At 41.9% G+C, this 144,179-nt stretch overlaps 1 protein-coding gene across 3 annotated transcripts; it reads right to left on the bottom strand.

Annotated features, from left to right (window-relative positions):
• Nucleotides 1-46,832: 46,832 nt before the first annotated feature.
• On the bottom strand, nt 46,833-138,789 carry LOC126234232 (cytochrome P450 9e2-like). 3 transcript variants are annotated; one of them, XM_049942922.1, is made up of 8 exons: nt 138,736-138,789; nt 93,268-93,668; nt 83,715-83,846; nt 83,436-83,638; nt 77,982-78,162; nt 71,996-72,223; nt 66,073-66,339; nt 46,833-47,612 (listed from the first exon to the last, which is right to left on the bottom strand). In XM_049942922.1, the coding sequence occupies exons 2-8, from the start codon at nt 93,623-93,625 to the stop codon at nt 47,446-47,448; spliced, it is 1,536 nt and encodes a 511-aa protein (XP_049798879.1). In that variant the 5' UTR covers nt 93,626-93,668; nt 138,736-138,789; the 3' UTR covers nt 46,833-47,445. The 3 variants fall into 3 exon arrangements, with proteins under 3 accessions (XP_049798879.1, XP_049798878.1, XP_049798880.1); XM_049942921.1 differs by having other exon boundaries at nt 93,268-93,719; nt 138,736-138,787; XM_049942923.1 differs by lacking the exon at nt 66,073-66,339 and having other exon boundaries at nt 93,268-93,719; nt 138,736-138,787.
• Nucleotides 138,790-144,179: the final 5,390 nt, after the last annotated feature.

The following is a 144,179-nucleotide window of genomic DNA, read 5'->3' as shown; positions in this document are numbered from 1 at the left end:
TCACAAACAGCCATTGATAATATCTTTATAGAAAAGTCCAATGAACTAAATTATATTACAAACCCAATAGTCAATGGCCTCTCAGACCATGACATGCAGTTCCTTCTGTTAAATGTTTGTACTGAACAGGTTGTAAAATCTGTTAAATCTGAGCTCAAGAGGGTAATCAATAAGCCAAAAATGGATTATTTTAAGACACTGCTCAGAGACATTCACTGGACTGATGTTTACAGTGCTCATGGCATGAATGAAAAATATAACACTTTTGCTAATAAAGTGCTTACCTTATTTGAACACTGTTTTCCCACAAAACTTACCAAGGTTAGAGCAAAGTCTACAAAGAAGCCATGGATTACTCAAGGAGTAGGGGTATCTCTTAAAACAAAAAGAAAACTCTATCTGTCAATCCGAAACAGTTCCGATGTTGATGCTATAGCACATTACAAGAAATTCTGCAAAATATTAAAGACTTTAATACGGACATCAAAGCAGATATATTACAAGGAAAAGATAGTCATATCAGATAACAAAATAAAGACTATATGGGATATAGTGAAGGAGGAGATCGGTAGAATCAGACATGAAGAGGGACAAATAGCATTAAGAGTAAATGATACATTGGTGACAGACGTGTATAATATTGCAGAACATTTTTACAAATATTTTATAACTGTTACTGAAAAGATGGGGTTGCCAGGTTCTGTAGATGCTGCTATGGAATACCTCAGACCAGACATTTCAAGTAACTTCCATAATATGAATTTGACCCTCACTACCCCAGCAGAAATAATATCCATCATAAAATCTTTAAAATCAAAAACATCTAGTGGGTATGATGAAATATCAACAAAGTTAATTAAAGAATGTGATTCTGAGTTAAGTAACATATTAAGCTATCTGTGTAACCAGTCATTTATCAGTGGAATGTTTCCTGAATGGTTGAAATATGCTGAAGTTAAGCCACTGTTTAAGAAGGCAGATAAAGAAATAGCATCAAATTTCCGTTCAATTTCACTTTTGCCAGTATTCTCAAAAATTTAAAAAAAAAGTAATATACAATCGGCTTTATAACCGTCTTATCTCAGATAACAGAGTGTTAAAGTCACAGTTCGGATTTCTAAAGGGTTCTGATATTGAGAAGGCTATCTACACTTATAGTGAAAATGTGCTTAATTCATTAGACAAAAAACTTGCAGGCAACTGGTTTATTTTGTGATCTGTCAAAGGCATTTGACTGTGTAAATCACAATATCCTTTCAAGTAAATTAGAATATTATTGTGTAACAGGAATTGCTGCAAAATGGTTCAAATCTTATATCTCTGGCAGGAAACAAAGGGTGTTATTAGGAAAGAGATATGTATCAAGCTCTCAGGCATCATCCAACTGGGAACTAATTACATGTGGGGTCCCACAAGGTTCCATTTTAGGACCCTTACTTTTTCTTGTGTATATCAATGACCATTCATCAGTAACATTACCAGAAACCAAGTTCGTTTTGTTTGCCAATGATACAAACATTGCAATAAATAGCAAATCAAGTGTAGCCTTAGAAAGGTCAGTTAATAATATATTTGAGGACATTAATCACTGGTTCCTAGCCAATTCTTTGCCATTAAATGTTTGAAAAGCACACTACATGCAGTTCATAACTTGTAAGGGGTGTCCTGCGAGTATATGCCTAACATACGATGATAGAAGAAGTGGACAGTGTTAAATTCTTGGGATTACAGCTTGATAATAAATTCAACTGGGAGGAGCACACCTCAGAACTGCTGAAGCATCTTAACAAATCTCTATTTGCATTGCGAATTGTGTTGGACAAAGGCGATATAAAAATGGAAAAGCTGGCATACTATGCTTACTTTCATTTGATAATGTCATATGGGATTATTTTTTGGGGCAATTCATCAAACCAAGCTATAGTTTTCTGGGCACAAAAACGTGCAGTAAGAATTATATGTGGTGTGAACTCAAGAACATCCTGCAGAAGCCTGTTTAGGGAACTAGGGACACTAACTACTGTTTCCCAATATATTTATTCCTTAATGAAATTTGTCATTAAAAATATATCACTTTTTCAAACCAACAGCTCAATTCATGGAATCAATACTAGAAATAAGAATAATCCTCACAAGCATTTAAAGTCACTTAGTCTTGTACAAAAAGGTGTGCATTATTCAGGAACACACATTTTCAATAACTTGCCAGCAGCCATAAAAGGCTTAACAACCAATGAAATTCAGTTTAAGAGAAGCCTAAAGGATTTATTGGTGGCCAACTCCTTCTGCTCCATTGATGAATTTCTCAGTAGGACCAACTGATTTGTGTGTGTGTATATATATAAGTACAATATAACTTCTGCGCAATTTCAGTGCAGTAATGTGTTCATTGTAAATAAGTGTGTGTGTGTGTGTGTGTGTGTGTGTGTGTGTGTGTGTGTGTGTGTGTGTGTGTGCGTGTGTAAGTACAATCTAACTTCTGCACCAGTTCAGTGCAGTAATGTGTTCATTGTAAATAAGTATTTAGTAGTTGTATTACATGTTTATTACCTTATGAATAAATAAAAAACTTTTTTATTTTAAATTCAGTGCATTAGTATTTGTAAAATGGTTATTTCATACAGCGTTCATTAAAAAATGATGACCATGCCACTTGGGACCTGTGTAATGGTACATTAGATTATTTGTTTGAGTTGTAAATATTTGTCATGTATTGTTGTTTTTCTGACATGTTCTACATCCTGGAGGACCTTCGCACTATGGATCAATTGGAATGAAAGTAAATCTAATCTAATCTTATCATAAATCACCTAAAATGTCTACTGGATTATTTAAATGTGAAAAGACAAGTAAATAGATGTTGTTGGTGATTATGATACGGATTCTCCTAGAAACACTTCCAGTGCAAATTTATTGCATTCGCTAAACTATAGCCCAACTTAATTCCTGCTGCAACCTTCACAAGTAGCTAATGGCTGAAAACAGTCAATAATAATATGTCAACACAAATGCTAAATGAACAATATTGTATTACAAAATCAACAGTCAGTGGTTTCTGAGACGTAACATGTAATTCCTTATAGAAACGATGATGCTGAACAGGATACGCAGTGTACTAAATCTGAGTTCAAGAGAGTTGTCAGAAAGCCAAAATCTATTTCTTTTAGTGGGCTCCTAAAAGGACTTGTAATAGAGTGATGCATACAGCGCCCAGGAGATGAACTGAAGATACGATACACTTATTAACAAAGTCCTTCCCCTATATGAAAACCGTTTACCCCAAAAGTTAACACGATTAGACCAAAGTTAACAAAAAACCACACATTGTTCAAGGAATAAAGATATCCTTCTGAACAAAGAGGTAACTTTACCTGTAATTCAGATACCATTCGTATGTTGAGTCATAGTACATTACAATACACACAGCAAAATACTGAATACATCAAAGAAATGCATTATGATAAAATGGATACTTACATTGGACAACAAAAAAAAGACAATACGGAATATAGTGAAGCAGGTGACTTGTAGAACTAGAGATGAGAAGAAGCTCTCACCTTTCAGAGAAAATTGCACATTTGATGTCAGCAGTGTCACAAAACTTTTTAACAAGCTCCAGGATTAACAGATGCTATCATGGAATTTTACAGACCAGCCATTACAAGGAGTTTCAGTAGTCTCAAAAGACGTAATGTTACCTTACAATCTTTAAAATAAGAAAATCTAGCGATTATTATAAAATATTTGCTAAGTTGATTAAAGAGTTTTGTTCTCTATTTAGTAACACATTAATTTATTTGTGTAACCAGTCATGTGTCACTGCAACATTTTCTGATTGCCTGAAATGTGCTGACATTAAGCGCCTCTATAAGAACAGAGATAAAATAATACCATCAAACTTCCATCCAAGTTCACTTTTGCCAGCACTGCGTAAATCTTAGAGAAGGAGATGTACAAGTGGCTTCTTAACCATATAACTACAAGTAGTATCCAGTCAAAATCACAGTTTGGAGTTCTAAAGCGTTCCAATACTAAAAAGGCTATTTAAAAATGCAGTGAGAAAGCATTTAATTTGTTAGTCAATAAATTACGAACTATTGGCATATTGTGTGACCTATCAAATGTGTTTGACCAACTAAATCGCAATATCCTTTTAAGTCTATTGGAATGCTGTAGCGTACCAGAAAATACCACAAAACGATTCGAATCGTAGCTTTAAGATAGGAAACAAGGGTTCTCAACAGGAAAGAGAGGTTTATTTAGGTATGAGTCATCAGCCAACTATTTAAACGTGGGGTATCACAAGATTCCATCCTAAGTCCGTCACTTAATGACCTTTTAACAGTAAGAAAACCAGATGTAAAGTTCAAAGACACACATAACGCAATAAACAGAAAATCCATTAAGTATATGTGTAATGTCATTGAAACTGAATTGCAGAATTTTTTTACGGTAACTGCTACTCCACTGAAGAAAATCGTCAGAGAAACTCTTAAATTTAATGATTTAGGTATTTTAATATTACAATACTACAGTTTGTTGTAATACTAATCATTTCATTGAACTGCACTTAAATGAAATAAAATGTACGTTTTTGACCACTTCCCACATTCCAGAACCTATGGATCAAGACTAATGTTAGGTATTCTACAATCACAGATGATAGCCAAAAACAGTAACAGGTAATTTAAGTTTACATTGGAACTTACAGGAAACATTTATCCGTATCAACCAGGCCATCATTCACAGCCAAATGAAATGTAATGGTTAGTTGGATCATGTTACTAAAATTGAGAATTTGGTTAAATAGCAACAAAAATAATGTTACCAATCAGAACTACTGTCAGCATGTAGTCAGTATAAGGAGACATAGGAGTGTTGTGTTCTTTTATGGTGTATGAAAGGAAACCAAGGAAATGTAGTCGTATTAAATGGGTCTCAAAATAACTGACGTAGATCGAAGGTAATACGATATGAAATGCATACCAGCAACTTCAATAAAAGCGGTTCTGGTAAAGAGAAATAATTTAACACCGAATATGAACTCAAGAGGTAGGAACTTTCTGAAAGTGTTTGTTTGAAGTAAACTCTTGAATGGAAATGGAACGAAAACGCTAAACTGTAGAGACAAGAAAACAAGCTTTTGAAATGTGGTGTTACAGAAGGCTGCTGAAGACTAAATGGGCATTTTCGATAATAATGAGAAAGCGCTGAATCGACTCGGTGAGAAAATAGCTCTGTGACACATCTGATTAACAAAAGGTTGAAGGGAAATGTCCTGTGATATTAAGAAATAGTTACTTAGCTAATGAAGCCAAGTGATTGAAGGGATCGGGGTTCAAAAATGTCGGAGGCCAACGTTTGAATACAGTGGAGAGGGTTTCAGTAGTGCAGAGATGAAGAGAGTCGCAGAGGACATGTGCTACTAGCCATTAAAGTTGGATAACCACAAAAATGCCCATATTACAAACGTCGAAAGGAAACGAAGTGTGCTACATAATTGGATATGCAACTGATTATTACTTCAGCCCAGCCACACAAAGTGCACAGGGCTGAAGCCATCTACAGAAATATACAGGCTGATTCGGCTGCTCCCACCGATTGGTTTTATGCAACTAACAGCGACTTCAAAATCCACACGTGAGATTTTGATAATGTCTTGCTTGCTAAATGCAAACTATTAGTCCTAGAGAGAAAATGAACAGGACCTTTTTGTAGTAAATGTACTGTAGTTGAGTTTTGTACTCGGATACGTTTTCGCTGGAGGCCAAGGCTTTCGAGTTACTCGAGAAAAGCATGTTTGTAGGTCACTTTTGTACGTTTTTCTGGAATAATTCGAAAAATACGGCCTCTAGTGAAAACGTATCCAGTGCTAAACTTCCGTACATTAAATTCCCTGTAGAACGGTCCTGTTTATTTTTTCTGTACGACCAACAGTTTGCACGTAGCGAGCGAGCGATTACAAAAATCCTACCTGTGGTAATTGAAGCCGCTGCAGGTTGCATAAAACCTATAGGTAGTGGCAGCTGACTCGCCGTGAATATGCAAAGATTACGCAGTGGATTTCACAATCAGGTATCGCATTTGAATGTTTGGTTGCAGTAAGGCCAGTATTCAACACGGAGATCACAGCTTCTGGAGCACCAGAGACTGTTAGCTCGGCGGCCACTGTTGCAGTGCTTTGGTTGTGGCATCAGTGGAGGGGGGGTCCGACAGAAGTGCGTCCAACGGTAACACAGGACACGTGAGTGGCAGCATATCGTCGTTACAGAACATAAACTGTTCTTCATACAGAATTACAATGTACATATCAACGTACGGGCTTTGAAGAGAACGAACGATACCAGATTCCACTCGTCACGGTTATTCGGTTTCAGCGCGATAGGGGTGCTATTGGACACATAGTTACAGCTGGTTCACATAGCCGGTAATTTTGACAACATTCGTTACATTTCTGGACTGAAGGTCGGTGGCCGTGACCCATGTTGTAGATCCCTGTGCTATTATCTTTCAACAAGATCACACAAGACGACACGTGGCTCCTGATGTCCTGATCCACCTCGATGCTGTTGCCCTAGTCAGCATGAACAACAAAGCTCTGAGACACAGTAAAGATATGCCCGTGGCTTGTCGAGAGACTGGCATCCCAGCACTCTCGAGCCACTGGAACTGATGCTCTGTGGTATACTGTTGAAGCAGCTGTGAACGATGCATCTGTATGTGTCGTCCAAGCTCAACATTCTGAACACGTTTCCAGGTTGGCTCTGAACAGTGCCGTTTGCATGGTGTTTCATATTGTCGTTAATTTCGTAAGCGCTGTTGGAATTATCTTTAAATCGCCTTCTGCGAGAGTTGGCGTAATTGGAAAGGACTAATTAGTTTCCCAGGGAGCACCGTCAGTGATCGAGGCACATGAAGATGCATTCGAAGTCGAAAAAAGTGACCTGGGATTCACTCTGGACAGAACTTTAACATACAATAAACACCTTTCCAACTTGGGCAAGAAGATACAAACACGAGTGAGAAAGCTGGCAGGCAGTACATGGGGAGCAACCACATCAGCCCTCCGAGGAGCATCCCTTGCACTGGTATACTCTGCAGCAGAATACTGTGCACCAGTTTGGCTACGAAGCGCCCACGTAGTCAAAGTAGACTTCCAACTCAACTCAGTTATGAGAGTAATTAGTGGTACAGTCCGGTCTACACCTACTTGCTGGCTACCAGTGCTTTCAAACATCTGTCCACCGGACCTCCGTCGAAAGGATGTTCTTTACAACCTCTGTCAGCAATTTCTGAAAACAACTCGATCCCTCTTCGTGATGATTTGCTATCGCTGCCCAGGAAACACCTCAAATATAGAAGAGCAGCGTATGAAATGGGAGTCCAAATGCTATCCACAGGATTCGACCAGGACGCAGAGTGGAAACGTGAGAAGCAAACTACAAGAACCCGAAATCACCAACTTGTAGACAATCCGACAGTTCCAGTTCAAGGCTTCCACCAACCGAGGGATGTGTGGGTGCAGTTAAACAGATATCGGACCGAAGATGGTAGGTGCAAATACAATAAGCACAAGTGGGGCTTTTCGAGTGACATTGTATGTGACTGTGGTGACATGCAAACATTGAGCCACATTGTGAATGACTGTACTATCAGACGCTTCCCTGGTGGCACTGAGAAGCTCCATCGAGCATCCCACGACGCACTCCGCTGGATCGAGTCCGTCAACATCCGAGTGTAGTATGGGCCGTTTTGAAACTTGTGTATTATACTGTATATAATTTCACATGTTCATTTTTATATATATTTCTTTCTTTTGCTAAATGTGTATTACTGTAATTGATGCATACGATAATAAAAAATAAAATAAAAAATAATCCAAGGTCAGTTCAGAGGAGGCAGCTTTGTGCATTTATCACCACCACATCATCTAGAAACTTAATCACGTAGCCTGCGTATCAAGCCACATGCGTACAACTATAATTTAGCTAATTGCTATCCATCCTAGTGTTGCTATTTTTTTGGCTAGCAGTTTGCTTTCAAGACAGTCTTCCGGGTGTAGATTACGACACCGAAGATTTATTTGAAAGTCAGCAGAAGCACCGAATAGGTGGTGAGGAGAGACACGAAGCTGAGGAGGAGTCCCAGGTCGAGGCAGACAGTCCTGAAGAGGCGGAAGGCGGGCGGCCGGAGAGCCGCGGACGTGGCCAGCAGGCTGAGGTGCAGCAGGTCCTCCTGCTCACCGGGCGGTCGCGTGGCGGCCAGCAGCCGCAGCGCGGCGTCGGCGGTGTGGGCGGCTTCCCCGGAGGCGCAGTGCGCGGGCACCACCACCACCAGGGTGCCCGCGAAGGCCAACACCAGCTCGAACACCAGCGCCGGGTAGTACCCCGAGCCCCAGGCTCTCAGCGGATCTGAGGTGTCGTTCGTCGCCAAAACGAATGTGGCGCAGATGCCAGTGCTCACGGCCATGAGGAGGTACAGCGCCAGGAAGAGCTCGTGCGCGGAAAGGACAGCCTCCGCCAGCTCGCACAGGAGGCTGTAAGCTCGGAGTAAGGCGTGGCCAGACGGCGCACGCGGGCCGGACTTGTCTAGGATTTTGGGGCGCCTGCGGTCTGTGCCGGCAGGTGCGCTCGGCTCTCTCCGCCTCGCACAATCTGTCCAGCCTTCACGTTTGTGCTGCTGTGACTGGCACATCTCGTTCAACTTGCAGTTCAGCGTCCGGAATCCTCCTCCGAGTATCAGCGTCATATTTACAAATTTGATGCCGTTGGCGACGATGATTAACGTTCCGAATAACCCTCCAGTCATAAAAAATCGCTGCTCACCGCTGTTGACTCGATAAATCGACAGCGAGAAATATGCCGCAAGACAGGTCACGACGACGAGCTCACACGAGACTGCTGCGGTCGCTGCTGTTTGGCGTCGGCCGGTGTGGCGGCCCAGGGCGACGTTGAACTCGTTAACGAGGTTCAAAACGCGACGGTATTTGGCGACGTTGCACAGCAGTTCGGCCGCAATCACCTCGACAGGTAAGAATAACCTCAGGATGTGTGCCACGCAGTACCCCTTCGCTGCTAGTGTGGACACGTTCTCGTGGAGAATGTGGATAGTTGCGAGTACAAACACGGTCAGTGTGTACAGAAGCACGGTGCACGAGTACGTTGTCGCCAAGACACTCCTCTGGAGTGTGGCTTCGCCGGTGTCGCCGTCGACGTCGGTGGCGGCTGGAAGCAGTCCCAGAACGGTGCAGCACCACAGAAAGGGGCGGCACGCTCGCAGCAACGAGCGGGTGCTGTCCACCAGCCCTGCAACACACAGTGACCGAGCGATCGCGCTGTAATGCAGTCCAGTAATAAACGGATATTCGCTCCCCCCTCCCTGCGGGCGGTGCTGCAATACAAACAGAGCACTATTCAAATGAAGGAACGGATTTCAGACATTTATCGCTTCCAAACTACAAAAGATAGAAACACAGTTGCAATGTTCCTGGAAAGAGAATAATTCAAATCTTGATGCATTCAATGTGAGCACAATGTGTTACACGACAAATATCGAAACGGTGGCTCGTTTCGTACCGCACTAAGCAGCTGGTCTCTCGTTATCGAATTCACAGCTTCAACAATGCGATATCGCAGACTTGCAAGAGTCTCAGGCATAGAGTGGATGAAAACGAGGTTTTTTTTTTCGTAACGCACAGATAGAAGTCATCAGGTGTGAGGTCTCGAGACCTGGGAGGCCACCGGCGATGAAGTTCGTCTCTGCTCCTTGTCTTCCAGTCCAGCGTCCTGGAATGGCGTCACTCACGTAGCGTCGAAGGCTGTGATGTAATAAAATAAAAGTGATGTTATTCTGTGGAAGAGTTGGAATTTGAGATTTCGTTTACCGTTCTGTCAATCACAATTGTCGTAAGAATCATGGATTGACCATTGTCATAAGATATTGCATTACGGAATGTGAATAGTCTTAACTTGGAGTTTCGCGTGCCTTAAGGCAGTCACAGCTAGCGTGCTATTGATTAAGAAATTGCATTATCGTCTTTCTAATTACTTCACGATCGTAGATACGATCATACCCGGTTGTGAAGTTACTGTTATGACAAAACAATTTCCTAAGGGACCAGAAAGTTCTTAAGGGCGCAAAAACAACTGTTTACACAAAAGGGGAATTCATTATTCAAGCTGATGCAAGAAGACGATAAAATAGTTTTCTTTTTGTCAATGTAACACGCGCATTGGACTACTGATCTTGGAGTCTGTAATCTTAGCAAAACGCATAATTAAAACGAAAATAATACTGAGGACATGATAGGAATGAGCACTTCTAAATGATTCATTATTTCCAGAACAAATATTTATTAAAACTAAAACATATGTCGTACCTTAAGCTTAGTACTACAATGACGGTAGATTTTTATGTCCGTACCATGTCCATTGAGCGCTCTTTTATATAGCCATTGTCTTCTTTGAGTCGCTCGTGCGTCGTCACGGTAAGTTATAACAGTTCTTTACACTTCACTCAATCTTAGACGTAACACGTTTTTATACATTTAGTAAAAATTAGATCAGACTGCCACAAATCTGCGTCCGTCTTACTTAAGAGAAACAGTACAAGTCTTTACCGCTCAAGGCTTCATTTGTTCTCCAGCGAACAAAATACTGAAGGATCGCATATCGATCCGTATTCTTCTGTTTATATTTCAGCCCAAAGACGACGGATTACATTATTTAGGAAATTCCACCGTCGCTATGAGACGCCTTATTATACATTAATCACTCTTTATAAACAAGTATTCGCCTTCTGGCTGAAACTGTTAACTATTTGCTGTTTTAATGAAGCCAAAAATAGCGAATGTCACAAGGCGCTTAGAGAGTAGCGTTATTTATCACCCCATATCACTCAATCCAGACATGCACTATCGACTTGGCTCTTTACACCACCTCGAGGATCGCTTAGCATTGTCTAAAGATACGTGTGGCTTATAAGGAGTTGCTCAGCTGTTCTGACCCATTCCCTGATTTATAGTTGTTCCTTTGCGTGTCCAGTTCTCAGTCATTTCACCAACGGCCGACCTGGGCAGTTTCAGAGGGGCTCAAATGTTTCTGATGGATTTGTTGCTTAGCTGACATCCAGTCACTACTCAACGTTCTAAGTCCCTGCGCTCTCTTGTCCGTCCCATTCTGATATTACTGTTCGCCTTCTGGCTACACAATACTACCCACCTCATTTTATACTGGCGGGTCCGCCTCTACTGACATCTAGTGTTAAATTCCGCATTACATTTGACGTCCGGACGCTTTTAGTCAGATGGTGTGTCTACGCTCTGGTTATTGCAGCTGAACGATACAGTTAAGTACGTGACAGCTTATGGTTGGCAACTTTTAGATCGACAATGTAAGATTAATTCATCCACATCAATCTTGGTTGATCTCTCTGGCTGTCTATTAGATAACTGGACGAATTATAGTAACCAGCCACTGTTTTGTATAGCTTTATTCATATAAAGACGCGTTTCGGAATTTCGCCAATCTTATGTTAGCGTAACGCATTTATATCTTCGTCTGTAGATATGCAGTATCGAGCAGAAAGCATCAGAAATTTACCTATGAGTAGTACTCTAAGAAAAGTGTCGTACTCATGTAACTACCTAAACAAAACTGTCTATTGCCTGGGGTGTAGATACTTATCTTTGATAAATACATTACATTAGATACTCTCTATCGATTCCAATCTCTCCATCTCTGTTTTTAAAATCCTTCTATAACAGACAGTCGATTTTCACCAGTTTCAAATATAAAAATGTAAGAGGTAGGCAATATTTTTCATATTCATTACAAATATTTTTTTTTTTTTTTAAGTTTGGAACCTGAAGAAACCGTTGAACAGTACCCAAAAGGAAATACAACAAATTTCACCTAAACTTCCCATTCTTCCTCCGCGTAAACACACAAAAACAATACTTCATACAGTCGTTTCGGTAATAATCTGTTAGGTGTCTTCGATAAAGTGTAGTCTGCCTTTGGAAACAAACGCCTGGAGGGCGCTGAAGGCGCTGAAATTGTCAGGTACCTGGCTAGCTTACTCAATGATATTACGCAATGAGAAGAATGAAACTTTCAAGTCGTTCTATTCCTTTAATGGATTAGGTCGAAGTGTTGACGCTTGTCTACTGACGCAAGTGTTGCCAAACAAAGGCTCATTTCATGTTTTTATCCACCAGAGTAGGTTCGAAAGAGGCGACTGATCCATCTTTTTTCTTTTTGTTTGCTGTGTGCTAATGTCTTACGGTGATTCCAGAAGCCGTATATCGTTTCAAGACAACAATGACTATCTGGTTCCTAATAAACGGTTACTTGGGTACGATACCTGCTACAAAGTACTGAAGCGAGTAAAAGTATCAGCTGCGAAGTATCGAGTTATAAAGTATCGCTATCGAGGTGAGTGTACTCGATACCAAGAAGTATTTCTGAGGCAGACCGCGACCCACAAGAAGTTCGAGGCACTGTGTGTCAATTACCGTACCGAAAGCACGTAGCTGCAGCGTTCAAAGTGCACTTGGGGAAAACTTTATACTGAAGAGGCCATAAATGTACTACACCAGCTGAATATCGGTGAAAGATCGAAATGTATCGCTGAATAAATAAAGCTACACGAAAAATGACTAGGAGTTGTGTATCTTCAAGACATTATGAAAATATACGTACATGTTACCTGTATAAGATCAAAATTATTCAGAGCCTTCTGAAGGTGTAAACTAGTAAAAGATGACCTAAATACTGGTGTGAGTAAGTTAAATGTGCACTAGAAGAAGTTTAGCTGACACTCACCTGCAGACGCGAACTGCGATCTGGTGGTCGCAAATATACACTGAAGTACGAATGCTGTGCAGCATTAAACAATACGATACAAACGATTGTAATCTGCGTTTCACATTCGTAATTTATTTTTTATTAACCCCTATTTTGTCTTCCTGTTTTCAGTTCGTATCTTTCAAGCTTGATAATTTATCTCGTACTTTTCTTTACTTTATAATCGTTATTCAGTAAGTTGAGAATTGACAATGCAAATCTGTAATAAGCATTCGTGACACAATGCGTTGTTATCATCTTTTAATTCAGGTAGTTTTCCTAAACAGACATCAGTCTTGTAAAAGTCAAATTTACTTAAAGAATAAACGTACTAATTAGTATCTTAAATTTTGTGGACGAATGTTAAAACCCTTAATATGTAAGAACAATGTTAATTTGTAAGATGTGGAAGAAGAATGCGAAATTTTGTTAATTTGAAAAGAAAAAGTAATATTAATAAAACATTTGGTTTGCAATTATGTCAGTTTAAAATATCAAGCAGTTTCTAATAATAAATCTGTTGTGAAATCAAGTGAATTTCAAAAATCTAGTTATACAGTAAAGACTGAATGTCATAAAGTTACGTACACTAACTCGGCTGCAAAAGCTTGGGTCAGTTCAAAGCAATTTTTTGAATATAGGAACACATACGAAAATTGAGACGGATTGTTTACGTAAGTTAAGCACCCAACACTTGTTAAATGAACATGCGTAATAAGTTTATTTTCGTTATTGTTCTAAAGTTATCCGATTCATCACTAGCATATGGTATTACGTTTCGGTTCGACTTTCGAACAAAGTCAGTTGCCAAATAACATTGCTACTCATATTTTCCAAAAGTCAAGATCTTCATGTACGAAACAATGGATATTACGTTAGAACACTAAACAACCAACATGTAACCACTATTAATTCAAACGTACGCACGTCGGAAAGACACGAATGCTACACCAATCCCCTGCCTACAAATCGCAGAGAGACAGGCTACGTTGCATATACACTGCAGTAACGATCACAAACGGACACGTTCTACTCCCCACTCTTCACCCACCAATAATATGTTCTTGGTCCCCTAATCTATGTCAAACCTGTAATAATACGCATCTGCCTTTTCCTAGCTATAATCTGTTGTACCTTTTTGCTACTTCATTTTTTTTCCGACTGCTGTCTGATCGATTATTCCTTCGTTCTATAACAACTTCCCTAGTACTCGGTTCACATATTCCTTCCCCTTGCCTGTGCGAAGACACGAATCTTACGATCAGTTTGTTTTTCCACTGGCTTCTTACAATTCCTAATAGTTTTCAGTACCTGACATCCGGCACTTAGTGTATACGAAAATGTTGTCTTCAAATAATCATCTACTAGAGGCAGGGAATTTCTGGCACCTCCAGTTTATCTTGTTTCCTTGGGTCTATGCAAGTCGCGCTGTATTAATTCAAGCACACGTTTCGCTCTCGAACCAGAATATTGGAATCGTAGTCTTGTATGTTTCTAAGCAAGTAACACATGGAGAACAATAGTTTTCGTATAACTGAGTCCACTGACCATACCTTTTTGCAATTTTCCATTCTGTCAGGGCTAAAATGTCCTAGTCTCCCATGCTACAAGTTCGCTTCATTTAATAGTGAAAGGGATTTGTTTCCAAGTAAACAGTTATCTTTTTGGTCCAATTTATACAGACCATATTCAGGTGTTACTGTTGCAAATAGATTCTTTCGCTTATTGTAAATGCGACCACTTTGTTTATCTAATGTGATGGGATGTCCCTTTTCCACTGTCTTACTTACAGAAAGTAAATTCCTACTTAACTGTGGCATGTAAAGAACATCTGTTACTTTAATTTCTGTCTTTTTTCCACCAGCTTGTGCATCAATATGTGTGTCGCCAATTCTTTCAATAGGTAATCTATTATTATTCGCCACAGTTGTGAAGTTAACATCGGTACATAAATTCATTTCTGTAGCTCAAGACTCAGTATACCAGCCATTATTTATAATTTTACCTACTGTAGTAGAGAATGTCTCGTAATCTGAAGTCCCTTCCGATGACTTGCCACATCCCTTGGTTTCTCTGCGACAGTTTCTTTTATATTTCTTGTTCACTTGAACAGCTGCGACCTTCCTGGAACAATTTAGGTTTAATCGACTCTAGGCTCGTAATCATTGGTTTGTAGTCATCCGCTATTTGGATACATAATCTTCTAGTGTTGTACGATTATACAGTCGAGGTGTAAGGAATGTAGTCGGCAATCCATTTCTTCTCTGACGTTCAGAGTCTTCATACATTTTGTTTTTATTTGCCCCAGGCTTCTTCTACGTTTGTTAATTCCGGTGAACGTAAATTGCTGGATCAGCTGACAGTAGTATTTTTGCTCTAGCATCACACGCTTTCGAGTCGTCCTTTACTTCACCTGAGACACATTCACATAGCTTTTCATGATGGAGATGTGTTTTCATAGCAAACTGTCACATTCTGTAGTTTTCTCTTCCTTTCAATTTCTCTATAAGCGGTACATAATTCAGTGCCATAATAGATTGCTTCAAATAGATTGCTGAACGAGAATAAACAGCATACATAGAACTTAACGACAAAGAACCTATATAACAGTAGAGGCATAAATTCTCATTTATAACAGAAATAATATCGCATATACAAAGCTTATAATTTGTAATGTTCGACTCGTAACTGTATAGCTAATGTTATTATCTCGCGTTGTGCTTATAATTCAGTAATCTCTCAAAATATGTCTTCTTTTGCAGCATAGGCAATTCGTCGTGCCCAGTCTTGTTATGCGATACTGTAGTTTGTGTATCACAGTGTATTGCACAAATTAAACTAGTTAATTAGACGTAGGAATAAAAACAAATTTCACATCACTTACTCATTTTGTTGCTCCACTGGATTAACGTGTCCTCCTGTCTGAGTCAGTCTTGACTGTGACGGCAGCTAAAGAGCGCAGGCGGTGTCGTATTTTGCTAGCGACATAGCTGACGCGTGTCTGGCGATGACAGGAGAGTCAATTAATTTCCTCCTCCGCTTTCAACACTATAGACGTAAACCCCAGTCGATGAGAGCGCGATAATCATCTGTTAACAGAGAAAGCGAACGCAGAGTAATTGTCACGACAGGGCAAGGGTTTTCCTTTACGTACAGTGAGTCCAAAAAGTATTCGTCTAGCTGCCCATCTTTTAGAAAATAAAGCTTGTGTAACACGAAAAGAAATGTATACAAAATCTAAAGAGGCGGTCATGTAAGAAGTACCTCGGTAGGTCATTTTTGTTGAAAAGCAATGATAGAAACACATCCAAATCGGCAGCAAGGTTAACAAACTAGAAATGTAACACAAGAGCTAGTTCATGAAGTATTCGCCACCAGCTGAACGTGCCGAAATTCGGCGCGCGGTGTACGAACTGTAGCGCTGACCCGCGGCACACACTGGAGTCAGCCGTCTGCGGCCCCACTCTGTCGCCTGTTGTGCCGATACAGTGCAATTAGCGCCACGGGCCGTAAGGGTAGTGAGACGACGCTTGTCGAAAGGAAACTTACTCTCCGCTTACATAATGAGTCCAAATCTTACGAGATTGCTCGAGTAGTCGGTAGACCTAGGTCGACGGTTCAGTCGATAATAGATCGATTTTGCGCAACAAAGTCATGAAGAAACCAACCACGTACCGTACCCCCTCACACTCTGACTGATGCGGACGTGAGATTTATCATGAGGAAATTGAAGAAGAAACCTAAAATGAGCGCTCCTAAGGTGACTGGGGAGTTAGAGTCTAGGGGAAAGAATCAGAAATACCTTCAAAACGTATGGCTATCACGGCCATGTAGCGCGCAACAGATTTTGGGTCAGTGAACAGAATCGAAAGAAACGTCTTCATTTTGCGATGGAACATCTAATTATTGTGAGTGGAAACAAGGGGAGGACAGTAAGTCCCTTCGCACTTCACGCTCAAAACTTCAATGCACTAACGCTGGACCAGAAGCCTGCAAGTGAATTGCCTACAATTTTTGGTCCTCTGGGCCGGATACAGTCAGCTTCACAGTTGGCATATGGTGCTTGTGTATACATCAGATGTGTTCTTTCCAACAACAAGGTTGTGCTTTAATTGGCTGCAGCCAAATCTCGTGTAGCTCCTGTCAAACTGTAATGACTGGAATCAGGTGGTGATCTGCTTCTTGCTCCATTCACTCACAAGGTGACCAATGCCTTAGGCATCGTAAACAATAGCGATGTCTACCTGTAGATGGACTCCACAATAGTTCTCTGCTGGCTGCAACCTAGTCCTAGTCGCTGGAAAGCTTTTGTTGCCAACAGAGTCTCTGCAATTCAGGACCTGAGTTCAGTGCTCAACTGGAGGCATGTCAAATCAGAAGGCATTCCTGCTGATCACTTACCACGTGGCATTAGTCCAGCACATTTGAGGTCAGTTGGGCAGTGGTGGTCTGGCCCTTCATGGCAACCCAACTGTGACCCAGACTTCAGCACTTGTCCTTCACTTGTGGTAGAAGATGCACCTGACAAAAGGTTTTTGCAAGTATCTTTGATGTCCGTTATTAAGCTTGATGATGAATTGCTGTGTAAACATTCCTCATTCAAGGAAATCTACAGGGTTTTGGCTTCTGCACTGAGGTTCACTAACAACACTAGACAGCTGCCACCATACAGGATAACTGGCCCACTCACCCCACAAGAATGCCAAAACGCCATCAGAAAGGCCTTTGACATGTTCAACATGGTGAACTTGGTAGTGAGATCGCTTTGTTAGTGACCAATTCTTCTATATCACATAACAGCAAATAACGATATTTGCATCCGTTTATTAACACAGCAGCTATCCTACAAGTGGGAGGGAGGTTAATGAATGCTGATATACCATATGATGAGTGACGTCCTATTACCATACCACCTAAGCATCATCTGACCAAAATTCTCATCATTTAAGAATATGAAAATCTGTAGCAGCTGGGTCACAGCTGTTGCTGAACATGTTGGACAGGAGGTTTTGGATTCCCAACGGGTGCAACACTGTCAAAGGAGTTTATTGGGAATTATCTGAAGTGCTTTAGGTTCAAATCACTAACTGCAATTCAACTTACGGGTCAACTACCAACATCCTGAGTAAAGGAGTATCCTTTTTCCAGCACTGTGTAGTGGATTATGCGGGCTCTGGTACTGTGAAGCATGTGCTTTATTCATTTGCAACCAAAGACATTCATCTAAGAGTTAGTTAGTGACTTAGTAACCAGTTCATTTCTGGCTGCCCTCAGGAGATTCGTTGCGAGAAGAGGGAAACCTACTCACACTTATAATGATAATGGTACTATATTTGTAGGTGTACGCAATGAACCTAAACGTTTTTTCTGCAATGATGCTACAGTTGAAGGTGTGTTGAACCTTACGTCCTCAGAGGGTATCAATTGGGATTTTACTCCACCTCGTGTCCCTCACTTTGGTGGACTGTGGGAAGCGGGAGTCAAATGTAAGACGTCACATCTCAAACGTATCACTGGCCATACAGTATTGACTTCTTAAGAACTAACTACGGTATCAACTCAGATAGAAGCGTACCTAAATTCAAGCTATTGTGTGCTCCCTCTGATGACATAGGTTCTCCATCTGCTATCACTCGTGGTCTTCTCCTGATTGCACAGCCACATTGGGCCCATCCTGAGTCCGCTGTCCTCAAGATTTCTGCCAACAGGTTGTACAGGTGGCAAGTTGGACAGCAGCCCCACCAGTCTTTTTGGAGGAGGTGGTCCACTGAGTACCTGCATCAACTGCAGCAACGCAGTAAATGGAAATCGCAAGGAGCACGGCAGCCGCAGATACGCGATCGTCTCCTGGTCAAGAGTATAACCTGCCTCCCTTGGTGTGGAGGCTGGGCATTGTTGGGCAGCTGTTTCCTGGACCTGATAATCATGTGCGTGTGCTGATCGTGAAAACTCTAATGGTCATGTTAAGAGGCCTATAGAAAAATCGTCTGGACCTGATAATCATGTGCGTGTGCTGATCGTGAAAACTCTAATGGTCATGTTAAGAGGCCTATAGAAAAATCGTGTTCCATGCCTAAGTACTGAATCAGTTAGGTGTTCCCTCAGATTTGCCAAATTGCTGTTTACAGGAACAAGTCATTAATTAATAATATCAGCTTGAGAAGCTGTTCATGATTCTTTTGTGGACTGACTGTTCTCAGGGTATGCTGCAGCGGCCACGTGATACGAAGGGTCCCGCGTAGAGAGAACAGGAGTGGCCTGTTCGTCCAACTGCGTCGGCACAGAACTGGCAGCAAAGCAGAATGAAGACACAGTAGGAGAGGGAGGCACCATCGAAAGAAGTGGCTCTGCAGAGAGGCTGTATAAGGTACTCTGTGTGTGAGCCAACTCAGTGGAGGTAGTAACAATGTGGGAGCATAACTCCGGACTATGTGAGTGAAGCCCGTCGGTCTGTTTGCAGACGTCCGATAAATCGGAGAAAAGTGCCATAATACCTTTGAGCAGAGATGAACATGTGGAAAGTATAGCTGAGGACGCGGAGAGCGGAGACGTGCCGAGTTTGTTCGAGCACAGAACGGTAGAACGAGATGCGTGGCAGAGCACAGCTACCTGCTGGTCTGGCGAAAGTTCGTAATGGTGTAAAAAGTCTAGCCCAATTACAGGTTCGTCAACGTCGGCGATGTGGAAGGTCCAAGGAAATGTCGCACTCGGTGATAGACGAAGCGACATCTCGATGGAGCCAAGGACCACGATAGGAGGAGTGGTTTGCAGCGATCAAATCGAGGTTAGCAGGAGAAAGCATGTTGGCCGCGTGCTTGGCCAGTGTAGCGCTGGTGTCGACGAGAAAGTGAGTGCCCGATGACAAGTCAGTGACTAGAGGTGTCGCGCCGCCAGAGCAAGTGGTGGGGCATCGGATGGTAGGCGCTGTGAAGAATTGTGGCGGGACGTGGTGGTGGTGCCTGAGCTTGCCTGCCGGTCTCGGTTGGGAGAGGCACAGGGCGCGCAACAGTTGCGGGCAGCATTCCCGTAAGTAGCGTGGAACTAGCGCAGTGCAGCTGACTGTGTCAGGGCAGGAAGCCGATCGGGTTGCCTCCACACCAAGGCAGGCAGGTTATACTCAGTGACGAAGGATTGCCTACGCCCAATCAGTCACGCATAGGCGAACCTCGAGAGGGTTGGTGACGTGAGATAACAGGTAAAGCTGCACTTCCGACGGTAGTTTCACCAACCACAAAGTACAAAGCACAGTGACTGGTAGTATCTGATCATCAATTAATGCACAAAAGCGCCGCCAAAGCCGCGAAGGTGGGCGGTCGTCGAGGTGCTCGTCATGGTCACACGGTGCGTAGCCTCTGCTGGAGGGCAGGAAAGCCGTTCGATAAGTAAAGTTTTTGCGGTCACATAATTGGGCGAGGTGGGCGGCGAGAGTAGCAGGTCAGTGATTAGGTCAGGATGGGTGTGGAGGTGGCTCACCAGGCAGACAAAACGTGCGTCGTTATCCGAGATCCTGTGGATATCCAGTAGATGGTCCATCAGTGCAAACCGAGTCTTGGGGTCGTCCTTTTGCGACGCAGGAATCTGCCGGGTAACACATGTTGATGAAGCACAGCCAGGCGAAGGTCACTATCGGCGGTTGAGGGAGCCCCCGACGCCGGGAGTGTAGTAGCGGTGGACGATGCGTCGCTCGAGGTCTGCGTAGGGGGGCGGCCACGAGCAGCACTCAATGTGGAGAGAGCCAGTGCAACCGACGGCACGATGCGTCCCAACTGCAGGCCCGGAGGCAGGTGTGATGCAAGTGTAACGGCCGGTGCCGTTGCAACAGCGTGCAGAAGGTGGTCGTGATGCGGCCAAGGGGGAACTGATCCTGAAACTGGCGCGGAGGAAACGGCCGGTGCCGATACGAGACCGGGTGCTAGTCGAACTCGATGTGACCACGGAGCGAGCGACGGTCACAGAAACTGGCACAGCTGAGGCGACCGGTTTGGGGGTTGGGGGGGGGGGGGGGGGGGAGGTAAGAATGTGCAACCCCATGAGCATGAACATTCGATGTATAGTTCTTGAACTTCATTGGCACATCAACCCAACCTGTATGCGACTGCGTAGCTGATGGATGAAACACAATGTCCTTTATACGATTATAATTCACAATGTTGCTAAGTGGCTGCACTCTCTGGGCAGCAGGCTCTGCTGCGTAGTAGCATTTGACGGTGGCCGTGTTGGGGCGGTAACGGTTAAGTGGCCGCTGGCATGACAGGCGCCAGGTAATTGTTCATTTTTAACAAAATGTATATTAGGAACACTTGTATATACGCAAGCACAGTTAAAAGGGTGCGTGGCACTAGCACAAACGACACTGGTAGATCCATTGTTCCGAAGACAATGTGGGCTGGCAAACGAAGTTCGTTAACGATGAAAATAAACACGAAATAATTCCCGAACGCACAACGTTGATGTCGGGGTCTCCACTGTGGGTTTCACGTGGCGTTGAGCCGTAATAACACACTTTTAGGATCGAAACGACATTTATTTCGTCAGTTGGTAGAGCGAATACGGAAAGATGGCTTCGAACTTAGCGCTGGAACACCAAGAACCAGAGAGCATAGTCAAAGAACTGTCGCTTCACGTCAGATACGCCACACATGCGTTATTCAATTTCCAGCTGCAACTGTTTCTTGGGATCGAACGAAGAGTATGCATACTTCATATATTACAACAAAGTACGTTAAGTCAAGGGGCATGCCTGAAACGATTTTTCGATTTAAAACTCGCTATGGTTGAATTTGTGAAGGAAAAAGTAGTACAGGAAAGAAAACATAATATCCAGGTTGGCTTTCATACTTCACATTTCAAGTGGACTTGACTGCACCCTATTCACGGTTAGATATTCCAAGATAGCTTCTTTCTGATTTGATGGGGACGCATTTAAAAAGAGAACCGCACTGTGGAAAGGACATATTCTGACGAAGACCGCCCACTTCCCTAAGATCACTGTCATTAAAGAAAACGTGAGGTTTCAGGAATTCATTATAGTCTCGAAAGAATTGCAGGGACAGATTTAGAAAGATTTGCACGTTAGTGTGAATCTTACATCTATTTCCATTCTCTTTTTGAGACCGTTTTCCGTTTCAGTTGAAATCGACCCTGTAAATATACGAATGAAAGTGATTGATCTGCAAGGTAATTCCAGTTTCAATTACAAATCTTCTTACATCAACACTATCCAGAATGTCTACATTGCTTTCTTCAGGTAGTTTCCAAGTCTCCATAATAAGGTTGCAAAAATGCTACAGTATTTCGATCGACATATTTGTGTGAAAGGCCTTTTTTCGGCTCTAAGATGGCTCTGAGCACTATGGGACTTAACTTCTGAGGTTATCAGTACCCAAGAACTTAGAACTGCTTAAACCTAACTAACCTAAGGACATCACACACATCCATGCCCGAGGGAGGATTAGAACCTGCGACCGTAGCGGTCGCGCGGTTCCAGACCGCAGCGCCTAGAACCGCTCCGCCAGTCCAGCCGGCAGACCTTTTTCAATTTTGAAACTAAATAAGTCACGATTAAATGGCAAACTTGAGTGCAAAATTCTTTGAAGCTCTCTGTCAGTGTCTGACAGTTTTTACCAGACAAAAATTATATTATGTCTTTAATATGTCAAAAATAATTAAATAATCCTGAAAATAGGTTTTGCTTGTGACCTATTTTGTTGAGAAATGACAAACATAAAACCTAATAGTATCCAGTACGACTGCACTACCATTTAAACATGGAACGTTTGCAGTTTCGTCCTCTTCCCCCTCCTCGTACTCAGACAGCATGGCGTGGGAGCGAGAGAAATGAGAAATGGGGCTGACCACTTTGGAACTCGTGCAAACGCAAGGCCCACGAGCCGAAATCCCGGCCGCGCTTGCTCTGTCCAACTCCTGGAGTCATGGTGTGGGAAGTTATTGAATATCAACAGGATTCACTTGTAATTGGCGAAGGGAGATCAGGTGCTCGCCAGTATATGGCAAGACTAGTAAAACCTGTTATCACACAGTTCATGATCTCAGTATAAAATGACGTATTCCAACAGGATAATGGAAGACCCCTACTGCAGTTCACACTATAAATGGCCTGATGAACGAAAGGATCCTTGGCTGGCTGCCTGATTCCCTGGCCTGTCACCAATAAAGTGTGTCAGGGGTGTGATGGGAAGGTGTGTACCTCCCTGTCACAGTTCTTTATGAAATGAAACATTGTACATATGTTTCAGACATGGAAAGTAAGTCCCCGCGTGACATATAGAGTGTTTTCGCCTTTGAATTCAAGTAAGAGATTCGTTTTGGTGTTCTGGGCGTCGGCAATTTCAAGTCCATTTACTATATGTTCTTCTAGGTCTTTAATTACACTACTCTTCAGTCCCAACAAAATGGGTCGAGGTCAGCTTCCTTTCCGGAACAACATGCTCAGCTTAAAGTCCTACAAATAACCGAGACTAGCAAGAGTAGGTTCAGAGTAAAATAAAAGACACGCTTTCATTAAATTAGTGGATATTTGGAAAGTGTTATATCCGTTCCTGAAACAAAGATCAATGTGCCACAGGGATAAGACACGGGACTCACACTCGAGAGGCCGTAAAGATTTAGTTTTTCCTTGGCGAGAAGGTTCCTTTGAAAAGGACACGCGCCATTTCCCTCTACGTTCTTCCTCCGTCAGAGTTTCAGCCGCAGAGTTGCAACTCTTTCCACTTGACGCCACGTTGGGCGACTTGCGTGTCGATTGTGATAAAATAATGAGGAGGACAACACCACACCCGGTCCCTGAGCGGAGAAAATCTCTAGTTACGTTTGTTATTAGTATGTTTTCCCTTAAAAGTCGTGTGTTGCATACTGGAATTCATGACATGCTCTACACATGAGACGTGGCCGTTATTTAGGTAAGAGATGTGACCTGATTTAAACTCTTTCAACCCAAATCCGTGGAGATGATCTGTGACTGAATCCGGTCGATATTTGGGTTTTAAATAGAATGTAGCTGATGGTAAACGTGAATTTTATACAGTACTTGGCGGCTGTTAATAGTCACCTTCCAAAAATGTTTGTTAACACAGTACTTCAACTACAGTAGTGGTTCAAAAATGCCTCCATTGATTTGTAAACAGAATTTAACTCGTGGGTCACGTTCTGTCAGACAAAAAATCCAGAGGGGTGAAATTAGGGAATCGAATAACGAGTGGTAAAGGGCCACCACTGCTATTCCACTTTTCTGGAAACGCACAGGACGGCTGAAATGCACTGGCGCCCATTCATACTGAAACCACATGCGCTGTCTTGTGGCGAGTGAAATGTCACCCAGGAACTCCGACAATGCTCTGGCGAGGATACTCCAATAATGCCTGTCGTTTAATGACCTAGCTACGAGATATAGCCCAGTTAAACAGTCACCGACAACATCTGCCCACACATTCACGTAAAACTCCTACTGATGAGCGCCAATAGATGTGACATGTGGGTTAACCTCACTGAAAACAGGCCAATTGTGGATGCTGAAGAATACAGAATTCATTTGACCCTGTTCCAGGTTGTTGTTGTTGTGGTCTTCAGTCCTGAGACTGGTTTGATGCAGCTCTCCATGCTACTCTATCCTGTGCAAGCTTCTTCATCTCCCAGTACCTACTGCAACCTACATACTTCTTAATCTGCTTAGTGTATTCATCTCTTGGTCTCCCTCTACGATTTTTACCCTCCACGCTGCCCTCCAATGCTAAATTTGTGATCCCTTGATGCCTCAAAACATGTCCTACCAACCGATCGCTAGTCAAGTTGTGCCACAAACTTATCTTCTCCCCAATCCTATTCAATACCTCCTCATTAGTTACGTGATCTACCCACCTTATCTTCAGCATTCTTCTGTAGCACCACATTTCGAAAGCTTCTATTCTCTTCTTGTCCAAACTAGTTATCGTCCATGTTTCACTTCCATACATGGCTACATTCCACACAAATACTTTCAGAAACGACTTCCTGACACTTAAATCTATACTCGATGTTAACAAATTTCTCTTCTTCAGAAACGATTTCCTTGCCATTGCCAGTCTACATTTTGTATCCTCTCTACTTCGACCATCATCAGTTATTTTACTCCCTAAATAGCAAAACTCCTTTACTACTTTAAGTGTCTCATTTCCTAATCTAATTCCGTCAGCATCACCCGATTTAATTTGACTACATTCCATTATCCTTTACTTAATATACAGATTGAATAACATCGGGGAGAGGCTAAAACCCTGTCTCACTCCTTTCCCGACCACTGCTTCCCTTTCATGCCCCTCGACTCTTATAACTGCCATCTGGTTTCTGTACAAATTGTAAATAACCTTTCGCTCCCTGTATTTTACCCCTGCCACCTTCAGAAATTGAAAGAGAGTATTCCAGTTAACTGTTCCAGGTGCCAATGAGAAAACTCTGCTCTGATTGGATAATCATCCGCTTCCTAGTTGTACAGATGCCGCAAGAAAAATGGATTAACAATTCCTCATGAAGGACCATGCTTACATTCGTCTGTATCGTCCCCTTGTTATACACAACGGCACAAGTGTTGAGAGCGATTATGCCCTCTACTGGATTAAAAAGTGATAAAAGGTACTTGTGACATTAGAGAAAAATATTTTTTTTTGTTTGCCATGAAACCTCACAGAACTTCCAGTTTAAATAATTTTCGCCCTTTAAATACGGAAGAAGATTATCCTAAAATTTATTGCTCAAATCATTTAACACATGTTACTCATCTACCTCAACGTGAAAAGAAAGTTAACCTGATCTGACCTGACCTAACCTAACCTAACCTAACCAAATTAAACCTAACCAAACCTAATCTAATCTAACCTAAGAGCACCAAACCGAACCTAACTGAACCTAAGCAAACCTAACCTAGCCTAGCCTAGCCTAGAATAGCATAGTCCAGCATAGCCTAGCCTAACCTAACCTAACCTAACCTAACCTAACCTTACCTACCCTAACCTACCCTAATCTAACCTAACTGAACCCACCACCCCAACAAAACCTAACCTAGCATAAGCTAGCCTATCCTAGCCTAGCCTAACCTAACAAAACCTAACCTAACATAACGTAACCTAGAGTTCTAAATATTATTATTGTAAGAATACAAAGTATTTAATTTAGCTTGTTCACATGGAGATAACATTGAACCTATGACTTACATAGCTTGAAACACATTTAGCCACCTGTATTTTCAGGCATTTGAATTGTAACCTAGTTAAACAAATTAACGACTTTTGCCAACATTACAAAAGTTATTGCGACAGCATTTCATGCCTAAGCATTAATTCTAATTGAAGACAGTGTTTCTACAGGAGATTAACGAGAATATTTCATGTAAAATATGGTTCCAAAAGTTCTCATAGCCTGGAGATATGTAAGCACGGGTAATAAGCGTAGGAAGTAATTATCCTGAAACGTTCAATATCGCTCTCGAGGAGACACTTCCGCCAAATAATTTTGGCGCTGGAAGCAAGTGTACTACAGGAGTCTTTAACCGTAATTGAATTTCCAGCATGTGACTGATGAAAGAGAATTACTTCCAGTGACACGATGGCTAATGGATTATGTACCTCAAGCTATCCTTTTAAACGTCGGAAGAGTGAGTTATCGATTTAGGGGGAAGGAGAGACTCTGACAACGGACTTGCTCATACGGAGCAGCTTGCGCCTGCGCCACAAGTAAGTGACCCACATCCGGATTCAATCCGCGAGTTGGATTAATGACCGTGGTGACGCACCGCCCAGCTTGAGCGTGGTTTAGGATGATTCCCTTGCTCGTTTAGCAAGTGCTGGACTGGACCCCAATTACCGCCTCAGAAAATAATAAACACAAACGTTTAAAATACGATCACACAGAGAAAACTTACACGATTCACAAACGTGCCTCCTCAACGTAAATACATCTACATCTACATCCATACTCCGCAAGCCACCTGACGGTGTGTGGCGGAGGGTACCCTGAGTACCTCTATCGGTTCTCCCCTCTATTCCAAAGCCGGCCGAAGTGGCCGTACGGTTAAAGGCGCTGCAGTCTGGAACCGCAGGACCGCTACGGTCGCAGGTTCGAATCCTGCCTCTGGCATGGATGTTTGTGATGTCCTTAGGTTAGTTAGGTTTAACTAGTTCTAAGTTCTAGGGGACTAATGACCTCAGCAGTTGAGTCCCATAGTGCTCAGAGCCATTTGAACCATTTGAACCCTCTATTCCGGTCTCGTATTGTTCGTGGAAAGAAGGATTGTCGGTATGCTTCTGTGTGGGCTCTAATCTCTCTGATTTTATCCTCATGATCTCTTCGCGAGATATACGTAGGAGGGAGCAATATACAGCTTGACTCTTCGGTGAAGGTATGTTCTCGAAACTTTAACAAAAGCCCGTACCGAGCTACTGAGCGTCTCTCCTGCAGAGTCTTCCACTGGAGTTTATCTATCATTTCCGTAACGCTGTCGCGATTACTAAATGATCCTGTAACGAAGCGCGCTGCTCTCCGTTGGATCTTCTCTCTCTCTTCTATCGACCCTATCTGGTACGGATCCCACATTTCTGAGCAGTATTCAAGCAGTGGGCGAACACGCGTACTGTAACCTACTTCCTTTGTTTTCGGATTGCATTTCCTTAGGATTCTTCCAATGAATCTCAGTCTGGCATCTGCTTTGCCGACGATCAACTTTATATGATCATTCCATTTTAAATCACTCCTAATAATTTATGGAATTAACTGCTTACAGTTGCTGACCTGTTATATTGTAGCTAAATGATAATGGATCTTTCTTTCTATGCATTCGTAGCACATTACACTTGTCTACATTGAGATTCAATTGCCATTCCCTGCACCATGCGTCAATTCGCTGCAGATCCTCCTGCATTTCAGTACAATTTTCCATTGTTACAACCTCTCGATATACCACAGCATCATCCGCAAAAAGCCTCAGTGAACTTCCGATGTCATCCACAAGGTCATTTATGTATATTGTGAATAGCAACGGTCCTACGACACTCCCCTGCGGCACACCTGAAATCATTCTTACTTCGGAAGACTTCTCTCCATTGAGAACGACATGCTGCGTTCTGTTATCTAGCACATCTGTTGGACGTCCCTTCTTGAAAACGGGGATGACCTGTGCCCTTTTCCAATCCTTTGGAAAGCTACGCTCTTCTAGAGATCTACGGTACACCGCTGCAAAAAGGGGGGCAAGTTCCTTCGCATACTATGTGTAAAATCTAACTGGTATCCCATCAGGTCCAGCGGCCTTTCCTCTTTTGAGCGATTTTAATTGTTTCTCTATTCCTCTGTCATCTATTTCGAAATCTACCATTTTGTCATCTGTACGACAATCTAGAGAAGGAACTCTGTTTCAGTACCATTTTGGTCACAGAGTGTCTGGACATTTTGTTTTGATCCACCTACCGCTTTGACATAAGACCAATATTTCTTAGGATTTTCTGCCAAGTCATTACATAGAACTTTACTTTCGAATTCATTGAACGCCTCTCGCATAGCCCTCCTCACACTACATTTCGCTTCGCGTAATTTTCGTTTGGCTATGTTTATGCTTGCTGTGAAGTTCCCTTTGCTTCCTCAGCAGTTTTCTAACTCGGTTGTTGTACCACGGTGGCTCTTTTCCATCTCCTACGATCTTGCTTGGCACATACTCATCTAACGCATATTGTACGATGGTTTTGAACTTTGTCCACTGATCCTAATGACTATCTGTACTTGAGACAAAACTTTTGTGTTGAGCCGTCAGGTACTCTGTAATCTGCTTTTTGTCACTTTTGCTAAACAGAAAAATCTTCCTACCTTTTTTAATATTTCTATTTACGGCTGAAATCATCGATACCGTAACCGCTTTATGATCGCTGATTCCCTGTTCTGTGTTAACTGTTTCAAATAGTTCGGGTCTGTTTGTCACCAGAAGGTCTAATATGTTATCGCCACGAGTCGGTTCTCTGTTTGACAGCTCAAGGTAGTTTTCAGATAAAGCACTTTAAAAAATTTCACTGGATTCTTTGTCCCTGCCACCCGTTATGAACGTTTGAGTCTCCCAGTCTATATCCGGCAAATTAAAATCTCCACCCAGAACTATAACATGGTGGGGAAATCTACTCGAAATATTTTCCAAATTATCCTTCGGGTGCTCAGCCACAACAGCTGCTGAGCCAGGGGGCCTATAGAGACATCCAATTACCATGTCTGAGCCTGCTTTAACCGTGACCTTCACCCAAATCATTCCACATTTCGGATCTCCGTCAATTTCCTTCGATACTATTGCACTTCTTATCGCTATAAACACGCCTCCCCCTTCACTGTCCAGCCTGTCTCTGCGGTATACATTCCAATCTGAGTTTAGCGTTTCATTACTGTTTACGTCTGGTTTCAGCCAACTTTCTGTCCCTAGTACTATATGGGCGTTGTGACCGTTTATTAATGAGAGAAGTTCTGGGACCTTTCTATAGACGCTCCTGCAGTTTACTATTAGCACATTAATATTGTTATTCCCTGTTGCATTTTGCCTACTCCTACCTTGCCGCGTCTCAGGAGGCGTCTTGTCGGGCCTAGGGAGGGAATTCTCTAATCTAAAAAACCCCCATGTGCGCTCCACACGTACTCCGCTACCCTTGTAGCCGCTTCCGGCGTGTAGTGCACGCCTGACCTTTTCAGGGGGACCCTACATTTCTCCACCCGATAGCGGAGCTCGAGAAATTTGCACCCCAGATCTCCGCAGAATCGTCTGAGCCTCTGGTTTAAGCCTTCCACTCGGCTCCAAACCAGAGGACCGCGATCGGTTCTGGGAACGATACTACAAATAGTTAGCTCTGATTCCACCCCGCGAGCGAGGCTTTCCGCCTTCACCAACTCCGCCAACCGCCTGTGCGAACTGAGGATGACCTCTGAACCCAGACGGCAGGAGTCATTGGTGCCGACATGAGCAACAATTTGCAGTCGGGTGCTCCCAGTGCTCTCTATCGCTGCCGGCAGGGCCTCCTCCACATCTCGGATGAGACCTCCCGGCAAGCAGACGGAGTGAACACTGGCCTTCTTCCCCGACCTTTCCGCTATTTCCCTAAGGGGCTCCACCACCCGCCTAACGTTGGAGCTCCCAATAACTAATAAACCCCTCCCCCCGTGTGCCTGCTCGGACCTTGCTGAAGGAGCGGCCACATGACCACTCACAGGCAGAGCGGGCGATGCCACACGCCCAGCTACACATCGACCCTCCGCCTCGTGCGCTGCGAACGCCGCTGAACCCGCCACTCCCCCTTCGGGAGAGGGTGGCCCAACCGCGCCCGGTACCCGCGAAGATGTCTCGACAGCAGGGACAGTGGGTGAAGCATGTAACACCTGGGGTGTACCTTGCGACGCACCAGACTCCCCACTGCCGCTACACTCCGAGGCAGCAGCCTGAAGACGGCTGACCGCGGCCATCAGCACGTTCAGCTGTTCGCGAACAGTGGCCAGCTCCTCCTGCGTCCGTACGCAGCAGTCACACATCCTGTCCATCCTAAGAAATCAATTTACTGTAGAGAGTTAATCAACTTTTAACTAGACTGCTAATTCACTAAAGGCGGCTGATTGTTGACTAAACTGTGATTGCTGGCCACTTCTTGTAGAAAACAATGAAAATAGCACTACCTGTCTCTGGACTGTATTCAAAACAAACACTAGCACTACTGGCACTATGGTTGACTAAAGGGACTCTCTCTGACTGTATTCAAAACAAACACGAAATCTATGGAACACTATTACTAGCACTCGACAATTAAAGCTTCCTAAAAGCAAAAACACACGGAAGAAGAAGTGACAAGTAAGAAAAATACAGTTAATACTTAAGTTAAGGTAGCTCGCTGCACAGCAGACGTGAAGCAGACGGCAGTTACGACTTTTCCTTTAGGTAAAAATGACCAACTTCATATGATCATTTAAGAGTCTTCAGGCTTTCGGTTGATTACCGCGGTCTTTCGTGTTTTACCCGTCCTCTTCACCTCTCCATAATTGTTATTTCCAGTGTCCTTAGTATTTATTGCTACAACTTCCCCCGCTACACTGTCCTCTTTCCGCCAAATTAATTATTGCTGGATGACTTGTCACATTTTCTCCATTACTCTTGTTCATTATTTTACACATTTGTTCCCGCTGTATTACACCCCAGCCCACAGTCTCCTTTCTACTTGTCAGAAGTTTGCATATACTTCTGACTTCCACTATTCTATATAATACTACTATATTTTTATTATTTATCTGTTCACTTAGTTATTTCTCGTTATTCTGTAACACAAATAATTCCGGCGCCTTCCTAATAGTTTCAAGAGCCAAAATTTACTCATCTTCATTCACATCCAGTAAATCATCGTACAAAGTGTGGTAGAGGGTGATTTCAATTGTGTTAAGTTTTGACTTTATTCCTCTCACGAATTTTGTAGCAAATGTCAATCTTAAATGAACATGTGAAACGGCACTTGGTGTCATATTGTTCTTGCAGTCCCACTCTTCGGATTTCCCTTAGCTGTATCATACTTCGTAACTTTTAGTCTAATCAAATGCTTAAACCAACGTAGAACAATAATATTCTGGTGTAGATCATAGTAGAGTGGTGTGCGTGTCTAAGTTGTTTCACGGAGACTTTAATTAGAATGTACCTAGATGAGAGGATTCCAATAGTGTTCCTTCATTTCTAGGAAATTTGATGAGTTACATAAATAGTCAGGATTGCGTTGCTATGATCACAAGATTACTCCTCCCCTTCGTTTTACAGTTTCTCTCGCTGTTTAAATACTGCAGTCCAACGATGGTGTAATAGAAATTTAGTAGTTCGCCCCCCGAGCTAAGTGACCAATCCATCTTAGTACCAAGCAAGCAGCCCCAGTTCGATTCCCGGCCGGGTCGGAGATTTTCTCCGCTCGGGGACGGTGTTGTGTCGTCCTCATCATTATTTCATCGCAGTAGACACGCAAGTCTCCCAATGTGGCGTCAAGTGAAAGGAGTTGCCACTCTGTGGCTGAAACTGTGACGGGGGAAGAACGTGGAGGGAAATGGCGCCGGTCCTCTTCAAAGAAAGCTTTTCGGAAAGGAAAAACTAAATTACAAGACCTCTCCAGTGTGAGTCCAGTGTCTTATCTCTGTAACAACTCGATCGTTGCTTCGGGAACGAATATAAGACTTTCGAAATATCCACTAATTTAATGAAAGCCTTCCTTTTATTTTACTCTGAACATACCTAATCCTGCCACTCTCAGTTATTTGTAGGGCGTTAAGTGACGTCTGTCCTACTGAATGAAAGCCTTCCATTTATTTTGCTCTGAAACTACTCTTACTACTCTCGGTTATTTGTAGGACGTTAAGTTGAGCGTGTTGTTCCAGACGGCAAGTTGACCTCTATCTGTTCTGTTGCGACTTATGAGTAGTGTAGTCACAGACATACAAGAACATATAGTAAGTGTACTTGAAATTGTCGACGCCCAAAACACCAAAAGTAATAACTTACTGGAATTCTAAGGCAAACACACTCCAGACTTGGCATGTCTGAAACATATGATGTATCATTTCACAAGGAACAGTGGCAGGGAGGTATACACCTTCCCATCCCATCCCTGACACACTTTATTGACGACAGATCAGGGGATCAGGCAGGTCAACCAAGGATCCTTGGTTTCTTCAGGCCACTTGTAACGTTTTTACCATTATTTCCACATTTAGACGAACACTCAATCTGCCTCCACCAATTAAAGGTCGGTCCTTGTTATATTCAACAACTCCCCACCCCATAATTCCAGGAGTTGTACAGGTATGGCTCCAGAGCAAGGGCGGCCAAGATTTCGGCTTGTGGGCCTTGCCTGGGCACGACCGCCAAAGCGCTCAGCCCCACTTCACGTCTCCCTCACTCCCGCGCCATGCTGTCTGAGAGCATGTTGGAGGGGGGAGGGAGGGGGACAGGAGAAAACCGCAAATGTTCCATATTTAAATGGCAGTGCAGTCGCACTGCATACTATCAAGTTTCATAGTTCACATTACTCAGCAATATAGGTCACAAACAAAACCTATTTTCAGTATCATTCAATTATTTTTTGGCATACTAAAAACGTAACATATTTTTGATCTAGTAAGAACTGTCGGCATGCTGACACAGACGTCACAACTTCAAAGAGTTTTGCACTCAAGTTGGCACGTAACCGTGACTTATTTAGTTTCATAATCGAAAATAGGTATCTCAGACAACTATGTCTATCAAAATATTGTAGCATTTTTGCAGTCTCATTATGGAAACTTTGAAACTCTACCTGAGGACAACAATGTAGACAGCCTGGAAAGTTATAATGTAAAAATACTTGTCATTAAAACTGGAATTACATTGCAGGTTAATCAGTTACGTTGGTACATGTAGAGTGGTGGTTTCAACTGAAGCGGCAAACGGTCTCGAAAACGGCATGAAAGATTGCCCTCAAAATCTTTCTAAAAGAGCCCTTGTAATTCTCTCAAGACCACAATGAATTCTTAAAACCATACATTTTCTTTAACGGCAGCGATCGTAGGGAAGTGGACTGTCTTTGTCAGAACGTGTCCTTTTATACAACGCGATCTTCTTTCTAAATGCATCCCCATCAAATCAGAAAGAAGCTAACTTGCAATATATAACCGTGGCTAGTGTGGAGTGAACTCCACTTGAAATGCAAAGTCTGCAGTCAATTCTGGATATTCTGATTTTCGTTCCTGCACTTCAACTACAGAGCATTTTAAATCGAAAACCAACGTGCTGAGCAGCAATGTATGGAGTCCATACTCTTCGTTCAGGTCCACGGAAAACATTTGCAACTGGAAATAGAATAATGCATTAGTCTTCAGAAATTTTACCATCTGTGCAACCAATTTATTCCCATGCTCTAGACTTACAAATTTAACACAATGTGCTTTTTTATGCACAGAACAATGAATTCTACCTTTCTATCATTGCAATTTTTTGTCCTTTTATTGTCAACTAAGTCTTTAAATTCTTTCTGCATGGTATTGTAATGTCGTTTCGTACCAAATATACATCGTGTGTGAATTGAGAATTCTCATCCACCTCTCCTAACATTCCCACTCATTTTAAAGGCTAGCGACAGTAGATAGCTAGACTCTCTTTTTGTGCAAATAGCCATTGGACCAAGGAAAATCCTTCGTATAACGAACAAATAGTGAGGGCTAAGAAGCGCTGATAGCCCTATTCGCTGATAGCACGATTCTTCTAAGCTCAGAGAGTTGTGCTGACCGAAAAATCCCGGACCTCACTGCTAAATGAAATGTCGCTCTGTTCCGGGTGTTTCCGAGGAGGACCGAACAGAGCCGAGTGACAGGCTGGGCCATGCTCCACCCATGGCTCGCAGCCGCTGCACACACGATGTTTGGCACTCCATGGCCGGCACTGCTCCACAGCACCGCCTCGGTGTGTATCCTTTTACGGTCTGCGGGCACCTTGGCGTGTAGCTGGCCGGCTCAAAAGGGAGCGAGGCGTCTCAGAGTGCCACTCTGTGTTTCGGCTGACTCTGGGCCTACAACGTGCAAGTCTCTGGTTCTGTTATCTGGGGAATGATTATTATTATTATTTTTAGGCATCAAGTCTTCTGACTGGTTTGCTGTGGCCCACCACGAATTCCCCTCCTGTGCCAACTTCTTCACCTCAGAGAAATACTTGCAACTTACATCCTCAATTATATGCTAGATATATTCCAATCTCTGCCTTCTTCTACAATTTTTGCTATCTACGGCTCTATCTTGTACCATGGAAGCCATTTCCTGATGTCTTAACAGCTGTTGTATCATCCTGTCCCTTCTCATTGTCAGTATTTTCCACTTATTCCTTTCCTCTCCGATTCTGCACAGAACCTCCTCACTCCTTGCCTTATCAGACCGCCTAATTTTCAGCATTCTTCTGTAGCACCACATCTCAAATGCTTCGATTCTTTTCTGTTCCGGTATTCTCACAGTTCATGTTTCACTAGCATACAATGCTGTGCTTCAAATGTACATTCTCAGAAATTACTTCCTCAAATTAAAGCCTATTTTTGATATCAGTAGGCTTCTCTTGGTCAGGAATGCCCTTTCTGTCGGTGCTAACCTGCTTTTGATGTCCTCGTTGCTCCATCCGTCATAGATTATTTTGCTGCCTAGGTAGCAGAATATCTTAACTTCATCTACTTCTTGACCACCAATCCTGATGTTAGGTTTCTCGCTGTTCTCATTTCTGCTACTTCTCCTTACTTTCGTCTTTCTCTGATTTTCTCTCAGTCCATATTCTGAACTCTGTAGACTGTTCATTCCATTCAGCAGGTCATGTAATACTTCTTCACTTTCACTCAGGATAGCAGTGTCAGCAGTTAATCTTATGGCTGATATTCTTTCACCATAAATTTTATTTCCAGTCCGGAACCTTTCTTTTATTTCCATCATTGCTTCTCCGATGTACAGATTGAACAGTAGGGGCAAAAGAGTAGGCCCTACATCCCTGTCTTACACCCTTTTTAATCCAAGCACTTTGTTCTTGGTAGTTGTGTAGGTACATGACGAAAGACCCACAGAATATTGTAAAGTTGAAATTTATTAAAAACGAAGAATGAACATTGGTAAAGACGTTAATTATGAATGCGAGGTAAAGCGCAGACAAATGAAAAAACCATCATTCATTTTTTTGTACATGTTTTTGTTATTCACACTCTCTTGTGTGTACGAGTAGCATGTCTGTTAAGAAGTGCCGTGTGGAGGATGACGGGCTACGAGTGTTTTGTATCATACACGTTTCGAAATAAGAAAAATTTGATACCACTACTAAGTATTTTTTATTCAAGTGAAGTGAAACCAAGTAGGGAGGATTTTCTTATTTATGACACCCACTGGTGTACTTGAAGTCCGCTGGCTACGTCTGCAACTGAAATGTAAGAGAAGAGGTCCGAGAGCCTAAAAAATTCGTACAAGCACCAAAGACTTCTAATAACGCAATTGTATTATCGCTTTTAATTGTTTTTCACATGGGTGTTCCGTTGATAGTGACTGGGCCAAATATCTCACGAAAGTTAGATAATAAACAGTTCATTTATTTTTTGCCATCTGTCTCATTTTCATTTGAGTTTCCTTTATAGTTTGAGTTAATTTGCATATTGTTAGAATAAGTTCACATAACAGCAGCCAAACTACATCTTACATCTTTGGACAGCTCAAGAAATTCAAATGACAGTGTGTGGGACTGTACCCCTCATTTGACATATTGAATGACCTCTTAACATGATGTATTATATGATGTATCTGAGTATTAGAATGAAGTAACATTTTATCAAAATCATCCATATAACAGTAGCCATATGTTCTTGCTTCTTTAATAAATACATTTTCTATATGTATTTTAGGACATGTGTTACAAAATTACCAATAATACAATGTGTTCCTTTGTCCACATTGTTGACAGCAAACAGTTGTTTTCTCTTGAGTCCTTACATCTCCTAGGTACCTGTTTGAGAGATGCATCTGCTTCTTACTGTTCACTGCTGACCCCACCTGTCCACTCCAGTAGTCCACCTACATTAAGCTATTACTCCCATTTCTGCATGCTGCTAGCACTGGTGTGTGGTGCATACGACTTTCTCACCTTTCAGTTTTACACTGTCCAGATTTAGTAATGGTAATTTCCTAGTTAGAATAACGTGAACATTCGAAGGCAATGGTATTCAAGAAAAGGATATTGTATTTGCTGTAAAGACCAAAATTAGCCTTTCTCACTTTTGTGGCGAACGGCTGATGCCAACAATGTGACCACAGCTAAAAGCTGTCACCTTCTGTTCTTTGCTAGAAGCTGCTACCTGTAATCTTGCTCTTTAAGGATCACTGTAAGATGTAAGAATGTTAATGGTGTAGGAAATGCATAACACTAATGCTAAGTTTAATGCTATTTATTTACTGACTGGTTTCAGTCCAGGACCAGGTTCACAGTAATGTACAAAACCAAAACAAAATTTGCAGTAAAATGTTAAGAGCAATATGAACTACAAGGTCAAAAACGCTCATAAGAAGACATTTATATCAAATATGCTATTATAAAACAAATGTTACATGTCATGCATTTTTTAGAATTCAAGGTGCATAATTTAAGTCAAGCAGAACAATTCTGAACACACAACTATGTGAAATGCAGGCATTAAGGCATTACACTATCTCAAGATAGTCAAGAACAGAACCACATATGATCACAATATGATCAAGCACCATTGAGTACAAAGATAGCACAGATATGGGACATACTTGAAGACATCAAAGATTACAAAGTCAAAATGTAAAAGTCATGCACATAAAATACTAAACATAATACTATAAAACATGTTTCATAAAATATTAAAATAGAAAGCAGTGTTTTTTTTAAGCAATCAAAGTGACCACTATTGTTGTAACAAAATACAAACTGTATGACAGAGTTGTAGTTATGCCTAATATCAGGCACAACATGTCATCACACAATATGGTAATTTGAGGTACAATTTGTAATTTTCTAGGTGTAAAAGAAGAAGGTATGATGACATAGCTTACATCAGCAATCATCTTCAGAAACAACAATAAAACAATAAAGATATAGTCACATTTACATTAAAAATAAAGCCCCATGTTTCAATATATCCTCATTTACAGTAAAGATCAAACCCTATGTTTCATCATAAGACAAAAGATAAGAAAACTACAGGGATGGCAGCATAGAAAACGTTGTAATAAATTGAAAATAAGAATAAATCTGGCATCTTATATTTTCAAACTGGCAATGATGTAGTTGGTGCAATTCTTATTTCACTAATATCATTATGTACATCAAGTATCAGTTTCTGATAAATAATTCAGCATCCACCAACACATCCATAGCAAAAGGTGTAACGCTTTCTGGTCTTACTAACTTCACTTGTGAATATCGATAAAAAACATAATTTTAATGTGAATTTATGTTTAAACAAAATATCGGACTTGTTTCATAACTCACTGCCTTGTAAAATATTTGTATGATAAATAATTCTCTTTATTAACTGAATACCTTTAGGGAACTTTCTTCTTTCTAGCTCATGTGATGGAATGAACACATATGTAAGCAAAAAAACTAACTCTTTTCCATCTGAGCAGGTCTGAGAAGGCCTAACAGTACTGAGTGATTGCCATATCATACTCAGCCCAACTGGCACTGTTGAATGCAGATAAGGAGGGGTGTGGGGGTCAGCACACCACTCCCCTGGCCATTGTCAGTGTGGGATTTGGAGCCCCTACTGCTCAGTCAAGCAGCTCCTCAAGTAGAATCGCAAATCTGAGTGCAACCCTATAGGTCAACAACACATGCTGGTCTGGATGGTCACCCCTTCACGTACCAACCTCGCCTAAGAAACCTCGACTTTGGTGATCTAACAAAGAGTGGTGTACCCACCGTGACATGGCTGTTGACTAAGGCAGCGATACTCAGGTGTGCTCTGCAGAGCCCTTGGGCTGCACAAGGTCTACTTGATGATGCCACCAAAATAATGTCAACTTAAAGAAAAATTACATCAGATTATGTCACACAGAGAAAAACAAATAAATAATAGCCCAAAATGAGGTGATAGTAAACATAACAAATATACAATATTGCAATGATCAACAACTACAAACACAGGGATCTAGGTTGTACGAATATGTATGTGGCGATTCGATAGTTGTCTGTACACGTGCATGCAGTGGCTACATTGCTCTCTCTCTTTCTCTCAGTGCATGCTGTCCACTACTATCTCTCCCACATCCACAAACATCTCAGAGTGTCTCAAATCATTTCATTGCTTCACTATCTATGTGTCACCACCCACAGCTGTCTAAATCTTTGCCAGCCAGCATAAAGTTCCTAAACGAGTACTGTGGTGGCAACACACGGTTCTACTTGGCAGAGTGAACTACAATCTGAGTATAGTGCACCCTCAGACTGTAGTATATTCATTTCGTGTTTATTATTGACTGCAGTTGTAAAATTCAATATCTTGTGGTGATATTATTCTATGTTGTCATATTTGTAAAACTAAACTGTTGATTTTCAAAGACAGACTGGAATATTAGCATCAAGGTGATGCAACAAAACCTTGCATTGAAAGTTCCAAGGTGGTTCACCCAGAAGATATGACATCTACCTCAAAGATATCCAATCAAGACTATGAGGTTATGTAATGACTTCATGCTCCATGGTTTCACACAGTAAGATATCTAGTGACTCACTAAAAATGAAAAAGAAGAAAGTATGATGAATCTTACAAGAGTCTCAGATTTGCTGATTCTAATGCATGTTACTTAGCAAGCTACTTCCAAACAGTTCCATGGTAATTGCTAAGATGAGATGGCATTTAGGGAATATACACCCCCACTGCAAAGATAAAAATGAAGAATTTTTTATGCATAAGAAAGAACAATTATTAAGAAATCAAAAAACTGGGAAGTGTGCAAGCCAAACTGTTAACAAAAAAGCCATGGAGACATTGTACTAGTCAGCTATTGCAGTGGACAAGCCAATAAAGGACACGCTATTGCTGAGAATTTAATAAAACAATGACTGGCAGATGAATCTCTCTACAGGGCTGCTATCAAACAACACTGTTTCACATTGAATTAATATTGTCATAGGCTATATCAAACAAGAACCAATTGGCTGTTTCAATTCGACAAATTGTAAAAATAATCAGTTGTGTGAAATCGTGCACTCGGTGTGCTGATTGTCTTCAATATTGTATGAAGATTATGGGAGCAGATATAAAACACTACTGTTCCACACCAATTTTACATGATTATCTCAGGACAACACCTTAACAAGATTATTCAAGCTAGGAGCTCAATGACAAGCTTTTTGACTGACTTTTTTTTTTTTAATCAAAAGACCATTTGAATGAAGTGACTTGGTTGTTCAGACCAGCCTTTTTGGCCAATATATTTGGAAAAATTAATGAATTAAATCTTTCTTCATGAGGAAAATGGGCAACAGTTTTCAGTACTAATAAAAATACAGTAACTGCCATAAAAAATCATATTTTTGGTTAATTTGTGTTGGCATGAAAGACCTGAAAGCTTTATAACACTGAATGTGCTCATTCATGAGACAGAAGACTCACCAAATGAAATATTTAAAAAACTGCTCCAGTGTCTCCATGATATGTGCACTTCTTTCCAGATGTATGTTCCTGAAGAGCACAGTACAAAACTGAAAATGAATTCATGGGTTCAGAACCCTTTTGTACAGAATGTGCAGATGCCAGAAAATATGTCAAACAAAATCCTTTTTACAAACAACATCAGATTCAAACATTGCATCACTGTTCAATGTCATTCGACAATGTCTGGTGCAGGACTCGTGCCGAATATCGACAACTTGTCACACAGGCTCTGACTGTTCTTCTCCTGTTGCCAACAACATAAGTGTGTGAAACAGGATTCTCAGCATACGCAGCTACAAAGACAAAGGCCACAATAGAGTGGATACTGTACTTGACATGTGTCTTCAACTCTCTTCTATCGAGACTGACTTTACAAAGTTGGCCAAAAATAAAAGCAACCTCACACTACCTGTTATATAGAAAAAAATTTAATGACTATAATTAAAGAATGAAAATAAACCATGTTTTGTTTCATTATGGCTCAGTAAAATATTTACTATTTCAGAAGGATTCTGTGAACAAAAAGGTTTGAGAACAGCTGATCTAAGGAAACAACAAGTTTAACATCAGCTGCTGTGGTTATACTAAAACTGACATGTTCCACACCCACGAGAATCACTTCATTTTTTGGGTCTATCGAATGTAAACTGGATCTAATCTAATCTAATTTAATCGTGTGAGGGCACAAGCAGGAGTGGAAAGCTGGTAATGCAGGCTGGCTGAGAGTTTCAAGAGAACAGCTGCTGTTCCTGAGAGGCCAACAAGGCATCACTAGGTTCAGCTGTTGATCCCATGGGGAGAGTGCCCCAATGGTACGAGCAGTCTTGCATGCCTTAAAAATACCACAGTCCACCAAAATCTGAGTCAACAAATCATAGCCCTACATCTTAATTGTGTATGTCCTATTTCATGTAAAAGCCTGTTTCCTGAATTTGAGACCTGTAGGCAAAGACAGTCATAAGGAGGAGGATGACACCAACTAGAAAAGGCACCTCATCCAGGGCAGTCAAAAACAGCAAATGTGCGAGACATCATCCTCAGCTCTCATGAACTGGTGTATACATATCAATTACCTTGACCTGTTGCATTGGTTTCCCCTGTCCAGGTTCAATTTGTGGCCTAGCCATTTTAGTGCAAATAATTAGCACAAGATATAAATAGTGCTTCTGAAAAGATACTCAAAATTTATTCATTGGTGGGGTGTGACACTTGTAATGGAACACAGTCTTACCTCGATTGAACCAGTCGGTACTACGGTGTTGTGTACAGATGGGGGTCATTTGTATATGAGCGCTACAAAGCAGATCTCGATCCACCGCTTTTTGCAAGTAATGGAATCTGCACACATGAGCATGATACAACAGAAGCATCTAAAATCCATAATGCACATACTTTATACCATCACGCTGAAGAATCGTGTTTGTCTTGCAGCAATTTGTTCATCAAATGGTGCTGATACAAACACACATAATATTCTTTAAATAGAGCTCATCTACACAATTATGTCGATTTCTTACTAGAAAATTGAAAAATAATGTGCGGTATGTACTATAAATTTGTGGATGAGGCAACAGGTCTGGTCTCGTGAAATTACAGAATTTAGAAATGGACATGTGATGGAACTCTCTTGGGTTACTTTCTTGCTCTTTCTTTTCTTTCATTTGTGCTCTCTATGTTACATACACAAATTTATACATATAATATTGTATACGAATATTTTTTATAATTTGAATGGAACAGGGAGTTGAAGGCAGTTGAAAAACGTCTTTGTTCAAACAATGTCACTTGACAATGTTTGGTGCAGGACTCATGAATATCCACGACTTGTCACAATTGCATTGTAGAGGAGGGCAGTAATGGTGTTTGTTGGCCTAGTTGGCTGACAGCAGACAAGAGGCACAAAAAGTTACAGTACAAGGAAGTAAGAATGAATTATCAGTGCGGAAGGTGATATAAAGTGAGTGCCAACTGTTGGAGATCATGTGGTAATGTTGAAAACGAACTGCTAAAGAGGATGTTTATGATGTGCAGTAACACATATTACACCAAGGACATTAAGATTTCAAAGGGCATTTATATAAATAGAGTAGAGGAAAGAAGAAAATACATGATGGCCATAAATTATCCTTACAGCTTTAGTAATTATAAAAACTATACTAAATAATAACAACTAGTTTTCAGCATGTAACAAGTAACTTGGAAATTTTTTTTCACTTTCCAGGTGTGACACATTTCACAATGAATGTGAATACTACAGGAGAAAGCTTAGTTTGTAGACCGGTTCACAGAGACAAAGTCTGATACTCAAGTGTAACGAAACTTCAGGACACAGTATGGAAGGAAACAACTATCTCTTTCTCTACAAGTATACAGTCAACAATGATGTTCATATGGAAATATTATAATACGAGCTTGCTGTAAGTGACAACAAGTTAATTAACAATACATACTGAATGACACATTGCCTTAAAAATCTCACTTGAGAAAGCTTTTTGTGAATACTTGCTCTATAAACATCATTATGATACAACCAAATAATAAAAGAATACCACCATTCAACATAAATATTGTGATAATCCTATACGAGAACTAACTGGCCTACTTTATGTTTTCCATGATATAATTAAATATACCAATGTTAGAGTTTTTTGTGTGTACGTGTTTTGAGAATTTAATTCTGCTTCTCAACTAAAGATTATCAGTGGGAGGACCATAACAAAGATGAATAGTACAGTTATAGATGCTAATATATTTGAGTCAATGTGCATGAGTATACTGAAAAGTAATGCTACAAATTTTTTAATGTGAAAACTCATAAAACTTTTTGAATAAAACAAATGTTATTAACATTCCACATCTTTATTCTTCACATCTACATATTTATTTCTCAACATATTCATCCTGAGAAAGAACATATTTCTCTCAACAAGAGACCAGTTTGTTGACACCATCTCTGTAGAATATCTGACTTTACTAATGGAGGCACCTCACCTCTGCTTCATCACTATCAAAGAGAAGCCCTCAAAGGTGTTTCTAAGTTTTGGAAACAAATGAAAGGCTGATGGGGCCAAGCTGATACAGTATGGAGGGTGATCAGTGACAGGACCTCAGGCTCTGGACAGACTGTTACAGATGTCACAGTGCCAGTGTGTGATCCGGCATTGTCACGCTGAAGGAGAGGGTGCTCCATTTTGGATTAACTCTTCAGATTCAAAACTCTATTACAGCACACACTGTTTCTCATGCACTGTCTCAGTTTCTTTACACACCACCATGTTACATGCTATAATTCGGAGCCCTCTAGCAGCAGAGAGTTGCAACTTCCATCAGAAAAGTGGGAAAGTTGACCACAACCTATATTGAGAGAAGAATAAAAAATTTGGAGGCATTATTTTTCAGCATGCCCTTGTATTTACAAAAAGAAATGAAAGTTTTACATTTGAATAGCACAAGCCCACGAGATAACAGTCACCAAACGACAAAAGGGACTGGGTAGAGCTTAAGATCATATTTTTATAGAAACTGTACTAACAGTTGAATTACTGGCCTCTCAGCAATTGTATATGCAAGGAATATCAGTTCTCTGTAACTGATATTTAACTAATTTGTCTTACAGCAGCAGTGGTGTTTTTCTTTATATTGAAGGTTGACTGCCCGTGTCTGCAAGATACTGATTACCTGTGTATCTCTGTGTATTTTCTAATGATCTTCAAATGATGCCATGACTTTGAAAATAGAGTGTCCTCAGATGAAACAGATGTATGTTAACCAGTGACAGTAAGAATCATTCTGAAGAGGAAACATCAAATAAATGTATGCTGTGTCCTCCATTTTATGCTCCAAGATACGTCCATTTAAACAATTCAAGAGTGGGAACAATGAATGTAAAAGTATATTAACAGACGTTATGTGTTCTGTTTGCCATTAGAGTTCGTATTCAAAAATACCTTTGTCAGCTTCATTGATTTAGACAATTCTATGTTAAAAATTAGAGTCATTGTCTCATACTGTTGAAATACTTGAATGAACAGATCATTAAGCCTATGCTTTCCATTGGCAAAGACATACACAGAGTAAATCCACAAAGCAACATCACTAACAGGCAAATGTTCAATAAGTGAGGTTGGGAAGCTCCTACAAACTAAACCACTTGAGTGTAATTGATTTGCCTTGTAACTGCAGAACACTCCAGCCTATAGTAACGATTCTCCTAAATTTCAAAGAGAAATGAATCTCAGAAAACAAACCAATTTGACACCATACTGACAGCTAGGAGGAAAATACTGCCACCTTTACCTTCAGAATGAAGATACCTATGCTCATAATTAAATGGGTTTTATTGAGATCCCTTGGAGGTAACATATGGAAACATGGTGTAACTGCCAGAAATTTATCACAGTACTTTGGGATGTAAGGTCTGAGCAATGTACTAGATCAGAGGGATGGCTGTCTATGAACTATAGTAACATGATTGCTGTAGGCTGCCCATGGAGTAGACTATAGCTGCGAGGCCTATTCCTTAAACTAATTCAAGTAATCCATTTGTGGAAACTTGCATTTAATACACAAAATGTCTTATCAATCTACATCTATGTACATGCTATGCAATACAGTCCATGGCAGGGAGTACCTTGTACCACTTCTAGTCTCACTTTCCTGTTCACAAACGGAGTGTGGGGAAAATGATTTCCTATATGAAACTTCCTGGCAGATTAAAACTGTGTGCCGGACCGAGACTCGAACTCGGGACCTTTGCCTTTCGCAGGCAAGTGCTCTACCAACTGAGCTACCCAAGCATGACTCACACCCCATCCTCACAGCTTTACTTCTGCCAGTACCTTGTGTCCTACCTTCCAAACTTTACAGAAGCTCTCCTGCGAACCTTGCAGAAATAGCACTCCTGAAAGAAAGGATATTGCGGAGACATGGCTTAGCCACAGCCTGGAGGATGTTTCTAGAATGAAATTTTCACCCTACAGCGAAGTGTGCGCTGATATGAAACTTCCTGGCAGATTAAAACTGTGTGCCAGACCGAGACTCGAACTCAGTACCTTTGGCTTTTGCAGGCAAGTGCTCTACCAACTGAGCTACCCAAGCATGACTCACTCCCCATCCTCACAGCTTTACTTCTGCCAGTACCTCATCTCCTACCTTCCAAACTTTACAGAAGCTCTCCTGCCTAATTTCTTGTATCTTGTCTTCGTGGTCCTTAAACAAAATATATGTTGGCAGCAGCAGACCTGATCAGCAGTGGGATGTAGATGCCAGTTCTGTTAGTAATCTCAGCAGTGTTTTGCAAAAACAAACTTCGTCTTTTCCTCGAAGGAGTCCCATTTGAGTTCATGAAGCATCTTGAATATTTACTGAACCTACCAGTATCAAATCTAGCAGCATGCCTTTGAATTGCTTTGATGTTCTTTAATCTGACCTGATGCTGATCCTACACACTTGAACAATACTCAAGAAAGGCTCACACTAGTGTTGTATACATCGTTTCCTTTATGTATAAGCTACATTTTCCTAGAATTCTGCCAAAGGTGACCAAGTCAACCATTCATGTTCCCTACTACCAACTTTATGTGTTTGTTCCATTTCATAATGCCTTGAAATATGGGGCCTAGATATTTAACCAATGCAACTTTATCAAGATGGCTTTCACAGCACAATGTCATAGTTGTTGCTGAATCTCCAGGCTGTATGGCTGTGGCTGAAAAAACTTTTTCGTTCCTGACATTTTGTCCAGTGCAGCTCTGGAAAAACAGTAATCATCAACTGTTTTGTTCAGCACAGCTCTGGAGGAAATGTCAGGAACTGAAAAGTTTCTTCGACCATGGCCATACAGCCTGAAAGACTCATCAACAACTATGTCAAGAAGCACACCCTACTACTTACTCAAACATTACAGGATTGTTTTTCCCACTCATCTGCATTAACTAATATTTTTGTACATTTCAAGGAAGCTACCACTCATAAATTATGAGCTGTTCAGTAGTAAACATAACACCACATGATCTGTAGCCCCTGGTAGCTGAGCAGTCAATGTGACAGAATGTCAATCCTAAGGGCCCGGGTTTGATTTCCGGCTGGGTGAGAGATTTTCTCCACTCAGGGACTGGGTGTTGTGTTGTTCTTATCATCATTATTTCATCCCCATCGAGCTGCAAGTTGCTGAAGTGGCGTCAAATCAAAAGACTTGCACATGGCGAATGGTCTACCCGACGGGAGGCCCTAGTCACACGACATCTGTAGGTCATGATCAGGATATCTTTAGCAGCAGGTGGTTGACTCGGTAGGAACTGGGCGACCATTTTTACGTTCATTACGAGATTCATAAATTAAAACAGTGTAAGGATATGATATGTTCTTAAAATTTTGGCATTGTAACCACATTCAATCGACTCTTTCTTGTGCTTGAGATTGTGCTTGAGAGTATCTCCCACATTTCTGACAAAATGATATGTAACTGAGGGGCTGAGTTTGCATTTATGTGACAGAAAAAATGGCCCAATCTCTGGTAAACTGGGGTGTTATAGTCACTCATCTTCATTCATAAAACAAGAAGTGCAAGCTGGCATGGCCTACAGGCACCTATGTATTAGAATGGTGAGTACTTATTATGTTATCTAGTAAATATAAAGTCTTTTTCGGAAACCTTGAGTTTTATACTGACACATGTCTCATGGAAGGCAGTTGAAATCAGTCGTCAGCTTCACAACTGTGCCAGGGCAATGTGTTACAAGGATGCTGTGACCACTGACTTGTTGCCAGTCTGTTGAAAAAATGTGTGAAGGTATCCTTGGGTTTAGTACCATTTATTCACACTGCATCATTTTCAGAGCAACAACAAAACATACCAGTAATGAACTGTTTATATTAGAAATCAGATCCCCATTTAATATCAAATTTGTGGAATATTCTGAAGTGTTAACTATCCATCAAACAATACAAATTCACATCGGTACTTGCTGTAAATTCAGTTCTCCATACTGTATGAACCTGCCATTGTCCACGAATCCTCCATTTCACAAAACTGAAAGTGTAACCACAACAGCGAAGGTTTTCAGAGAAGGAAACCACAAATGTGCCTCATGGGTGAGTACAAGAGATGGTCTTAGACTTTAGTTATGGGTGCTATTGACCCTTGCAACACTGTAGTGCTTCATGCAGGTGAACACATGAAAAACTCTAATCTTCTGATCAAATTAAAAGTTTTAGCTTGATCTTGACTTAGTCATCCTATCATGACTTTGTAATGCCAGTACAAATAGATATAGGAATTAATGATACATTTTAGGAAATAGTTGGAGGTTAGAATACTTCTTGCACATATTCCATCATGCTTTTTTTCCCCATGAGTTCTGTAGCACATATAATATGTGCCAGATTCAGTGTGAGCTGTATATATTTTGTTAATTTCGTGGTTTTATACTCAACCAAAGACCACCATCAACCATTAGACTGAAACCAGTAGCTGTGAATTTAAGTGGACTGGGTGTCCGATCTGATGGCTCAATGGTGAACTGTGACAATAGATAGATCAACAGCACTTTGGCCTCCATCAGTGCAAAACGATTAGCTGCAACAGAGTAGAACAAATGCCAATGCTTTAACAGTGTATGGGTCATAATTATTGTTTCTTTAACAATAAACTATGATAGAAGTTAACTGAAGGTATCCTGTGATACAGGCATAAGCAAATAGCAAATTATATCATTATCAGCATCTCAATATTTCCACTTCAAACACGAGTTCTGAGCTGTGACTCATTTCGAATTAGAACGATTAAATTTTGTGTGCCAGCAGCGTGTGCTATGCAGTTGCAACAAAAAGAATTATACAGGGTGAAGCGAAATTCACGCACTCGGGCTTTGCAGCATGACTCCTCACATGCTAGTAATAAAAAAATGTCTCTCAAAAAATTTCGTCCAGCGATTAAATCCAGCAGAAAATTTATGTTAAAGAGTGGCAATCTGGCAACACTGTAACCACATGTATGATAACTACCTCTGTCAGCACTTCTTATTTGTGCTGCAGTGGTTAGACTTTTGGGTTAGCATGCAGCAGGATGATGGTTCGATCCTGGGTTGAGGCAATGCTTTTTATTTGTCCAGGTGGTATGGTATCTGGCATCTTAATCATCAACAGCAATTGCAGCAGATCTCTAGAAAATATTTGCACTTACGTACTACAGTAGTAGAAATGGAAGCCCTTTCCATGTCGTGGACATGAATTTATTGCCAATACTTCATCTAGTAGATGCGAAACCTGTTTTCTTTGCACTCTTCTCCAATAGTTCCATAGATTAGTACCAACTATTATTCTTGCCTCGTTCAGGTCCATAACATTTCATTAGGACCTTATGTTACAAATAGGACCAGCAACGTGCTTTGCAAATAATGTCCAAACTCAGTTACTATTTGTATGTGTTATCACCATGGTCCCACTAATTATGCCTTTCAACACTGAGTCTGGTAACCACATGCCGTTTAGTACACATCTCAACGCATTATTACTGTTATTAGTGTCAGAGGGGTAATGTTCGTTAGGCAAGTGTTTATACTGACGGCGTGTTTATACTGTAAGGGCTGTCAACCAGACAAGGACTTGTTGCAAGTGGAGTAACCTGCCTGTGACAGAACTCCAGTGTACATGTGTACACATATAGAATTTTCTCATAGTAAAAATCTAAACCAGTATGGTAGACATATGGGATACACAAATGATGAATATGTGGATATGCTTCTGATCCTTGGTGCATCTGATAACATGGTTGCTGTTACCGCTCCTGAGTATGTTGCTAGATATCCCTGTTGACGCCATCCAGATGTGTTTTGTAATCTGGAGCTATGCGTTCAGGAATTAGGTTCTCCTCTTCCACCATCACATGACAGAGGTCATCCATGGACTTGCTGTACTCTAGCTACTGATGTAGCTATTCTGGAGGTCGTACACCAAGAACGTCAGTGAAGTACATGTACCATAACAAGACAGCTGTGTGTCTCGCAATGCAAAGTCGTTAACATGCTGCACAAGTATGGGCTGCACCCTTGTCATTATGCTTTCACGCAACACCTTCATCAGCGGATGCAATTCTGTGAATGGTTCCAACAACAACAGGATGCCAACAGTGACTTTGTGGACACCATAAAATGGTCAGATGAAGCAGTATTCACTCATGAGGATGTCTTCAATATGCACAATGCCCACCATTGCTGTGAGGTTAACCTGCTCATCACCTGCGACCGTGGATATCAAGTTCACTTTGGTGTCAACTTGCAGGCCAGAATATTAGGCGACAGGTGTTTGGGGCCCTACATGTTGTCTGACCAGTTGACTGCATGAAGGTACCATGCATTCCTCTCAAACTATCTGCCTGATGCTGTGGAAGGTGTTCCACTACACATTCAGTAGAGGATATGGTTCCAACATGATGGTGCACCTCCACACTCTGGAATAAATGTGCGACAGTATTTGGACAGAACATTTCCAGGGAAATGGCTTGGACATGGAGGTCCAGTTGTATGGCCACCGCATTCACCTGATCTAAATCTCCTGGATTTCTTCCTGTGGGGACACCTGAAGGAGTACGTGAACTCTACTCTGCCGGTGAATGTGGAAGAATTGGTAGCGCATGTTCATGCTGCTCTTCTTACGGTGGATGCAGCTTTGCTGCGTAGGGTCCAGAGCTGTTTGATATGGTGGGTTGCGCAGTGTTTGGACGTGTAGGGAGGTTTCTTTGAGCATCTGTTGTTCTGAGGACAATGTATTCTGTTGTGAAGGTCATGCCGTCATTAATATGGACATTATTATTGCAATTGCTTGCTAATGTGCAACATCTGAGCGCTCATATTATGTGTAGTATAAATGACAAGTAGATGTTGTGTTATTGTACTCTGATACCATCTTAAGCATCTTAAAATTGATATTGTTTTTATAGTTTTTCTGAGATGTCTGGTCGTTTGCTTCAACAGTCTATTTTTTATTGGTCTAACCATGTACTTTTTATGTTCAGCGTTACAAAATATTGTGAATTTAGGATACATGTGACCTAAGAAATGGTCTATATTACAGCACGAAATCTCAGAATGAAATTAGCAAATAAAAGAAATGCGCCCCAACCCAGGATCGAACCCTCGACCTCCTGCGGGCTAACCCAAAACTCTATCCACCTCACTAACTTTACAGCACAGATAGTATGTGCTGACAGAGGTAGTTACCATACATGTGGTAACAGTGTTGCCAGATTGTCACTCTTTAACGTCTTTTTTCTGCTGGATGTACTCGCCGGCCGAAATTTTGTGACAGACATTTTTTTATCACTGGCATATGAGGAGTCACGCTGGGAAGCCCGAGTACACAAATTTCACTTCACCCTGTATATGTTGTTGTTGTTATGGTCTTCAGTCCTGAGACTGGTTTGATGCAGCTCTCCATGCTAATCTATCCTGTGCAAGCTCCTTCATCTCCCACTACCTACTGCAACCTACATCCTTCTGAATCTGCTTAATGTATTCATCTCTTGGTCTCCCTCTATGATATTTACCCTCCACACTGCCCTCCAATGCTAAATTTGTGATTCCTTGATGTCTCATGACATGTCCTACCAACCGATCCCTTCTTCTAGTCAAGTTGTGCCACAAACTTCTCTTCTCCCCAATGCCATTCAATACCTCCTCTTTAGTTACGTGATCTATCCAACTAATCTTCAACATTCTTCTGTAGCACCACATTTCGAAAGCTTCTATTCTCTTCTTGTCCAAACTATTTATTGTCCATGTTTCACTTCCATACATGGCTACACTCCATACAAATACTTTCAGAAACGACTTCCTGACACTTAAATCTATACTCGATGTTAACAAATTTCTCTTCTTCAGAAACGCTTTCCTTACCATTGCCAGTCCACATTTTATATCCTCTCTACTTCGACCATCATCAGTTATTTTCCTCCCCAAATAGCAAAACTCCTTTACTACTTTAAGTGTCTCATTTCCTAATCTAATTCCCTCAGCATCACCCGACTTAATTCGACTACATTCCATTATCGTCGTTTTGCTTTTGTTGATGTTCATCTTATATCCTCCTTTCAAGACACTGTCCATTTTGTTCAACTGCTCTTCCAAGTCCTTTGCTGTCTCTGACAGAATTACAATGTCATCGGCGAACCTCAAAGTTTTTATTTCTTCTCCCTGGATTTTAATACCTACTCCAAATTTTTCTTTTCTTTCCTTTACTGCTTGCTCATATATACAGATTGAATAACATCGGGGAGAGGCTACAAACCTGTCTCACTCCCTTCCCAACCACTGCTTCCCTTTCATGCCCCTCGGACTCTTATAACTGCCATCTGGTTTCTGTACAAATTGTAAATACCCTTTCGCTCCCTGTATTTTACATGATAGAGTAGCGTGGAGAGCTGCATGAAACCAGTCTCAGGACTGAAGTCCACAACAACAACAATGACTAACATTGTAGCATCTTTCTCTTAATGTAAGTTTGGCATGAAAATTATGGTTCTTAAAGCATAAAACTCTTTTCAGTTAACACTATATCATGTTAGGAGTTGACCTGTACATCATACCTCATGACAGCTGCAATACAATACAAGAAGTTTGACTGGAGCAGCAAAAATGGAAAAGAAAGCTAGGTGTGTTTATAAAATTTCTTAACTTCATAAATCTGAGTCATAACCAATAGGAATCTACAGTTCTTTGCATTTATATATGGCTCAGACAATAAAACAGGATAAAATAAATATTTTATCCTGTTTTTCTCTTATAGAGAGTGTGGAGGTCATTCAATGTAGTCATGAAATATACACAGAAGGAAAAGCCATTCACAGAAAATGAGGAGTCAAAACAGACTGCTAAAGTTAGAAGTAAACAATTCAGGTCAGGAAAACACAGTTCTTTGGCAAATTCAAATTCCCCATATGAACAGCAGTTACATTTGGTTATGATATACACCATGGTTATGTTATACGCCATCCATTCTAAATACTCAAAAAAATTAATGATCTTTCCTTTGTGAAGGACCAGTCAGGTAGAATTTTTGGAAGAAATTTCTGTCATTTGACTGTTAATTGTTCATTTATTTTACACAATCATGATTTCGGCTTCATAGCCATTCTTAAGTGCACGTTGAACTGAAAATTAATAGTGTGTACATGTCATACCATGCAGGGCACTGGAACAATAGGTTATTTTCTTCAAAAATGGTTCAAATGGCTCTGAGCACTATGGGAGTCAACTTCTGAGGACATCAGTCCCCTAGAATTTAGAACTACTTAAACCTAACTAACCTAAGGACTTCACACGCATCCATGCCCGAGGCAGGATTCGAACCTGCGACTGTAGCGGTCTCGCAGTTCCAGACTGTAGCGACTAGAACCGCACGGCCACTCTGGCTGGCAGTTATTATGTATATGAAGACATTACTTATTTGTTAAAAAATGTCTGACCTGTCTGTGATTTGTCATTATTGAAGAAACGAATTTCACACCTTATAGACCAGTTTCCATATCACAGAATATGAGTACATATTGAGGATACATAGTGTGGCTGATATTATGCAGAGTGAAAAACAATTAACACACAGTATGGCATATTTAACAGCCAGTACATCCCTGTGACCTGCATTTGTCACTTCTGTCCATCAATTGGCATTGTCATATGTCAAAATAGTGGCAGAGATTGTAACACTGTGGCACCATTGTATGAGCCACATGATCTTTCCATTACCAGAGGTATTACCAGGAAAGGGAAAGTGGATATTTATTTAGCTAAATCGTTAATGTGTTCTTGTAATACTCATTCATAACAGTCTCTTAAGGGTATACATTGTAATACTCCATAGTCATAGTGTAAATATAACCATTATAGATGGAAAATAATTTTTTAACATATGGCTGCAATATTATAAAATAATAATTCACAGATTCATGGGCATTTACACAGAAGATGTCACGCTGGTGTCAGAGTGTGAAGGTTGTGGACAGAGAGAGAGAAGAGGACAGTTAAAGGCAAGTGGGAGATGTTGGTGTGGCTGAGGGATGGAACAGATTTTGGGATGTGCATGGGAGGAGGTAGGGGAGGGGGGGGACAGCAGGCTGAGCATGGTACATCTATGAATAATACAGGGTGATTCAAAAAGAATACCACAACTTTAAAAATGTGTATTTAATGAAAGAAACATAATATAACCTTCTGTTGTACATCATTACAAAGGGTATTTAAAAAGGTTTTTTTTCACTCAAAAACAAGTTCAGAGATGTTCAATATGGCCCCCTCCAGACACTCGAGCAATATCAACCCGATACTCCAACTCGTTCCACACTCTCTGTAGCATATCAGGCGTAACAGTTTGGATAGCTGCTGTTATTTCTCGTTTCAAATCATCAATGGTGGCTGGGAGAGGTGGCCGAAACACCATATCCTTAACATACCCCCATAAGAAAAAATCGCAGGGGGTAAGATCAGGGCTTCTTGGAGGCCAGTGATGAAGTGCTCTGTCACGGGCTGCCTGGCGGCTGATCCATCGCCTCGGGTAGTTGACGATAAGGTTTCATAGCTAACCTTTTTCGTAGGACTCTCCATACAGTTGATTGTGGAATTTGCAGCTCTCTGCTAGCTCTGCGAGTCGATTTTCCTGGGCTGCGAACAAATGCTTGCTGGATGCGTGCTACATTTTCATCACTCGTTCTCGGCCTTCCAGAACTTTTCCCTTTGCACAAACACACATTCTCTGTAAACTGTTTATACCAACATTTAATACACCACCTATCAGGAGGTTTAACACCATACTTCGTTCGAAATGCACGCTGAACAACTGTCGTCGATTCACTTCTGCCGTACTCAATAACACAAAAAGCTTTCTGTTGAGCGGTCGCCATCTTAGCATCAACTGACGCTGACGCCTAGTCAACAGCGCCTCAAGCGAACAAATGTACAACTAAATGAAACTTTATAGCTCCCTTAATTCGCCGACAGATAGTGATTAGCTCTGCCTTTTGTCGTTGCAGAGTTTTAAATTCCTAAAGTTGTGGTATTCTTTTTGAATCACCCTGTATTATACACCTGACCATATTATTCAGTATTACATGAATGTTCATTAGAATCATGTTGACATACCCCCAATACTTATAGCACATGAAACCCTGAACGAAACCTAATAGGTTCTATATACATTTTGAAGATCGTACATCAGAATACTACATTATGTACCTGAACCATACACTGCAATATTACATGAATATTATTAATTACATATTAATGTTGTCGTATTGCTTAAAGCATGTGAATAGCTGAAACAAACATAATGGATTCTATATACATTTTCAATTTGACACACGTATACATTCTTTTTATGCATTTGAAATCAAACTTTTATTGTGCATCTGAAATGGTTATATTTACACTCTACAATGTATACCTGTAAGAGGCTCTTATGAATGAGTATTACAAGAATTTGTTAAGCATTTAGCTAAACAAATATCCACTTTCCCTTTCCTAGTAATAACTCTGGTAATGTAAAGATCATGTGGCTCATACAGCAGTGCCACTTTGTTACAATCTCTGCCACTATTTTGATATACACTGAAGACCATAGAAACTGGTACACCTGACTAATATTGTGTAGGGACCCCATGAGCATACAGAAGTCCCGTAACATGATGTGGCATGGACTCAACTAATGTCTGAAGTACTGCTGGAGGGAATTGACACCAAGAATCCTGCAGGGCTGTCCATAAATCCATAAGAGTACGAGGGAGTGGTGATCTCTTCTGAGCAGCACATTGCAAGGCATCCTGGATATGCTCAATAATGTTCATGTCTGGGGAGTTTTGTAGGAAGTGGAAGTGTTTAAACTGAGAAGAGTGTTCCTGGAGCCACTCTGTAGCATTCTGGATGTGTGGGGTATCACATTGTCCTGATGGAATTGCCCAAGTCCGTCAGAATGCAAAATGGACATGAATGGATGCAGGTGATCAGACAGGATGCTTACGTACGTGTCACCTGTCAGTGGCGTATCTAGACCTATCAGGGGTCCCATATCACTCCAACTGCACACTCTCTACACCATTACAGAGCCTCCACCAGCTTGAACAGTCCCCTGCTGACATGCCCTGACCATGGATTCATGAGGTTGTCTCCATACTCAGTTGCTCAATACAGTTTGAAACGAGACTCATCCAACCTGGCAACATGTTTCCAGTCATCAACAATCCAATGTCGGTGTTGATGGGCCCAGGAAAGGTGTAAAGCTTTGTGTCAGGCAGTCAACAAGAGTACACAAATGGGCCCTTGGCTCTGAAAGTCCATCAGTGATGTTTCATTGAATGGTTTGCATGCTAACACTTGTTAAAGGCACAGCACTGAAATCTGCAGCAGTCTGTGGAAAGATTGCACTGTCACAGTGAATGATTCTCTTTCAGTTGTCATTTGTGCTGTTCTTGCAAGATCTTTTTCCAGCCACTGTGATGTCAGAGATTTGATGTTTTTCTGGATTCCTGATATTCATGGTACAGTCGTGAAATGGTCATACGGGAAAATCCCCACATCATCACTACCTCGGTGATGCTGTGTCCCATTGATTGTGTGGCGACTGTAACACCACATTCAAACACACTTAAATCTTGATAACCTGACATTGTAGCTGCAATAACTGATCTAATAACTGCGCCAGACACTTGTTGTCTTATATATGCATTGCCGACTGCAGCGCCATATTCTGCCTGTTTACATATCTGTGTATTTGAATAGGCATGTTTATACCAGTTTCTTTGGTGCTTCAGTATATGTTAATGTCAGTTGATTAACAGAAGTGATGAATGCAGGTCTCAGGAGGTCTCAGGAATATATCAGCTGCTAAATATGCCATGTTGTTTGTTGTTGTGGTCTTCAGTCCTGAGACTGGTTTGATGCAGCTCTCCATGCTACTCTATCCTGTGCAAGCTTCTTCATCTCCCAGTACCTACTGCAACCTACATCCTTCTGAATCTGCTTAGTGTATTCATCTCTTGGTCTCCCTCTACGATTTTTACCCTCCACGCTGCCCTCCAATGCTAAATTTGTGATCCCTTGATGCCTCAAAACATGGCCTACCAACCGTACTCTGTGTTAATTGTTTTTTTACTGTGCACAGTGTCAACTCCAGTATGTACCCTCAATATGTACTCGTATCCTGTGATATGACAACTGGTCTGTAAGACCCAAAATATCTTTTTTATGATGACATGTCACAGACCGGTCAGACATAGTTTAACCTGTATGTGACATTTTCAAATACATAATAACCTCTGTTTTCAAATACGTAAAAATCTCTTGTTTCAATCAAGTCCTGACTGTATGACATGTACACTTTACTAATTTTCAATTCAACATGCAACTCTTTGCCTTTATATATGTCTGCTTGTGTCTGTATATGTGCAGATGGATATGTGTGTGTGTGTGTGCGAGTGTATACCTGTCCTTTTTTCCCCCTAAGGTAAGTCTTTCCGCTCCCGGGATTGGAATGATTCCTTACCCTCTTCCTTAAAACCCACATCCTTTTGTCTTTCCCTCTCCTTCCCTCTTTCCTGATGAAGCAACCGTGGGTTGCGAAAGCTTGACTTTTGTGTGTGTATGTGTTAGTGTGTCTATCAACATACCAATGCTTTCATTTGGTAAGTTACATCATCTTTGTTTTTAGATCATCATCATCATCATCATCATCATCATCATCATTTAAGACTGATTATGCCTTTCAGCGTTCAGTCTGGAGCATAGTCCCCTTATAAAATTCCTCCATGATCCCCTATTCAGTGCTAAAATTGGTGCTTCTTCTGAAGTTAAGCCTATTACTTCAAAATCATTCTTAACCGAATCCAGGTACCTTCTCATTGGTCTACCCCGACTCCTCCTACCCTCTACTGCTGAACCCATTAGTCTCTTGGGTAACCTTGCTTCTCCCATGCGTGTAACATGACCCCACCATCTAAGCCTGTTCGCCCTGACTGCTACATCTATAGAGTTCAGTCCCAGTTTTTCTTTGATTTCCTCATTGTGCACACCCTCCTGCCATTGTTCCCATCTACTAGTACCTGCAATCATCCTAGCTACTTTCATATCCGTAACCTCAACCTTATTGATAAGGTAACCAGAATCCACCCAGCTTTCGCTCCCATACAAGAAAGTTGGTTGAAAGATTGAACGGTGCGCAGATAACTTAGTCTTGGTACTGACTTCCTTCTTGCAGAAAAGAGTAGATCGTAACTGAGCACTCACTGCATTAGCTTTGCTACACCTCACTTCCAGTTCTTTCACTATGTTGCAATCCTGTGAGAATATGCATCCTAAGTAGTTGAAACTGTCCACCTGTTCTAACTTTGTTCCTCCTATTTGGCACTCAATCTGTTTATATCTCTTTCCCACTGACATTACTTTTGTTTTGAAGATGCTAATCTTCATACCATAGTCCTTACATTTCTGATCTAGCTCTGAAATATTACTTTGCAAACTTTCAGTCGTATCTGCCATCACAACTAAGTCATCCACATATGCGAGACTGTTTATTTTGTGTTCACCTATCTTAATCTCACCCAGCCAGTCTATTGTTTTCAACATATGATCCATAAATAATATTAACAACAGAGGAGACAGGTTGCAGCCTTGTCTTACCCCTGAAACTACTCTGAACCATGGACTCAATTTACCGTCAACTCTAACTGCTGCCTGACTATCTATGTAAAGACCTTTAATTGCTTGCAAAAGTTTGCCTCCTATTCCATAATCATGTAGAACAGACAATAACTTCCTCCTAGGAACCCGGTCATATGCCTTTTCTAGATCTATAAAACATAGATACAATTCCCTGTTCCACTCGTAACACTTCTCCATTATTTGCCATAAGCTAAAGATCTGGTCCTGACAACCTCTAAGAGGCCTAAACCCACACTGATTTTCATCCAATTTGTTCTCAACTAAAACTCGCACTATCCTTTCAACAATACCTGAGAAGATTTTACCCACAACGCTGATTAAAGAGATACCTCTGTAGTTGTTACAATCTTTTCTGTTTCCATGTTTAAAGATTGGTGTGATTACTGCTTTTGTCCAGTCTGATGGAACCTGTCCCGACTTCCACGCCATTTCAATTATCCTGTGTAGCCATTTTAAGACCTGACATTCCACTGTATTTGGTGAGTTCCGACTTCATTTCATCCACCCCAGCTGTTTTATTGCACTGCAATCTATTGACCATTTTCTCCACTTCCTCAAATCTGATCCTAATTCCATCATCATTCCTGTCCCATTGTACATCGAAATCTGAAACATTACTGATCGTATTTTCACCTACATTGAGCAACTCTTCAAAATATTCCCTCCATCTGCCCAAGGCATCAACAGGATTCACCAGCAGTTTTCCTGACTTGTCCAAAATACTTGTCATTTCCTTCTTACCTCCCTTTCGAAGACTGCTTATTACACTCCAGAATGGTTTTCCAGCAGCTTGACCCAAGGTCTCCAACCTGTTTCCAAAGTCTTCCCAAGCTTTCTTCTTGGATGCTGCAATTATCTGTTTGGCTTTGTTTCTTTCTTCAACATCACTTTCTCTGTCTACCTGAGTTCTAGTATGTAGCCATTTTTGATATGCCTTCTTTTTCCTTTTACAGGCTGCCTTGACTGTGTCATTCCACCAAGCTGTTTGCTTCATCCTACCTTTACACACTACTGTTCCAAGACATTCTTTGGCCACTTCCAGTACTGTGTCCCTGTACCTTGTCCATTCCTTTTCCAGTGACTGCAATTGACTACATTCAAATAACTGGTACCTTTCTGAGATCACTGTTATGTACTTGTGTCTGATTTCCTTATCCTGAAGTTTCTCCACTGTTATCCTCCTACACATGGACCTTACCTCCTGCACTCTCAGCCTCACAATACCAATTTCACTGCAGATTAAATAGTGATCAGTGTCATCAAATAATCCCCTGAATACACGTGTGTCCCTCACAGCCTTCCTGAATTCCTGATCTGTTATTATATAGTCAATGACAGATCTGGTTCCCCTGCTTTCCCAAGTATACCGGTGAATGTTCTTATGTTTAAAAAAGGAGTTTGTGATTACTAAGCCCATACTGGCACAGAAATCCAAGAGTTGTTTCCCGTTCCTGTTGGCCTCCATATCCTCTCCAAATTTACCCATAACCTTTTCATACCCTTCTGTTCGATTTCCAATCCTGGCATTAAAATCACCCATGACCAGAACACTGTCCTTGTCTTTTACTCTAACAACTACATCACTGAGTGCCTCATAAAAACTATCCATCTTATCTTGATCTGTCCCTTCACAATGCGAATATACTGACACAATCCTAATTTTCCTGCTAGACACTGTCAAATCTATCCACATCAGTCATTTGTTTACATACCTTATTGCAACTACACTGGGTTCCATTTCTTTCCTGTTGAAAAGCCCTACACCCCATTGTGCTATTTCTGCTTTGACTCCTGACAGGTAAACCTTGTATTCTCCCACTTCCTCTTCTTTCTCACCCCTTACCCGAATGAGCAAGCAGTAAAGGAAGCAAAAGAATAATTCGGAGTAGGTATTAACATTCATGGAGAAGAAGTAAAAACTTTGAGGTTCGCCGATGACACTGTAATTCTGTCAGAGACAGCAAAGGACTTGGAAGAGCAGTTGAACGGAATGGACAGTGTCTTGAAAGGAGGATATAAGATGAACATCAACAAAAGCAAAAACGAGGATAATGGAATGTAGTCAAATTAAATCGGGTGATGCTGAGGGAATTAGATTAGGAAATGAGACACTTAAAGTAGTAAAGGAGTTTTGCTATTTATGGAGTAAAATAACTAATGATGGTCGAAGTAGAGAGGATATAAAATGTAGACTGGCAATGGCAAGGAAAGCGTTTCTGAAGAAGAGAAATTTGTTAACATCGAGTATAGACTTAAGTGTCAGGAAGTCGTTTCTGAAAGTATTTGTATGGAGTGTAGCCATGTATGGAAGTGAAACATGGACGATAAATAGTTTGGACAAGAAGAGAATAGAAGCTTTTGAAATGTGGTGCTACAGAAGAATGCTGAAGATTAGATGGGTAGATCACATAACTAATGAGGAGGTGTTGAATAGGATTGGGGAGAAGAGAAGTTTGTGGCACAACTTGACCAGAAGAAGGGATCGGTTGGTAGGACATGTTTTGAGGCATCAAGGGATCACAAATTTCGCATTGGAGGGCAGCGTGGAGGGTAAAAATCGTAGAGGGAGACCAAGAGATGAATACACTAAGCAGATTCAGAAGGATGTAGGTTGCAGTAGGTACTGGGAGATGAAGAAGCTTGCACAGGATAGAGTAGCATGGAGAGCTGCATCAAACCAGTCTCAGGACTGAAGACCACAACAACAACAACAACAACAACCCGAATGTCACTAACAGCTAAAACGTCCAATCCCATCTTACTTGCAGCCTCTGCCAGCTCTACCTTCTTCTCAGAGTAGCCCCCATTGATATTAATAGCTCCTCATCTCGTTACCATTCGTTTGCCGAGTCGTATATTAGGAGTCCCTGGTTTGTCAATTAGAGGTGGGACTCCGTCACCTCCAAAGGTCCGAGGCATTTTGCTCTGATTGTTGCCAGCATCATATTTATAGTACCAGGGAAGCAGGTTGCTAGCCTTACTTGCCCAGGGTCCCATTGAGTTTTACCCCTAACGGTTGAGGGACTAACCGGTGGATTTGGTAGTCTTTGCCGTCTGAGCACAAAGGTGGCCATGACTCGGAATATGTCCAAGATGCCCAGCCTTATTCCAAAGTAACTGGTATCCCGACTGTCAGGACCACTTACTTGGTCACTCATACGTTGCCCGTGGTTCGTCAACTAGGACATGATACCAGGAACCCACACCATGAACCATGTTTTTAGATGCATTTGAAAATAGCTATACAGCTGAAATCATAACTGTGTAAAGTAAATGAACAATTAACTATCAAAAGGCAGAAATTTCTTAAAATAAAGGGGGGAGGGAGGGGGAGAGAAGAGAGAGAGAGAGAGAGAGAGAGAGAGAGAGAGAGAGAGAGAGAGAGAGAGACTTAGCGGGAGAGGGGGGGATGAGAGGAGAGAATGAAAGAAAACTCAAAGAAAGTGTTTTCACTCCAGGCCTATGGGAATGTTGAGATAATGAGCAAATTTTGCCAAAAATATTATCCAGTAAATATAACATTGTTACATTTCGGTGATGCTCATATTTTAATAAACAGTTCCATGTCTCTCAGATGTTAAATTAAGTATTAATTATGAGATATCAAGAACAATAAGCAAATAACAAATGAAATTCTGAGGTACAACACACACATGTAGCAGTAAAGGGATGGGAAAAACTGACACAGTCCACATTTGGCTTGTTTTATGGTGACATTATCGTCTGAAGACAAAAAGTATGTGCCTAGTTGAAATATTGCAAAATTTTAGAGACAGATCAGGAGCAAAGTCTAAGAAACTAAACTTATTTTAAATATCACACACACGTAAAAAGTAAAACACTTTTCAGGGGGGAAGCTGATTAAGAGGGGCGTAAGTCGAGAACAGCTTATTTATTTGAGGTTTATAAAACTAAAGAACACTCTGCTCTCTGATTCATCACAAAGATCAAATCTCTTATCAGGCAGATCTGCAATAATTACAAAATAGCAAGCCTCCTTGTAATGTGGACACACAAGCAATATTGAAACAATGTTTTCTGCAAGTGATAGCATGCCAAGGGTAAGTACTTTGTTGTAGGGTTCAGAATCATGACACTTTTTTTATGCAGAAAGCCTTAAAAAAAATTCATTTGAGTGACCATACTGTCGGTATTGAGGGTATTTTTGTTCTGTTGTTGCAACTACAAAAGTGTTTCCTTTTCTCCCTCCCCCCCCCCCCAGCCTCTGGCCCCTCCCCCTCCTCCCCCCCCCCCCCCCAGACAGCATTATCAGTGGTGGTGATTTTCACTTGATTTCTCACTTACATCAGGAAATGTCGTCTGCTAGCACATCACTGATGCTTCTCTTCTTTAGACACTGATAGTTGTGGTCTAATTTTTAGTTCTTCTGCAGCACTATGCATTTCTTATGTTTCTCACAGCACACTTTTTTGCATATGACAGAACAGAAATACCCTCAAGAACTGTAAAAAATTATTTCCTTTTTAAATTGAAAAAGATGCACTGCTTTGGTGACATGCTTAGAATTCTTCAAGAAATGAATAAATTTATGTAGCTGGTAACACTTGTTAGCATACCTAGCAAATAGCTAATCTTTCTTTTTCTCAGGTACCTATAACCCATTAAACAATGTTTAAGTGCAAACAAAGGTAAAGCTATGCTGTGTTGGCAGGTCTGGTTGTTACACCCATCAGAATTACCAGTGACCAAAATTTACTATGAACATTATGAAGTGTTTTACATAGGCTAAATTTCTTCTGGTAAGCTCTCTAATGCCTTATAAATGGTAGATAGTTTCCTTCAAAATGGTAATAATGGTATTCTGCCCAAAGTTTTGGCTCCTGCTGCAAGAGATATATCATCACGCACTAAGGTGCATAAGGGATTAGGTTCTGCAACATTTCCCGGAGTGTAAACTGAATACTTTGAACGCTCTAATGAAGTGAATAGTTAAATTAGTAACTTAACACCCTGTGTGGTAATACTGATGTCAAAAGCCATTTTACTACGTTCTCATTCATTTGGTTACAGATATTTTTAATGCATTAATTAATTGAAGCATTTGCCTACACATGATGTTCCAATAAATGTTTAGCATTCCAGAGAGTCTCACTTTCACAAGTATATACAACCCTGTGTTAAGTTCTTTGGTCTCAAATGGTTTTTTGAGAGAGAGGGGGGGGGGAGGGGGTGGGGGGAGACAGAGAGAGGTGCACAGCCACAGAGGGGCAGAAGAAGATGAAAAGGCCTAGTTTAGGCACTTACACACAAGGCAAATGAAGACCAACAAATGATTGACAACCGCTTCATTGGTCAAGATTTGCATAGTGTGTATGAGCAGCAAATCAAAGCCAACAAAGTGGTTGGCCTTGGTTTTGGTCTGCTGACACTAACACCAAAGCACTGGCAATTGGTTGGCGTTGGGATCCTTCTCCTAGTGTGGTGAGTTGAATCTGTGTTGGTTTAGCAGTGATTCGTTGTGTCCCTAGAATGGGTGTGTATTTATGTTTTTCAGAACAGCTACAAGTCACACTTAGTATGTTTTATTGACCAGTTCTGTTCTTTAATTTAACATGAGCATCATCAGAAACTCTGGAATTCACAGTTTAATGTACAGTAGTCGGCTTTTAAATTAGAGTGAAACCAGTCAATAAAACATACTGAGTGCAGCTTGTCACTGTTTCCCCTGCAGGCAATGCCTGCACTTGCTAAAGATGTTTATTTATTGTAACAGCCCATATTCCAATTTAGCATTAGGGTCAGACATTAATTTTAAATCCTCTTCTTCCCTCATAATATCATTCAGTGAAAACATAATTAAAACACTGTTTTATAATAGTAACGAAATGGAAGCAATATCAGCAATCAGATCCAACTGTGAAACTTCCTGGCAGATTAAAACTGTGTGCCCGACAGACTCGAACTCGGGACCTCTGCAAGGTTCGCAGGAGAGCTTCTGTAAAGTTTGGAAGGTAGGAGACGAGATACTGGCAGAAGTAAAGCTGTGGGTGCCGGGTGTGAGTCGTGCTTCAGTAGCTCAGATGGTAGAGCACTTGCCCGCGAAAGGCAAAGGTCCCGAGTTTGAGTCTCGGTCGGGCACACAGTTTTAATCTGCCAGGAAGTTTCATATCAGCGCACACTCCGCTGCAGAGTGAAACTCTCATTCTAGATCCAACTGTGATTCCATGTCCCAGAACCTCTTGGCTCCAAGCCCTTCATTTGGTTTGAATGAGAAGCTGGAACATCAATGCACTTGTGACCAATGTTCAGCCAAAACCAGTCTCTTTCGTTTGTTGCCCTAGTGTGTATGCACCTTAAGAGCCAAGTGACATGTCACTGCTTCAGGTGCCAAGTTGAGAGGGCTGCCAGGGGCACCGCAACTGCAAGATTTTTATGCAGAACATGTCACAACTAGCAGCAGCAGCTTGGGGTATCAAGCTGAAAGAAGTGCCCGAGTACAAGAATTAAATACAGTGTGTATCACAATTGATAGAAAAAATTAAAAGGGTGAAAGGACATGAGGAGAAAGGAGAACTACTTAAAGCTGCATGTTAGCTAATGCATTATGGAATTGGCTCCCTATTTTTGATCATAGGCAAAGGCACATCCTAGAGGTGGAGTCACCAGGATGCAGAACCCCCCCCCCCCCCCCTCCCCCCTCCCAGAACTACACCTGCTTCTTCTTAATGTTCAAAAAAGTCTTTAGCTTTTAGACTTAACAGTCCCGAAGATTTTCTCACTATTGTAGTTGGTATTATACTAGATTAAAGAAACACCTTCATTTAGAGAACCTGGAGACAGCACGATGATACACTTTTTCACTGAGCTCAGTACTCCCCTCCAAGACGAAGATCCTGAATTCGACTCTGATCACATGTGTCATAAAACATTATTTATTCTACAGGGCTATTACAAATGATTGAAACGATTTCATAAATTCACTGTAGCTCCAATCATTGACATATGGTCACGACACACTACAGATATGTAGAAAAACTCATAAAGTTTTGTTTGGCTGAAGCCGCACTTCAGGTTTCTGCCGCCAGAGCACTCGAGAGCGCAGTGAGACAAAATGGGAACAGGAGCCGAGAAATCGTATGTCGTGCTTGAAATGCACTCACATCAGTCAGTCATAACAGTGCAACGACACTTCAGGACGAAGTTCAACAAAGATCCACCAACTGTTAACTCCATTCGGCGATGGTATGTGCAGTTTAAAGCTTCTGGATGCCTCTGTAAGGGGAAATCAACGGGTCGGCCTGCAGTGAGCGCCGAGTGTGGGAGCAACTTGATTATCGGCTTGATGTCTGCCGAATCACTAAAGGGGCACATATCGAACATTTGTGAAGGCCTAAAAAAACTTTTTGAGTTTTTGTATGTGTGTGCAAAGCATTGTGAAATTATCTCAAATAGTAAAGTTATTGTAGAGCTGTGAAATCGCTTCAATCATTTGTAATAACCCTGTATTAAAGTGCATAGTTAATTATAATATTACCATCTAATAATTAAACTACAACTCTGTCTCTTTTTTGGCCGTTCAGATAATGTCATTTTCTTCTTACACTTTTGTAGTTTGCACACTGTTAATAGACAATGTAAAATGAGAGTATTCCGTCCACTTCAAATTTAATAGGAAAAATGTGAAAAAGGAACAAAGTCCCTCTTCTGAGTATTACAATCTTTTGTGAATTATAACATACTAAATTAAATCAATGGGGGCATAACAAAAAAACTTCTCCTATAGTAATAATTCTTTGTTTCTAAAATCACTGTACAAAAATATTCTGCTGAAGGTTTTCACTCTTGCAACAAACAAAGTTATAATCACTAACGAAAAACTATATAGTTTTCATATCTGTTTGTAGAATACTGCCAAATACAGTATTCTGTGAAGGCCCTCTGAATCATGTCATCAGTAACATACCTGAAAATTATGACCATGCAAACAGATGCTGAAACTACTTGTTACGGTAGCAGATTAATGAATGATAGCAGATTAAAAAAGTTCCTTAATGCAGAAATCTGAAAATCTGTTTGTGCAGAAACTGAAGCTTGTTGATGTTTTCCATCATTCGATTCCTCCTTGACGTGGTTTGCAGTAAAACAGTAAAAAATATGATTCATCATGGGGGATGGATGAAAGATGAACTGAAAGTCAAGAAAGTTACCAAATATCTCTTGACACATAAAATTAAAGTGCAATTTCTACACATATTGAATGAAAATATTTCTACTACTACATTTTCAAATTAGTTATTTTCAAAGCCAAATGATTTAATTGATTTATGTAGCTTGCAAGCATTGTGACAAACAGATTACTTATTTTATGTCTCTCACCGATGCAGAATCTAGGTCCAACTCCAAATGGAATATACGAATATGGTTTAATAAGTTCCTTTCTATCATCACTGAAACGTTCTGGATCGAACAGTTCTGGATTTGGGAACAATTCAGGATCAGCATGCAGTCCAAATATTGGGAACCACAGAATATCACCAGGACTCACATTAATGGCTGGCTCCCCTGTTTCTGACTCGGGGACTTTGTATGCTTTCACACACTTACGAGCCATCACTGCAAATGGTGGATACAGACGAAGGGACTCTGGGAAAGAGAAGTGTCTTTATTAAAAACAATTGATAAAGAAAAGAAAAACTCCAAAAAATTGTGTTTTACAGGAAAGCATTGTCAACACAGTATTTAGAACAACATTTACAATAAACAGATAAAGCTGTGAGTACCGGGCGTGAGTCGTGCTTCGGTAGCTCAGATGTTAGAGCACTTGCCCGCGAAAGGCAAAGGTCCTGAGTTCGAGTCATGGTCGGGTACACAGTTTTAATCTGCCAGGAAGTTTCATATCAGCGCACGCTCCGCTGCAGAGTGAAAATCTCTTTCTGGAGATATTTTATTCTTAGCAACAGTGAACAAGACCATCCAACTGATATTATGTATAAGTACTACTACTTTTCGTATGTGTGCATTAATGACCTCACAAGCTCAATTATTTCATACTTTATATGTAACATATAGTTAACTGGCAATATATATAATTCAAAAGAATTAGGGGAACATTTGTGTCAATGTCTGGTGTGTTTAATCTACACTCCTGGAAATTGAAATAAGAACACCGTGAATTCATTGTCCCAGGAAGGGGAAACTTTATTGACACATTCCTGGGGTCAGATACATCACATGATCACACTGACAGAACCACAGGCACATAGACACAGGCAACAGAGCATGCACAATGTCGGCACTAGTACAGTGTATATCCACCTTTCGCAGCAATGCAGGCTGCTATTCTCCCATGGAGACGATCGTAGAGATGCTGGATGTAGTCCTGTGGAACGGCTTGCCATGCCATTTGCACCTGGCGCCTCAGTTGGACCAGCGTTCGTGCCGGACGTGCAGACCGCGTGAGACGACGCTTCATCCAGTCCGAAACATGCTCAATGGGGGACAGATGCGGAGATCTTGCTGGCCAGGGTAGTTGACTTACACCTTCTAGAGCACGTTGGGTGGCACGGGATACATGCGGACGTGCATTGTCCTGTTGGAACAGCAAGTTCCCATGCCGGTCTAGGAATGGTAGAACGACGGGTTCGATGACAGTTTGGATGTACCGTGCACTATTCAGTGTCCCCTCGACGATCACCAGTGGTGTATGGCCAGTGTAGGAGATCGCTCCCCACACCATGATGCCGGGTGTTGGCCCTGTGTGCCTCGGTCATATGCAGTCCTGATTGTGGCGCTCACCTGCACAGCGCCAAACACGCATACAACCATCATTGGCACCAAGGCAGAAGCGACTCTCATCGCTGAAGACGACACGTCTCCATTCGTCCCTCCATTCACGCCTGTCGCGACACCACTGGAGGCGGGCTGCACGATGTTGGGGCGTGAGCGGAAGACGGCCTAACTGTGTGCGGGACCGTAGCCCAGCTTCATGGAGATGGTTGCTAATGGTCCTCGCCGATACCCCAGGAGCAACAGTGTCCCTAATTTGCTGGGAAGTGGCGGTGCGGTCCCCTATGGCACTGCGTAGGATCCTACGGTCTTGGCTTGCATCCGTGCGTCGCTGCGGTCCGGTCCCAGGTCAACGGGCACGTGCACCTTCCGCCGACCACTGGCGACAACATCGATGTGCTGTGGAGACCTCACGCCCCACGTGTTGAGCAATTCGGCGGTACGTCCACCCGGCCTCCCGCATGCCCACTATACGCCCTCGCTCAAAGTCCGTCAACTGCACATACGGTTCACGTCCACGCTGTCGCGGCATGCTACCAGTGTTAAAGACTGCGATGGAGCTCCGTATGCCACGGCAAACTGGATGACACTGACAGCGGCGGTGCACAAATGCTGCGCAGCTAGCGCCATTCGACGGCCAACACCGCGGTTCCTGATGTGTCCGCTGTGCCGTGCGTGTGATCATTGCTTGTACAGCCCTCTCGCAGTGTCCGGAGCAAGTATTGTGGGTCTGACACACCGGTGTCAATGTGTTCTTTTTTCCATTTCCAGGAGTGTATTTTGATGCAGGCAGTACCTGTGGTATTATTGCATGACTTGAGATCTTTGCTTTCAGTGTAGGCAACAATTAAAAGCATTTACCATCTAGTGGCTGTATTATGCATTACAGTGTCAGATTAATTCTCAGAAGGAAGTGAGTGCTGGTGCGCCAGTGTTTTCTAGTGAGGTACACAGACGGCAGTTGTCACTTGTGGTCATTGTATTCAACCAAGCACACGCAATGTGACACCTTAATGCAGTGCAAGTCATGAGGACAGTCCATTTGACTCAAAAAGGATGAACCTTTGGTCACATTGCTGCAGATAACAATGCCTCTCCATGTATTAACCACAGGTTCTGGACACACTACAGGGAGACAGGTGGATAAACAAGGTGAGTTGGGCAAGGTAGCTGGTACAGTACAACCCAACATGAAGACCAGACACCATGTGGTGCCAGAGAAACAGCCTAAAGTTCCTAAATAACTTCTTTATGGCTTCTTGCTGTGGTTCAGCACGGGGCTAACCTGTCACAGAGTTGAACTGTGGACCACGGACAGCATTCTGGCCATATCTGCATTCAGTATCATGCGGCGAATGCCTGAGAGTTGCAAGATGATTTCAGGAAGGCCATAGGAGCTGCTGTGTCTGATCAGACTGTCATGAACAGATTACAAGAAAGGGCTTTATGACCAAAATGTCCTGCTCAAGTACCCCACTTGACATGACAACATCTTGCAGCTCACCTTCAGTTCTATCATTCCCTTGTCAACTGGGAACTGCGTCATTGGAAAAATGTGTTATTCACAGTTGAGTCCAGATATCGTCTGGAGCAAGGTGAAGCCAGATTTCCAAGGCTCTGTGATGTGATGGGGAGGCTTCAGTGTTGACAGTCATATGAATCTTGTCACTGTTCATAGTCATCTTACTGCCAAGCAGTGCGTCAAACTGATGCTGTTGGACCATGTGTATGGTGGTGGCCCTGATTTTCTTCTAATGCCTGGACTTATGTGGCAGGCATCAACAAGGATGCCTTGTGAAGGCTGGACATTGAAGGAATGGAATGGCTGGCGATGAGTCACAATCTAAACCCCATCGTGCATTTGTGGGACATACTTGACAAATGTGTGCATGGTCATCCTGTTCCACCACCAACTCTGCAAGAACTCTCATGACATCTCATTGAACAATATGGAATGGATATGACACGGTGACCTCTGTAGACTTATAAAGTGCATGCTACATAAGTGTCAGGCAGTAATAAATGCTCATAGAGGGCATAAATGTTACTGAAGTTTTCAAAGTCCAATGAAAAGCACTCGGGATAATGGGATGAAGGATTGTTTCCACTTTGTTGTCAACACCTGTCAGACATTACAGGTCTTTTTATGAAAAGGGAAGAGGAGTAATGATGTTTTGTTGTGTACATAATTTGTGAAAGATAAAGGCATAATTAACTAGCATACCTAGTCCTCCATTAATGCTCAATGGAGTATGACAGATGCCCAAATTCATGTTTCCCTAATTCTTTTGAGCAGTGACCTGTGCAAATAAACTACTCTATTATCACTGAGGCAAGAGAAAAGCTCTTCTATAACCAGAATGTTATTAGAGAACATGGTTTGGCAATTTATCACACACTAAGGGAATACAGGGTGTCCACAGAAGACTATCCTAGCTACAGATTTTAATAATAACAACTGTAAGCATTATGGACTGTTGGTTCATGTTAACAATTACAGAGTAATTCAACAGTTTTATAAAACCACGTGCATGGATCCTGATTTGTTGTTTTCCCACTTCCTGCACCAGATATTCAAAATGCAGCTCCTAAACATAAAGTGTTTCATGTTGTGTAGTTTTGTTGAGTTTAAATCTGTAATTCCAGTTCAACATACATTTCAATTAAAGTCTAATTGTGATTCCCCATTTTGAAATGACCAAATGTGTGTGTAAGGGGAAAATTCCAGGATGACTAAAAGTGTGTAAAGAAGAGTATCAGAACATCTTAATTTTGAAGTTCTAATAATTCTGTTCAGAAGGCAAGACTTTAACTTCTGTTGCCAAAGACAAGAGTGTGGAGGATTTTAAGAATAAGTTTATACATGTGTCCATACTGATTACAGTTGGTACTTGCTCTAAAACCAGATGACTAAGATGTACATAATAACTTTGCAAGTGAAACATGGCACTGAGAAGTTGACTTTCTTGATCATGTGATGTTCAGTGAGGAGGCAACTTTTCATCTAAGTGGGAAGGTTTGATATCCGCATATCGTACCTTTTCATATCTTGAGGTCTGAATATCCTCATGCATCTCTAGAGTATGAAAGAGATTCCTCAAAATCAAATGTCTTCTGTGCTATGGCACAACATCAAATGAATGGACCATTTTTTCTTTCCTGCTGAAACTACTGTAACAGAGGTGGTTTGTCTGAATATGTTGCAAAATGGCTCCTTCCCTAATTAGAAGGTAAATTCTTTGTGTGAGAGTGGTTGAATGCCTACATACCCGACCAATGGACTGGTTGTAATGGTCAATACAATAAAGTTCTTTTCCACTTGCTTCCAACTTTACCTGACCTCATGGCACACAATATTTTTTTCCCTATAGGGTTTCATAAAAGACTGTGTCTACATTCCATCACTACTTAATGATTTGCCAGAGTTGAGACACAGAACTGAAGAGGCTATTGCTTCCATTAATCTGGACTTGTTAACTAAACCCTTCAAAGAATTGCACTTTATGTTGGATGTGTGCCGTTTGACAAAACATGCACGTATTGAAATTTATAAGAAAAATCTGGTTAGTTAACTTTCAGTTTTACATGTGATTTGTTGTAAGTAGTTTAAATTAAACTATTATAACATACCATTGAAACTGGGATATGTTTTATGAACACCCCGTACAATTCCAACAGCAAACATTCACAGTAAAATTGCATCATACATCAGCTTTTAGGTTTTTAGGCAGTTTCATGCAGTCCTTTCTTTCCTGTCAAGAGACTGGCCTTCAGAGTGTTTACTGAAAATTACTTTTATTCTAACTTACTTCCTGTAATTAAATCTATATCTGTTCTCTTTAATATACTGCATTATCTGTACAATACGAAATGTTTGTTTGTTCCTAAATACAAGTTACATTGTCTTGTTCTTAATAATATTAATACTTTTCCCTAATTTCCTTTGCCATTGTAAAAAGTTGAATACAGTGCCTCATACTATTTACTTTATGCTTAATTCATTAAGATGATATTGTTTTGGAGTTTCCCCACCTGCCAAATAATTCTTAGGACAGGAAAATAGTTGTTATTAGTTTTAACATGATTAATGGGATTTTGTGTCAGGACAGATTTAAACTCAACAAAACTACACAACATGAAACACTTTATGTTTAGGAGCTGCAATAGTTTTAAGAGGTGTCACTTCATGCCATGAAACAAAACAAAAATGTACATCACTTTCCCTGAGTCAGCTTTCACATATAACCTGATGTTCATATTTTATGAATCATACAGTGCACATAGCCAAAGGACATGCATGAATATCATTTCAAAATGTGTAAGTGCCACTTTCTCTACTAGCATCATAATTATTGCAATAAATCATGTCATCTTAAACGACTTGAAACAAAATATTTCTATTACTGAGCTGTAGATTCATTCACAAGATGCTGTACTCCTAGTAACAAAACTCACACTGAGTTCAGAGTTTTGATTAAAGAAAATTAAAAACAAATACACATATTTTTCCTACCTGATATTACCATATCCAAATACTTGCAAGCTGCAACATCCTCATATGTGAAACCTTTATCGTGTTTTTCATGCAGAAGCTCATCTATTTCTTGGTGAAGTTTTTGCTGCACCTCTTGATGCTTTGCTAATAGATAAGCTGTGAAGCTCATGAGATTTGAAATTGTATCAGAACCACCGAAGATGAAAATCATTGCTTGTGCAGCAAGGTCTATATCCTGTAGGGTAGCTTTGGAAAGAGAGTAATGCATATCATCACTATATTGACCATTCAGTCAGTATAATAATGAAACAACAGGGAGTATGAGAGGTGTATGTTCATTTAACAATATGAACTTCTTTACAATATATGCTGGACAACATTATTCTATATAAAGTCAAATTCAGCAGAACTTTGAATAAAGCTAATTAAAATATGGTTTGTTTCAATCATATTACATTGTCTAAGATACTGAAATAAATGTGACTGAAAAATATATGAATATGCTCCTCAAAATTTATATTTGAAATCAAAGAACATTTTCTTGCCTGCAGTGCACTATTCTAACAAAAGGTTCTGTGCAGGAAGTCACTGTCTCAAAAAAACAAGTTAACCAATATGTTGTTATTGTGGTCTTCAGTCCAGAGATTGGTTTGATGCAGCTGTCCATGCTACTCTATCCTGTGCAAGCTTCTTCATCTCCCAGTACCTAATGCAACCTACATCCTTCTGAATCTGTTTAGTGTATTCATCTCTTGGTCTCCTTCTACAATTTTTACCCTCCATCCTGCCCTCCAATACTAAATTGGTGATCCCTTGATGCCTCAGAATATGTCCTACCAACCAATCCCTTCTTCTTGTCAAGTTGTACCACAAATATCTCTTCTCCCCAATTCTGTTCAATACCTCCTCATTAGTTATGTGATCTACCCATCTAATCTTCAGCATTCTTCTGTAGCACCACATTTCAAAAGCTTCTATTCTCTTTTTGTCCAAAGTATTTATCGTCCATGTTTCACTTCCATACATGGCTACACTCCATACAAATACTTTCAGAAACGACTTCCTAACACTTAAATCTATACTCGATGTTAACAAATTTCTCTGCCTCAGAAACACTTTCCTTGCCATTGCCAGTCTACATATTATGTCCTCTCTACTTCGACCATCATCAGTTATATTGCTCCCCAAATAGCAAAAGTCATTTACTACTTTAAGCGTCTCATTTCCTCATCTATCCCGCAGCATCACCCAATTTAATTCGACTACATTCCATTATCCTCATTTTGCTTTTGTTGATGTTCATCTTATATCCTCCTTTCAAGACACTGTCCATTCCGTTCAGCTGCTCTTCCAGGTCATGTGTTGTCTCTGACAGAATTACAATGTCATCAGCGAACTCAAAGTTTTTATTTTTTCTCCTTGGATTTTAATTCCTACTCCGAATTTTTCTTTTGTTTCTTTCACTGCTTGCTCTAGATACAGATTGAATAATATCGGGGATAGGCTACAACCCTGTCCCACTCCCTTCCCGACGACTGCTTCCCTTTCATGCCTCTCAACTCTCATAACTGCCATCTTGTTTCTGTACAAATAGTAAATAGCCTTAGGCTCCCTGTATTTTACCCCCGCCACCTTCAGAATGTGAAAGAGAGTATTCCAATCAACATTGTCAAAAGCTTTCTGTAAGTCTACAAATGCTAGATACATAGGCTTGCCTTTCCTTAATCTATTCTCTAATATAAGTCATAGGGTCAGTACTGCCTCATGTGTTGCAACATTTCTACAGAATCCAAACTGATCTCCTCCGAGGTCGGCTTCTACCAGTTTTTCCATTCGTCTGTAAAGAATTCATGTTAGTATTTTGCAGCCGTGGCTTAGTAAACTGATAGTTCAGTAATTTTCACATCTGTCAGCACCTGCTTTATTTGGGATTGGAAATATATTCTTCTTGAAGTCTGTGGGTATTTCGCCTGTTTCATACATCATGCTCACCAGATGGTAGAGTTTTGGCAGGGCTGGCTCTCCCAAGGTTATCAGTAGTTGTAATGGAATGTTGTCTTCTCCCAGGGCCTTGTTTCGACTTAGGTCTTTAAGTGCTCTGTCAAACTTTTCACACAGTATCATATCTCCCATTTCATCTTCTTCTACCTTCTCTTCCATTTCCATAATATTTTCCTCAAGAACATCACCCTTGTATAGACCGTCTATATACTCCTTCCACCTTTCTGCTTTCCCTTCTTTGCTTAGAACTGGGTTTCCATCTGAGCTCTTGATATTCATACAAGTGGTTCTCTTTTCTCTAAAGGTCTCTTTAATTTTCCTGTAGGCAGTATCTACCTTACCCCTAGTGAGATAAACCTCTACATCCTTACATTTGTCCTCTAGCCAACCCTGCTTAGCCATTTTGCACTTCCTGTCGATCTCATTTATGAGACATTTATATTCCTTTTTGTCTGCTTCATTTACTGCATTTTTGTATTTTCTCCTTTCATCAATTAAATTCGATATCTCTTCTGTTACCCAAGGATTTCTAGTAGCTCTTGTCTTTTAACATACTTGATCATCTGCTGCTTTCACTATTTCATATCTCAAAGCTACCCATTCTTCTTCTACTGTATTTCTTTCACCCATTCTTGTCAATCGTTCCCTAATGCTCTACCTGAAACTCTGTACAACCTCTGGTTCTTTGAATTTATCCAGGCCCCATCTCCTTAAATTCCCACCTTTTTGCAGTTTCTTCAGTTTTAATCTACAGTTCATAACCAATAGATTGTGGTCAGAGTTCACATCTGCCCCTTTCTTACAATTTAAAACCTGGTTCCTAAATCTCTTTCTTACCATTATATACTCTATCTGAAACCTGTCAGTATCTCCAGGCTTCTTCCATGTATACAACTTTCTTTTATGATTCTTGAACCAAGTATTAGCTATGATTAATTTATGCTCTCTGCAAAATTGTACCAGGCGGCTTCCTCTTTCATTCCTTAACCCCATTCCATATTCACCTAATACGTTTCCTTCTCTTCCTTTTCCTACTATCGAGTTCCAGTCACCCATGACTATTAAATTTTCGTCTCCCTTCACTATCTGAATAATTTCTTTTATCTCATCATACATTTCATCAATCTCTTCGTCATCTGCGGAGCTAGTTGGCATATAAACTTGTACTACTGTGATAGGCATGGGCTTCGTATCTATCTTGGCCACAATAATGCGTTCACTATACTGTTTGTAGTAGCTTACCCACATTCCTATTTTTTTTACTCATCATTAAAACTACTCCTGCATTACCCCTATTTGATTTTGTATTTATAAGCCTGTATTCACCTGACCAGAAGTCCTGTTCATCCTGCCACTGAACTTCGCTAATTCCCATTGTATCTAACTTTAACCTATTCATTTCCCTTTTTAAATTTTCTAACCTACCTGCCCAATTAAGGGATCTGACATTCCACGCTCCGACCTGTAGAACGCCAGTTTTCTTTCTCCTGATAACAACGTCCTCCTGAGTAGTCCCCGCCCACAGATCAGAATGTGGGACTATTTTACCTCCAGAATATTTTACCCAAGAGGACGCCATCATCATTCAACCACACAGTAATGCTGCATGCCCTCGGGAAAAATTACGGTTGTAGTTTCCCCTTGCTGTCAGCCGTTCGCAGTACCAGCACAGCAAGGCTGTTTTGGTTATTGTTACAAGGCCGGATCAGTCAATCATCCAGACTGTTGCCCCTGCAACTACTGAAAAGGCTGCTGCCCCTCTTCAGGAAGTACACGTTTGTCTGGCCTCTCAACAGATACCCCTCCGTTGTGGTTGCACCTACGGTGCAGCTATCTGTATCGCTGAGGCACGCAAGCCTCCCCACCAACAGCAAGGTCAATGGTTCAGTGGGGGTGGGGGTGTTAATCAATATGACTATTCAGAATAGTGTTAAATTCATCACAAGTATTGCAGCCATTATTGCAGGTGTCTAACTAATCAAGTTGTTGGAGATTACATCTATCACAATGTTTAGGTACAGCGTAAGTGAGAATCCTTATGTGGCATGAAACCTAAAACCTGAGTTCTTGCCATTGCTACTCAGGATAAATGTGTAGTAAATATGACGCACATCTCAAGAAAAGGATTACATTCTCTTAAGGCACCCTGAACAATGGTCCAGGATGAACTATCATTCCAAGACACAGTTTGCACATACTGTAAGAGATCGCTATGTTCATCTCTACAGTAGGTTGCATTATTTGGTCATCTTTGCATAAGTTGTACTTACAGCATCTCATCCCCTGATCTTGGAGGTTGCATGTCATGCCAACTGAGAGGTGTCGCATAATGTTTTCACAGCTAGGCACAGTTTTTCTTTTAATGGGTTTGTATGTAATATACTGTTCCTGGACTATGTACCTAATGTGTAGCTCTACGACTATTTAGACATTCAGTAAACATATATTTTTGTGTCTCTTAACTTCTTAACATCAGGTACTCTGCACCTTGCACTATTTTGTTTAATTTGTGATATTTCAAGAATGAAATTTTCACTCTGCACCAGAGTGTGCGCTGATATGAAACTTCCTGGCAAATTAAAACTGTGTGCCAGACCGAGACTCGAACTCGGGACCTTTGCCTTTCGCGGGTAGGGCACTTGCCCGCGAAAGGCAAAGGTCCTGAGTTCGAGTCTCGGTCCGGCACACAGTTTTAATCTGCCAGAAAGTTTGTGATATTTCAGTTTGACCTCTTATGTTATATCCTATGTTTTTATTATTTTTATTTCTAGACAACTGAATTATATATTGTATGTTTTACTTTTATTGTTTGCTCTGATTTAAGTTAATGCCATACAACAATATGACTTTAGCACTATGAATAGTGGGTGGCACTTGCGAGAACATATATGGAGCGTGGCCATGCTGATTTCTTCGGTTGCCCTCCCACCCGCGGTATCAGTTCTGATGGTAGCCACTCTATGACGTGTAAGTGCGTTGAGGTGTCTCGCTTTGGTTCGCAGAGCAGACTGTTAACCAGTTGTGCTGGGTGCCCACAATAAGTGACGGTCTGGGCACTTATATGGTAAGCCGCCTTTGACGTTCACAAATTGACATTCTATGACATTCATGCCTTCATTTCACTTTTTTAAATGTGTGTCTCGTGCCTGACAATTCACAGCTGGTTTGTAGGTTAAATTGGTCTGGCACTGAGCATTTAATTGCTGATTCATTTCCTTTGTAATCAGTTGTCCCCATTTACCTGGTGTGTACCAGTAGACTCAAAGAATATAGTCACCCACATAGGATCTGACATGCTACTTGATAAATTTTTTATGTGACTGGTACGATTTTATAGTATGCAGTTGATATATGAGCTGAAGTGCACATTTGTAAGGAAGCATATAATGTTAATTAATTTTGAAGCATCTCTCTCGGTTTCCCTAGTTTTTTGTAGCTCCTAGAGATGAGATTTACATCCCGACGTCATGTATACAACTTTATCCAAGTAAAGGATCTGTAAAATACTACTGGAGCAAATTTAATCATCATGAAAAATTTTAGCAACAGTTGTTGATGTCCCACAAAAAGTATATTGCTATGTTTATGAGCGATGCTATATCAAAAGCTTTTCTAGAAATCACTCCTTTCAGATTCCTTATTTCTGCGTGGATAGTGGTAGCCCTTACACTGTACTTGTACAGTCGATGAGAACAATCATTATCTGTAGAGCAGTGTGCCTGAGTTTCAAGTGTATGTGAAGAGGCTAGAGTATGATATAGTTTACCATTCTCCTCTCCCAAGCAAATGCTAAATTCAAAATTTACTGTCAAAAAAGAAGAATATATTGATCTTGGATTTGTTCACGATATTGGCACTAAAAGCAAGCATGCTTCTGAAATCCTGCACAGTGAACTTCAAGATTCTGAAATGCTTGTGATATAATAACAAGTGTTCATTATCTGTCATATTCAGGACAACACAGGGCATATCTATATAATTATAGTAGTGCTCAAAAACTTACAAGACTTCTTGTTGCTGCTGTCATCAGATGTGTCTTGGAGTTCACCTTTGGAAGCTTGCATCAACAGGTGCACCATGTCATGACGTAAGACATGGTGGGTCTCCCGTTGAGCAATTGCCTCCATAATCAAAGAAGTGAAGAACTTGTAGCACTTATCTCTCATGAACTTGATGCCGAGTGCCTTTACAGGAATGATTGGGAAAGATTATCACCTGTGCTGGAACTTTGCTTAATATATTACACACAACTAAATGAGTAACAATAGCCAATAACTGATATTCAACAAAAATTATATCAGTCAATATCATAAAAAACCATTGCTTGAAATGGCACTGCAGAAATGGAAGAGATAACCTTATGAATGAGGTCTAAAAAAGGAAGATATAGGAAAAGAATGAAATACAATAAAACTATATTAGCATCAAATGAAATGAAGTTTATGAAACTGATTTCATCTTGTAAGATTAGAGAATTCAGGTACTCTCTCATATTTGACCATGCATCCTTGAAGTCTCTCCCTAAGTTAATATTTCACTGTGCAGAAGAAATGAGCGGTGGTGGTAATATGTGTTGTGCCCTTAGCACAGGTCGATCACTGCCAGTTCAGCATTAACCAGTCATATTGGTTTTCCACCATTCTCTTCACTGCTGCATATGATGCATTTACTGTGATGTCATCAGTTAGTTAGAATTTTCTTCTTCCTCTTTTCATGTTCTAAGTCAGTATTCCTTCTAGTACAATCCATTACCTAGCCAATTTGTTTTCCTATTTTTAACTATTTCCAGAATCTGTTGTTTCTCATTCACATTGTGTAATATAAAAGATTCCATATTTGATCTGTCCACTGTAGTGCAGCCACTATTTTTTGGGTGCTACTATGAAAATAGCAACTCTATCACAGCAGGTGCAAGAAGCATCGTAAGTCGGCAGGAGCCAAAACATCATTACGGCAGTTGTGGCAACTGGTCAGTTTACTCACTGCAGGCCGAACCCTGTCAAGCACCACAATACCAAGGGTGCAGCAAAGTGAGAGGGCTAGCTAGCAGAGTCAGCCGGATGGTTTCCACATCTGCAAGCAGCCGAGGTGTTGTACCGTGCACGGTTAGAAGTGATACAAATGAGCACCTAACCAGTATAAATAACTGTCATATATAGCCAAAGGTATTCCAGTCTGGCAGCACAAACTGTGAAGAGAAGGCTACACGAGGTAATGGGGCAATATAGTTCTGCAGGCAGTCACCACAAGTTTTGGCCTTCACCACTTCCAGCCTGTCTGCAGTCACTAATTCTACCCTCTTGGAGTTGGTGCCTTCTCAATGGTGAGCCATCTTCTGGCTCACTCTGGCCACAGCAGGTATTCCCTAGAAGGCAGCCTCTAGAGAACAGGGCAGTGCTGCCACTCACCCTCCTATCCCTGCAAAAGCAATTTCCACTGCTGAGGGCTGGCGCCCCCTGCAAGGATTATGACGGGCTTCCGTGCCACTGGCACACCTTGCTGCCAGCAGCCAAGTGTTTGTAGCCAGGGCATGTGCCATCACACGGTCCCTGGGCATCAGCCCACCACTAGCCATTTATATCGTGGCCGATTTCTGGTTGGCTGCTGGCCTCAGTGGTCCCTCACGTGTTGCCCACAGCATGTGCTAGAATGGGTGCGGTCAATGTGGAGCAGTGCTACTAGTGTTGTAGAGTGAGTCTGTATAAATCATGATCACTGATGCTGTTTACGTGTATTTCCTATGATCAACATCCTGACAATGACCCACTACCACTACCCAACCATGCGACCATAGAGGCCATCCACACCAGGCTGTTACATACAATTCCTGCTAGTACAATGAAGTGGCATAGACAATTTTATTTCCTCTTTTTAATTGTTTCTGTAGTTGTCATTTCTCATTCAATCTGGGCACACAACTTCATTTCTCATTTTATCTGTCCACATTACACCTCTCATTCTTCTCACCACAAAAGCCTGTTAGTGTTTATCTTCTCAGCACGACACTGTTCATGTTTTGGTAGCGTACAGAGCAATACCCCACGCAAAACATTTTTCTAAACTTTTCCCTGATTGTTTACTGTTTGGGGCACAGACAATACTCTTCCTTCAATAAAACATTTATTTTATAATAACTATTCTTGTTTTTATTTTTTGATAACATGTAATGTTACTCTTTATTTTGCATCTCATGTTCCTGAAGTTGTCAACTAATCACAAGTTTCATCTTTTATTTTTCTTGTTTGCTTTGTAAAAACTACTGTCTTAATCTTTTTCAGATTTATCTTCAGTCCCTACTCACCAAATCTGGTGTTCAGTTATTTTAACACATTGTTAATTATCATTTCATTTTCACTTTGTAATATGATGTCATCAGCAAATATTACGCATTTCCTTACTCTTCTTGCCTCCCCCCCCCCCTCCCCCATTCTCTTGTTGAAATTGTTGAGAATTAAATCATATGACCGGATATTAAGCAGAGTAGGCAGAAGACAACAGCATGGTCTAACACTTCTCCCATAATCCCCTGCTAATTACTTCTGTCATCTCATTTCCTATGCTTACCCATATCCTAACCTTACTTAACAACAACAACAACAACAACAACAACAACAAAAACAATAGTAATAATGAAATAATTGCAAGAATACTGACAGTGCTGATGAATAAGACAGTGTCAGCCCTGTTAAATATTTTTATAAGATAACATTGCTATCAAATGGGTAGAGAGAGAGAGATAGAGAGAGCCCAGGCAGAAGAACACATACAATAAATCTGAAGAAAAACTAATTGGGGGTAGGAAGAAATTAATGGATTGTATAATGAGCTGTTACTTAAAAATGGTAAAAGTGAAGTTATTATATAAAAAGTAACATCATTAGGAAAAACAAGAATACTCAGTTCATGAGAGACATATGAGAATGCGAAAGTTCATGTTAGGAATGTCAAGGTACTGAGCGCTATGTAATTTGGTAGTCCAGGGACAAGAGCAGGCTGCGGCACAAGTGACTAAGCAGTTTCTATCGATTACTGCTGAGGCTGTGGTGGGGGTACGTAGTTGTACGTGGTCTGCCTTCGTTCAGTCGTTGACCTCATTTCAGTAGCCAACATGGTGTGGACCTGTGCACATCGTGACAAGCTTTTTGATGACAGTTCAGCATTCCACACAAAAATGCCGTTCCTAATGCAAACACAATTCTGTCCTGGGTTTGGCAGTTGGAGGAAACTGGTAGCACACACATGGCTGACACAGAGCCATCAGATCACCAGAAAATGTGCAGTGGGTGAGAGCAGAAGTTCAACAATCGCCGCAACGATCTGCTCGATGATTTGCTGTTGCATTGGGTGTTTCAGACCACAGATTGAGAAGGATTCTGCAATGCGATTTGAAGTTCCATTGCTTCAAAATAATGACTGCTCAAGAATTACGCCCTGCACACTACGCCAACCGTCAAACTCTGTGTGGGCAAATGCTCGCTCAGATCCCTCCGAATGCAGATTTCTTCAGCAGTGACAAGGCACACTTTCACCTTAGTGGCTGCGTGAATAAGCAACATTCTCCTAAAGTGACAGTGTGGTGTGCCATATCACAATCTGGCGTGGTAGGCCCTTACTTTTTTGAGGAGGAAGGAGTGACCGTGACAGTGAATTCCACACGTTGTGTTTCAAGGTTGCAAAATTTTCTGCAAATGGACGAGACTGTTGAAGAACATGGACTGGGGGCACTTGTGGTTCCAACAGGATGGAGCTACTGCTCACAAAGTTCGAATTTCACTTGGTGTTTTGAGAGAAATGTTTCCAGGACACCTCATCTCTTTGAGGGGTGATATTGGGTGGCCTGCGCGGTCACCAGATTTCAGCATTTGTGACTACTTTCTTTGGGGATAACTGAAGGAAAAGGTTTCCAAAAGCCGCCGTCACACCCTACCAGAGTTGAAAGAGCGGATTATTGACGAAATGAATGCCATACCCCACGATATGTGTGCCAGAGTTACTGGAAACGTCAGGGATCATCTACAACAATGTATTGATGCTAACGGCCGCCATCTTGAGGACATTATTTTCAAAACTAAGTGAATGTAAAATGGTATATTGTAATAATTTAGAAAATAAAAACATTTTTTCTCTATACATCCAGATTTACTTTTTATTGCTCCTTAAAACTGCTTAGCCGGTTCTACCACACCCTGTAAAAAGCACAATTGCGCAGTATGAGAGAAATGTCTGTCTGACTGTGTCATGTGTCCCAATTAGGATCACTGCTTTCAGACCTAAGGGAATTAGGAAAGAGTCAAAATACTGAAGACCAGACAGCACAAAGGAGAGGCAAGATAATGGCAGTCCTCATTTAGTCACTGACCTCACCAATCTTTGGGTGCAGTCCCATACTGAGGGGGAATGATGTGGTTCAAATGGCTCTGACCACTATGGGACTTAACACCTGAGGTCATCAGTCCCCTAGAACTTAGAACTACTTAAACCTAACTAACCTAAGGACGTCACACACACCCATGCCCGAGGGGGAATGGTGTGGTTTTGCAAGCCAGTTCACGCAGCGAGTCCACGATGGCATACTGCACTGGCACTGGTGAACCATCTGCCGAGCGACTTCCCCACAGTGCAGAGGATCACAGTCGTTCACTCCCATGGGAATGTTACCAGGAGATGTCACGTGTATGGGAAATGTCTGTCGTCCCACAACAGCCCATCTAGGCACTCAGACACAAAGTTCATCTTCCTCTCAGGATCCGGTGACTGAAGAAGTTCAAGGAATCATAACAAACAAGATGTAATGTACAGTTGAACAATCAAACACAAAGATGGAAGTAAAAATACAGTACCAGAGTTCAGCATACTCAGGGCACTTCTTTGTAAATGAAACCGCCTTTTTTGCTGCAACTTAATTTAATGGCCATACAAATAAATTTGTGATACCCAGGGCACTCTCGAGAAGACTCTGGAAGAATTCTGCCATTGCTATTGCATATGAGTATAATGGTTCTTCAGGCTTTTCTGCAATATCCTAATTGTAGAAGAATGGAGAGAGAATGCACAATACCTCGAGAAGAGAGTGGAGTTGCAGAAGCTTTCAGACGTCTTAAAAGTATGGCAACTTAGTTACGGGAAGTACGTAATAAGCAAGAACTGGAGGTCAGTTGACGAAAAGAAAATGATGGCGAATGCAGGAGAGTGGTGATAGTAACATTCAAGCAAGCTGGGTGTGTTCGTAGCCCTGTAAAGTGAGAGGAAAGAAAGGAGAATGTGTGACACATGAAGAATGCAAATGAAATAATATTTTCATTCTGAATACAGTGTTATTAAGTAAAGATATTTCTGTGTGTTAACAGAAAAACACTATTCTGATGACAGTTTCTTGTGTGTCTTGGATGAAATACAGTGACAAGAATAGTGATATGTGTTATAATAACAGCAAATGTGTTGCATAAGAATTCATTACCTCCATTATCTTCGGGAAGAGAAGATAGCCGAATATAATGAAACTTTTTCGTGGTCCAAAATCAGTAACCTCCTTTCCCATGGAGTAGAAATCATTATTTCTATCCACCAGCGAGTTAATTCGGACACCAAATGCAGTCGATGCAATTACATCATTACTAATTCTCGAAAAGAAATCTTTTGCTTCAACTGTGATGCTTTCCCCTGAAGAAACAAACTTGCAATTACAATTTCAGTTTTCAAGACTAAGAGAAACAACAGGTCATAAGTCATATACCACCTTCTTTCATTTCATTTGCTAAGTAGTCCCTCATCTGATGACCAATTTCTTGAATTAGAGGCACCATGTTGTGCATCTTGTTTGGTGTAAAAGCGGGACTCAGGACGCGACGCATGTCTCTCCATCGTTGCCCTGTGAAATTCAGTAAAACTTACAAGTCCAACAAATACTGTGATCTTGGTTACATTATGTTATCCGAAGAAATCAGGAATTTTATCACTACTAATTAAAAATGTTGTTGTTATGGTCCTTAGTCTGACAATGATTTGATGAAACTCTTTGCTAATCTATCCTGTGTAAGTACCTTCATATCTTCATGTCTACTGCAACATAGATATACTGAAAGTGCTTAGTTTGGCCGAGCCTCGGTCTCTTGCTAGAATTTTCAACTGTCAAACTTCCCTGCATCACAAAATTAACTACCCCTCGGTGGCTTTTGATGTGTCCTCCCGATTGATCCCTTCTTCTAGTCAAACTTCAGGAATTTCTTTTCTTCGCCAATAGGTGCAGTGCCTCTTCGTTAGCTCAGGTTCGGTCCCATACGGAACAATTGCGCTCTGTGACTGTGTTTATCACAACTGAGAAATGTACAGACGTCAGTCGCTAATAACGTGCTTACTGCAGATCTAGAGAGATTTCAGCCACTGTGTGGCTAACATCGGTGCTAGAAACGTACAAGTTAAGCTGCAAGAAAAGGCTGCTATTTGCTGCAAACGTTATGTCAACGATATTACATTACTGTTAGAGGGTTACACTACCGAGGTTAACGCATTTGCCTAAGCAATACGTATAGCATGCACCCAAAAAAGCAGAAGCAGCAGAGAACTCCATTAATTATCTAGATTTTACTATTAAGAAAGTCGACAACAAATACAAATTTTCCATTTTCAGAAAACCCACACACACAGATATTATCATCAATGCTAGTTCATGCCGTGCCACACAATATAGAATAGCCTAATGTACATCAATGGTTCACCGGCTCTTTCGTTCATCTTCAAACAACAACGAAATACGTAAAGAACTCGGTATTTTAAAGCAAATTGCAACAGTCAGCAGTTTTTCTGTAAACGATGTACAAGAGGCTACAGAAACACAGAACAAATAATAGGCAAACGCACACTGAAACAGGAAACAGAAAGAATGAAAGCCATCCCTTTGACGGCTGCGGTGTAAACAGGAGCGAGTGTAATAATTGTGATTGGTGGGCTGTTGTATCGGCCAAACCGACCGCTCTTTTAATGCACGGTTTATGGAGCATTTACAGCCAATTAACAAAATTGCCTTTCGTTGCACATAGCAGCAACCGGACATGCTAAAGGAAGTATTCAAGAAAGTATACGTATTCTTCACAGAGCGCAAAAAGGCCATGCTCTCGATTTGTTGGAACAGTTTGATGTTTACAAAACTAACTGGCCGACGGCATAAGTGCTCAATGCACGATGCACCAACGTTTGCAAGAGTAATATCAGACGACGACAACCTGCCCCATGAACTGAGCCACGTACGCAAGGCTTCCAGGAATAACGGGTGCAGCGCCCATCAAGCGAAAGAAGTGATTTCTGGAAAATATCAGAATAAGATCACCGACGAAGAGCAGGAAAAGAAACTTTCTTTGCTGCCATTCTGTGGCTCTGTGTCGGACAAGATAAGCCGCCTGTTGAAAAGACACAAGATCAAATCCATCTTCAGGCCTCCAACGAAAATCCGTCAATTACTGAGACCAGTTAAACTCGCAGTAGGTCTCAGAACACCTGGAGTCTACGAAATACCTTGTGAGTGTGGCCAGAAGTACATCGGACAAACAGTGCGCACTGTGGAACAACGCAGGGAAGAACATGAGAGGTATTATCACCTACGCTATCCAGAGAAATCTGCGTTAGCTGAGCGTGCGTTAGAAAACGGTCACCACGTAAAATTTGAAGATACCTCTGTCGCGGCTCGCACTGACGGCTTCTGGGACAGTTTAATAAAGAAAGCTATTGAATTAAAAATTACCGCAAACACCCTGAATTGAGACGATGGCTTGCAGCTCAGCGCTGCGTGGGATCCAGTGATCGCGCGGTTGAAGAGGGCACACCGAACGCCGACTCAAAACATGCCCATATATGGCAATGTCACGGGCACCAGTGACGTCACAGCCGGCAGCTAGCGTATATAAGGGCGCACCAACAGCCCACTGGCAGTCATACCATCTGACAATGGCCAAGGAGTGCTTGGCCGAAAGCTCTTGTAGTTTTAAGGAATTGACGCGGTTGGAAACCCGAGAACATTTTATTCAATGTTATCGCCGCGAGACTCTGCATTCATAAATCACTAAAACAGTTTGTGATAGTTCGTGATTAGCACTGGTCTTGGACAAGCATGAACTTTGTCTACAAACGTTGATAATGAAACAGTCGGTGTGTGACATTCCTTTGGAAAGTAGAACAAAATAACGTAGCGAAGGTCGACGGCCAGTTCCAAGTTCCTGTTCGCCTCCGACGCAGAGGCCAAGTGCTGCAGATGGTGGAGGCAGGCAGCACCAGTGGCTCCTCCAGTCGGCGGTGGCTGGTGGAGCTGAGCATCGTACGTAGCGAAAGGTACGCCTGAGACTCTGACTGAAGAACTGCGCGAGGAGTCGGTGCCTGGTCCGTGTCTCGGAGCGGCTTTGTGCTGCTCTGACGACCCAGATTGCATAGAGATACTAGTGGAAACATTACGGAGGTGATTTTGCTGTACCCCCACTATCTCTTCCCGTCCGTATAGATCAGCGCATCTAGATCCTCCCACATCGATGTCATGCATGCCAGGAGTCACTAGGTTAGTATTATTCTTTAGTAACTGGTGACGTCCTTCTGGGGGGGGGGAATTTGTTTTCAGCAAAATAACCCTTAACGCGTAAAGCAAATACCAGAAGCCAAGAGCCTCGTGGTCAAATATGAAATAACGTTTTACGCAATTCATTGCAGACACGAAGACTATTTTTAGGTCTAAAGTGACCTATGCTGAGTTACATTTAGGTTAGAGGAACCGAACCCTCTGCCCCCCCTCCCCCCCCCCCCCACCTTGGGATCTGTATCGCTTATTGAAGGTTATGCTATACTGCACAGATAGTGCTGGGAACAGAATTTTGGTTGAAACCAGAAGTGAATAGCAACGAAATTCTGAGTAAGATTGGTAAGATTGGAAAATTTACGGCAATGATAGGTTCGCTGCTAGTGGTAGCAGAGTATTTATTACAGTAAAAAAGACGATAATAAAGTGTGGGGCAAATAACATTAGCTCAGAGTACAGATCCAGGTGAAGTATTCATCTGCATGATTGACTTGATATGCTGGTCTTTTGCGACAGGCATCGTGTTGATTTGGTAGGACTCTGAAGAATTTTTTAGTGAACAGCAGCCACATTTGCTGGTGTGCGGGCACGTTTCGGAATTTTTTTTTTTTTTTACTTTTTCCAAAACAGACTCTTTCTGACGCCATTTTCGGACTAAGCGTTGCATGGGACTCTTCGTTGGCATTTTAACACTATTAAACTTCTCAGTAAACAACTGACCACACCGTTTCCACGGCTTTGTTGTCACGTAACTTTCCATGACGAACACCCGCTGCTCCACTGTACGTATCATCGTCCCCTTTGCACTGCTCCACTCGCACTGAACCGGTGTGATCATGTGGCGGGTGTACATGTGGTGTGCGCGTCACTTGGTATGGTTATATGCATACTCTCCCGGCCCACTTTCATTTGCCCCACCCTCTATCTAGCAAGGAAATCACTGATTTCGAATGTGAATTAACCCAGGTAAATTTTTCATCAAGGGTCGGTCAAAAAAGCTAATCGGATGCTTTTGTAGACCACCTGCGTCGGGAAATGTAGCGGTAGAAGCCTTCAGAGAGAGCTTGCAGAATATTGTTAATAACCTTCTTGATCATGCCGTTGAAACAGGGAGTGATTTCAGCTTGCCAGGTATAAATTGGGAGAGACATGTTGTCAAAAGTGGTGCCAAAGACAGCGATTTGTATGAAATTATTCCGAGTATCTTGTCTGAAAATTACTTGGTGCAGATAATTAGAGAACAAACTCGAGAATGAAACGCCTTAGCCAGCCGCTGTGGCCGAGCGGTTCTAGGCGCTTCAGCGCAAGTTCGAATCCTGCCTCGGGCATGGATGTGTGTGATGTCCTTAGGTTAGTTGGGTTTAAGTAGTTCTATGTTATAGGGGACTGATGACCTCAGATGTTGAGTCCCATAGTGCTCAGAGCCATTTGAACCATTTGAAACGCCTTAGACGTCCTAGCAAGAAACAGACCTGAACTTGTCGAATCAGTGAAGTTTGCGGAAGGTATCAGTGATAGCAACTATGACTACGAGTGTTGCAAGGAGTGATAAGAAGGACAGGAAAATTTAAAAGCATCGTTCAATATGCCTTACATAAGTATGTTCCGAGAAAGGTCTTGAGGCATGATAAAGACCCACCGTGGTTTAATAGCAGTGTCACAAAACAGTAACGTAAACAAAGGGAACTTCATCACATGTTCAAGAGAAGTCAAAACCTAGCAGACAAACAAAAGCTGGACGAAGTGAAAATCAGCGTACGGAGAGCAATGAGAGAGGCTTTTAGTGACACTGAAAGTAAAATTTGGACAACTGATCTGACTAAAAACCCTAAGAGGTTTGGTCTTACGTAAAATCTGTAAGCGGTTCTAAATCATCTATTCAATTACTCAGTGACCACAAAGGCACGAAACAGAAGATAACAGAGAGGAGGCCGAAATACTGGATTTGGTCTTCCGAAATCGTTTCACCGATGAAGATCGTAATACGGGCCCTCCTTTCAACTATCGTATGAACGTCGAAATGGCGGAACAGAAAAGCAGCTACTATCGCTTAATAGGGGAAAGGCATCAGGAGCAGTTGAGATACTTCTAAGATTCTACAAAGATTATGCGAAAGAAATGCTCCCCTGCTAGCAGCAGTTTGCCATAGTTCCCTGGAGCAACGAAGGCTGGAAAAAAACGCAGGTCATTTTCGTTTTTAAGAAAGGCCATAGGCAGATGCACATAGTTATCGGCCTATTAGCTCAGAATCCGCTGTTTCCCTCGCGTAGACGGCATGGTCTGCAGATATGCTTTTTGGCTTTCTTTAACGGAATTTTTATCGTCTTTTTTCCATTTTTTCCGTCGTTCCTTAGTTGCTTGCAACATAATGAAAGGAGGATTTTTTATTTTTTTTTTTTTTTTTTTTTTTTTTTTTGCTGTAAGCGTTTCGCTTCTTTTATTTATGAAGTATCTTCAGTGGCCTGTAAAACATGTTTATTTTTGTATACATAACAGATACATTACGTAGTACTTACAAATACGTAGCCATGGTACGTGCCACGAACCGTGGCAAGTCGCCGTAGACCGCGCGTGGTAGCCTGTTGTAAAACTACACCGAGCTACTCCATCTTCATAAGTTGCCGTTTCTGTGCGATGCAGTAAAGTTTTGTTCACGATAAGTTTATAGGTCGGACAGAGGAAAAGCAGTAGCCTGACATACTGTTATTTTAAGTACTTTTAATGATTTCTTTTGTTATTGGTGACTGTTAGTCTGGTTGGATTTGCTTTTTGTTATCAATATTAAATTCTTGTTTTTGTGGAACGTAGTCGTGTAGTTCTTTGAAGTAGTCCGCAACTGCTCTGCAGCTCTCAGTGTTATTGTATACATTCTCCTGATATTTTATGAAACCAATGACAAGTGAGGAATTGAGATCGATAGTACAGTTAAGACCAACAATGTTTCTGAGTTTCTGTTTGGTGATTCAATTCACGTCTTACGTCGTGCTGCCACGTTCACCAAAGTGTCTCGATTTTGTCATTATTTGTACCGAAACCGATAATGCACTATCACTCAAGCAATTTGTAACGAAATGATTCACTATTATTCACGTTTTATGCGATAATGATGGATACCACCTGTATTTCACCAAAATGTTGTGATTATTGAGTTAACAAAGTCTATTTTCAATTGTTTTCACGGAGTCCGCTAAATTATATTTTTGTTTGAATGACATTCTCTGAAAATAGCGCTTGGCGTCTTCCATGTCAGGAAAATATACGCTAATAGAGATAGTTAAAAAAAAAACAAAGAGCATTTTTCTTTGTACACCTCAGAAAAATTAATTTAATGACCACTGGTAATTATGCTTCCGTTGGGCACCACTGATCTAGAAGAAACGTAAATTTATTGCCAAAGTAGCTGTACTCTTCGATTATTTCAACGTTTTCTTATTATTTCTGTATAGCTCATATGGCTATATCGATCAATAATAATAACGATGTGTACCCTGTCCGAAAACATTATTCAATTGTGATCGCGATTATGTTATATTCTTATGTTCATAATAGTGATGATGGGTTTTCGAAAGTAAAAGAGAACTTAAGTAAATTATGCTGTCGGGCAAAAAAAAAAAAAAATCGCAGCACCGAGAACGAGTTGTGCGACATAAAGAATCGTCGGTAGGCGTATTTCTACATCTCTATTTAAATTTCGCGCCAGTCTGATAAGACTATGAGGACACAAGCCAGATTTCCTTTAAATACGCGCTGTAACGGTCGAGAAGGTTAGTTACCTGTGAGATTTGACGTGGTGATTTGATGTTAGTCAAGAATGCCTTTAGGGCAACAAAGACCTATTACCAGTACCTTACTGAGTTTGAACGAGATCGTGTAATAGGGCTACGACAACTTGTATGTTCCTTCTGCGATATTACAGAAGACCTGGCAGGAAGGTAGCAACTGTACATTATCGCTGGCAGCGGTTGTCACGAGAACGTACGGTCGCAAGAAGACCGGCTTCCAGACAGCAACGAGAACTACCGAGAGGGAAGACCATCGTGTTCGGTGTGCGTCATCGTGTTCGGTGTACGGTTCTGACACATCTGCATCTGCATCTGCAGCAATCCGAGCAGCAGTTGACACCACAGTGACACAACGAACTGCTACAAGTCGGTTACTTCAAGGACAGCTCCGAGTCAGATGGCCTGTAATGTGGACGCCACTGATCCCAAAACACCGCCATTTACGACTTCAGTGGTATCACGAGAAAGGTCATTTGAGGGCATGGTGGAGGTCTGTTGTGTTTTCTGATGAAAGCTGGTTCTGCTTCGGTGCCGGTGATGGCCGTGCTTTGGTTAGGAGCAGACCAGCTGAGGGCCTACAAGCAACTTGTCTACCGTGCTGGCTCACACTGGACCTACAGCTGGAGTTACGGCCTGGGTTGAGATTTTTTGTGACAGCAGGAGTAGCCTCGTGGTTACCCCACGCACCCAACTGTACGTCTGTCTGGCGACTGGACCTCTTGTGCTGCATTCCAGGGGGTATTTTCCAATAGGGTAACGATCGCCCACATACCGCTGTTGTAACGCGACATGCTCTACAGAGTGCCGACATGTTGCCATAGCCTGCTCTATCAACAGATCTGTCTCCAGTCGAGGGACTTCATTGGATGACAACTCCAGCTTCATCTGAACCAGCATTGACGTCCAGCACCTTTACGACGCAGTGCTTGCGCGTCTGCATGCTTGTATTCAAAGTCCTCGGGGTTACACCAGTTATTAATATACTAGCCTTGCACATTTGTAATGATTTATCTCCCGCTTACAGTAACCTGTGATCTTGCAATCTTGTTGTTGTTGTGGTCTTCAGTCCAGAGACTGGTTTGATGCAACTCTCCATGCTACTCTATCCTGTGCAAGGTTCTTCATCTCCCAGTACCTATTGCAACCTACATGCTTCTGAATCTGTTTAGTGTATTCATCTCTTAGTCTCCCTCTACGATTTTTACCCTCCACGCTGCCCTCCAATACTAAATTGGTGATCCCTTGATGCCTCAGAATACGCCGTACTAACATATCCCTTCTTCTAGTCAAGTTGTGCCACAAATTTCTCTTCCCTCCAATTCTATTCAATACCTCCTCATTAGTTATCTGACCTACCCATCTAATCTTCAGCATTCTTCTGTAACACCACATCTCGAAAGCTTCTATTCTCTTCTTGTCTAAACCATGCGTCTCCAAACTTTTTAGTCCGCGGGCCACATTGACTCCTCCACGAAGTCATAAGGGCCAAGTTTTACCTAGTGGGATTAAAACACCCTAGCACTCCATGATCACCGTAATGTAAGGCTAAAGGAAAGATGAAATCGCAAAAATCTGAGGTTATGGGAATACCTAGCATTGAAACGAACTACGATTTTTATTTAATTACATAATTTTCATTGGTGGATGTACCTGACCGAAATTCTGGCGTATTTCATTCTGGCGAATTTCACCGACAAAAAAGTATGTCACTGCACATTCTGTGTGTATTTTACAACGTAATCTAAAGAAAGTGAAACCTCGCTTAAGAAGCATCTTCCATAATGATTGATTACTAAGGCTAGTCCCCGAAGTGGCGTCCATTTGAAAGACTTGCACCAGACTCGTGAGTAGAATGAAATGCAAAGACTTTTTTTACTTAAAATGTTTTCGCCAAAGTAGTCTGTTAACCGTTCTTTTTTTTTTCAGTATTGCACGGAGAACGGTCTGTCTGTTTATTGGATGCCTGCGAAACCCTACATTCATTAGCCACAAGTTGGACCATGACCTTCCGCTTTGTAAAGATACAGCTCCGACAATGTCGCGGTGTATTGGTCACGATAGGCCTCGAAACTCAATTGTTGGCAGTATAGGTGCCACCTCAAATATTTGGCGGGCCGGGTACCGGGGATGTCCGGCCAGCTAACGCGGGCCGTAGTTTGGAGACCCCTCTAAACTATTTATCGTCCACGTTTCACTTCGATACATCGCTACACTCGATACAAATACGTTTAGAAAGGACTTCCTGGCACTTAAATCTATACTCTATGTTAACAAATTCCTCTTCTTAAGAAACGCTTCCCTTGCCATTGCCAGTCTACATTTTATATGCTCTCTACTTCGACCATCATCAGTTATTTTGCTCCCCAAATAGCAAAAATCCTTTACTACTTTAAGCTCTCATTTCGTAATCTAATTCCTGCAGCATCACCCGACTTAATTCGACTACATTCAATTATCCTCGTTTTGCTTTTGTTGATCATGTTATATCCTCCTTTCAAGACACTGTCCATTCCGTTCAGCTGCTCTTGCAAGTCCTTTGCTGTCTCTAGCAGAATTACAATGTCATCGGCGATCCTCAAAGTTTTTATTTCTTCTCCATGGACCTTAATTACTACTCCGAATTCTTCTTTTTTTTCCTTTACTGCTTGCTCAGTATACAGATTGAATAGCATCGGGGAGAGGCTACAACCCTGTCTCACTCCCTTCCCAACCACTGCTTCCCTTTCATGCCCCTCGACTCTTATAACTGCCATCTGGTTTCTGTACAAATTGTAAATAGCCTTTCGCTCCCTGTATTTTACCCCTGCCACCTTCAGAATTTGAAAGAGAGTATTCCAGTCAAATCTCAATCACTTACATATGTTACCTGGACACATTTCACTGCTTTACATGAAATATTTTTTGGTGTTGCTATTTTTTCCATCAGTGTATTATTGGAAAGAATGTTGACTCACCTTGTAGACCGAAGAGGCTTTTCCCAAAAAGCGGATCGGCAGTTTCCGGGATGAGCTCTTGTCGGTCAGTGAAGTGGTCGAACTCTTTGGCGAAGAGCAGTCCAATCAGCTGTGGGTCCCTGGCCAGGAGGACGGGCGTGGTGAAGGTGAAGAGGCCCCCGCAGCGGTGGGGGGCCAGGCTGCGGTAGAAGTGGGCGGCCAGGTCGTGGAAGGGCGTCTGCCTGAGGGCGACGGCGCCCATGTTGCCCACCACGGGCCACGGAGGGATGAAGGGCAGCCGCGCGCGCCGGAAGTGGCCGTACCTCCACAGCAGCCAGCAGGCGGCGCAAACACCGAGCAGGGCAGCGGCCAGCCACATCCCTCCACCTCAGCGGGGGCGCCGGAGCAGTCTGCCAGCGCCGCTGTCAGGTGAAACTGATCGCTACACACAGAGCTCCTGGCGTTTAGTCGCTCTAAACAACACAGCGAAATGAATCGGATTAATGGCGATAATATAAAATAATGTGGGTGTTTAATAACTTTCTTGTGTGTAACATGTTCCAGTGATAACCTGCAGGGATCAAATGACACCTAAAAGGAAGTCGAAAAAGGACAATAAGCAAAGCCAACACTTTGTAATATAGATAAGCTACAAGTACCCGCACTGTAGCACGAGTCCTTTGGCACGTAAAACACGTGCATTTCATCGTATCCTGAATTACAAACGTCTCTGATGCATGAACTTGTTTGAAATGGACCTGCATCCACTATAAGCAGGAATTCCTGTAATGGGCTAAAACCGATCGTCACTGAAAAGGCGTGATACACTTCTCCATCTGGGATTTTTCTACGACCTCATAACGCTGTGGTACAGGATTCGTTGCGTACACGTTGGTGACTTTAATGCACCAGCAAATCTGGACACTTCATTTAAGGTGCACCCACGGGCACCACATAATGGAACCGTCAAAACACCTCGTTTTTTTCGCGAATTTTTATAGGCTAGAATCCCTCAAATGCTGCAGTATTTACCTCCTTAATATATCATTAATGTAGTCGAATTAAGTCGGGTGATGCTGAGGGAATTAGATTAGGAAATGAGACACTTAAAGTGGTAAATGAGTTTTGCTATTTGGGGAGCAAAATAACTAATGATGGTCGAAGTACAGAGGATATAAAATGTAGACTGGCAATGCCAAGGAAAGCGTTTCTGAAGAACAGAAATTTGTTAACATCGAGTATAGATTTAAATGTGAGGAAGTCATTTCTGAAAGTGTTTGTAGGGAGTGAAGCCATGTATGGAAGTGAATGGACAATAAATAGTTTAGACAAGAAGAGAATAGAAGCTTTCGAAATTTGGTGCTACAGAATAACGCTGAAGATTAGATGGGTAGATTGGGGAGGAGAGAAATATGTGGCACAACGAGACTACAAGAAGGGACCAGTTGGTAGGGCATATTCTGAGGCATCAAGGGATCACCAATGGAGTATTGGAGGGCAGGGTGGAGGGTAAAAATCGTAGAGGGAGACCAAGAGATGAATACACTAAGCAGATTCAGAAGGATGTAGGTTGCAGTAGGTACTGGGAGATGAAGAAGCTTGCACAGGATAGAGTAGCATGGAGAGCTGCATCAAATCAGTTTCTGGACTGAAGAGCATAACAACAACAATATAAGTAATATAAAACTATTTCCTATAATCATCTTTTTATTAATGAAATGCCAAATATGTTTGTAACTTTTCGGAAACCATTTCGATCAGATCGATACTGTACACATATATTTGTAACATGGAAGACCGATATATTCAGATATCTCTGAAATGCGACTTCATGTATCAGTGTTTTGTTTGTGTAGCAATCAGTCAGTTTTAGTTGTGTGCTGGCGTAGTTGGTTGGACAGTGCAATCTAGAATTGTACAGTTGAGATGGAAAGAGATGGATGCAAGCATGTTGAGCTCAATTGAATTTTGGTTTTTGTAAACGTTTTCTTCGAATCATGCAAAGTGTTTCTGGTATTGTGGAATGAATGAGTAGACACACGTTAAAAACTGAAGCGAAACCTCAGTTCCTGCTTCATTATTACATTTCATTGTATGTACATTAATGCAACAGCCCGACGCTCTTGTAGGAAGCGATATCATCGAACTAGACAACCTATCAAAGAAAGATACTACATGAACGAAACCAATGTTAAATAACTTTTATTGTTTTAACACCCACTTGCCCATTTTCTGTTATTAAACAAAATAATCGCATTGTTCATAAATGTTCAACGTTACATATTGTTTGTTGGTGGCAAGATAACAGATGCCAACACGGAGAAGAGCCTGTTAAATGCGTCAAACGTTATGTGGATATCCGTCGTTGTTACACAACCTAATATTATACCTGTTCCACACACTATACCTCATGTTTATCATTCTGTCATGCCTCCACGTCGAACAATCTCACTTCGCTGGTTTCATGTACATTAATTCAAGGAAGTCCGTTTGCGAGAAACCTCTATGAAGGAGTGAGACAAGGGTGTCCTTTTATTACCCACATTATTTAATATATACTGAGAGAACGTAACACAGACGCGGCAGAATAAAGTGGTGCACCATCTTAAGTTTAACAATAAACTTATAAATACACTCCCCCTTGCAAATGATCAAATGATCTTAGCGGACTTAGAAGACAAATTACAGAGAGTCATGACAATATCTAAAAGCAAAACTAAGGTAATGGCATTCCATGGTAAGGAGTATTTTAGAGCAAAAATAATAAATGATAAGTCGGTAGAACAAATATTTACTTTTAAATGCCTTGGCCTTTCATATATCACACACAATGATGAAGAATAAAAACTGCAAAAGTTTCAGCAGTTGGTAGGTACTATAAATTGCAATCTCCTCCAAACAAATAGAAAAGATATGAACTACAATATTTTAATGTGATGGCAGTACCAATTCTAATGTAAGGGTCAGGGACTTGGACTCTAACCACCAGTCAAGGAGCAGGATTGAAGTAGCAGAAGCGAGCCTCCTAAGGCCGCTAGCTAGTTACATCATAGATTGGATAAAAAAAAGTGAAATCACAAGTGAACAGGATGCCGAAAGCATACTTCAGAAAATAGTGGAGTACAGAAAGAAATGGCACGAACAGTTTCAAAGGACGCCAGAAGAACGAATACCTAAAATAATATACAAATATACACCTCAAGGGTAAAGAAATGTTTGGCGTTCTAAGAAGAGATGGAAAGACCACTTGCAGCGTACTTGACATTGGAACAGGCGGACATGCCTGAACCAAAACTGGATACGAGGATGGTAATTCATTCCCCAGATTTACGTCAGCGGTTGAGGATCATATGACCATATGGCACCAGCTCTACACCATTTACAGAGCTTCAATGCACGACCACTATACTCTTTTAGTAGGGTGCTCAATATTTTGTCACGTGCTCTTGTGTCAAAAAGAGTTTATATGCACCGACCTTGTGGCTCAAGGGTTCACACGATCCATCGGCGGTCGAACTACGTAATTCTGATCTTGTGGCAAGGGTTAATGTTCCTCTGGAAATTTCATTGTCCACGGAGGTCAATCTTATAATGGTAGGCCATAAAACGGAGTCAATATGCAGGTTGTGTAACAACGATGGATATCCACATAACGTTTGACGCATTTGACGGGCAGACAATCTACCGGAAGTTGGTGCCCTGTAATTACCATCAACGCTGCCTCTGTTCAGTCACCTCGCTGCTCTTCAGTGGTTTACTGACGTTACATTAGTGCAGTGTCTGCATTTTACAGTGACTGTGCACACATTGCACTAGTGTATTTCATACCAAAGCCAAGGCAACCTGATGAGGAAAATAAAAATCCTACTCATAGCAGGTCTCGGAGAACTGCAGCGTCCGAACCTTCCAAATGAAAGGCGAAGTGAGACATGTGCGGGACCACGAGCTGATCATCTTCTGGAAGTTCGGCTTCGCTACGGGACCGATTGACGTTAGGTGGGGCGAGGTGGAAGCTTCAGTTCCCGCTCAACTGTATGCGTTAAGCAAACCTATTTCTTTTCACTCAGTTTAAAAAGACCACGTCTTACGGGAGCAAAGCACATCGTGACCTCCTCCTGTCTGTTTCAGTACCATCAGTAGGGTATTGCTGGATCGAAGGCCCGCTGGGAAAACTACACGAATCACGTCACACTTCAATTTCGAATAATTCACTCTCATCTAAATCGCCAAAATTCTTTTATTTTTACTACGGACGTGTTTCGCTATACAGCGTCTTCACATCTTTGTTGATACACTATACCTAGACAACACTGAACATACACTACTGGCTTCTAAAATTGCTACACCAAGAAGAAATGCAAATGATAAACGGGTATTCATTGGACAAATATATTATACTAGAACTGACGTGTGATTACATTTTCACGCAATTTGGGTGCATAGATCCTGAGAAATCAGTACCCAGAACAACCACCTCTGTCCGAAATAACGGCCTTGATACGCCTGGGCATTGAGTCAAACAGAGCTTGCATGGCGTGTACAGGTACAGCTGCCCATGCAGCTTCAACACGATACTACAGTTCATCAAGAGTAGTGACTGGCGTATTGTGACGAGCCAGTTGCTCGGCCACCATTGACCAGACGTTTTCAGTTGGTGGGAGATCTGGAGAATGTGCTGGCCAGGGTGTAACGCCGGAAATGCATATCCTCCTAATTTCCATCTGTTGTACTGTAAGTTTTTTCCTTAATTGGTTACCTGAATATATGACATTCTGTGCCTTTATATATTGTAATTGGTTTACTATATGTATTTATGTCGATGTATAATTGGTTTGTTTCGTAAATATTATTTGTATTTTTACGCTGGGTCTTGCCTAGGGAAAACTGCTATCGAACGATTACATCGATAGGTCGTGTGAAGAATCAAAGTGTGTAGGATCTTTGGTACTGTTAACTCTGCCGCGTGGAGCGCGGGCAGGGCAGTTGGAGTCTGGCTGGAGTAGCGAGTGGAGCAGGTGTGTGGTGTGACGCTCCCGCGAGTTGCCGCGCTTTCGGGGTTTAGCAGCATGTAATTGCGCTCGACTTGCTATGTTAGTTTCTGGCACGGTGTCGCGGACGGGAAGCATTAGCCGGCGCACATCAAGAGCCCGTTTCGTTTGGTGACCGTGTCGAGAAGAACGCGCGCCAACATCCAGCTTCTGCAACAGCGACGGCCGACAATGAGTGACTGTCGCCACCTCCTCGATCGACGGCTTCAAACCTTCAATCAACTAACAAGGAAGACCAAAAGCACGTAAAGTTTCAGAACTGTATGGCAGACCTCAGCTTTTCACATTGTTCCATTTGCCTCGCAAAATTACAGCAACTTAGCATGAACCTTTGTTGCTCATTGTCCCAAATTGCATTACCAAGCAGGGTCCCTTCCTTTTCCGAAATGAAACCGAGTGTCGTTGAAATTCAGACGCCAGCATTAAAGTACTATCATTGCATTTCATTACTTTAGTTTCAAAGTGCAGTTAAAGCATAGCTGGCTACAATAGTTAGATTACACAAGCACAAATTAAGAGTGCGAGTTTTGTTAGCATATTTTAGCTTACCTGTGACTGCAGCTCAGCTTGGTACGTACTAAATTTTACTATTGTTAATTATTCAGAATCATTTAATTCAAGTTCAAAGTTAAATCTCTTGTTTCTAAATTGCGTAGAGTCAAGTTGCTTTTGAAATGATTGTTGAGGTAGTCCAAGGCTAACCGTATTCTGCTGGATTTCGATGTGCTTCAGAAAGAAAGCTCACTATTAACTTCAGTCACTAAATTAACTTTCGATTTTCCGGATTTATTAATTCTTTTGCTAAATTAAGTCAGAGTGTAGCGAAATTTATTACTTCTGACAAACTTTCAGTTTTCACACTACACGTGTCAACCTTCAGTTGCCACGCTTCTAGTGCTAATTATATGTGTAATAACCTTTCTTTTTCAGTTACTATAGTAATTGTCCTTAGGACAGGCGACCGTGATTTCCCCCAAATCTCAAATATCTAATTACCGCTAGTTAATTGTTGACGTAACGGCCGCACATTTACTTTCTTTATTAACTTTACCCCTTTTCAAAATTAATTTCCACCAGTTTCATTTGCATTTTTCCTTTCATTTAGATGTAACCCTTTCCTCCCTCTTTACCGACAGATTAACTTCGGTGACGATTGCTTTTCCAAAATTCCCATTAGGTACACGCGGTTTAATTTTTCACTGTCATTAAGGTCGATAAGTGAGGGGGAGGTTACAAGGGCAGCAGTCGAACATTTTCTGTATCCAGAAAGGCCCGTACAGGACCTGCACCATGCGGTCGTGCATTATCCTGCTGAAAGTAGGGTTTCGCAGGAATCGAATGAAGGGGTAGAGCCACGGGTCGTAACACATCTGAAATGTAACGTCCACTGTTCAAAGTGCCGTCAAAGCGAGCAAGAGGTGACCGAGACGTGTAACCAATGCCACCCCATACCATCGCGCCGGATGATACGCCAGTATGGCCATGACCAATACACGCTTCCGATGTGCGTTCACCGAGATGTCGCCAAACACGGATGCGACCATCATGATGCTGTAAACAGAACCTCGATTCATCCGAACGATAAACCGCAATCGCGAAAGGCTACAATCCGACCTTTATCAAAGTCGAAAACGTGATGGTACGCATTTCTCCTCCTTACACGAGGCATCACAACAACGTTTCACCAGGCAACGGCGGTCAACTGCTGTTTGTGTATGAGAAATCGGTTGGAAACGTTCCTCATGTCAGCACGTTGTAGGTGTCGCCACCGGCGCCAACCTTGTGTGAATGCTCTGAAAAGCTAATCATTTGCACATCACACCATCTTCTTTCTGTCGGTTAAATTTCGCGTCTGTAGCACGTCATCTTCGTGGCGTAGCAATTTTAATGGCCAGTAGTGTATGTTAATTTAAATATGGGCCTGATGACGATGGGCGTTCCGTAAGTAGAGCAACACAATATTTTTCTGAAAGCAGTTTGGTTTCATATACATCATACTATTCTGCACCCTTTTGGCTACAAAGCCCTGTTTCTCAACACGGTCTGCGTTCAGTGCGACGCCGTTACGCCACCTTACTGGGAGGGCCTGTTTGCGCGCACGTTACCACTCCACTGGTCTACGTCGCTGCCAGCGTCTGTAACCTGCCCGTCCTCCAAGCACTGCCTTCCATGGAGAGCCTGCTTCACTGGGGCAGACAGATAGAAGTCGGAAGGTGCGAGATCAGGGCTGTAAGGTGGATGAGAAGGAAAGGCCGGCTACGTTTCGTGAGCCCCTCTCGGGTGCGCAACCTTGCGCGAGGCGTAGAGTTGTCACGGAGGAGGAGGAGTTAGTTTGCATTTTTGGGGCCACGAACACTCTGAACACTCTTCAGTTCCCTGAGGGCAGCACAATACACTACCGAGATAATCGCTGAACCACTAGGGAGGACATTAGACGGAGTAACACATTCAGAGACACAGAGGAGCGTCGCTGTGACGTCACCGGCTGAGGATGCGGCTCTGAACTTCTTCGGAGGAGAGGTAGTGTGGCGTCACTCTACATCTACATCTACGTGATTACTCTGCTATTCACAATAAAGTGCCTCAGAGGGTTCAATGAACCACCTTCAAGCTGTGTCTACCGTTCCACTCTCGAACGGCGCGCGGGAAAAACGAGCACTTAAATTTTTTTGTACGAGCCCTGATTTCTCTTATTGTATCGTAATGATCATTTCTCCCTATGTAGGTGGGTGCCAACAGAATTTTTTCGCAATCGGAGGAGAAAACTGGTGATTGAAATTTCATGAGAAGATCCCGTCGCAACGAAAAACGCCTTTGTTTCAATGATTGCCACTCCAATTCACGTATCATGTCTGTGACGCTGTCTCCCCTATTTCGCGATAATACAAAACGATCTGCCCCTCTTTGTACTTTTTCGATGTCACCGCCAGTCCCACCTGATGCGGATCCCACACTGCACAGCAATACTCCAGAATAGGACGGACAAGCGTAGTGTAAGCAGTCTCTTTGGTAGACCTGTTGCACCTTCTAAGTGTTCTGCCAATAAATCGCAGTCTTTGGTTGGCTTTACCCACAACATTATCTATGTGATCGTTCCAATTTAGTTTATTTGTAATTGTAATCCCTAAGTATTTAGCTGAATTTACAGCCCTCAGATATGTGTGACTTATCGCGTAATCAAAATTTAGCTAATTTCTTTTAGCACTCATGTGAATAATTTCACACTTTTCTTTATTCAGGGTCAATTGCCACTTTTCGCACCATACAGATATCTTATCTAAATCATTTTGCAAGTCGTTTTGATCATCTGATGACTTTACACGACGGTAAATGACAGCATCATCAGCAAACAATCTAAGACAGCTACTCAGATTGTCTCCTGTGTCGTTAATATAGATCAGGAACAATAGAGAGGCTATATCACTTCCTTGGGGAACGCCGGATATTACTTTTGTTTTACTCGATGACTTTCCGTCAATTACTACGAACTGTAACCTTTCTGACAGGAAATCACGAATCCAGTCGCAAAACTGAGGCCATACTACGTACGCACGCAGTTTGATTAGAAGACGCTTGTGAGGAACGGTGTCGAAAGCTTTCTGGAAATCTAAAAATATCGAACCAATTTGACATCCCCTGTCGATAGCACTTATTACTTAATAAGTGTAAAGAGTCGTTGTGTTTGACTCCATGGAGTGCTGTTTTGTTTCCGGTTCGAAGTGAAGAACTCACGTTTCATCGCGTGTGACGATGTTCAACAAAAAATTGTCACGATCAGCCTCGTAACGTACAAGCAATTCCGCACAGATGGTCCTTCGTTGGTTGCTCTTTATGGTCTTCTACTAGGCGGCGAGGAAGCCAGCGGGCACACAGCTTTGAGTACCCCAACTGGTGGACGAGCGTGTCAGCGCTACCAACACAGGCGTCCAATGGAGCAGCGAGGTGTTTGACTGTGATGCGTGGATCGCCTGGAATGAGACTGCCCGCACGTTCCAACACTGCAAGAGTCGCAGCTTTGCCCGGCCCGCAGGAGATGGGACAGATTTGCGCGACCTTGTTGAGATGACGAGAGACGCCTCGCCCAAGGACTCACCGCGGTTTTGTTCACTGCCATGTTTCCGCAGACATTCTGCAAGGCGCCTGTGAGTATCTGCGGTGCTCTGGTTTTCCGCCAAATCAAACTCAATGACAGCGCTCTGCTTGGAGCGCAGCTCCGTTACAGAAGTTATTTTGAGTGCTACATACAGCGCCGCCAGCTGTCCGAACTTTATCAAATCATAGGGGCTGAAGTGGGTAAACTCCACGATGTCCCACGACAAGTTCCGCATTTATTCAACCGAAATTGGCCGAGAAGAGAAAAGATGTTTTGCATTATTTATCGAACGACCCTCGTATAATTTTAACTGCTAAATTGGCGGGCAGAACGATTTAGGGGGCTAAATGGACACCTCCAGTGGTTTGACCACTTATATCCACGGTGGCAGTCCGTGTACGCTGGGCGCAGTTGCTTCGCTATTTATTATACGTCTCCATGGCAACGCCTCATCATAACTCTACAGACGGCCGTTGTCCTCGCCTCAGCCGTCTGCACTTCGCAGTGCTGGCAGGCGTCAGGGGTGTCCTTCAGCTGACGAGGCTGGTGAAGTTAGCAGTAAGGAATAAATGCAGTAAAACTTCATGCACGATTCGGCATTTCTCACGCATCCCAGCGTTTATGACGTTCTATCTCCTGTATTACGTCTGGTGCCACGATATAATTTTGCAGGTACATTCAGCGGTATACGTGGGTACCGTTTGCAAAATGTGTTGCAACAGAGTTAGCAAAGCAAAATGGTTCAAATGGCTCTAAGCACTATGGGACTTAACAGCTGACGTCATCAATCCCCTAGACTTAGAACTACTTAAACCTAACTAACCTAAGGACATCACACACATCCATGCCCCAGGCAGGATTCGAACTTGCGACCGTAGCGGTCGCGGTTCCAAACTGTAGCGCCTAGAATTGCTCGGCCACAACGGCCGGCGTTAGCAAAGCAGTAATACACTTAAACGCCATGCGGCAGTTTTTCAAGCATCTCAGTGTTTATGGCGTCGTACGCTATGTGACCAACAGTATCCGGACACCTGGCTGAAAATGACTTACAACTTCGTGGCGCACTCCATGGGTAATGCTGGAATTCAGTATGGTGTTGGTACACCCTTAGTCTTGATGATAGCTTCCACTCTCGCAGGCATACGTTCAAACAGGTGCTGGAAGGTTTCTCGGGCAATTGCAGCCCATTGTTCACGTAGTGCTGCACTAAGGACAGGTATCGATGTCGGTCGATGAGGCCTGCCACGAAGTCGACGTTCCAAAACGTCCCAAAGGTGTTCTTAGGATTCACGTCAAGACTGTGTCTAGGCCAGTCCATCGCAGGCATGTTATTGTCGTGTAACCACTCAGCCACAGACCGTGCATTATGAAGAGGTCCTCGATCGTGTTGAAAGACGCAGTCGCCATCCCCGAATTGCTCTTCAACAGTGAGAAGCAAGAAGGTGGTTAAAACATCAGTGATGACCTGTGCTGTGATAGAGCCACGCAAAACAACAAGGGGTGCAAGCCCCCTCCACGAAAAACACGATCACACCATAACACCACCGCCTCCGAATTTTACAGTTGGCTCTGCTTTCACTGGCAGACGATGTTCACTGGGCATTCCCTATACACACACCCGGCCATCGGATCGCCACATTGTGAATAGTGATTCGTCACTCCACACAACGTTTTTTCCACTGTTCAATCGTCCAATTTTTACGCTCCTTACACCAAGCCAGGCGTTGTTTGGCATTTGCCGCCGTGATGTGTGGCTTATGAGCAGCCGCTCGAGCATGAAATGCAAGTTTTCTCACCTCCCGCCTAACTGTCGTAGTACTTGCAAAGGATCCTGATGCAGTTTGGAAGTTCTGTGTGATGGTCTGGATGGAGATTAGGACCGTCTTTAACTGTGGTCAGTCTCTGTCAGTCAACAGACGAGGTCGGCCTGTACGTTTCTGTGCTGCGGAGCGCCCCAATCTGCTCTCTCACCATGTCCAAGCACTAGTGAGGTCGCTGATACGGAATACCTGGCAGGAGGTCGCAGCACAATGCACCTGATATGAAAAAAGTATGTTTTGGGGGGTGTCCGGAAACTTTTGATCACAAAGTGCATCTGCTGAACTATGATATGTATGTCGTCCTTAGCCCTATAGCGATTGTTGCTTGTGTACCAAGACTGGTTGAAATTGGTCCAGCGATTTAGGAGAAGATGTGGAACATACGCACATACATATACCCATTTTTATAATATGTACGCATTCGGGAGGACGACGGTTCAATCCCGTCTCCAGCCATCCTGATTTAGGTTTTCCGTGATTTCCCTAAATCGTTTCAGGCAAATGCCGGGATGGTTCCTTTGAAAGGGCACGGCCGATTTCCTTCCCAATCCTTCCCTAACCCGAGCTTACGCTCCGTCTCTAATGACCTCGTTGTCGACGGGACGTTAAACACTAACCACCACTGTAATATGTATGGATCACGCGTACAACTTTTCTATCCACACGTGATGGAATACACATAAGTTTTTGAATGGTGGGCTCCATGTGGTTCCCAAGTTGTGCAGCGACCGTAAACCATAAAATTACCAAATAAGCAGCAACCAGTCCCAAAGTCATGTTTTCTTTATTTTCTTTTGCAAATCGATTTCAACTGATTAAGAGCCGTCATCGGTGGGTGCTTTCAAAGAATACGTGCCCTGAGTAGTAACACTGTCTTAAGCAGAGATCAAACAAACTTAAGACACTGTTACTACTCAGGGCACGTATTCTTTGAAAGCACCGATGACGGCTCTTAATCAGTTGAAATCGATTTGCAAAAGTAAATAAAGAAAACATGACTTTGGGACTGGTTGCTGCTTACTTGGTAACATAAGTTTTTGACATGCAGTATTCGTATTATTTTGCACTGCATGCTATGGCGTCCAAGGTGTCTCCACATTCATCCTGCCAAAAGCCAACGTACGGGCTTCACTCCTAAAGAAAGAGAAATTACTTTTGCACTAGTTTTGCGTACAGCTGCTTGATGCCGAGTGCATAGGACCAAGGACTCTGACTTGGACGTGTAAGTGGCTGCACTCCAGCCAACGCTTCATGTTCTGTTTTGTGATAAAATATACTAAAGGAAAAAAAAAACACTACACAAAGAAGTTATGCGACATAAGCGATAGTTGGTATGTGTGTTTCTACATCTAAAACACGATATCTGTTCAGATTCCACGCCAGTCGCATAAGAGCGGTGACAGTAAAGCCACTACGAGGATGCAAATCAGGTGTGCTTTAAATACCTTTGAGATTGGACGTGCTGAGGTGCTGTTAGTCAAGAGCACCTTTAAGGCGACAAAGACGCCATTATCGGCACCTCACTCAGTTTGAACGAGCTGGTGTAATAGTGCTACAACAACCAGGATGTTCCTTCTGCGACATTGCAGAGAAGCTTGGAAGGAATGTGGCCGCTGGCAGCGGTGGTCACGGGAACCTTATGGCCACAGGGCGGCTGCGATCCGGACAGCCAGTTGGCAGCACTGAGAAGGAAGGCAGTCGTGTTCGGAGTTCGGTTTTGTTTCATCGTAGAGCATGTGCAGCAGCTGTTTGAGCAACAGCTGGCACCACAGTGACACAGCGAACTGTTAACAGTGATGTAGAGAAAATAGGATCTAAATGTTCATTAGAAGAAGCAAGGCAGTTCATGGAAGAGGCCTTACCCACACAGTTTGATACAATTGGAATTCCACCCACCTCTCCTTCTGAAATTAGGAACATACTAAACTCTCTCAAGAATAAAAGCTCACATGGAATTGATGGTATTTCCAGCAGGATAATAAAAGCTTTTACCCAAGAAATAAGTGGAATTGTTAGCCACATATGTAATAGCTCTCTGAAGCGGGGTATTTTCCGAGATAGACTGAAGTATGCCATTGTTAAACCACTGCATAAAAAAGGGGACACGTCTGATGTCAACAACTACCGCCCAATCTCTCTTCTGACTGCCTTATCCAAAATTGTTGAAAATGTAATGTATTGTAGAGTAGCTTCACACCTTTGTAAAAATAAAGTTTTAACAAAATGTCAGTTTGGTTTCAAGAAGGGTATCTCAACGGCAAATGCTATATATACTTTCACTAATGAATTATTAAATGCTCTGAGTAACCGGAAGTCACCTGTTGGGATTTTTGTGATCTCTCAAAGGCTTTTCACTGTGTAAATCTTCGAATACTTCTAGATAAGCTCAAGTACTGTGGTATGAATGGGACAGTGCTCAAATGGTTTAAATCATACCTAACTGGAAGAGTGCAGAAAGTTGAAATAAACAGTTCACATAATATGCAAAAAACTGGTGATTTCTCAAACTGGGGAACAAGGACGGGGTGCCACAAGGTTCGGTCTGGGTTCTCTGCTGTTCTTAATATATATTAATGACTTACCATTCTGTATTCACGAAGATGCAAAGCTGGTACTTTTTGCCAATGATACAAGTGTAGCTATCACACCCGACAGACAAGAATTAACTGGTGAAATTGTAAACGATGTTTTTCAGAAAATCATTAAGTGGTTCTCTGCGAATGGGCTCTCATTAAACTTTGACAAAACGCAGTTTATACAGTTCCACACAGTAAATGGAATGACACCATTAATAAATATAGACATCGATCAGAGATCGGTAGCTAAGGTAGAATATTCAAAGTTTCTAGGTGTATGCATTGATGAGGGGTTGAACTTGTAAGGGGTCCGCAGGCCCTTACTACTAAATTTGCGCTCACACAGGTCGACAGGGCAACTATCGAGTAGTGTGTGTGCAGGTCGCGAGAGCTAGAGGGGGTTCACCGGAGTGCCGAGTGCTGCTTGGGTAGATTCCCGCGAGGCGGGAAGAACTGGGGGAGAGCAGTTAGTATGGAGAGTGCGGAGTCAGGGTGTGGTAGGTTCCCGCGAGGCGGGCAGAGCTGTGCAGAAGCCAGCAGTTGAATTAATGCAAATTATCAACAAAGGGAGTGACCATCGCCGTGGTTTAACCCCTTTGTGTTAGGACTATACGGGAAAGTGAGAAAGTTTAATTACAGAGTGATTTCAGTGATATTAAGTGCCGCTATTGAACTTCCGCGTCTACCGCACCGGCATTACTTGGATTACAGTGATTGGATGTTGTGTGTGACAATTAAGAATAACTAAAGAAACCTGTGCTGAGATTAGCCGTCATTAACAGTGTATTGACGAAGGCAGTGGCTGTCCCCTTATTTTGTGCTTTTGCTGAGAATATAGATCTTGTTTTGTGAAACTGTGTTGTGTCCTTCTTACCACCAAATAGTATGTATTATCATATTTGCGAAGGACAATACGGAATGTAACATCCCCTGAGCAGTCCAATCCGATTGCCAGCCCATTAGGTACACGGTCACATTAATAAATTATCTAAATTTGGGCTGCTATTTTGATCCCGAACGAGCGGGAACGATAAAATAAATAAAAGGGTCCTGTTACACCCTTGGCTTACCGTGAAAGGACAAGTGCAATTTTCGGACGAGTCATACTAATTTTTCAATGTGGAATCGGGACAGTGCATGAATGTTAAAATCGCGATAAGGAACAGTGCATTTTTTGAACAATACGAAGTAATAATATCTCACGATCGTGACTAAATTGTTTTTCTGGCCATATTAAACTGTGTTGTAAAGTGCAAATGCGAAAATCCGCGCGAAAAACTGGGAAAAGTAGACACTAAAGAAAGACACGTGTGAACAGTAAAATAGTGAGACGAGCCAAGGTTTCGTCATACAAGTCGTCAGAAAGTTGTTTTGTGGTAATATGTTGACCGAAATTGCCTTTTGAACGGTGAAAATCGGACGGTTTCGTGTGGACCCATAAAGCTGTTATGCTGACGACAAGGTATTGTGGCGACTCAACTAGTGAGTGACGTCACACAGAGCCACGTAGCAGTTGCACCAAAGAGCTTCGATCTGCGAGGTGATTTCACACGACACCACGGAGCGACGCAACTTCGAGACAATGAGCGCAGTCCCGGCATCTAGCGGCCGAACTACAGACTACGCCCGCCTACAGCGCCACGGAGCGACGCAACTTCGAGACAACGAGCGCAGTTCCGGCATCTAGCGGCCGAACTACGAACTACGCCCGCATGCAGCGCCACGGAGCGGCCGACGGGGAACTACGTCGCCTTGCAGCTGATCTTCAACTTCACGCGAGCTCCAGCGGCGGCACAGCCACGCCCATTGCAAACGTCAAAACATCGCGACTCGCGGTAACGTCGGTTGGTGAGTGAAGACGACGGGTTAACATAACAGTAAATTGCAGTGTGCAGTCTTCGCGATAAATAAACAGTTTTTAACTGATATTTACATTAGGAAAAGTGCTCAATTGCAGTGATTTCAGAAAAGTTGCGAAACATACTCTGAAGTCTAGCATGCTTACTTATGCACACTGCACTGTATAAATGGTAATTGTTTTGGGTAATTTTGCATTTATAGATTTATGAGTGTTGTGATTATCTTGTTTTAAAATATTTTTACATAAACTGTGTATGTGGAAATTGCTATTGGAAATTATTAGGTTTTTGAGAGTTGCGATGTTCAGTACTCATGCAGGTTGTATCATTTTGGGGATTAACTGAAAGGATTGCAGGTACTGGTTGATTAGTTTCATGGTAATTAGGAGTGTTTTGGGGTTATTAGAGGTTATTTTGTATTACTTGCCTGGGCATTAAATATAAACCAAAAATGCCTTTTGAAGATAAGCAGGTCTGTGAGGCAGTAGTTGAAAGGAAAGGGATAGGACAGGAAGACAGAGATGATTCAGGAATTAGTGATTGTGGATTGTCATTAGGAAGCCCATCAGCACATTCAACTAATTATCCCGAGACACCGGGACAAACGACGAGAAATAAGTCAGTTTTAGAGGACGCTGATAGGTGGTTGATGTTGATAGACTTGATCAAGAAGAGTTCACAAGAAACAAGAGAATCGTTAGAGAAGCGTTTACAAGAAACTAACGCATCGTTAGAGAAGAGCTCACAAGAAACTAAGAAAGGTTTACAAGAAACTAACGCATCGTTAGAAAAGAATTCACAAGAAACGAGAGAAAGGGAAGAAATATTTCGCAAATCATTAAGGGAAGATTTACAAGCGTCGTTAGAGAAGAGTTTACAAGAAAATAACGCATGCTTAAAGGAAGAGTTACAAGCAACTATAGCACAAGAGATAAAAACATCGCAGATGAAGATGGAATGGAATCTGAAGAAGGAAATACAGGCGCTACAAGAACATTGGAAAATGGATATCAACGAGAGAGAGAATAAGCTGCAGAAGAGTATAGAACAAGTCCAGGAAGATGTGGAGAAGGTGGAAGGGAAATTAACAAAAAAGATAGAAGACGATATTGAAGGAACGAAAGCCGAATTGGGAGAAAGAATCAACGAAGTGGAAACAAATTGCAATCATCGAATTGCCAAGGTAACGCAGATGCAGAAACAATGCAACGAGGCGGTTAAAGGGATAGGAGATAGGCAGAACCAACTAGCTGTCAATCTGAGAAATGCTATAGCCGTGCAACGAGAAGAGGATAACAAGAGAGTGCAGCAATTGGAGAGCAAGACAGAAGAAATTGATAAGCGAATTAGCAATGCCACCTTAGCCATTGGGGGAGGTAAGGTCGTTACATTGATGAGCAGTGATAATCGGTGCATCCAAAGTAATACAGGGCAGAAATTTAGACCGAAAGGAGGATTGCACCCAATGATATTTATGAAATGGCTAAAAGGAGTTCTCCCAGCACATCTTAAGGACTCAGACAAGATTCAAATTGCAATAGATAGGATGGAAGGTGAGGCCTTCACTTGGGGAGTCAGGAAGAAGGAAGGGACTATGAGTTATGACCAATTTGAAGAGGAATTCTTGAAGAAATACTGGTCCAAAAGCCATCAATGTGCAGCAATTGAGGACCTACTCCATCGCAAGTCACTTAGTACATGGAGGGGAACGTTGAGAGAGTTTGCTGAACATTTGTGGGAATTGAACGAGACCCTGGAACAACCCCTGAGTGATGACGTAATGATATCGGCAATAAAAAGAAGAATGAGCCAGAGAATGCAAGAAACTATATCCGGGAGCCTAATTGAAGATAGGGAGGCTTTGATGAAGATACTGGAACAGTTGGAATCTGTTCGAGCACAGGGACACAACCAACTTAATGATCAAAACCGAGGGGGAGGTAATGACCCAAGGAATCATTTCGGTAATTCGTCTAATTATAGAGGAAGAGGTGGCGGTCATGGATACAGGAACCATGGTAGTGAACGTCAATGGAGAAATGATTGGAGAAGGAATGAAGAACCAAGAGATCATGAGAGAAGATGGGATAGGCGAATGAATGACACGGTGCATATAGAAGAGGAGGAGAGACCGGAAAACTGAATGACACTCCAGATGAGGTCCGATCGGGAGTGAGAACTACGAGGACCAGAATAAACCTACTAAGACACGACAATGGTGGAGACCTCAGAGAAGATCTACTGGAGGAAAGAAGTGGGATTCCCAAAGAACCCAGGTTACCCATGATAGGAATCAAGTTATGTGGACTGAATATCGAGGCATTAGTGGATACAGGAAGTGAAGCGTGTGCAATATCCAAAAGGTTATATGAACAGATACTAAAAGCGAATGTTAACTTGCCTAGTTTCCCAGTGAGTGGAGTGAGAATTGTGAAGGCGTTGGGTGCAAAGAGTAAACCTATTAAAGAACAAGTGTTAATTACATTTGAAATAGAGGGAGAAGAATACGAAGCAACGTTTTTGGTGGTGGATGGATTGAACACATCGATTATTTTAGGGATAGATTGGTTGAATGAAGTTGATGCAGTAGTGAGTATTAGTAAAGGTTCATGCTAGATCAAAGAAAATAAACTCTGAAATACATAAGTTTAACCACGTTTATAAAGGGCCATACAGAATTATAAAAATTGGTCATCCTAACACTGTGGAGTTGGAATATGCCCGGACAAAGAGAGTGCATGGTAAAGAGCATGTGGAAAACATAAAAAGGTACTACTCGCACGAGAGCAGAAATAACCCATATGAGGAAGAGGAACTCGATTAGAGCAAACGTATGAACTGAGAGCATCTAAGCTCCTTGAAGTAGTGTGTAGGACATGATTAGGACAATTAGCTGTAAAATGGACATTTGAAAGAGGGAAGGGTTTATTTACATTGTGTTTTGTGATATATTACAATTAGAGTTCCATATTTCATGTCAAAGACTATCTAAGAATGAATATAAAACCTGTAATATCTAAATTGTAATGTAGTAATAATTCATATGTTCTGTGTTTAGGTAATGATTTTTGAATGTATATGTTGTGTGGTTTCATTAGATATTGGACTAGAGAGGACTATTGCTGGTTGAGATGAAAAATTGTAATTTTGGACAATGCCATTTATGTGATGTAATAACCTTTTGTAGAAATTGTTGTGGAGGCAGCCCACTACCGGAGTCCAGGACTATTTTAACAATTGTAAATTCATTAATTATTTGTATTGTATGTTCTGTTCAAATGTAACCATGTTTTTTAATCCCTTGCCGAGTCTTTTTCACCTGCGGTTCAAAAGAAGTTTTTGAGGGCGGGGATGTAAGGGGTCCGCAGGCCCTTACTACTAAATTTGCGCTCACACAGGTCGACAGGGCAACTATCGAGTAGTGTGTGTGCAGGTCGCGAGAGCTAGAGGGGGTTCACCGGAGTGCCGAGTGCTGCTTGGGTAGATTCCCGCGAGGCGGGAAGAACTGGGGGAGAGCAGTTAGTATGGAGAGTGCGGAGTCAGGGTGTGGTAGGTTCCCGCGAGGCGGGCAGAGCTGTGCAGAAGCCAGCAGTTGAATTAATGCAAATTATCAACACAGGGAGTGACCATCGCCGTGGTTTAACCCCTTTGTGTTAGGACTATACGGGAAAGTGAGAAAGTTTAATTACAGAGTGATTTCAGTGATATTAAGTGCCGCTATTGAACTTCCGCGTCTACCGCGCCGGCATTACTTGGATTACAGTGATTGGATGTTGTGTGTGACGATTAAGAATAACTAAAGGAACCTGTGCTGAGATTAGCCGTCATTAACAGTGTATTGACGAAGGCAGTGGCTGTCCCCTTATTTTGTGCTTTTGCTGAGAATATAGATCTTGTTTTGTGAAACTGTGTTGTGTCCTTCTTACCACCAAATGGTATGTATTACCATATTTGCGAAGGACAATATGGAATGTAACATCCCCTGAGCAGTCCAATCCGATTGCCAGCCCATTAGGTACACGGTCACATTAATAAATTATCTAAATTTGGGCTGCTATTTTGATCCCGAACGAGTGGGAACGATAAAATAAATAAAGAGGGTTCTGTTACAAACTGGAAAAAACACATTGAAGAGCTGCTAAAACGTTTGAGTTCAGCTACTTATGCTATTAGGGTCATTGCAAATTTTGGCGATATACATCTCAGTAAATTAGCTTACCACGCCTATTTTCATTCTCTGCTTTCGTATGGCATCATATTCTGGGGTAACTCATCATTGAGTAAAAGAGTGTTCATTGCACAAGAGCGTGTAATCAGAATAATTGCTGGAGCTCATCCAAGATCATCCTGCAGACACTTATTTAAAGAGCTAGAGATCTTCACTGTAGCCTCACAATATATGTATATATTCACTTATGAAATTTGTTATTAACAATCCGAACGAATTCAAACGTAATAGCAGTGTACATGGCTACAACAGTAGGAGAAAGGATGATCTTCACTACTCAAGGTTAAATCTAACTTTGGCTCAGAAGGGGGTAAATTATGCTGCCAGAACAGTCTTTGGTCTCTTACCTAAAAGCATCAAAAGTCTGACAGATAGCCATATAGCATTTAAAAGGAAATTAAAAGAATTTCTGAACGGCAACTCCTTCTACTCATTAGATGAATTTTTGGATGTAGTAAGTGGGTGATTTCCCCAACCCCCACAAAATAAAATTAAAAAATTAAGTGTCATGGAATATTTTGTGTAATGTTATATCTTGTATAGACAACGGCATAGAATGGAGAAGGCAACGGGAAACCACTCCATTAAAGACCCGGGCGGGTATCCCAAGTATCAACAGCTTATGATGGAAAGCTCTTTGGTTAAATTCTCCGGAGGTAAAATAGTCCCCCATTCGGATCTCCGGGTGGGGACAACTAAAGCGATACCAAAATACAAAAGCATTAATGTAAGAAGGATAGCAACATGGAACGTCAACTCACTTCTTAAATGTGGTAAACTGGAAAACTTGAAATGGAAATGAAACGAATGGATATTGATGTACTGGGAGTCTCAGAAATGAGATGGCCAAACGCTGTCGACTTTTGGTCAGGGGATTACAGAATCATACACACTGGAACAGCACAAGACAATCCCGGGATTGCAGGAGTGGGAATTATCCTCAATAAAGAGATGGGGTTAATAGTAAAAGGATTTGTTCAACATAGTGAGAGGATAATTTATGTCCGATTGGAAACTAAACTAAGAGACACAATCATAATCCAAGTATACATGCCAACTACGAGGCACGAGGATGATGAAATCGGCATGATGTATGACCACCTTGAAGAAGTAATTGGCAGAATTAAAGGAGCTGAAAACCTTGTCATCATGGGAGATATGAATGCCGTTGTTGGGGAAGGTAAAGAAGAGGATGTGGCAGGGAATTTTGGATTAGAATTAAGAAATGAAAGAGGGGAGAAACTCGTAGAATTCTGCCAAAGAAATAAACTTTGCATTACAAATACCTTCTTTAATCATCATCCAAGAAGAAGATATACTTGGAAAATGCCTGGTGACATTAACAGATATCAAATTGACTTCATATTAGTGAAGCAAAGATTTAAAAACCAAGTTAAGGACAGCAGATCATATCCAGGCTGTGATGTGGAAAGTGACCACATACTCGTTATGATGACGACTGAACTAAAATTCAAGAACATTAAAAGAAGTACATGTAAATGGGATTTGACAAACCTGAAATACGAAAATACACTGAAGCACTATCAACTAGAAACAGACAAGAAAACAAATACACAGGGCTGCAATGACATCCAAAGCAGCTGGGAAAAAATAAAAACTGGTATTTTAGAAGCAGCAGACGAAGTAATAGGAAAAGAAAGGACAGAGAAAATGAAGGAATGGATCACTAATGACCTGCTAAATATGATGGAAGAAAGAAGGAAATTAAAAAATTCTTTGAAGAAGGAAGACCAAGAGAAATACAAGAGTCTGAAAAACAGAATCAACAGAGAGGCAAAACAAGCAAGAGAAAAATACCTTGATGATCTCTGTATTTCAGTTGAGGACAACATGAGCAAGGGAAATATCGACAAGGCCTATAAATGTGTGAGACATTGCTTTGGAGACAGAAGAAACAAGTGTAGGACTGTGATGGATGAAAATGGCAATATGTTGGATGACGATGATGAAGTTGGAAGAAGATGGAAACAATATATAGGAAAACTGTACAGCGGACCAGACCTGTCTGAAAACATCATGGAAGAAGAAACAGAAGTAGATGCACACAACATAGGTGAACCTATATTAAAGGAAGAGTTTGAACTAGCTCTGAAAAAATTGAAAAACAACAAATCGCCTGATATAGACAATATCCCAGCCGAACTTCTGAAATCTGGAGGAGCAAAACTGAATCAGGAGTTGTATAATCTTGTTTTCAACATGTACGAGCAGGGTAAAATTCCTACAGACTTTGAGAAAAACATCATGATCCCCATTCCAAAGAAGGCAAATGCTACAAGATGTGAAAATTATAGGACGCTTAGCCTAGTTACTCACGCCTCTAAAATATTAACCTCAATTATCCTGAAACGCATAGAACAAAAAGTCGAAGCTACACTCTCCGAAGACCAGTTTGGATTCCGGAAAGATAGAGGAACCAGAGAAGCAATATTTGCTCTAAAACTAATAATAGAGAAACGACTAGATAAGAACCTGAAAACATACATAGCTTTCGTAGATGTAGAGAAAGCCTTTGATAATGTTAAATGGGATAAGATGTTTGAGGTACTCAAAAAAGTAGGAATAGACCATAAAGATAGAAAAATGATATGGAACCTGTACAAAAACGAGACAGCAGTTATCCGTGGACGGACAAAACAAGAAGAGGTGCAGATACGGAAAGGTGTCCGACAAGGTTGCGCACTATCCCCTGTTATCTTTAACGTATACATCGAAGAGGCGCTGAAAAAAGTGAGGGAAAATTCACAGACAGGTGTAGCAATTCATGGCCAACGAATAGATATGATGAGATATGCCGATGATATAGCTGTCCTGGCTGAAAGTGAAGAAGATCTTGTAGTCCTACTGAATAGAATGGATAAAGTTATGGGTGAAGAATATAATATGAGAATTAATAAAGCAAAAACAAAAGTAATGGCGTGCGACAAAGAAGATCAAGTGAAAGTCCAAGTTCATGTAGGCAATGAACTGCTTGAACAAGTTGATGAATGTACTTATCTGGGCAGTAATATTACCAGGGATGGAAGGAGCAAGGCAGAAGTGAGAAGTAGAATAGCTCAAGCAAGGGCTGCTTTTAACAACATCTAAGAGCATCAGCCTTGAAATCAGGAAAAGATTTTTGAAATCATATGTGTGGAGTGTGGCATGCTATGGGTGTGAAACATGGACTCTCGGGACAGAGGAAGACCAGAAGCTAAATTCTTTTGAAATGTGGTGCTATAGGCGCATGCTCAAAATAAAATGGATCGACAAGGTCACAAACGAAGTGGTTCTGTAAAGAGCAGGTGAGAAGAGAAGCTTCTGGAGTTTCATTGTTAAAAGAAGAGTGCAATTTACAGGCCATCTATTAAGACATAAAGGACTCCTGAACACAATCATAGAGGGATATGTCGAGGGAAAAAGACCAAGAGGAAGACCACGACTGAGGTACATGGATCAAATCATGAAGGATGTGGGATGTAACACCTATAAAGAAATGAAGAGAAAAGCTGAAAGACGCACAGAATGGAGACAAGCTGCCATTGTAGCTGTTGCAAACCAATCCTTGGATTGACCACTACAGAAGAAGACACCTTTTATTAACCTGACACGTTCCACATCATTACGAAGAGTCGTATTCATGATCTATGGAACAAGTACTAATCTAATCTAATACCGTTGTGTTTTCTGATGAAACCCGGCTGTGCCTCGGCGCCAGCGACGGCTGTGTGTTGGTTAGAGGGAGGCCAATCGAGGGCCTGCAACCAACCTGTCTTGTTGTAGGAACACCGGAGTTATGGTCCGGGGTGCGGACTTCTATGACAGCAGGAGCATTCTCTTGGCTACCCCACGCCTGCTTACCTGCATGTCACTCTGCCGATTACACCTGCTGACGTGCCATTCATGAACAACATGTCAGGGGGTGTTTTCCAGCAGAGTAACGCTCGCCTTCATACCGTTGTTGTAACCGACATACGCTACAGGGTGTCGACATCTCGGCCCGGGCTGCTCCATCACCAGATCTGTCTCCAGTCAAGCCCAACTGGGATGTCATCAGACGACGACATCAGCGTAATCCACAAACAGCAGTAACCATCCCTGCACTGACTGACTAACTGCAAGACCTGAAACTCCACCTCACAAACTGACATCCGACACCTGGACAACGCAAATTATTAACGCACCGGCGTTTCACATTTGCAAAGGCTTTCTCGCGCTTACTTTAGCCCCATTAACCCGTGATCTTGCGATGTTAATCACATAAATCTTTTACCTAGACAAATGTATTCCGAAATTTCATTACCCTGCATTAATTATATTTTAATATTGTGATTTCGTAGCTCAGTAAGAGAAATCCTCACTTTTGTAACGGTAATGGCGTGAGCCCTCACTTTAGGAAGCTTTGTTTCGGGACTCTGCGGCCCACAGGTCACTGTGACGGTCTGCACTAGTCTATCAACTGAATGCCAGACGTACTTTACAATAACTTGACTTTTACGGGATACGGTTTCGACGTTAAAAAATAACAGAATTTTCATGCGTCACATAAATCTTTGCAGAATTTTTCCCTACTCTGTATTACCTTATTTGGCTAGTTTTGAGTATTAGAAGACGCAAACGCCGCTACGATGTTCTTCTGGTGCCTGGTGAGTTCAGAAGAGTAAGCTGAGCGCAGCGTCGATATGCAGGGGCAGAGTCACTACTGCTTTTATTTCAACAATTGACTGACGCAGCAGCAAACTTGCGGTTACCAGAGGATCGTAAGCTAACAGGTGTGTTGCAGACACGTGTCTCACCAGTTCGCGGAGTGGACTTCGATTTCATGTTGTGTTGCTCGCGTTCAATATGTTAAAAAAACCCGCGCATAAAAACGGAATTTTTCCAATGCTCTTACGTCGGTTTCTGTTGGCGATGAAAAGGTAGGGTCAAGTGTGTTGCATAATCCTTGGGCTAGGGACCATTTGCATATCCAACAGAATGATCGTCTTCCTGTAACTATCCTAGAGTACAAGACCAATTTTTTAATACTGTACGCTTCCTACAGCTCAGGAAAATGGAGCAAATCTGTTCGTTTTTTTCTGCACTAAATGTGGTCTACGCTGCGCTTTAAGGGGCTAATGGAGGCACCATTTAATTCATGCCTGGTTCTTGAGAAAACCGGAAGACGTTTTTCACTATTTCTGGCTGTCAGCAGCGGGTATGTAAATAACTAACAGCAACTAATTGCTCAAATTTTAACCGCATCTGCTCTAGGAATTCATCTACAAATTCCATCTTCTCGTTTTCAAACATCTTCATCCGTTATCGAGAAGCAGCGAAAAAACATGGTTTTTCGGTACCAAAAACGAGCCAAGGATTTCAAGACGGCTATGCACAGCAAATGCCTGCAATTTTCACGAAACATTCCTAAGATCACTATCCCGAAGTACCTTGAAAGTTTTCTTGATTCTTTACCAATTTGCGAGATACGGATGTTCAAAAAATGGTTCAAATGGCTCTGAGCACTATGGGACTTAACATCCGAGGTCATCGGTCGCCTACTACTTAGAACTACTTAAACCTAACTAACCTAAGGACGTTACCCACATCCATGCCCGAGGCAGGATTCGAACCTGCGACCGTAGTGATCGCGTGGTTCCAGACTGAAGCGCCTAGAACCGCTCAGCCACACCGGCCGACACGGATGTTCAATGTCACTCTTCTTGTACAAGTAAAATACACACGTAAAACCGGTATGAGGCGAAAACCTAGTTTATAAAGTGATGTAGCACGAAGAAATATGCTATAAAGTGTCTCTGTTAACCATCATAAGAATTTTGAGAACCCCATGTTGTTGTACTGAAACACATGCAAAATTTTTGTACCCATAAAATCGGGTTTGGGGTGTAAAATTAGTCATATGTTATTCCAGCACCCCACAAATAAACTATCCAAACGTATCTGACCCGTACTGACATTTTCTTAGTAGTGACACGTCCTGCTGTGGTAAGAAAATGAAGGGAACCAGTGGAAAAAAGCTCCTGTTGGAGCAGAAAAAAGGCGAATATGTTCGCGTTTGTTAAAAGACTGACTGAAAAGTGGGATAACAGCTGCTTCTTCTACCTCTCTCAACACCTTTAAAAATTGTGGTATGTGAATATATTCGCGCTTTTTTATACTGAGAGAGGAGGAGGGGGCAGTGGCAGTGGATACGAAAGGGAAAAATAATAAGTACTGGAAGATAGTATACATTAGTTGTGATATAGAAAGAGTGAAGGAGACAAAGGCAGTGTGAGAGAAAGAATGGACGCAGTGGCACTGGAACATAGTTGACAGTGACAGAACAGTGCTAGGGAAAGAGCGAAGGAGACAGTGCCAGTGGGAGAGGAGTAGAGAGATGGAGAAAGTGGAAGTGGGTGAGAGCCAGCGATAAGGAGAGAAACGGAGTCTGTGACACGGAGGAGGATGGCTCTGAGCACTATGCGACTTAACTTCTGAGGTCATCAGTCGCCTAGAACTTAGAATTACTTAAACCTAACTAACCTAAGGACATCACACACATCCATGCCCGAGGCAGGATTCGAACCTGCGACCGGAGCGGTCGCTCGGTTCCAGACTGTAGCGCCTAGAACCGCTCGCCCACTCCGGCCGGCCACGGAGGAGGAGATGGCACAGGAGCAGTAAGAGAGAGCAGGAGAGAAATATGGGAGGAGACAGCAGCAGCGGGACGGTACGAAGGAGACAGAGATTGTGGGACAGGAGACAGTGACAGAGAGACAATGAGTTGGGCTGAGTGAGCGAGTGAGAATCAACAATTGGAACTGGGTGGATATGAGCGACTTACAACGATGGAGTACTGGGCGTGAGCGAGTAACAATTAGGGGAGCTTTTGGGAGTGAGAAGTGAGTTTCATGTTAAAAAGAGTGCGAAAATGTTCACATGCCAAAATTTTTAGGAAAAATTTTGAAGGTTTTGAGAAAACAACTGGTATGCCACTTTTGTGTCAGTCTTTTAAACTGCAGGATATTCGCCTTTTTTGTGGTCCGGTGGTAGCATTATTCCGCTGGTTATACTCAAACTACGTAACGTTCCTGGAACCTAAAGAAAAACAGTGTAAAGTACTGAACATCACAAGGTGTGAATGTGTTGGAAACTTTTAGAAATATTAATAATGACAGTTTTACGTAATTTTAATCGCACTCTGAGCTTACTTTGGAATGAGGGATAAATGAAAAAGAAAGAGTTTCTTTGTAAGATGGACTTCTGTAAAACTATTGGACGAACTGAGTAAGAAAAACACAGCAGGTACCCTTTAGCTACGTTCATAACATAAAGTAACAGTTATTGGTGGCTGCCCTCTATTTTTGTCTAGAACCTTTTACCTATCATTTAAATTAAATAAATAGTCATACCTTCCATTAATAAATGTTTTATGATTTTATAATCGGAATGTTCGTTGTATATTGGCAGTTATTCAAAAATCACTCTTTGATGACTAATATGAAATAAAGTACCCTTGAAAATAGCTGCTGGGTCTACTAGTATGCTTCTGTCGTCTTATTTATATGCGACAGTGCATTTGAGGCAAACAATGTTGCACAAAGATTTCTTTCCAGCCGGCTTCCTTGAACTATTGGCACAGACCTCTAAGCTCTTGAGTGCAACTCTAACCGCAGTATACGACGCATTGTTCAACAGCCCAAGCATTGCACCATGTATAGGTTTTCGTCTGTCTTAGGAAACACACACAGCCTTAGTGCTGGGATTAAATCATTTTCCTGTTTTTTATTTATTTTGTGATTTTTATACGGATTTCTAACTGCATCTGTCGGTTGAAATTAAAAAACAAATCCTGTGCGTGTTGGCAATAAATGAGCAGTGAGTCGTACAGCGCCTAAACAAGACTATTATTTTCACTTGTCCACGCTGGGAAATAGCTTTGAAAAGGACGATAAAATAATGTTTAGAAAGTGTAATTAACAATCCAGCTTCCTTCGCTTCCTTCTGGTCTACCGTAGGTCATAATTTTGAAAAGAAGTTGCTGAGAGCGAACGGTTTGGGGTATTATACAGGGTGGTCAGAAACAGTCTGCAAAGCTTGTAAGGCCGACATGCAACGACGAATAGTCCGCGTAATTTAATATGGTGGTATAATAATTCACTTCTAAATTCTGGCAATGCCTCTGAAGAAAGTCATTTGGTCTGGTGACTCTTATTTCACAGTTTGCAACTGCTGGCCGAGTTTATGTCCAAAGGGTGAAAGATGGCGGAGGTCCGGTGATGGTTTGGCAAGCCGTTTCGTGGTTCTCCAAGAGGCCCATGGCTACTCTGCAAGCTCGCACTACTGCCAAGGATGTGACCATTCTGGCTGACGATGGTATAATGTTTGTTCCCTAATGGTGATGCCGTGTTCTAAGAGTACGGGGCCCCTGTCCACGCGTCTTCCAGGACTGATCCTGTGAGCACGAGGATCAATCGTCGCATCAACCACGGGCACCTCAATAGCCAGATCTGAGTATTGTTGAGCCTTGTGGTCCCATTCGGAGCGAATGGTGCGTTAACACTGTCTGCTTTCATTATCATTAACTAGATTTACCACTATTTTGTCGAAAGAATGGCACGAGATTCCCTTAAAAACCATACAGAACCTGTATGTGTCCATTCGGAGACGGCTGGAAGATGTTTTGAAATGGCAACAGATTTCCTAAACCGTATTAAGCAAGGTAATGTGTGTCTCTCGAAACACTAACACTTCGGCTACCGTGGTCACGGAATGACACACCATACGTGCACCAACAATTCAGAAATGCTGAACTGGCAGTAAAATGAATATATCAGGACGAACAATGTGTATCACTACGAAAGGGTAAGCCACTGTGCTCCATTTTACTCGTTCCTCTAGTGACGCTATTGTCAAACGGAGTAGTTACTGCTGTTCGTAATGGACACATGCCAAAGCCTGAAACACAATTGAAACGCTCGGGGCTAGATAATGGTAAGCTACATTAAGTAAATTTTTTGTGATCTCTCAAAGGCTTTTGATTGTGTAAATCATGGAATACTTCTAGATAAGATCAAGTACTGTGGTATGAATGGGACAGTGCTCAAATGGTTTAAATCATACCCAACTGGAAGAGTGCAGAAAGTTGAAATAAACAGTTCACATAATATGCAAAAAACTGGTGATTTCTCAAACTGGGGAACAAGGACGGGGTGCCACAAGGTTCGGTCTTGGGTTCTCTGCTGTTCTTAATATATATTAATGACTTACCATTCTGTATTCACGAAGATGCAAAGCTGGTACTTTTTGCCGATGATACAAGTATAGCTATCACACCCAGCAAATAAGAATTAACTGATTAAATTCTAAAGGATGTTTTTCAGAAAATCATTAAGTGGTTCTCTGCGAATGGGCTCTCATTAAACTTTGACAAAACACAGTATATACAGTTCCACACAGTAAATGGGATGACACCATTAATAAATATAGACTTCGATCAGAAATCGGTAGCTAAGGTAGAATGTTCAAAATTTCTAGGTGTATGCATTGATGAGGGGTTGAACTGGAAAAAACACATTGAGGATCTGGTGAAACGTTTGAGTTCAGCTACTTATGCTATTAGGGTCATTGCAAATTTTGGCGATATACATCTCAGTAAATTAGCTTACCATGCCTATTTTCATTCCCTGCTTTCGTATGGCATCATATTCTGGGGTAACCCATCATTGAGTAAAAGAGTGTTCATTGCACAAAAGCGCGTAATCAGAATAATTGCCGGAGCTCATCCAAGATCATCCTGCAGACACTTATTTAAAGAGCTAGAGATCTTCACTGTAGCCTCACAATATATGTATATATTCACTTATGAAATTTGTTATTAACAATCCGAACGAATTCAAACGTAATAGCAGTGTACATGGCTACAACAGTAGGAGAAAGGATGATCTTCACTACTCAAGGTTAAATCTAACTTTGGCTCAGAAGGGGGTAAATTACGCTGCCACAAAAGTCTTATATCACTTACCTAATAGCATCAAAAGTCTGACAGATAGCCATATAGCATTTAAAATGAAATTGAAAGAATTTCTGAACGGCAACTCCTTCTACTCATTAGATGAATATTTGGATATAGTAAGTGGGTAATTCCCCCCCCCCCCCCACCAAAAAAATTAAAAATATTAAGTGTCATGTAATATTTTGTGTAATGTAATATCTTGTATAGACACCTTTTATTAACCTGACACGTCCCACATCATTACAAAGTGTCGTATTCATGATCTATGGAAGAAGCACTAATCTAATCCTTTCAGGAGAGACACATGAAGGTTCAGCAAACTTCATAAATCAGGTGATGGACTGAGAAGTACATTTACTGTGCTACAACGTACTACATGTATTACGGCAGTGCTGTTTAACCTGTGTGCTGCGACGCCGTCGCGAGCCACGAATGACCGCCTGGGGCGCCCTGGATTTGTTTCGTAGCTGCAAAGAAGACAGCTGTGGGAAATTTCATTTCTGGTGTCAGCCTGTGTGGTCTCGTAGGAATTCCACCTTTAGCTGTCAGACAGCCTGCGTAAGCAGTCGGGTCACAACTGGAATTCCACCTTTAGCTGTCAGACAGCCTGCGTAAGCAGTCGGGTCACAACTGGAATTCCACCTTTAGCTGTCAGACAGCCTGCGTAAGCAGTCAGGTCACAACTGGAATTCCACCTTTAGCTGTCAGACAGCCTGCGTAAGCAGTCAGGTCACAACTGGAATTCCACCTTTAGCTGTCAGACAGCCTGCGTAAGCAGTCGGGTCACAACTGCGAAGACGAACAATCGCACCCTTAGCACCAGCAGTGACTGTTGTATTTTCAACCAGTTTTTATCACATTGTGACTTTGTTATAAAGTTGATAAAGGCGATAAACTACGGAAGCAAAAAGCGAGAAGTCGCTGAAGACTGCAAGGAAAGTAGTAACGAAGACGGGAAACGCATGTACAGAAAATACGACGATAGCTACCTAGATATTGGTTTCATGTACCCTGCTCTGAACAATGAAGAGAGTCAACAGCGTGTTTGGTATCTAAAAGTACTTTCTGTTGAAATTATATTACCTAACAATTAAGGCATCATTTAGAAAGTGTTGGTAAGAATGACGTGATCAAACCAAGAGAATATTTTTCTAGAAAACTGAGTGAAATGAAAGAACAAGAAAGTCATTATTTTCTAAGTAAGCGAGATCTCCAATAAAGCCTTTCTAGCGTCCTATATTGTAGCTTGCCGAGTAGCAAAATGTATGAAAGCTCATACGATTGGAAAAGAATTAATTCTACGGTGTGCTGTACACATGGTGTTTAGTTTGGAGTGTCCATGGCAAAACAGTGTTGCCCATTCCTACAACCGACATCACAATTAGTCGTCGAATTCAAGATTTAGGTGAAGACCATCATGACCAAATTATATAAAAAAATTAGAGGGGAAGATTTTGGCTTGCAGCTTTGTGAGGCCACTGATAACAATAGAGATGCTCATTTAATATCCTCATTTAATATCCTCGGAGTAGTGAAGCAACTTAAAGCACTCAATAAAAGCAAGTCTTCTGGTCCACACTGTTTACCAATTAGGTTCCTTTCGGAGTATGTTGATGCATTAGCTCCATACTTAACAATCATATACAACCGTTCGCTCGACGAAAGATCCGTACCCAAAGACTGGAAAGTTGCACAGGTCACACCTATATTCAAGAAAGGTAGTAGGAGTAATCCACTAAATTACAGGCCCATATTGTTAACGTCGATATGCAGCAGGTTTTTGGAACATACATTGTGTTCGAACATAATGAATTACCTCGAAGGAAACGGTCTATTGATACACAGTCAACAAGGGTATAGAAAACATCGTTCCTGTAAAACACAAATAGCTCTTTATTCACATGAAGTGTTGAGTGCTATTGACAAGGGATTTCAGATCGATTCCGTATTTCTGGATTTCCGGAAGGCTTTTGACACTTTACCACACAAGCGGCTCGTAGTGAAATGCGTGTTTAAGGAATATCGTCTCAGTTATGTGACCGTATCTGTGATTTCCTGTCAGAGACGTCACAGTTCGTAGTAATTGACGGAAAGTCATCGAGTAAAACAGAAGTGAGTTCTGGCGTTCCCCAAGGTAGTGTTATAGGCCTTTTGCTGTTAAAAAAAGCTCCGTCTTTAGGCCACAAGTGGCCCTTCCGGGACCGTCCGGCCGCCGTGTCATCTTCCGAGGAGGATGCGGATAAGGAGGGGCGTGTGGTCAGCACACCGCACTCCCGACCGTTAGGACGGTATTCTTTGACCGAAGCCGCTACTAATCGGTCGAGTAGCTCCTCAATTGGCATCACGAGGCTAAGTGCACCCCGAAAAATGGCAACAGCACATGGCGGCGGGATGGTGACCCATCCAAGCGCCGGCCACGCCCGACAGCGCTTAACTTCGGTGATCGCACGGGAACCGGTGTAGCCACTGCGGCAAGGCCGTTGCCCCTTTTGCTGTTCCTTATCTATATAAACGATTTGGGAGACAATCTGAGCAGCCGTCTTCGGTCGTTTGCAGATGACGGTGTCGTTTATCGACTAATAAAGTCATCGGAAGAGCAAAACAAACTGCAAAACGATTTAGAAGAATTATCGGACTGGTGCGAAAAGTGGCAGTTGACCTTAAATAACGAAAAGTGTGAGGTCATCCACATGAGTGCTAAAAGGAACTCGGTAAACTTCGGTTACACGATAAATCAGTCTAATCTAAAAGCCGTAAATTCAACTAAATACCTAGGTATTACAATTACGAACAACTTAAATTGGAAGAAACACATAAAAAATGTTGTGGGAAAGGCTAACCAAAGACTGCGTTTTATTGGCAGGACACTTAGAAAATGTAGCAGACCTACTAAGGAGACTGCCTATACTACGCTTGTCCGTCCTCTTTTAGGATACTGCTGCGCGGTGTGGGATCCTTACCAGATAAGACTGACGGCGTACGTAGAAAAAGTTGAAAGAAAGGCAGCACGTTTTGTATTATTGCGAAATATGGGAGAGAGTGTCACAGAAATGAGGATTTGGGATGGACATCATTAAAAGAAAGGCGTTTTTCGTTGCGACGGAATCTTCTCACGAAATTCCAATCACCAACTTTCTCCTCCGAATGCAAAAATATTTTGTTGACACCGACTTACATAGGGATGAACGATCACCACGATAAAATAAGGGAAGTCAGAGCTCGTACGGAACAATATAGATGTTCGTTCCTTCCACGCGTTGTACGAGATTGGAATAATAGAGAATTGTGAAGGTGGTTCGATGAACCCTCTGCCAGGCATTTAAGTGTGATTTTCAGAGTATCCATGTAGAGGTAGAAATTCTTCATGTAGATGTAAATGTAATTTGCTACGTGCCATTTATTGACGAATAAAGTAACAGAATGATTGAAGATCTGTTTTGTTATGAAATAAATTCAGGTATTACCGACAATGATTTGTTCGAAATAGAGGACAACTTCATGGTAGAAAATCAAATTAATCCGGCCTGCGGTGTGATTTTTATTCTGATGGCGCGCGATCCATGTCGGGGAGCTACAGGGGTCTACAAGCACTATTCGGACCCACTGCATTATTCATAAAGCTCTTGCTTTGTAATATTTGAGTACTGATCTAAATCAAGTACTACAAACTGTCATAAATGTGGTGAACTTTATTAAAACTCGTCCTCAAGAAGCTAGATTTTTAGACAAATATGTCACGATATGGGAGTTGAGCATGTTAAGTTGGTGCATAAGTCCGTAGTATTTTTCCTTAAGATTAATAAATACAACAGATACACATAAAGATACTTTAGTCATCCTCCTTCACCATTCACAACAGCTGGGGTAACTTTTCGATTCCGCGACGGTAGAAATCATCTAGTTTTGAGGCAAAGAACTCGTCGCGTCATGTTACGAGAGCATTTTCATCCGGAGCGGAAAATCCTTGAAGGTAGTTCGACAGAATGGGAAAAAGTTGAAAATATGGGGGTGAATACTGTGGGTGCTGAATGACTTCCCAATCCAATTCCTGCACAGTGTTATTTGTCAGTCTAGCAGAATGCGAGCGGGCATTATCGTAGAACAGTATAACTTCACGCACTCTTCTTGGTCGTTGTTCTTGGATTTTGTCTGCAAGACGCGTCAGTTGTTGACAATAAATGTCAGCAGTTCGTAGTCCACCACACTGTCGCTGTTCCACCTGATGCCAAACATTACCTTTTGTGAATATGCGCAGGTCTTTGTGCAGGGAGTGTCTGCTTTGTTTGGGCTCAACCATTCCGTTCTTTTCCTTATGTTAGCATAAAAACGAAACTTCTCGACACAGATAATGAAACAGGATAGGAATGGTTGGCGTCGTTCACGAACCAGCTGATCATGAGCGAACAGCGGAGCGCACGTGGCCACCCGCTGGTTTTTGGACTTGGAGCATGCTTTCTTTACCCATACGCCCGATTTTTGAACCTTCCCCACTGCATGCAAATGTCACTCAATGGTGGAATGATGAAAAATTCATCGAATTTGCCACTCCTCGAGTACATTAATGTGGATTGTTGTGGATTAATGCGTTCAAGCGATCTTCATCAAACCTTGAGGTTCTTCATGAACCTGGAAAGTCACTAATGTCAAAAGGATCCTCTTTGAAACGAGAAAACCATTTTCTTGCCGTGCTCTGTCTAATGGCATTAACCCCTGTACACGGCGCACATGTTTCCCACTGCCTCCGCTACTATCACCCTTCTATTGAACCCAAACAGAAGAATGTGGCGGAAATGTTCCGATTTCCCCACCTGTCATTCCAGTTTCTAGCGTCCACAACGCCACTAACTATCTCCAAATTACAAAATGACAACACTTAAACTCAAATAGCAACAGTGAAATACAAATAGAAAATGACAGCCGATAAATGCACCCATAGCATTCGGAATACCAACATGCAGAACAGAACGCTACAAGCTTACGCACCAACCTAATACATCTCTCTTATTTTATACCTGCACTCGTTGGTTTTCTAGGGGAATTTATTATCGCGCGTTTTTGAACGTATGCGAGAAGTCTGTTCTTACCTGGAAGAAGAAAATCATAACAGTGCGAAGTACTTTGTAGACACTGACTTTTCCTTAAAGGGTGCATAGTTTTGTGATAGATTTGAGAAGTTAATGTCACTGAACAAGACTCTGCAAAGAAATGAGACTCATTTAATTCAGATTATTGATAAAGTTTCGTCCTTCAAAAAGAAGCTGCTTCTTTGGAAGAGAAAAATCAACTACTTTCCATGTCAGCATTATATAAACGATAATGAGGTAGGCCTTAGGGCAGATATTGTTTTTCATAACCCTAGGACATTTATCCGGACTTCATGTACATTTAGATTTCAGTGGGTTCAAAATCCCTTCAGTAATGACTCTCCTTCTGAATTCAATACTGCAGAAGAGGAAGTTGATAGAATTTTCGTCAGATTCTTCACTACAAGTGACGTTTTCAAAACTGACATTGCCAAAATTGTGGTACTCAGTAAGAAAAGAGTTTCCAAGCTTGACCAAGAAAGCGCTGAAGGTATTATCTGCCTTCGCAACCTTCTATCTTGCGAGAGTGGTTTTCGACAGTGGCTGTCATTAAAACGAAGTACAGGTCACCACTTTGTGTGAAGAAGGAAATGAGGACAGCTGCAAGCAATTTTGTGCCAAAATTTGACAAGCTGTTTAACGAGTAGCAAGCTGAAGTCTCGCACTGAGGCGAGCAGTATTCTATACGTAACTTTTATACACTCCTGGAAATGGAAAAAAGAACACATTGACACCGGTGTGTCAGACCCACCATACTTGCTCCGGACACTGCGAGAGGGCTGTACAAGCAATGATCACACGCACGGCACAGCGGACACACCAGGAACCGCGGTGTTGGCCGTCGAATGGCGCTAGCTGCGCAGCATTTGTGCACCGCCGCCGTCAGTGTCAGCCAGTTTGCCGTGGCATACGGAGCTCCATCGCAGTCTTTAACACTGGTAGCATGCCGCGACAGCGTGGACGTGAACCGTATGTGCAGTTGACGGACTTTGAGCGAGGGCGTATAGTGGGCATGCGGGAGGCCGGGTGGACGTACCGCCGAATTGCTCAACACGTGGGGCGTGAGGTCTCCACAGTACATCGATGTTGTCGCCAGTGGTCGGCGGAAGGTGCACGTGCCCGTCGACCTGGGACCGGACCGCAGCGACGCACGGATGCACGCCAAGACCGTAGGATCCTACGCAGTGCCGTAGGGGACCGCACCGCCACTTCCCAGCAAATTAGGGACACTGTTGCTCCTGGGGTATCGGCGAGGACCATTCGCAACCGTCTCCATGAAGCTGGGCTACGGTCCCGCACACCGTTAGGCCGTCTTCCGCTCACGCCCCAACATCGTGCAGCCCGCCTCCATTGGTGTCGCGACAGGCGTGAATGGAGGGACGAATGGAGACGTGTCGTCTTCAGCGATGAGAGTCGCTTCTGCCTTGGTGCCAATGATGGTCGTATGCGTGTTTGGCGCCGTGCAGGTGAGCGCCACAATCAGGACTGCATACGACCGAGGCACACAGGGCCAACACCCGGCATCATGGTGTGGGGAGCGATCTCCTACACTGGCCGTACACCACTGGTGATCGTCGAGGGGACACTGAATAGTGCACGGTACATCCAAACCGTCATCGAACCCATCGTTCTACCATTCCTAGACCGGCAAGGGAACGTGCTGTTCCAACAGGCCAATAAACGTCGGCATGTATCCCGTGCCACCCAACGTGCTCTAGAAGGTGTAAGTCAACTACCCTGGCCAGCAAGATCTCCGGATCTGTCCCCCATTGAGCATGTTTGGGACTGGATGAAGCGTCGTCTCACGCGGTCCGCACGTCCAGCACGAACGCTGGTCCAACTGAGGCGCCAGCTGGAAATGGCATGGCAAGCCGTTCCACAGGACTACATCCAGCATCTCTACGATCGTCTCCATGGGAGAATAGCAGCCTGCATTGCTGCGAAAGGTGGATATACACTGTACTAGTGCCGACATTGTGCATGCTCTGTTGCCTGTGTCTATGTGCCTGTGGTTCTGTCAGTGTGATCATGTGATGTATCTGACCCCAGGAATGTGTCAATAAAGTTTCCCCTTCCTGGGACAATGAATTCACGGTGTTCTTATTTCAATTTCCAGGAATGTATAATAAAACCAAGGCATTCTACAAGGGAGCAAAGGAAACAACATTATTGGTCAGGGGAACCACGAACTCAAAAATGTTGTTTTCAAATGAAAAAGAACATTTTTAACTGCTGGGTACAGTCAAAAACAATACAGGGCTATTACAAATGATTGAAGCGATTTCATAAATTCACTGTAGCTCCATTCATTGACATATGGTCACGACACACTACAGATACGTAGAAAAACTCATAAAGTTTTGTTCTGTTGAAGCCGCACTTTAGGTTTCTGCCGCCAGAGCACTCGAGAGCGCAGTGAGACAAAATGGCGACAAGAGCCGAGAAAGCGTATGTCGTGCTTGAAATACACTCACATCAGTCAGTCATAACAGTTAAACAAATATCCACCAACTGCTAACTCCATTCGGCGATGGTATGCGCAGTTTAAAGCTTCTGGATGCCTCTGTAAGGGGAAATCAACGGGTCGGCCTGCAGTGAGCGAAGAAACGGTTGAACGCGTGCGGGCAAGTTTCACGCGTAGCCCGCGGAAGTCGACGAATAAAGCAAGCAGGCAGCTAAACGTACCACAGCCGACGGTTTGAAAAATCTTACGGAAAAGGCTAAAGCAGAAGCCTTACCGTTTACAATTGCTACAAGCCCTGACACCCGATGACAAAGTCAAACGCTTTGAATTTTCGGCGCGGTTGCAACAGCTCATGGAAGAGGATGCGTTCAGTGCGAAACTTGTTTTCAGTGATGAAGCAACATTTTTTCTTAATGGTGAAGTGAACAGAGACAATGTGCAAATCTGGGCGGTAGAGAATCCTCACGCATTCGTGCAGCAAATTCGCAATTCACCAAAAGTTAACGTGTTTTGTGCAATCTCACGGTTTAAAGTTCACGGCTCCCTTTTCTTCTGCGAAAAAAAAAAAAAAACGTTACAGGACACGTGTATCTGGACATGCTGGAAAATTGGGTCATGCCACAACTGGAGACCGACAGCGCCGACTTCATCTTTCAACAAGCCGGCCGCGGTGGTCTAGCGGTTCTAGGCGCTCAGTCAGGAACCGCGCGACTGCTACGGTCGCAGGTTCGAATCCTGCCTCGGGCATGGATGTGTGTGATGTCCTTAGGTTAGTTAGGTTTAAGTAGTTCTAAGTTCTAGGGGACTTCTGACCACAGATGTTGAGTCCCATAGTGCTCAGAGCCATTTGAACCATTCATCTTTCAACAGGATGGTGCTCCACCGCACTTCCATCATGATGTTCGGCATTTCTTAAACAGGAGATTGGAAAACCGATGGATCGGTCGTGGTGGAGATCATGATCAGCAATTCATGTCATGGCCTCCACGCTCTCCCGATTTAACCACATGCGATTTCTTTCTGTGGGGTTATGTGAAAGATTCAGTGTTTAAACCTCCTCTAACAAGAAACGTGCCAGAACTGCGAGCTCGCATCAACGATGCTTTCGAACTCACTGATGGGGACATGCTGCGCCGAGTGTGGGAGGAACTTAATTATCGGCTTGATGTCTGCCGAATCACTAAAGGGGCACATATCGAACATTTGTGAATGCCTAAAAAAACTTTTTGAGTTTTTGTATGTGTGTGCAAAGCATTGTGAAAATATCTCAAATAATAAAGTTATTGTAGAGCTGTGAAATCGCTTCAATCATTTGTAATAACCCTGTATTATGAAGCAAGACAGATAAGTTTCTGGCTTGTCACTGTACATCACCAAAGCCCCCCGTGAACCATGGACCATGCCGTTGGTGGGGAGGCTTGCGTGCCTCAGCGATACAGATAGACGTACCGTAGGTGCAACCACAACGGAGGGGTATCTGTTGAGAGGCCAGACAAACGTGTGGTTCCTGAAGAGGGGCAGCAGCCTTTTCAGTAGTTGCAGGGGCAACAGTCTGGATGATTGACTGATCTGGCCTTGAAACACTAACCAAAACGGCCTTGCTGTGCTGGTACTGCTAACGGCTGAAAGCAAGGGGAAACTACAGCCGTAATTTTTCCCGAGGGCATGCAGCTTTACTGTATGGTTAAATGATGATGGCGTCTTCTTGGGTAAAATATTCCGGAGGTAAAATAGTCTCCCATTCGGATCTCCGGGCGGGGACTACTCAAGAGGACGTCGTTATCAGGAGAAAGAAAACTGGCGTTCTACGGATCGGAGCGTGGAATGTCAGATCCCTTAATCGGGCAGGTAGGTTAGAAAATTTAAAAAGGGAAATGGATAGGTTAAAGTTAGATATAGTGGGAATTAGTGAAGTTCGGTGGCAGGAGAACAAGAATTTTGGTGGGGCGAATACAGTATCATAAATACAAAATCAAATAGGCGTAATGCAGGAATAGCTTTAATAATGAACGGGTAAGCTACAACAAACAGCATAGTGAACGCATTATTGTGGCCAAGATAGACACGAAGCCCACGCCTACTAGAGTAGTAAAAGTTTATATGCCAACTAGCTCTGCAGATGACAAAGAAATTGAAGAAATGTATGATGAAATCAAAGAAATTATTCAGATAGTGAAGGGAGACGAAAATTTAATACTGATGGGTGACTGGAAATCGGTAGAAGGAAAAGAGAGAGAAGGAAACGTAGTAGGTGAATATGGATTGGGGCTAAGAAATGAAAGAGAAAGCCGCTTGATAGAATTTCGCACGGAGCACAACTTAATCATAGCTAACACTTGGTTCAAGAATCATAAAAGAAGGCTGTATACATGGAAGAAGCCTGGAGATACTGACAGTTTTCAGATAGATTATGTAATGGTAAGACAGAGATTTAGGAACCAGGTTTTAAATTGTAAGACATTTCCAGGGGCAGATATGGACTCTGACCACAATCTATTTGTTATGAACTGTAAATTAAAACTGAAGAAACTGCAAAAAAGGTGGGAATTTAAGGAGATGGGGCCTGGATAAACTGAAAGAACCAGAGGTTGTACAGAGTTTCAGGTAGAGCATTAGGGAACAATTGACAAGAATGGGGGAAAGAAATGCGGTAGAAGAAGAATGGGTAGCTTTGAGAGATGAAATAGTGAAGGTAGCAGAGGATAAGTAGGCAAAAGATAAGGGCTAGTAGAACTCCTTGGGTAACAGCAGAAACATTGAATTTAATTTATGAAAGAAGAAAATATAAAAATGCAGTAAATGAAGCAGGCAAAAAGGAATACAAATGTCTCAAAAATGAGATCGACAGGAAGTGCAAAATGGCTAAGCAGGGATGGCTAGAGGACAAATGTAAGGATGTAGAGGCTTATCTCACTAGGGGTAAGACAGATACTGCCTACAGGAAAATTAAAGAGACCTTTGGAGAAAAGAGAACCACTTGTGTGAATATCAAGAGCTCAGATGGAAACCCAGTTCTAAGCAAAGAAGGGACAGCAGAAAGGTGGAAGTGTCGCGAATAGTAGACGATAGAATTAAAATCATGTAGGCTGTAGGCTGGAAAATTATTGCTACAGATCAAGCGAGGCGGACGTGACCAGACTATCTCATGTGTAATGTGTAATGTGTACTCGACTAACAAGAGCGGAGTATGCAGTATCACGAGGCTCAAGCACAGTTAGTGGCAACCCTTGGACACAGCAAACAGTGGAGAATGGCTAGTTCATCACGTAGGCATCACATGCTGCCGCGTGACTAGCCTACTCAGGGCTCAAAGTTCGGGGCTGCTAGAACCTTCTAGAACAAGTGGTGCCGGGTGCACTACCCCCTATAAAAGCGGATAGCCGCTAGATCGAAGGACAGTGATGGAGTGAGGTACCTAGGACGCCGGTCCACGTTAGTCGGCGTCGGGATGCTGCAAGAGTTGCAGGAGAGTATTGAGCACAGCAACAAGTAGGGACTTAGGCTGAATCGACGCAGCTGACACTTAGTCTGGTGCGCTCGCCTCTGCTGTATTAGGACTTAGGTTTGGGAAGTTAGGGATGGCAACTGCATAGCCAGATAGACAATCATTGGAGACTGTATATAGAATCTTATTCAAATCACAAGTGCCAGGGGTACTTCCAGTATAATCGTTCTATACATCGAGTGTTCATACATGAAGGCTTCCCTATGATCCTATCCGAATTCCGTACTCTAGCTCACCTTGCAGCCTTCTCTACAACGGCGCAGTGAGGAGTTGGCGGCCCACACCACCGAGACCTCATGCCAAGTAAGTTCTCTGACGCGCACCAACGCAGTCCTTCCACTCCCTCTCAGGACACGTCAGTGGGACACGACAGAAGGAGTATATAGAGGGCAATATTATGGAAATGGAAGAGGATGTAGATGAAGATGAAATGGGAGATATGATACTGCGTGAAGAGTTTGACAGAGCACTGAAAGATCTGAGTCGAAACAAGGCCCCAGGAGTAGACAACATTCCATTAGAACTACTGACGGCCTTGAGAGAGCCAGTCCTGACGAAACTCTATCACCTGGTGAGCAAGATGTATGAGACAGGCGAAATACCCTCAGACTTCAAGAAGAATATAATAATTCCAATCCCAAAGAAAGCAGGTGTTGACAGATGTGAAAATTACCGCACAATCAGTTTAGTAAGTCACAGTTACAAAATACTAACGCGAATTCTTTACAGACGAATGGAATATCTAGTAGAAGCCGACCTCGGGAAAGATCAGTTTGGATTCCATAGAAATATTGGAACACGTGAGGCAATACTGACCTTACGACTTATCTTAGAAGCTAGATTAAGGAAAGGCAAACCTACGTTTCTAGCATTTGTAGACTTGGAGAAAGTGTTTGACAATGTTGAGTGGAATACTCTCTTTCAAATTCTGAAGGTGGCTGGGGTAAAATACAGGGAGCGAAAGGCTATTTACAATTTATACAGAAACCAGATGGCAGTTATAAGTGTCGAGGGATATGAAAGGGAAGCAGTGGTTGGGAAGGGAGTGAGACAGGGTTGTAGCCTATCTCCGATGTTATTTAATCTTTATATTGAGCAAGCAGTGTAGGAAACAAAAGAAAAATTCGGAGTAGGTATTAAAATCCATGGAGAAGTAATAAAAACTTTGAGGTTTGCCGATGACATTGTAATTCTGTCAGAGACAGCAAAGGACTTGGAAGAGCAGTTGAACGGAATGAATAGTGTCTTGAAAGGAGGATATAAGATGAACATCAACAGAAGCAAAACGAGGATAATGGAATGTAGTCGAATTAAGTCGGGTGATGCTGAGGGAATTAGATTAGGAAATGAGACACTTAAAGTAGTAAAGGAGTTTTGCTATTTGGGGAGCAAAATAACTGATGATGGTCGAAGTAGAGAAGATATAAAATGTAGACTGGCAATGGCAAGGAAAGCGTTTCTGAAGAAGAGAAATTTGTTAACATCGAGTATAACTTAAAGTGTCAGGAAGTCGTCTCTGAAAGTATTTGTATGAAGTGTAGTCATGTATGGAAGTGGAACATAGACGATAAATAGTTTGGACAAGAAGAGAATAGAAGCTTTCGAAATGTGGTGCTACAGAAGAATGCTGAAGATTAGATGGGTAGATCACATAACTAATGAGGAGGTATTGAATAGGATTGGGGAGAAGAGAAGTTTGTGGCACAACTTGACTCGAAGAAGGGATCGGTTGGTAGGACATATTCTGAGGCATCAAGGGATCACAAATTTAGTATTGGAGGGCAGCGTGGAGGGTAAAAATCGTAGAGGGAGACCAAGAGGTGAATACACTAAGCAGATTCAAGAGGATGTAGGTTGCAGTAGGCACTGGGAGATGAAGATGCTTGCACAGGATAGAGTTGCATGGAGAGCTGCAGAAAACCAGTCTCGGGACTGAAGACCACAACAACATCACCAAAGATTCAGTGCCAATATTTGGCTTCACTTATCAAAAATGGCTCTGAGTACTACGGCACTTAACATCTGAGGTCGTCAGTCATCTAGAACTTAGAACTACTTAAACCAAACTAACCTAAGGACATCACACACATCCATGTCCGAGGCAGGATTCGAACCTGCGACCGTAGCGGTCACGCAGTTCCAGACTGATGCGCCTACAACCGCTCGGCCACAACGGCCGACTTTACAAATCACCATTCACTTTGCTCTCAGGGTAACATAAGATACTGCCATCAGTCAATTCAGGTTCTCCAACCTGCTGTATAGCCTCATACTGAGTGAAGACTAAAAAATGTGCACGATGTACCGCAGGTATATAGGGAAGCAGGTCCATTACGTCAGACAGTTTCTTATGCCTTACAGCAGGGATTCCCAGACTTTTTGTCATTGCGTATCACTTGACATTTTCAGAAATTTGGGCGTACGACGACAGCCTGTTCACGAACCCTGCGGTCGTTGGTGCGGGGAAGGGGGTGCGACTGACTGTCTCAGGGGTTCACTATCAACGGCCACGTTTCTTGACATTAATTTTACAAGAGTCTTGATGAATTGTGAGCTTCCAGAAAACTGAATCAGAGACTGGAACCAAAAATTTGAGCGCTACAGCTTCTGAAAAGTTATTCGGGTATCCATCCATTATAATACTTGTTTTTGTTATATTTCTCCTTACAAAAGAAAAAAAGGCAAAAATTACTAATAACATGAAACTAAACTGAAAAGTATTACAATGACAAGCTGCAATAACTATAGCAACCACTAGTGGTGTCGATAACAAGCACGAAAATGGTTTACAGTCAATGGGCTCCAGGTAAAGTCTTAGAAATTGTTCCATAATTATGGTTTAACTAAATGTTAGTATTATTTAAGAGTACTACATGTACTGCACATAATAACGTGCTGTAATATAGCCTGCTCCATAATTTCATAACCCTGTCATGGCCCTCTCAAAACAACTGGATTCCTTATACGTTCCACAATGCATTTTTTCAGCTGAATAAGTGTCGCTGTTTCTTCTGCATTCCATACTAAACCACAAAACTGACGTGCTGTCTGTTGATGCAATACGTAACAACAGAGTGTGTGGTGCCATCTCTTGGTCTCTTCAAATCCTACTCCACCAGTGGCTCGCCATCCTCTGTAGGTATTAACAGTGTAAAAAATCTCAATTTACTCAGTATGTGGCTTACCATTATCTAGCCCCGAGCATCAATAATTTCCACTTGATAATGGCCACACGGCTGAAATGACAACATTTGTTTGTGGAAATAAATAACTGTACTGTTAGAGACAAACATAATGTCGTTTACAAAATTTTTCATGACCGTGAAACCAGCTACAAGAAGTTAAACAGTTCCGGCTGTTAGTTCTTCAGTCTGGCGGAAAACATTGTAAAACAAATGTGACCTTAAACGTTTGCGTCAGTTCTGTAGGCATGTTCCAGCTGTCTAATTGATTAAAGCGATTGCTCGCAGTGATCATGAGTCCAATATATAAATGACATTTTTACCTCCTCTGCTAGTGAAACTTCTACGCAGAAGCATTAATGCGGAAATCTCCTCAGGAAATTGATAACAAGACTGTCCTTCGTGTTAATTTCGAATGTATAGTAATGCAAGTGATTTCAAAACCGTGATGGTTCAGTAAATTAAGAACCGATTGCTGCAATGGAAACGCTGCATACGTACCGTCCAGTGCGCAAGGAATCTTGCAGACAGTGGCTGTTTATCAGGGTGGACTCTGGACGGTTCCAGTAGCGAATGGTTTCATTCAAAATATATACATCACAAAGAAACGGTGGTCGTAAGGAGTGAATTAACAAAGGAACAAATGTTGTGACGGTAATCGCAGTAGCAATAATAGGAACAGTTGTTGGGACAGGGGTAAACAACTTTGTAGGATGTAATTTTTTGGGAACGTAACATGGAGCACATAACAATAATTATCATAAATATAATGATTATACAGAAATTATAGAGTTATGTTCCGTCTTTTAGTAATTGCCATAATAGATTGTGAAAGAAATACGAAATCCATTTAAGCAATTTCTAATCTCGTTTGCAGATTAACTACATTATTCCGGTATCCCGTCTAGAAGTTCACAACTGCTTGTCTGTACTGTGTCTGAGCTTTTGTAATATTCTCTCTTCGTATCCTCATAAGCTGCAATTCATATATCATTTTAAGACGTACCTAAGTGAAGGAAAGTAAATTTTTATCTTTTGTGAAGTCCACAACTTAAAATTATTCTGGAGGCAGTTCACAATATCAGAGCCCTCTTGATATGCTACCACCTCCTAGCACGTATCATCTGCAAAAAATTTGAAACTGCATCCAATATTATCTGCTAATGTATAAATATGTAATATGAACAGTGCTGGTATGCTGGTGTTGTGAGATTTCTATTGGACCCACCCAAAATTATTTCAGGGATTGTGGCTGCTTCTTGGGCCAGGAAAACGAGCAGCACTGTGCTTGTCACAACGTAACGACTCCAGTACGACTTTTTTTTTACGACAGTGGAATGTGGAATCCTGAATAAAAGGCTATCTGACGCGCACTTGACAGCAACTCGTTACCTCTGGGGATATCACATGTTAAGTGTGGAGCTGGGTTTCATATGATACAACTTTGCAGTTACGCTAGTATCGCGAAAGTCTGCTTATAAAAGACAACTGCATTAACATGTAGGCCACTTTCTCACTAATTTCATCAGTTAATCCAAAAACGAACTACAGAATGACATGAGCAGCTGAAATCAAAGTACAAAATGGGGGCTTTAATCACCGAACAGCATCAAACGATCGTGTACTACCGCCTTACCTTGCCAATTCGAACTGACGCTGTGTCACGCGACGCCGCTAGAGGGAACCTCCGTTAACGAGTATACAAAATGGCTGTCGTCACGTGGCTGCCAGACGTTAGCGCATGCGCAGTTCATCCACACGGAACAGGCGCGAGCAAGCGACGCAACGATTGCGAGTGGAGTGTATTCCGTAAGGAAACTGGGGCATTAGGCTCGTGTTTTATGAAGCAAAGTCGTTCGTATATGTGCCGTAAAATTGTTTCTATAGATGAATGTTTGCCTGTTCGGTACAAAATGAACTGTATACCTTGAGAAATATTCAAAGATTCTCATTTGGGAACGGATGTCAGCAACGAGATCAAGTTGCCAAAATAAGACTACACAAATTCTCCTAGAAAACTTTTAGCACATGTGTTTCCTGGTTCAGTATCAGTTGCTAAATCTTATAAAATCTTCTGTCTAAGCCTTCTTGTATTAAATTTAAAACTTGTTAATGCGAAACAGCCAGTTTATTACATCAGTCAATTGCAGTATGTCCTTTACGCTTTAAGCCAATGATGTACTGCTCCCCTGTTTTTGGAATGTTCAAGGAAGTAGTCGGTTCCCGAGAATAGCAACAGAGCTGTTGAGTAATGAAAGAGAACCTTGCCCCTGCGAATGAATACAAACAGAAGCCACAGTAATTTGTGAACAGGCAATATCTACAGCTTTTGAGGATATTATCTTATCAGAGCGAACCATAAGAACTACCACTAGATGCTGGAAGAAAAGAAGAAGAATAAAACAGTAATGTACTGAGTGAGAATTGGAAACAATGCGAAAACGTTACACGTTTTGCATTTGGTATTGCGTATCTTTTATTGGGGATGACCTTAGAATGAATCAAAGTGATATGTTGAAAAACAATTAAAGAAACAACTCTGAGGCACGGAGTACCATAAACAGTGGAGCAATTGATCACACAAAGATTTTACTCCCTCTAGAATGAAGTCTTCATCATCTACATCTGTGGATTAGGTTCGAGGAACCTATTCTAGCGTCAGCTCTTAGCTTCATCATTTCCTGGGTCGACCTAGATCCCTTACCCATTTGGGTATACATTACAAAACTTCTTTAGAATGAAGTATGCCAATGAGCTTCACAGGTGTGCGAAGCGTTTTGCACTCTTAAGTACTGTGGCGAAGAGACGAAGATCAACGATTGCCCAGAGGTCGCAACCTCACGAAAGATTTCCGTCTGTTCTATGTGAGAGTCAAGTTGATTAAAGTATTGTGGCAACAGCAGGAAAGACTACCTCTGTTATTTGCAGAAATACGCCAGTGAAAGTAGATATTTACTGTAAATGAAATTCCACCTGCACGATAGTGTCCTTTATTAATAATTCTGCGAATTTTGTAGGATTAATCGCCCATCTTCAGGAACTTTAAATGGACAATTACGGTTTGCAATTTTATATGATACTTAAAAGGTTAACATCGACAGCCTGTACCCCGTTACTCTAGTACAACATGCCGTATCGCCTTCTCAACACTTATTAACAAAAGAAATTGGAGATTTGGTAGAAACATTTACTTCATAACTGGCAAGAATAACTCGCAACACGAATAACTTTATAAAAACTTATATAATGGCTTGTCAAATGAAAACAAGACATACGGAAAAATGTAAGTAAACTCAGTTATTATTGGTTTTTTGTCTTGAGCTCACTGCAATTTAATTAAAGAAACTTACACCAGGCGCGTTTCGCTTTTATTTATATAGCATCTTCCATGGTTATTCTGCGAATTGGATACATACGTTTGTACATTTATGATTGTTTAGGTTACAAACAACGTTTTGTTTATAAAGTTGGTGTGCGAGTTACTTAGGGCGTTTCTTTACATATTCTCCAAACCACTGCTTCTTCCCTCCCAGCTAGCAGCGGTTGACATCTAAAAGACTTCGCTGCGCATATGCACTTCGCAGTTTTTGCCATTCTGCAGTATTTCTTGCGCTGCATTAGTTACACTTCACTTTTGTAAAGTGAACTGAAGTTACGTGTGTTTCTCACTCTGCACATTAACAGTGTTTAAGTCTCTTCATTTGTTTTCGTTCACGTTGTGTTACCAACCTGTGAAATTATTTTTTCATTAATTCATGTGTGCATGTCTGTGTGTCACATACTGGCAACACTCACGAAAACAAACGAACAGACATAAACACCGTTATTGTGTAGAGTAAGAAACACTCACAACTTTAGTTCAATGTACAAAAATGAGGTGTAAATATGCAGCGCAGGAAATACTGCAGAATGGCAAAAACTGCGAAGTGTACATGCAAATCAAAATATTTCGACGTCAACCGCTGCTAGCAAGGAGGGAAGAAGCAGTGGTTTGGAGAATATGTAAAGAAACACATTAATTAACGTGCATAGCCAGTTTACAAATAAAACTCTGTTTTCAACCTAAAACAACCATAAATTCATAATTGTATGTATGCAATTTGCAGAATAACCACGGAAGATGCTTTATAAAGAAAAGCGAAACGATTCAGGTGTAATTCTATTTAATGAAATTGCAGTAAGTTCAAGACAGAAAACCAATGACAATTGGTTTTAACAACTGCTGCGAAACGTGTCCTTGCAAACAAAAATACTAAGTACCGGTAAACAGTTATTTTAAAAGTAGTTGCCACAGCTGTTACCATAGAACATTTATCCCGCTGTGAACACATGCTTTTTTAAAACGTAACGGACGCACTATTCTGAGGCTACCTCCAAACCACTGTGATTTGAACCCTATAGCGCTAATCCGAAACACAATGAAACAAAAAACTGCAGAAAAAGCATTTTATTTTATGAGTTTAACTACCTTGAAACAAACAACCGAAGAATCTTTATCTGAGATTATCCAACATGATTGGATAAAAGCTTGCGATTACTTAAAGAAAATTGAAAGTGAAAATTGGCGCAAAGATTTAATGGAAGAAGCAATGAGAATACAATAATCAACAATGGTCTGGAGAGTGAAGATGAATATGTAGCACACAACGAAGACAGCGATTCAATGAAACAGATACAGCAGATGAAGAACTTGGGGGCCACCCCTCGTATGATGGACCGTACAGTATTCATAACCCATCACCAAGGTGAGTGCAGTTTTCATTGCATAATTGTAGTTTGCCGACTTTCCTTCCCTCCACAACCCCGACTACGCGCCGACTCGCTTTAAGCCGACGGAAGCGCCCTCTCTACCAGCTGCAGTAATACTGTGGCCGGCTGCTCCGTGCCTCTTCCCTGGCAGCACAACGCCACCAGCCTCCGCGTGAGCTTATCGTGTAGGCAACGCACAATGTCCACACTGCTGCTGGCTGCCTGGACCCGTCTGTGGGCGATATCGACGCAACAGGACACAGCTTTCTCATGCCAAAATACAGAAACTAGCCACCATAGATTAACCAACATGACAGTAAAATTGTACTGATGTGTACTGCACCACCTACAGTTGTACAAACACATGCCGGACGTCGGGTTGTTTTCGTGCAAGGCTTACACAGTGCAAGGACGGAAAGCGGCTGGACCAAATGTCATACACGAAAATAATTGTTTCGGAATACATGTCGATCCTTTGGAATGACAAGGTGTCAACTAACACTACATTGGTTTCGGAGAATTGATGGTCAAAGTCTCATTAACTCATTATTCAGTTGCCTCTCCACCTACAGTAGTGATTTTTTGATATGGTGCTAGTCAATGTTTGTAACAATGAACTGTAAGGCACATTTACAGAAACATTGTAATAAAAATGCAGCATAACTCTGTTAAACTTCCTACTGCCTCATTCTTTGTAAAACTGCTGCTGCGAACGACCTTTGGGGTCTAGTTTAGCAGGGGATACAACCAGTCGGCTTTCACCAATGACGTCAGAATTGGCCAGAGAGCATGTATTACAAAGATGAAAGAGCTGAGAAGAATGTTCAGAAACAAAGAAATGCAAGAGAGAAAAACTGTACTTCACATATATAAGGGCCAGTAGTATTTTCACGTTAACGATATCGTGTGTTTGTATCTTAGTATTTCTCCGCAAAATACAATAGAAAGAAATGAATGGAATATATTACTAGCAAAGAATACATCACGTTACATGTATGGCAGTTGTATCTCGAAACTCTTTCGAACTGTATTGCTTAAGTGCAGTACGGGATACAAGTTCAGCATACGTCGATTTCATAGTTTCAACGAGCATTGCTGTCCTGTTGTTCACTTGAACTATGTATCCACTGTTTCACTAAACCGTAAATGAAACACCGGATACAAATTAAAAGCTCATTCGAAGTGTGTTGCTTCAGTACAGCACGGAATATGAGTTTGTCATAAGTCGATTTCTTCGTTTTCACTAGCATTACTGTCCTCTTCTTCACTCGATGTATCCTCCGCTTCAGTAAACCTTAAGAGGAACACGGGATACAAATTGTAGATGTGTTGTTTATTTCGACTCCGCTATTACTAACAGTCTTTCCTTACGTACATATCAGTACTACTGATGACAGAAGGACCTACGTATGTAATATATGTATACCAGACTTCCGTTGACCTCTATATATGTGCACTGCTAACGAAAAGGTGGAAACAGACGTAAGTTACATTTGCAACCTGTACCTCAATTGAACTACACGAAGACAAGAAGACGACACATGTACAGTTTGTATCCCATACTTCACTATGGGGTAAAGTTTTGTTGCCTTGGACGCTAATAATATCCCATTCGTTACTTGAGCTATATAGCTATACGCAACATTTGTATCTTGCTCGCCAATTGACATATACAGTGTCAGTGTAAAGGCGAAGTGAAGTATGGGATACAAATTTTAGTTGTGTCGTCAGTGTAAAGGCGAAGTGAAGGACGGGATACAAATTTTAGTTGTGTCGATGGTTTCGCCTGTAATATAGCAAGTACACATTCGAAAATGTCGTACTGATACTAGTGCTGTGAAACGAAAGAAGATCGACAGCCGAGAAATTTCTATTACGTACTCACAACACGAAAATACACATGTTGTTGTTGTTGTGGTCTTCAGTCCTGAGACTGGTTTGATGCAGCTCTCCATGCTACTCTAACCTGTGCAAGCTTCTTCATCTCCCAGTACCTACTGCAACCTACATCCTTCTGAATCTGCTTAGTGTATTCATCTCTTGGTCTCCCCCTACGATTTTTACCTTCCACGATGCCCTCCAATACTAAATTGGTGATCCCTTGATGCCTCAGAACATGTCCTACCAACCGATCCCTTCTTCTGGTCAAGTTGTGCCACAAACTTCTCTTCTCCCCAATCCTATTCAGTACCTCCTCATTAGTTATGTGATCTACCCATCTAATCTTCAGTATTCTTCTGTAGCACCACATTTCGAAAGCTTCTATTCTCTTCTTGTCCAAACTATTTACTGTCCATGTTTCACTTCCATACATGGCTACACTCCATACAA

Source organism: Schistocerca nitens, chromosome 2, assembly GCF_023898315.1.
Source record: "Schistocerca nitens isolate TAMUIC-IGC-003100 chromosome 2, iqSchNite1.1, whole genome shotgun sequence".
Classification (NCBI taxonomy): domain Eukaryota; kingdom Metazoa; phylum Arthropoda; class Insecta; order Orthoptera; family Acrididae; genus Schistocerca; species Schistocerca nitens.
This window is presented reverse-complemented; position numbering and strand designations above follow the sequence as displayed.

Coding starts and splice junctions, on each gene's coding strand:
- LOC126234232 (XM_049942922.1), bottom strand. CDS start 93,625: ATGTGGCTGGCCGCTGCCCTGCTCGGTGTTTGCGCCGCCTGCTGGCTG. Junction 83,639..83,714: donor AGCAAATGAAATGAAAGAAG/GTGGTATATGAC, acceptor TTGTTTCTTCAG/GGGAAAGCATCACAGTTGAA. Junction 66,340..71,995: donor TTTGGATATGGTAATATCAG/GTAGGAAAAATA, acceptor TCTCTTTCCCAG/AGTCCCTTCGTCTGTATCCA.